This window comes from Pyrus communis, chromosome 5 (genome assembly GCF_041283825.1).
Source record: "Pyrus communis isolate YQ-2024b chromosome 5, ASM4128382v1, whole genome shotgun sequence".
NCBI classification, from domain to species: Eukaryota; Viridiplantae; Streptophyta; class Magnoliopsida; order Rosales; family Rosaceae; genus Pyrus; species Pyrus communis.
In genome coordinates, this window is record NC_142569.1 from 2,513,806 (window position 1) to 2,630,300 (window position 116,495).

Below are 116,495 nucleotides of genomic sequence, written 5' to 3' on the forward strand. Positions count from 1 at the left end.
TGGGTTGTAGAAGAGGATGCGACTTTGTCCGGCATAGTAACCTTTGCAAGCATGTTCAAAGTTTTTCGGGAACGTTTGAGGTCTATGGGAATAACGGAAGATGAAGTCACACAGTTTAGTTTAGCTAGTCTTTGAAGCTAGTCCAGTTCAAGATAACCTACATAGAAAACAAGGCCTATAGGAACATGAGATCTTGATAAGTCACACAACGGATTTATCATAATAATTTAGTATCCAACTTACTACTTACGAGAGTCAAATCTAAAACATTTCATGGTAGGCCAAAAATCCAAGTGTGATGCAATTAATCACACTCCCGAAGTTGTGGTTGTAGTAATTCTTCCAATGTTGTTACCGAGGCGTTGATGGTTTTCTTCACGTGACCCAGATGTTGATCCGACCACCTGATAGTCAATTATAAATTTACCATGCTCCAAACTATTTTACATAAAAAAAGTAACATCCTCACAATCAACCTATTACATACATAATTTAGTAAATTTAGCGTTCGGCCGCCAATTATTATTCATCTCCAATGTCAACTTTTTTTTCATTTTCTCTTGTCATCACTTTTATTTCCTTTTTTTATATGTATACAAATATATCTAAGAAGCACCATCTGCACGGAGAGCCTACAAAGAAAAAATTTGGAACAAAAAAATGAAGAAACCGATGCGACAACGCATTGTTTCAGGTTTAGTTAAGAGTAAAGTCGCCTGCTGCCAAGCTCCAACATGCACGATGATAAGGCTTCTCTTACTTGGACATTGTTCGAATCCATATCGAGTGCATCTTCATACAGCCTCTTTGCCTGCTCTAGTAACTTCACCTTCTCTTTACCATTACTGGGACGTAGTCGGGATCTTTGCTGTAGTGCCACACCCCATCGAAATAGAGCTGTAATTTTGCAAGTTTTCAAAATTCAAAATAGAATCAAATATCTTATACACTTTCTTCCAGAAAATTATGAGGATGAGGAGGGGGGAGACCAGAAACATACCATCCGGGGCATAAACATTTCCCTTTGACATCATTGCATCGAACTTATCAATTGCAGCCAAGAACAGTTCGTCGGCATCAAAAGCTGCTTCCTGAAATCCACAGAAGAAAGGGTTTAAAGTGTAATTCAACTGACCATAACGTGGCTTACACAACTGAGCAATGTTAAGAGTTCCTCAATCTTCAATGATAAGCAAAATTTGAAGGAAAAAAAATGCTCAAAGTTTTGTTAAGTTCTTACCGGTCCAATATCTGCAATCAACTGTGCACGCAAGGTAAGAGCAAGACCCCAATTGTATAGTGCTCTCACATCATTCCCGTCAATTGATAACGCCATTCTATACCTTCTGCCTGCTTCCACAAGAAGTTCCTCGCACTCTTCACAAACATTAATGAGGACCGATGCAATGTCATCTTTACGTGTGACTTTATCCTGCATTCTAATCCATTTCTCAACCGATAAGGGGTCACTTCTTGAAAGGTGCATTCTCAACTCGCGACTAATCCTTAATTTTAATTCTCCATGAAGAAGGCAAGTGTTGCCTAACTGGCCCACAGCCAATAAACTCATGGGCTTCATAGCTATGGCTTTGGACAGTAATTTGGCTGACCTGTATAATACGATCTCTGCACGCTCTTCATTGTGTCTGACCCTTATAAATTCCTTGGCTTGTTTTAGAAGATCATTAGCTTCTGTAACATACCTGTCAAATAATATATCATCCAAAACCAACGAAGATGAAAGGGAAGGTAGTTCATTCTCATGTCCAGGCAAGTGATCACCAAACTGGGAATCGTCATTGCGATTTACTTTCTCTTCTCTACTATGAAACTCATAAGTTCCATTCAGATTTTTTCCCCTGATATTAGAAGGCCTGTAAACCCCATTAGATTTATCGTCCATCTGTTTTGTTCTGACACCGAAATCTACAGAATCAAGTAGACTTTCAGGGGATTCCCATGTTTCAGCGTGATTACTAGCATCCATCTTCATAGACACGTGACCATTGCTTTGCAACCCATTATTCTGATAATTAAACACTTTTCTAGCTGTAGATCTGTTAGGACCCCCGTCCGCCTCCTCTGAACTCATCTTATTATTTTCCAAAGCAACTTTGGTTCTTCCATGTCCAGCCTCATCAAAACCAGACTTACTATACACTTCTTGAGAATGAACAGAACCGAGAACCACTCCTTTAACAGGAGGCATTGAACCGTTCCCTCGAGATTGATCATCCATCACTTTCTCCGTAGTCTCTCGCTTAACATTGTTTTTCACTCTACCAGACTTCGAATCAGCCAATTTGTCGTTAAATAAACCTCCGATGTACTGGAACAACTCGTATCCAATCTCAGCAGGCTCTTTCTTTCTTTTACTCGCCTTTTTGCTCTCAGCTAACTCAACACTGAACTTCCCCAAGTTCTCAACAGACCCATCAGCAACATTCCTAGCATTCAACACCGACGAACCAATACTTTCAATGACCTTTACATATCTTTCCAAATCAGTAACTGTAATTTCTCTACAATCAATAGCTTTTTGTATATCATACTTCAAATTACCAACTTTAACATGGAATTCGTCGAAAATTTCCACCAATTTCCTCAATTTATCAGATTTAGCAATTAAATTTTCTTCCTTTCCCCTTCTCTGATCTCCAATTAACCTCACTTCACCAACGCCTCCACGAACAAATCCAAACGAAAACCCAATTGCGAAAACTAAAATCGACGCTGGAAACACAACAATAGAAGAAACCCTAACTCTAGAAATGGCGAAAGCACACACAAGGCCTAACAAAAACACGAAAACATGTTTCTTATCGTCGATTCCTATAGAATTCAGAAACTGACGAAACTGATCGGACTCACCAGAGGGACCCGAGCCGCCGGCTAATCTGAAGTCGTCCCACCCGCCGTAACTCGCCGATTCAGAAGCACACTTAGCTCCGACGGAAGAGAATCTAAAGGTTCCGGGATTGCAAGACCATTTTCTGCGAGAAAATTGAAGAAAGTTCTGGCTTCCCTTAAAAAGTGACGGAAAATGGAAGATGAAAGCCGATGGCGAAGATTGGGGATTCGAACAATTGATAGTGAATTGAGAAATTAGGGTTTTCATTGGGAATCGTGAGGAGGAGGAGGGACTGTACGGACGGCCGTGCTGCTGTACCGCACGGCAACAATTAAGCTTCTTCAGTTCTCGCAGTCCTCAGCTGAGTGCACAGTAATTCGATGCACTTGAACTATATGGGCATTTTTGTAATTTACGGATAGTGGTGGGCACTTTTGTCATTTCACCAATCTTAGAACGCTTCACCTAATTTCTTGTCCATTTGCAAATTTCATTTGCTTGCGTTGTTTTATTTATACTTCACGTTTTGTTAATTATTTGTAAAAATTATTACAAACAAATAACTTTAACTTGTATTTGTATAAAAATCTGCTTATGCCATATGTAATATTATAATTTCGACTTTAAGCATTCAACACAAAACTAATTGACATGGTATTGGAAAGACTCGAGATTATTCAAGCTTTTTCATTGCAAAACTTTCATATTGAATGTTAATGCTCTCTTCATGCCACGTTACATGACACATCTCTCATTTTATTAATGATGTATGAGCATGTGTGATTATTGAGACAAACATGTTAACGGTCTCATCGATCCAAGTAGCCTGATACTGTGTGAGAATACAAACCATCCAACCAAAACTATTGAGCCTGAACTGTATAATGGTGTTTCATGCCCTTCATTAGTTCATGATCCGCTAATTTTATGAGAATCGAAGTTTCCACTAATTAAATAGAGACAAAATATCACTAATCTAAAGACTGGCGCTATTCACACATTTATTTTAATTTTTCACACACTCTTTATTAATTTTTGTCTTTTAATTTTCTTCAATTCATTTGATCTGATAATCGAAAATTGAAAAGGTGTATGAGAGGTAAAAAGAAGTGCATGATAGACCAATCTAAATATTTGTTAGCTAGTGTCTTGAACTTCAGTGTAGGTAAGATTTTTGTCATAAATGTTTTGAACATACAAGGATCTTTCAAATCCGAATGCAATAATAGTGTGTTGAGAAATGCTAAGGAGATTATCTTAAAATAAGAATTTTCATGAAAGCTCCATCACCTCTTATTTTTCATATTTTATAATGTTATCATGTGAATTATGCAAAAACTTAAGAGGACGAAGAGTTCCACTTTTAAGGAAGTCCTCAACACTTTATGGGACTACTGCAATGATATCCCAACAAGGCAACAACCAAAAGCCATAATGCAAATTAAGACTTCAATTAGCAGCAATGATGCTAATTATGTTATCTGATGATCCACGTGTCACTTTGTTGGAACTTGGGACGTGAATAATTGCAAAAAGAATAAAATTTTATATCTAGTGTTAAAGTTTTAATAACTGTTATCTTCTATTAACAGATTTTTAGAAAAATATTTGGCAGATACTCTTGTAGTAGCATGATCCTTTTGTTTTGTATTTTAACGATTTAAATAATCTACTATTTTAGGGTGTCTCTAAAATCTTGATCTATGGTTTTTTTGGTTGCCAGAACTAGATGTCTTTATGATTTATGTTATGTCTAACTTTTTAAGATGTTTTCTAAAAAAAAAAATTTAAGAAAAAAAAGCCGAAGAAGGGGATGTGCAAATTTATAGAAATATCTATGGATATATCGATATCTACATCAATATCGGTTGTTTTCAACAAAAATTATGGAAATTTGCAATGGGATAAGAATATCAACTTATTTAGATTTAGTTGAAAATAGAGAAAAATTAATTTAAAAAAAAAAAAAAAAAAAGTTCGAAATCTGCAATTGGTTTAGTCAAAATTTCCGTGTGACTCAGTAAATGTCGTTGGTATTCATTGATTTTCCTATATTTGTCGTTGTACAGTGAAGTTTGCATTTCACCCCCTCTTTTCATATCGATCGTTGAATTTTCAAAATTTTTAATAAAAATATCGATAATTTCGTAAATATTTTAGATACTGCTATAAACACGTACATAATTTATAAATACAAAGAGACCCATTAGTTGACTAATTTAGGCTCATCAAAACACCACTTGCAAAGAGAATGCTTCCTTTATTCATGTATGTATATATCTGTTGCCAAACCTTTTTATTTTTAGTGTCTACCCCAAATTTTGGAATATAATAGCCTAACGCTAAAACTTGAATAAGTAAAGAAATACGACTAACGTCTGATTTTAAATATTTCCAAGTTTTAAACTCAAATTATTTGAAAAAAAATGAGTGTCACCCTAAAAAAAATGAGTTATGTGTTTTTTATTTATTCGCTTTCGTTGAATAATTTTTACGTAGTTTAATAGTTTAAGATATAATGTCGCCCATATAGTAAGGATAAGCTTAAATCTTTTGAAGTTTAGATATTTATGAACATAAAAATGTGAGAATATTTACATAGTGATGGTTTTTTCGGGGAATTGTATTGACATTTCAAAATTCTCATTTTGCAGCCAAATTTTCTATATTAACAAAGAAAAATAAACTTGTGAGCCGTGCAAAATGAGATTTTTAGGATGTCAATAAAAGTTCCTCTTTTTTTAACATGGTTATCATATTACCAAGTGAAGTTCCAATTCAATCATAACACGTTTATATATATAATTAACAATAACAGACTCCATAGGTGACGAAATCATTGAATGTGAGGCTTTTGTACTAGAAACAATTATCATGAGTTTCGATTTGCACTAACAAATTAACAATAAATGATTATGTGACAGTCACCACATTCTGTACATTAAAAAAATTATTTGAAAATTTAACCTGCCGAACATTTTTCAAAAAAAAAAAAAAAAAAAAGTTAAAGAAGAGGTAATTTTTGAAGAAAATAGATGGAAGTTGGAGGGGCAAAAAAGGTAAGAGGAGATGGCGGGTGAAACGATCATGGCATCGGTGCGTGGAGGGAAAGCAAACGAACGAGTAGAAAGGGAAATGGAGAAGTGGCAGACACAACCCAAAGAGAGTGGACAACCCCCGTGAATTCGAACGCCTCTTTTTCGACGCTCCTCTTCTTTTTTTTTAATTTTATTTTCCCAAAAAGGAATTAATTAATTATTCTTTATATTAGTATATTTAAGTTATAGTCACTTAGTAATACGGTCTAATAGTATTTTTTTTCACTTGAACCTAAAAGGTTTTAGGTGAAAATCTCATGGATGACGAATTCAATACCAAATTAGGCTACCCATTATGTGATTTATCCGAACTCATTCTTCCTTACTATAAAAATATTGATGTACTAAAAATTAAAAAAAAATTTAGTAGTGGGGGCACGTGTCGAGGCACCGTCTCGTCTTCGCTTTCACCAGCACAGAAGCAAAGCAACACGAAGGCTGAGGGGACTGAAGAAGAAAAAGGAGCGCGAGAGTGTGTGTAGAGAGAGAAAGTGAGGATTTTGGGGAGTGGGAAGAAAAAAATTTAGGGTTCTTGGAGGGGCTGATTGAACATTTTTCTATCTCTTTGGGTTTGTAATTATTTCTTTTTTTTATTTTTTATTTTGTAAGCCTTGGAGATGTACATAGCTTCAATGCGAAAGTCGTTCAAGGACTCTCTGAAAGTTCTTGAAGCTGATATTCAGCATGCAAATACTCTGTAAGCGATCATCTGCTCTCTTAATTTAATGGGTTCTTCTGAAAAAATTGTTTCTTTTGTTAAATAATATTTATTTTGTAAATATTCTGCTTGAATTCTGGTGATAAAGGTTTAAACTTTAACTCCATTTTTATTTATATTTCATGTTGGAAATGTAAGATTTTTTACCTTTCAGCTTGGTTTGTTTTGATTTATTTTCTTCTGGGTCGTCAATTTATTTTTGGTTATTGTGCAGCTTAAAGATCATAAAAATTAATAAATAAATAGCTAAGAATTATTTTACACTGACATTATGATTCTGGGAAAGCAATTGTTTAATTGTTTATGCAGATATTTATTTGTGCATTAACCTTATATCTTGATGAAATTTGAGGGAGCAACCAAACCAAAATTGTCAGGGATTAAATGGGTTTACGTGGCCAATGGGTTCCACCTGCTGGTGTTGTTTTTAATTTCTTGTTCATAATTTTTTTTTTTAAATTATTTGTTCATTTTTCTTGGAATGTAGCGTTTTAGTCTCATTGTTTTGGATGCAACAGATATGTTACGGTGGGAAAAAACGCGCTTAATCATAATTTTTAGTAGAATGCTGCAATGATAAGATCGATTGGAAAGGTGGTTTTATCGAGAGAGAGTAGTTGGATTGGTATCTGTTATGAGTTAATGATAATTCTGTGATCTTGGTAGTTTAATCCGATAATTAGTTTTCTGTTTCTGTTCAATCCTTATGTTGGAAATGTGAGGTGCAGGGCCTCAGATTTTCCGAGGGAGTATGATGGTGCTTGTCTTCAGATGAGAATGTCGTACAGTCCAGCCGCTCATCTCTTCCTTTTTCTGGTGCAGTGGACTGGCTGCAACCTTGCAGGAGCCCTCGGGCTGTTAAGAATTCTAATCTACAAGGTTGAAGTTTGTAGCTTGAATAGCTTCTATTTCTTTGAGTTAGATTCCAATCATGGATGTGGGTGACCTTCACATTTTCGCTTACACTACAGGTTTATGTGGATGGCTCGACCACCATGTCTACGAAGGAAAGGAAAGCAAGCATCAGAGAGTTCTATGGTAAATTTCTGATTGCACAACTTTTACTTTTTGGTGCTTGTTGAGCGGTAAAGGGTTTATTTTCCTACTGATGCCTCATCTCGTGGACAGCTGTTATTTATCCCTCTTTATTGCAACTTCAAGGAGGTGTCACCGATAGTGAAGATAAAAGGCAGAAGGCAGTATGCATGGAAAGGTATTGCAAAAGAGATGATGAGGAAAGTAGACAGTGTTCAGATATAGACATTGAAAGAGAAGAGGAATGCGGTATATGCATGGAGACAAATAGTAAAATTGTATTGCCGAACTGCAACCATGTTTTGTGCCTAAAATGTTACCGTGATTGGTACTCTCTCTATCTCTCTCTCTCTCTGACCTTATTTAAACATCGAAGTTCGCCTACTCCTCTATTTCTGGTACTTTTTTGGGAAGATTCATGTTTTCAGTGTTGCTCAGAAATTATGTTGCTTTCTGTATCAAATAGTTGATAAGACGTTGAGCCCTGCAGTACGTGGGTAACTTTGCCCAAAGTTGAAATGCACTTTGAGCTACGGCATCATGAGCATAGTGGTTTTAAGTTATGGTAATTGGAAAATTGAACGTAGAAATGATTGTAGTGTAGACTTGCGGCTTCTAGGTTCAGTAGTAGGTTGCAGAAATATCTCCCCAACAATTTTCCTGTGGGTGTGGGATAAGAACTTTTCTAGACCTCTCACTGTTGCTCCAGACTTTGTTGTTTGTTAAGATTCACTTACACCCATCATGGTTGTTTTATTGGCATTTGAATTGAGAAAGAACGAGAAACCTTGTACCATGGGTTTACCATTAAAAGTTCAGCCAGTTGTCGTCGCCTAAATCCTAAACTCTATGGTATATTTTTCTTTGGTTCTAGCTTGTACTCATAATTTGATTTGTCCGCTGACCAGATAGGTATTTGCATTGTTGTACACTGTATTGTCATTAGATATTTTGAAATACTATACTTTCCCTTTAAATCATTTATGTGATGAAGGAATTGTGAAGCATAGAAATCACCAGCTTTAGCAAAATATATTTCCATGAACTCTGGTCCTCCCAAAGGGAACTTGCTGGTTCATTTGTGTCTACATGAATATGAGTGAAACTAACGCTCTGTTGACACATTTGCAGGCATACAAGATCCAAGTCGTGCCCTTTCTGTCGTGACAATCTTAAAAGAGTGAACTCGGGCGATCTTTGGGTATACATGGACAGCAGGGACATAGTCGACATGGAAACAGTGATGAGGGAGAATCTCAGGAGGCTTTTCATGTATATAGATAAGTTGCCCCTTATTACACCGGATAACCCTTTTGACTCATATGATTCCCACTTAAGGTGATCGATGGGGTCCAAAACCAGTCTCCCGTTGCAATTTAATGAACTAGTTTCTTTTCTTTTGATTGCATAAGGACTGAAAATTCATTCGGCATGTGTAAGTAGGGCGGTATCATCCCACTTCTGTTCAGAAGACCCGGCCTGAGTTATTGTTGGCTGGCGGGTGAAGTTGAGGAGTTTATAAATTGTATGTAGTGCATTTGTACATGCTTGTACAGCTTTGAAGTTGGCTTAGTTTTTTACATACAAGTCCTCTCCTTGTTTCGAATTGAGTGGGTTCGGACGGAGGAACTGTTCCGAAGCGGAGCGATGGGCGAACGCAATGTGGTGAGAATTTCTAGTTGATCGTACTAAGTTGCAACTGATATACAAACGAAAACTTTGAGGATGGATGGGCTTCAACAGTGTTTATTGTTCCTGAAATAATGGACAACTGAAGTAATAGACTTTGTTTTCTCTCATGGGCACATATGAGCTTATCTGTCTTTTCAATTTTCCTTTTTTCATTAGCGTATACTCGTTAGGTTATGTTTTTGAAACGATTGAAAACGTGTTTTCATATAATTAGAAGCGTTTAGGTTATGTTTTTGAAATGGCTGAAAATGTGTTTTCATATAATTAGAAGCGATTTAGACGTGTTTGTCCGAAACAACTAAAGGGTGGCTCTTTTGTGCTTTTTGTAAATGTGCCCATCTTCAATAGACAAAAGTATTTTCTATAAAAGCATATTCCAAATGGAATCCCGATCCTCTTTGTGAGAATCCGATAATTCGTGAATTATATCTGTTTTTTGTATATTGTGCAGTTAGAAATGATTTTAAATATTTTTATTTAAAATTAAATACAAACAGTATTTGACAAAAATTGATCAGACAATGTACGATGAACAGGAGAAAAACTTGTGTGGGGCTTGGCTTGCCACTGGATTTCGTTGAGTGGCACTACAATCCACTCAAAATTCGCCACGTGGTAAGTCTTAAATATATTCTTTTATCATTCTTTTATATAAAATATCATTCTTTTATATTTAAAATTTTTATAATTGTTTTTTTAACTAATTAATATATTATATATATTAATGTTATGTTTCCTTTTTTATTTCTTTCCCCCTATATTTTTTCTTCCCAAATCCACCCCACACCCCCCCCCCAGGGGCAACTTTGTTTTGCCGTAGATCTTAGGTTTCAGTACTCTCACCCCTTTCTTTCTTTCCCAGTTTCGTTTCTTCCTTTTTCTTTTTTTTTAAAAAAAAAAAAGTTCTACACCCACTCCAATTTTATCATGGAAAACAACTAAGAATTTGTAAGTTTTTCTTTCTTTCTTTATACAATAGTTGCTTTGATCATGTGACATGAATAACCCACATATATATATATATATATATATGTAGTAGGGTTATTTTCTTTTCTTTTAATTGGGGGTTTTTGGGTTCGGGTGAGGTTTTTTGGATTTTTTATATTTATAATATGAATTAGGGTATCTTCTATGTTTGCTACCTTCTTTACTATGAGTCTTTAATTAATATATTAGTCTAATCTTTGATTTTTTTTTTTTTTCAATTGATAGGTTGCTGTTGAGGCAATGGAGTTTGAAGAAGATCTGAAAATCGGAATGGTGGTGCATTCAGACGCTAAAGCTTACATATACTTGGTTGCTTTCCATGATAAACTTGGAGTGGGTGCATAACTTTATTTTATTTTATTTAAAGAAAGAAAGAAATGAAACTGGGAAAGAAAGAAAGGGGAGGGAGTCCTATGACCTACGGCAAAACAAAGTGTTGGGGGGGGGGGGGGATTTGGGAAGAAAACAAAATAAGGGGAAAGAAATAAAAAAGGAAACATAACATTAATATATATAATATATTAATTAGTTAAAAAAATAATTATAAAAATTTTAAATATAAAAGAATGATAAAAGAATATATTTAAGACTTGCCACATCGGGGGAGGGGATTTGGGAAGAAAAAAATAAGGGGAAAGAAATAAAAAAGGAAACATAACATTAATATATATAATATATTAATTAGTTAAAAAAATAATTATAAAAATTTTAAATATAAAAGAATGATAAAAGAATATATTTACGACTTGCCACGTGGCAAGTTTTAAGTGGATTGTAGTGCCATTCAGCGAAGTCTAGTGGCAAGCCAAGCCCCATACAAGTTTTTCTCGATGAACATGCACGATTTACAGATCTCCAAGATCCTCATCGAAAAGATCCAGAGAGGATCTTGTTGGTTCCAAATGGGTGCATATGTGGGACCTTCTTATGCCAACTTGGCAAGTACAAGTGATTGACCATGTATGAGGTTACTTGAAAGGGTGAAGGACTTATACGGCACGTGTACATTGCCAAAAAAATTTGGACTAGGCCACCTTGCAAATTGACACATGATCAGCCAATAACACAATGTCACATTAAGGTCATCTGCAACTGACCTGGTTAAAGGACCATAGGGCAAAAAATAGCTCAGAATGATATGAAAATCGTCTCCAACCAAGGGCTAAGTCAAAGGGCTTGTGGGCTCACCGAGCCTAAACCCCTAAATTAGGCCAACAGGCTGGCCATTTCAGCCAACCAACCAACCCTCCAACCCAGCCTTCCAGCGCTAAAATGTTAAGCTTGACATTTTGCCAGCCTTGCCAAACCCTCAAGCACCAGAATGTCAAGCTTGACGTTTTACCAACCCTCTAGAATGTCAAGCTTGACGTTTTGCCAGCCTTTCAACTTAGTCCATTTGAATGCCAATGGTTACCTAGCGTCATCATGACGACAGCTAGCAACGGCTAGCTAACGTCATGCTGCCAGAATTTGCTTTTTTTTTTTTTTTGGACAAATTATAAAAAAAAAATATATATATATATATATATATATATATATATATATATATATATATATTCCCTATAAATACCTACACCATTCATACAACATTGAAATCTAAAGATAAGAAGTGTTACGTAAATAATAATCCTATCTAAAATTTGCACAACTAATTATATCTCGACACTTGGTGAAAGGGATCCGTTCTTTTTGTTAACTTACATGGGTTTTGTGTCCTTGTCATAGATAAAGAGAAACACGTAACTAAAAGATTTAAAAAGTAGAAAGAGTAATGTTATTCTTACATCAATTTTATATCACATTTATTTACCATTTTAGGTGGCAGATGAGTTGGCCAAGCTATATCATTTAATTTCAATCTTTTTATTAATTAAAACACTTAAATAATCTTAGGTGGAAGAAACTCCTCGTATGTCACAATCATCATTTAATTAACAATGTTTTTATTAATTATTGATTAACATTTTGAAATTAAATTTAGATGATGTAACTGTCTACATCAGATGTCACTTAAGGTAGTATACAATTGTGGTACAAAAATACGGTAAAAATAACATTATTGAATTAGAAAAGGACACGGACTTGGTTGGCAAAGAAGTCCACTCATGCCACAAATAGAAAGAACGACTCAGATTCGAAGTGAACCAGGAAACGAAAAGCAAACATAAATATTAGACACACAGAGGGAGGAAGCCAGGAAGGAAGAGGTAAGGAAAAGAAAGAGTCTTTTGAGAGAGAGGAGGAGAGAGAGATGGGAAGAGGTAAGGAAAAGAAAGATCCTCTCTCAGTACCCTCAGATCAAGGAGCTCTTTGGTCCCGACCCCTGGGCTTTCCTCACGGTATCTCACTCCACACTTTGGCTTTCCAGAACCATTTTTGTCGGGTTTTCTTTGTTTTGCCTGTTTGTGTTTGGTTTTATCTGTGACAGTGACAATGTTGGTGATTCCAAGAACTTGGTGCGGATACGATTTTTGATTTGATTCTGTAATTGGGTATTGAAAGCTTTCCGCTTTTCTGAATTATGTTGCGAATTTCAGACTCGAAGTGGCCATTTTTTGCATTAAATGTTAGTTTTCGCAGATGTTAGTTTTGGGAGCCAAAGTTTTGAGCTTTCTGCACTAAATGTCATGTTTACGCAGCGAAATATGGTGTTTTAAGATGTCAGGAACAAATTGCGCATGCTGCTTTTGCGAATTTTGTTTCCTCACTTAATATCTCATTTGTGCTCTTTCGTGTGAATCGAATTTATGCTTTCTATTGTATTGGTTTAGGTTCAACAGGTGAATTTTGGCAGAGTTTTTTCAATGTAAAAATTGGAGTATTAGTGTTATAGTTTGAGATGAACCGAAACGTAAATGTCCCCGTTAGCTATATTTTGATTTTGTTTAATGACCTTGAAACGAAATCATGGTGCAGATTACTTCTTTGGTTCAGCTCTGGACTGCAACAGCCCTCCACAATGCAAGCTCGCTGAAGATGCTAGGGTTGCCTACTTCTTTGGTTCGTTTCTCAACCACAAACTCTTCTTGGCCATCCTTGAGCTCAGTCACAATCTCGCCTTCTCCACTCCAGTCTACAACCGCTGGCTCAGTATTTTTGCTAACCTCCCGATTGGTGTTCCCGTGTCTGTCACCTTTCAAAAATATCACCTTGAGCACCATCGCTTCCAGGGAGTAGACGGAATTGATATGGACATCCCAAGCAAGCCATGTGGTGACTAATGTGGTCACGAAATCCATATGGTTTCTCCTTCAACTCTTCTTCTATGCGCTTCGGCCTGTGTTTCTCAAACCGAAACCCCCTGGTTATTGGGAGTTCCTCAACCTTTTCATTCAGATAGCCCTTGACGTTGCCATGGTCTACTTTTTACGGCTGGAAATCTTTTGCTTACTTGATCCTCTCTACATTTGTCGGCAGTGGGATGCACCCAATGGCGGGTCACTTCATTTCGTAGCATTATGTCTTTAACCCTGATCAGGAGAAGTATTCTTACTATGGCCCTCTCAGTCTCCTAGCTTGACATGTAGGCTACCACAACGAGCACCACGATTTCCCCAGAATTCCCGGGAGCAAGCTTCATAAGGTGAAGGACATTGCACCGGAAGACTACGAGGGTTTGGAGTCGTATAAATCTTGGAGCCAAGTGATCTACATGTACATAACTGATCGAACTGTTGGACCGTTCAGTCGAATGAAGAGAGGCAACAAAATCTCAATAGATTCTCTCTCCGGCACTATTTTGTTCCATTTTTTTGTATCCTATACTGGTTCTTAAAAGGGTTATTCGTTCTTGTACTTTCGATTGTTTGTAGGGTCATTCGTTTTACTGTTGTACAGACCGAAGAAAAGGAAGTTATATTTATTCATTAATTAGCAATTGGAAAAAAAACATTTTGTTTAAGCTATGAACCCTATTTTATATATCGAAAAGATGGAAAGAGATTCGAGGTATGCTATGGTCAATCGGCCATCCACCCTCATCTGGGCCGCTCATGCTAGCAGAAGTCTGAGACATTGTTAAACCAAAAGAAGTAAACCAAGGTAGGAAAACATCATCACTATACATATGGATTCTAAGAACCAAAGGACACAGCAACAAGACTTCAGTTTCTTCTCCCCCAAGCATCTGGTGACAGTGAGTGGTATCATCGATACTATCATAGAGCTCTAGTATCTTTGCTCTCTTCACTTGATTGACTGAGAAGGAGAAACAGAAAGTGATGCATCAAATGTCAAATCCATAGAAAGAAGAAAATGTCGTAAAATAAAAGAAGCTGAAGCAGTGAGATAGCAGGTTTAGGAGTGAATTCTTACATTCCAGTTACTGTTCTTGGCAGGTTGACCATTAGGATTTATGAGCGGGAGTCTCTCCGGGGGACACTCTTCGTCGCTATCGTAGCTGGATCTTTGGTTTGGCCCTGCAGACCTTAGAGCTGTGGCTAGTACGATTGATAAACCCTGCAGATTATCTACTTTAGTCCCCATGACAGCTGATAATGTTAGTCGGAAACACTTATAGAATCAAATTATAGGAAGAAAAGACCCTCGCCTATACTGAAATAACATTCGGTGCAATAACAGTTGGGTCTAGAGTTTCTCTTTCGAATAGAGATTTAAGCAGTTTCGACTATAGACCATAGTTCTAAGGGGCTTACTTGTGAAAACCCTAAACTTTAACAAGATGGATTTAAATGCGTTTTCAGAACACTGGTTGTTATTGTTAGCAAAAGCATCAAACACTTAAAACCACCTGTGCTAAGACGATGAACAAGCCGATCCACTGAAATATGTCCAATTTCGACTCGACAAAATCTTTGAAATCACTGAACTTTCCTGTCCGGTCATATGGCAAATCCTGAAAAATGAAGAACAAATTAAGTCCAAGCAAAAACAAGGCGATATTCTAAACTACTTTAGCATGCAGAAAAGAGGGTTCAACATTGGGTGAAAAAAGGCGGGCACGCTGCCTTGGCCAACTGACTTAACTCACATCTGCGAAAACGAGGACTATGGTTTACCTTTTCCCAGTCTGAATTTAAAAGTATATCTGCAGCCGCTGCAAACTCCAATAGAAGCAGCAAAAACATGATCAACATATACTAGAACTTGTTCAAGGTCAACATGAAAGGTGTTTCTTCAGTACAACCGAGTGTATACGTCCCCATAAGTATCTCCCGTGTCACTTGACACAAAAATACTAATAAGGCGATATACCCCTGTTACAGGTTAGAATCTCTCAAACATAAGATAAATTCGAGTTTGCAACGCCTATGTACAAAACCAGAAAAGGATACAAAAGAGAGGCAACAGCCATGCGTAAACTTTGCAGCAACGTGACCTATGCATGTTATTATGCACACGGTAAAACCGGCGCCAATAGAAGTGCATATAAACCTACAATTTCAAGAGAGGGATGAAAATGGTAAATGATTACTACGATTGATAAAATAAAAAGTAGTCTGGCTATGGACCAGACGTCCATTATGTATATGAACGGACTATTGATCCGTCATTTATAATGTATCGATATCATTTTCTCCAACATAAACAATTACTACCATTAATATACATAACCCTTCGTAAGGGGGATCCGACTAAACTGTAGTTGTACGAGATTCATATCGACACGGTATCAACTATCAAGAGAGTGCTTACCATGGGGGAACAACACTATGATGGTCAAAGGGCGAACCGTCAGAGTCCCTCAGCCAAACTCTAAGCATCCAAAGGCCATACAGAATCATAGCAATTCCAACCATTCCCAAAAGTGAGTTCATAGCTTTCAGCAGTGACTGCAGGCAGATTCTTGCAATCGTTGCCGCCATTGTAGTAGCTAGCTAGTGACTACCAAAGCTTTTCAACTTGGACAAACTAAGAACTCCAAATTGAAGATTACAATTAATCCTCAATCTCTTGTTCAGGACCGCTTCTGGAATGGTTGAAAACGCTTTCCAACAAACAAAACCGCTTCAAAGTAAAAAAACTTGAAGCATGCAACGTTTAAAAGTTCGATGTTTTAGTTCCTAAATTCTTCTTAATGATTAAGGGATGGTGGTACAACTTGAATTCTGTTCAAGACATTTGTTGAGAAGTGCCGAGTAGGAAATTTCTAAGAAAGTGAGGAATGTGTCTTTTTACTAAGATTTTTGTGAGTAGATTTTGTCCTGTGATACTGATATATTGGCCTGTTCCAATCCCACACGTTATTATGTTTGGGGTGATATCCGCGCACCTCGTTTTGCCTTTCACACATCTCTCTCAATTTCTAACCGTCATATTGAATGAACTAAAGAGGATCAAAGGATAGAAATTATCATGAGATGTGTGAAAGGTCAAAAAAGATGTGTGGATAGCAAGATGCCAATGTTTAACTTTAGGTGGCAGGAATAAAGTAATTTTAAGGAAAAGAATCAGTAACCTCGTTCATGTGTGCGTTCTAGTATTAATTACTTTAGGTTTTAATTTACTCGCATTTTTGACATCACCATCACTTTATGAATTCATCACTTTCCAAGCATGGGGTAGCACAAGTCGATTTTTCTAGTTGGATATATGCCGGGTGGTGTGTGTCAGTTTGGTACAATATTTATAAAATCGGACATCTAATAACAAGTTGCTGTGGTGTAGTGGTTATCACGTTAGTCTTACACACTAAAGGTCTCCAGTTCGATCCTGGGCAGCAACAAGCTTTCAATTTTTTGTTTATTCCTCATTTATGCTTTCATTTTTTTAATATTTTTCTTTCATTTGCAATTTGAATTTATTTTTTTTTCTTTATTAAAAAATAAAAAACTAAAAGGATAGGATTAGTAACACAAACCAACGACGAAAGAAATAAAAGTAATAATCATTCCGTTACTAAATTTTAATTAAATATAATAACTTAAAATTCTTTCTACCATTATTATTCTTCTCTATCTACAGCAATAAAATCCATCAACGAAATAATTATCAAACTAACATTGCACGAATAAAATTTCATCAAACAACCGCTTTCGATGAAGAGAATTCTACAAAGTTTTATTAAACAACCGCTAATATCCTTTGGTACAAGCTCCAATTCCAAAACCGAAAACGACGGTTCGTAAAATCATGTCAATCAGTCTAAATCCAGCTCGATTTTGCACATTGCAATTTTAAAATTCCATATTCCATCTCGTAGTGTGTACATATATACAGCCAAGATATGCGCAGAAAATTGCATTGATCCCGCAATTTTCCACTGCGGTTGCCATGCAAAGTTAAAACTCCAAAAGAGGTACGACTTTGCAAGCAATTCCAGCTACAAGAACACATCTTTTATATGTAACAGCTCCAAGGACCTTAGACCGAGCATTTTCCGCAGCAGCGAGGTTTGCCGGAATTTGTTAACTGATAACAGCCCCTTACTGCCTTTGACGTCCAAGATATTCTCGCATGTGCACGTGGTTTTCTGCCTTGACCACTAAACGCATCTTTTTCGAGTTTACATCCTCCCACAGTAGAGCATTATAGCCTCGCGCAAAGTCAGAAGCACCCTCGAGGAGTTCCTGGCAGTTATAAATGAAAAATCATAATAATGGAAAGAAAAAATAATAATACACGCGTCAATTTTGGTAAGCGGATTGTCACCCTGGTTGGAAATTCATCGTAATAATAAGCTGGAGTCATCTCAACCCTATTCAGATCTGTTTCCCACAGCCTAATCTGCCAGATACGAGTGAATTTGAAAACGTCAGAATACCAACATGCATGGAAGTCCCTTACAACAGAACACAAATAAAAACCATCCAATTCAAAGAACTCTGTTATATTTAGTTTTATAGAAGAGCACAGCCGAGCTTGATATTGGACATTTTTTCCTCCATCGGAGTTGAGCAAATTGAACTCTTAAATATTTTGCTGAATTCAAACATGAAGATAGAGAAGGATCAGACCTGATCTGTGACATTCTCAGGTACGGATGGTACTCTCTCTGCAACGCGTGGATGTGCATTCTGCTGAAGAAAAGAAATTATCTGCCAAAAAAATATATATATATATATTAGACTTCCAACATTCCAGAAACACTTTCAGCAACCCTTTTCTCCCATGTGACTAGTGAGGATGTGCGTATGTGCGTACAGAAAGATAGGTACTAGCACTTGAAGCCTTTTCCATAAGCACACAGGGAATATACGCTTGGTAAACCAAGAACCGAAAAAACCTAAACTGTAGAGAAAACATAGCAACTAAAATGAAGGTCATCTAAAAATCTACTGCATAGAGAAGCATAAGAGCTAGACGGAGAAAAAGCCAAGAAAGACTACTGAAGAAGAACATCCTAATTCTTAAGCTTGTGAAGCAAAACATCCCTAGAAAGGCTCTATCTTTGTACTCATTTGTTGTACAAGAATTGAGGCAGTTATCTCAACTAAGTACACCATCATTTTCCCACGACTCTCAGACAACTTGAGGAGGACTAAGTATAGCCAAAAGTACTTAGACTTATACTGAAAAACTAAAAGTATAGTAACGAAAAGAAAATATTTGCCTGTTCTCCAGTGATGCCATTTTCAAAAGCACTATATAAACTTTCTTTTGTTATTGCTCCAACAATAAGGTTTGGAAGTTGATATTCTACCCTGCAGAGAGTAGAAAAAGAAAATTTTAGTAAGAATTTTAATAAAAACTAAGCTCAGAAATTAAAAAGAACAAGAAGTATTGTATACCAACACAACCAAAACAATGACACCCCCTACTGTAGCTAAATGCTAACTCTCCCCCAACCCTAGGACGAGAAAATTCAGAGGCAGGAGATCCAAAAATGCATTTATAAGCCTTCAGCTTGATTTTCTTCTACCATCTTTCTCATATGCATCTCTTTGTGCTTTCAACAATTTCTAGGCCATAATTAAAAGGATATTCAAACAGCATGCAAAATTATTTCATGTGTCTCATGACTAAAAGAAAACAGAAACTGCAAACTGTACAAGGCAGTTGATCGACCAATTGGTCAGCATATACCTTGAGAAAAGACGTAAAATTTCACAATGTAATTTAGATGTTGAGTAGGCATAGAGTCTGAAGTTTGTTTCCACAACAACAAATCCCTGAACAAAAATTGAGTAAACAATTCGTAAGTAGCATGTATAGCCATGGAATGCACACCGGTTTTCTTGATGATAGAGAATCAGTTGCAGAATAACCAATTTGAGACAAAGCTACCATGAGTACAAATAACATACCTGTTTCCTCGATGATGAGTCTGTCAAGCTAACTGATAGATTAGTCGCTAATTCAGTAGGTATAAACCAACTGTCTTTCCTTCCCTGGATAAGTACAAAAAAAGGCAGCAAATAAAACTTGATGTTAGGATATGTTAAAATATCATCTAGGAAATTATCAGCACATGTAAAACAAAGAATAAATCACAAAAGTATAACCTGCTGAAGTTTGATCAGTCCCAAATCTGCAAGATCCTTGATTATATTCTTCTGCCTCTCGTTCAATGTATTTATGTTATATGCCTTACACACACACACACACACACACACACACACAAAAAAAAAAAAAAAAAAAGAATCAAGATGAGAGAAAAAATCCAGGTATAAACTTCCCATGTGGAAGGAAACGCTTTCTACAAATAAATAATGAATTGAATTCTATCAAAAGTTCTTATGGCAGCATTTACTGCAACACTATTTACGTCTCAGTTGGAAAAAAAATCAGCCAGAAAAGAAAATATGGGGAAATTCAATAAAGCACATGCCACTGCAAAAGAATAGTCATGTATAAAAAGCATATAACTAATACCTCGCCTGTAACATGAAAACTAAGTTCTAGCAGGAACGAAATCAAATCTGCAGAATCTAAACCACGCTCCTGCAACAAATAAAATTGTGGAGAGATCAGATATAAGATAAAACTCATGAACACAGCTACTGAGAAGAAAAACTTAAGTTGCACTTTCTTATCATTTTTTCATCTCAATAACTTAGTGTAGGATAACAGTCAACATCACAAACAACATAGTCACATTGTACTTTCAACTTCTAACTCGAGTCCTCAAGGAAACACATTAGGTAAAATTTGCCTTATTTCGTCTGCCCAAATGATTATGATTAAATTCCCTTGATTAATTAAACTATAGGAACACACACAGAATAATATAAAAATACTAAAAAGATTTGCTTGACATTATGAATCATTAAGCCCCAGAAAGAAAAACCTTCAAACTGTTCTGCAACATTTGATCATAAATCGGTTCTACATTTTGCTTTTCTAGTACTTAATATACTACTTGGAACCGTAATAGAAGCTCAGACTTCAGAGTACAGAGTAATAACAAGCAAAAAATATCAGGTTAATGGTCTGGAAAGGACCAACAACTAATAACGTAATGAATCCATACCTCTGAGTTAGAGATGTACTCTCTGATGATGTACCAGAGTTGTGCATTTGTATCCATCAACTGTGGTATTCGCATATCAGAAATAATATCCAGTAAGAATTAAGAGAAATCAAACATGCTGCATGCAAGCAGTTGAAGCGGTTTGCATACCAAGAACTGGAAACCACTTTCAGTTAATCTTGGAGCTTCTCTATCCCTGTACAAACAGAAAATGGAAAACCCCGATATCAGATATGAGATACAATGTTAATCTTTTCATATGTGCAAAAGAAAGACAGGCTTGTGTAGCAGGAAAAACTAATAACAAAAGCAAGGACCTTTGACTCAAAAGACCCCGCTGGAAAGTTTTCATCATAGACGAACTGATGTTCGATGGCCTCTCACTTTGAGATGAGTTGATAAGTTGCAGCAAGAAACACTGATTTTACATGACAGAAAGTCATAAAGAAGAGCAAACCAAAATTATAAAACTTCACAATAGAAGTTATATAAAATAATAATATACAACTATACATCATAGTCACCACAGTACACAAAAGGCAGACAAAATATTTAAAAACAGAATCATAAATTCAAAAAGTTAATAGATGCATGGGTCCATACCTCCCATTGTTCTAGGGCAAAAGCCTGAAGATCCTCCAAGCTTGGGAGCCTCACTGTGATATTTGATGGCATTGGTTCTCTTGGCAAAACTACACTGCAGTATAAAAAAGTGAAATAATGAACGGAGGCCCTGAAACTTCTGCATGAGTAAACCCTATACATAAACGCATAACACACTATCTTGTAATTACTTTGATCCCTAAACCTCATATACACACAAATAGAAGTAAGTAGGCGACACAAAACTCACCCATGTACCAGAAGCTTCTTGAGATTGGTCTGAAATATAGGATTTAGTGTGTAAGTTGTTTCCCTCTTCCTGTCATAAAGTCAAAAATGAAAACAATATAAATAAATAAAAAAGATACCACCCAGCATCAAATTCAAAATGTTCTTCTGGAAAACCATAAAAGAAAGCTCGAATCACCTGTCCACAGTTTCAGTAAATATTCTCAATTGAATCAGCCGATCAATTGCAACTCTATGTTTCGAGACCCCATCAGGAAGCACCCACTCCTCCATTGACTTGGCAGTCACCGGAACTTCAATGCACAACAGTTGCAAGACATATTTCTTAGCCAACGGTGGCAGAGACCTGAAAATTGCAGCTCTATGATTATTACTAAGCTAGTTCATATACACTTAATCAACAAACATAAACTAAAATACAACCCAAAATAAACAAGTAAATAAAACCAATACGTGAAATGCGAAAGCAACTCGAAACCTAAAAATTGTACCTATATGATCATCACTAACTCATCAAAGATCACAGTGCATAAAGATCACAGAGTCGTTCATATGCACTAATAAAAAAACACACACAAATGAACCCAAAAACAAAGCTAATGTGCCGCAATGACAAAGAAAACCGAGACCCGAAAATTGCACCAAGATGATTATTCACTCACTCACTCACTCATCAAAGACTACAGGGCTCAGTTAGTTCCCTATGCACTCAATCAACAAACACAAATTAACCCCAAAAATCGATGAGCAAATAAAGCTAATACTCGACATTGCAAAAGCGAAAAAGATTGAAGTAAGAAAAGCAGAAAAGGTAGAGACCTGAGAATTGCTTCGCAGATGAATGCATTCTCGTATAGCTTGTCAAGCTTCATGGCGGGCAGGGCGGCCACCATGTCCATGAAATTCTTCGCGATGATCCTCACCTGAGGCATCTTTGATCCAATCCAATCGGGGGTTCTGCCCCGCTCTGAGATTCTAGGGTTTTTCTGAGCTTCAAGAATCAATCCCCTCCAAACAGGGGTTTAAGAATTGAAATTAAATTCTAGGGTACAAATTTTCAGATTTTGTTCCTTGCACGCTTCTGTGTCTTCAGTGGGAGTGTGACTGAAGGTCGACAAAGTGACGCCGTATATGTGATTTTCTCCGATGATTGAAGATCGCCGGAGGCCGTCTTCTTCGCTTTTTGGTACGTTTGTTCTGGTTTCTTCGATGTGCTTCTATTCATACGACCGCGCCTTTTCTCTATACGACGGCGTTTTAGATTGAATCATGACTTATTTTTCATTGTTGAAATATCATTTAATTTTGGAGTAGGCTTTTTAGCCAAAATGATTCATGAACTTTGCATAACACATCATTTTGGTTCCTAAGATTTGAAATCAATAGAAGTAATCCATGAGACCATCAATCATTTTGGTCATTTAGTGTAAAATTTTGTTAAATAAGGATCAAAATGATAAATATACCCTCAATTAATAAACAATAGACCAAAATGATTTGACAGTAATTAAGCGTATTGTGGTCAATCAAAATGACAAATATACCCTCAATTAATAAACAATGGACCAAAATGATTTGACAGTAATTAAGCGTATTGTGGTCATTCTATTATTATTTAATAGAAATTTTTCAATGAATGATCAAAATGATTGATGGTGAACAAATTCAATGAACAATTCTATTTATTTCAAATCTTAGGGACCGGTCCAAAGTAATGAGTTATGCAAATCCCAGGAGCCAGAGTGAGGAGTTATGCAAATCTCAATACCATTTTAGCTAAAAAGCCTTTTGGAGTAATACTAGTGATACCATAATTTTAAATCAAATTTGCAAACCAAAGAGCAGGACTAATATAATTAGGAATAGTGTTACTCAGACACTCATTTTTATTTCACACATCCTTATTAATTTTTACCATTAATCTTCTTCAATTCATTTGACATGACGACTGAAAATTAAATAGTGTGTAAAAAGAATAGCACTACTCTATAATTATGCTGAACCGGAACAGAACACTACTTCGTATGCAATAGCTAAACTACTTATTACTACTTATTATAATTTGGGTATATTTCATGAACCCTATGCTTCATTTTTTCAGTGTAACACCACTTATCACACTGTGTTAATAATATACCTTAAGGGGGCGTTTGTTGCGCCGGACTATCTCGGACTGGATTAGCTTCAAGGACTAAGCTGGACTGGCTTAGACTAGACTAAACTGGACTAACTTAGTGAAGCGTTTGGTGCAGTATTGGACTAAGAAGCTAGATAATAACAAATTCTAATATTATATTATTTAATATATAAATTATTAATATTTTATTATGATCTTATCTTTTTCTCCATCTTTTCGTACCATTTCCGTCCCACTCTTTTCCTCTTCTCTCATCGTCGCACCCTCTCCCTCTTTTTTTCCTCTTAGACCTCTCAATTCATGTCTCTTTCTCATTCCTGGTCAAACTCCTTATTGATTCAAGTCTCTATTTCTCTGTCCTCCCTCCCTCTCTAGCTATGCGTTGTTCGAACGGAACCTCACGGCTTCAATTTTCCCGACGAGTTGCAGGTTTCCCGATGTGTTTTCCGGCCAACCCTCATTAAATTGGATGAAGTTAGCACCGCCAAAAAATTCATCACCATCCCTGGACCGAGATCTTGGCTTTGAATGCTCGAATCTGTCATGGATTTGAAGAAGCCCAAACAGGCCGAGACTTCCAGGCCATTTTCCGGCCATATTCGACCACATTTTAGCCTCGATTCAGGTAAAATCGTAATCTTGTCACTCCCAGCTTCAATTTGGTATATTTTATATGAAAGTTGGTTGTGAAATGGATCTGAAAGAGAGTCGGAAAGTTAATGATTGATCTAGGTGACCGGAGATGACAAGGAGTCTATCGGGAGTGGTCGTTGAGCATGACGAGGACGAGAAAGAGAGGATAGTCTTAGCTAGTCCCATGGTTATTGGGGGGTCTCGCTAAGACCTCTTAGTGAAGGGTTTTGTCCATGCTAGTCCCCTTTAGTCTCATTAATGTTAGTCCCAGCATGGAACAAACACAGTATTGGACTAATAGCTAGTCCAGTCCAGTCCAGTCCAACTTAGTGAGGGCAAACAAACGCCCCCTAAGAGTCTCGTTTGGTTGCTAGGCGCCTGAGATTGGATTGGAGTGAATAACTTGCCGCATCTAATTTGAAGCAAGAAATAGAGGTCCAAGTTGGAAGTAGAACGTGATCGAGGAAAAACATTTCTCGTGACTAATTTATTTTCTACCTTCAACTTAAACAAAATATTAACATTTTTTGCTTCACTCAACATACATAAATCTACCGACTCATCTACCCCAACTCAATCATGGCAGCTTGGCTTCTCCACTTCTACACTTCCATCAAAAACGAATCCACAGTGAACAAATTCTCAAACATTTTTCCTACCATTGAACTTGCAAATATATCAATAACAATTAAATGGAATGAGATCCATTCCAAATCTTTGTGTCTGAAGCCCATAAACCGAGAGATTCGAACCGTTCAAATTTTGAGTTTTTGTAAAGTGGGCCAGTGTGATGAATTAATAGAGGCCAATAGGAGTGAAATTAAGTGGTCCATTCTCTCAGTCAGTGAGCTTCGGACATAGGGATCCAGAGTGGATCTCAATCTCAAATCGTCTCCAACTCCAGTACAATAGAATGGGGATCCAGTCTACAGTAAAAAAAAAACTGGAAGCCTGGATGTTAGTTGACGCGAAAGGCATATAAATAGCAAAAAGAAAATTAAATCCTGCAGACTATCAACTAACTATAAATGTATCTATTTTCTAGTATAGTTAGGTCTGTCTCTCACTATGCAGAAGTGCTAAGTATGTCGTCGGTCGTTGCCATGGGTTCAGCAGGGTGGGCGGGTGGCTTTTCAACAGGGGGAGGCTTAGGCGGCCTGTTTGGACGAACTTTATCAGCTATGTCTGGATTTTTATCAAACTGCGACATCAAGGAACTTTATAACTTTCTAAATATTCATCCTAGATAAAATGTAACCAGAACTTTACTGGGTTGAGAACAGACTAACCTTGAAACCGCAACCAGATACACAAGCATGAAAACACTCCTGCACATAGAATTGGATCAGCAATAACTCATCTGCTTTAGGACGATGATGATATGCAACCATATGAACCCTTCCACTCATATTCACTAAGTTCAAGATTTTAAATCACGGGGCATTTAGCTATATCAGATAATACCAAATTACCAATTTTCTTATGGCCGTCAATGGACAAAACTAGTTGTTTAAAGCATAAATATTCCTACTTTTCACCTTAAATACAAAAATAATGCTCATGGTTGGTCAAAATTACAAGAAATTAGTGAATCATGAGGCTAGTATAGTGAACAACACCACCATTAGTGACCACAACTTTTGGACTTGAGAAGATACAAGAGGTGATAACGATTTAATAAACATTACCATGTGTTCGTATTATCATAAAAAATGTTGCTCATTGCTCATTAGCATGCTAAGAAGAAACTATAGAGGGAAACATACCTCTGAGTACCTGTCAACTCCCGGAGAACGGTCAATGCAAGCACTCCATTGCTGGTCCTTTAAGACAGGATCCTTATAGCATATCTCATTGCACTCCTCCAAGCCTGTGTTATATATACTCGCTATATCACTTGAAGCATTTAACCAACTACATAATAATTTACTTATGGACGGAACCCCACCTCGATCTAGTAGCGTACTAACTCTAAACCAATAGTCTACTTCCATATCAAGTTTCAGATTCAGAAACGATAAGAGCCAAGCTAATCCACAAACCAAAAGTTAATGCAGATGGGGAACTTTCCACAGCATAAACAAAGTCAGTACTCTATGGGTCACCAACGGGTTCTTAGAAACGCCATTTCAGTAATGTGTCCATAAACATCAAGGTGGCAAAAAGCGAAATTCAAAACGAAAAAAGAACAAGACCGAACCAAACAACCAGAACATAAATTCTCATCTAAGTATGTTCATACGAAAACTGAATTGAAGAACAAATTAATACTCACATTCTTCCCAAGTCTCTCCATCCGCATCGCACCCCTTTTTGCAAAATACTCGCCCTACAGGAAAAAACACACAATTTACAGTGATCCAGGATAATAGTTCCAGATTTTTAAACAATCAATATTAAAACACAAATTCCGGTGCTTGCTTGTACCTAAAGCAAACATTACTCCAACCCCAATTCACCAGGAAAATTCCGCCATTAAAAACGCAAAATTGGTCAAAACTGATCGTACAAAATACAGAAATCAAAATTAGGGGTCGAAAAACTCTGCAATTCATCACCTACGTTAATTACCCAACACGAGATTAACATAAACAGCGCGATACTTTTGATATCAGTATCATTTCGAGCGCGAAAACAAGCGAAATGGCCAAAATTAGAGCAAAAAAATTGAAATTAGTAAACGAAAACGAAAATCAAAATGAATAAAGGAAATCAAAGATTCAGGAGGAAGCAATATTTCGGAGCGAGTGAGGAGGAGAATGGGTTTACATGGAATCTGCATAAGAGCTGCGTACTTGTGCGTGCATTGGTGGCCGCACGGAGACCCCCATTGATGCGGTGTCATCTTCTTCTTCTTTCTCTCGGCCTCTGATCAGAATTCTGCTCTTTGGAAATGGAGTGGTGGGAAAATGGGGAAAGGCAATCGTGGGTGATTTTGTAATTTACGTTAGACTGGAGGGGTAAATTAAAGAGTTCAACTAGACCCACCCCCACCACAAAAAGATAAACTTGAAATGTTATCTTCTGACCAACTATTATTTCTAAAATAACATTTATATTAAAATTCTTTTTATTTTTACTTTTTATTGAGTGAAAAAAAATCTACAAAGACACGATTCAATTGATTAAGATGCACAATGAGAATCACATCTATACAATACATTTTACACAATTCCTGACGTCTTCTCCATCCTCTAGCACGCCACCCACCCAGAGAACATTGTGTTCATATGTGCCTCTCACAACAATCGGTATGTGGATTGTGAATTGTGGACACACAAGCCTTTATCCTAGTTTTCAAGGTTGTTTGCTAGTACTAGCAACAAAAACAAACAAATCAAATTAAAATGGCCAAAGGTACTGGGGACTTGATTTTTTGAAGATTTAGAGAGGTGGGTTGTTCTAGAAGATGGGGAAGAACGAACCTGCTAACCTAGAAAGCAAGGGTTTTTCTTTTCTTTGCTCTTAGATGTCATTTTACAAGAGAGTAAATTAGGTATTAAATTTTTTTTATTAAAAGATGGGTGGGGAAATAAGACAGTGGGGTGGGTTTATCACCACTCTTGAAATGCAAGAAAGATGTGTGATACGATTAGAGTAGTGTTACACATATTAGTTTTTTTTTCGAGGGAAATCTTTAGAACTACCGCTGCTTAGCTTTCAATTTGTCTTTGATCATCAATTGAAATGTGAATAACCTGTCCTCCTCTCTTTAAAACAAGGGGCGCTTCTAGTTATGAAATCTTATTGAAACTGTCTATATCTGGTCCATCATTCGGAACCATATCACATCTTGGATATAATGAAATAGGATGAATTGAGACGGTATTTTGTAGATATGTAATTTTCTTGAATAAGTTATCTATATATTGATCCTCTTCGATTCGACGGTCAGAAATTAAGAAGAATGTATGAGAGATAAAAATGAGTAAGTGGATAATACAACCCTACGATGAATTCAAACATAATAGAGTATAGAAAACCGGGCCCCCATTAATCCACTCCTCAAGAAGGAAGGAAGGAAGAGAAGGGAGTCATGAAAAAACGAGGGGCTCCTCAAAAACATTATATTTTAGTACAAGAATACAAAGACCATTCGCCTCACTGGAAAGTAGAAACATGAATAAATATGTTGGAGAACAATTTAGAAACAATAAAGTAACAGAAATACAGAACCGAAATACTTATATTTTATTGAAAAATACTTGTAATACAGAATGCAATTACAAAATAATTACAAAAAATTAAAATGATACTAACTTGAATGAATTGAAGGTAGAGGCTAGCGTAAACGCTATGTCCTTCGAACAGTATTTCCGTCCCACTCGCGTGCTTGTGGTTCTACAACGTCTGCTTGACCAGGATACAACTACCTAATTCTACAACCCGCACTGGATTATAGAATTCTAGCGAATTGCTTTGTGTGTTTACTCTCTATAAATTTTGTACGGAAGACAAGGAGGAAGAAAAGATGATCTTTGATGGAAATGAGGACTTCAGTTATATAGGCTCTTTCATACCTCTTTAGACACCTTTTGGATTATCTGAAGCTATACAACTTTTTCCAAAGAGTTGTGTCTATTAATCAAAACGTTTTTAATTAATTTAATTAAAAACTTAATTCGAAATTAAAACTAATTGTTCAGATTAATTTAATTCCTTGGCCCCAAGTGCTCCAAAGGCCCTTGTCTTGATTAATTAATATTAATTAATTTTATTATTATAGTATAATCATCAAGCCTAATCCACACAATTAGTGGCTCAAATCTCAATCCTCCTTTCAAATGGTCCAAGTTCTAATTACTAAGATAAAAGAATAAGTCTAAATAAAGACTAGTGAAAAACTACTGTTGCCCGATATGGGACAAGAGGGGTCTCAAAACTCCTACAATATGGATGAAGCAATTGACTCCACGGACCATACTTGAAACAAGTCCTCCAAATGAAGATCATTTAGAATGTCAATAACATTTTTTTAAGAAAAAGTAAAAACTCAAAATCTAAAAGAAATTCCTCCGACCTGTATCATTTCTTTTTAGATTTTATTCCGATACAGAGTGAAATCTCTAGAAGTTGTATTTGGTTGGTGTCGTGTCAATATGTTCTTCTTTGAAAGTGAAATTATTACATTTGTTAATATGACAAATGCCAATGTACACAAAAATCTCAAACAATCACAATTCAAATAGAACTTGTGTAAGAAGGGAGAAAATAATGTACATGTGAAAGGGTGAAAAGAGAAAAAGAGATGAACACTGTGTATATTTATGTGGACGAAATTGGAGATTTATTTCTTTAGTATTCAGTTAACTAATGGTTCTGGTCTCATTTGTCTAATGTGACGTTAATCCATAATGTATATGCGTGCAGTTTTGCTCACTACTCTCAAGTATTGATAGTGTTTACTACCTTATTTATCACCATTTGATGAGTTCAAATTTCAATATTTGTGTCTATCCGCTACATAGACACGAATATTGAAATTTGAACTCATAGTGATAAATAGGATGGTAAACATCACCGGCTCTTAAGAGTGCTGAGCAAAAATATTCTCAATGTACAAGCCTTTGTTGATGTCATCAATAAACACTATTACAATCCAATGAGACAATAATGACCAAAATAACATAGTTCGATTATCATCAAAGATAAATTTGAACTACATTATATGAAGGTAAGCTCACTTTTTTTTTTTTTAATATGAATAATATCGGTTGTTTAAATAAAAAACTGTAACCAACTTAATTTTGTATCCAACAGAATCTCGAAGGTACGAGAGGAAATTGACCAATATAATGTAAACGCAGGCCCTAAGAGCAGTTCCACCGGAAACCTTTAGGCCGGTACCCAGCCAAATTATTGGCCTGGCACCCAGCTAACCCACTCCAGCCGAGCAGATAGGCTGGCATCCAGCCCAAGCTGGTCTCTAGGCCGGCTCAGAATGTGCTGAGCCCTTGCCCGGCCTACATGACGCGTCACACCTCCCTCGACCTGAATTCGACTCCCTGGGTGAAAACACTTTTCCCCTGCTATAAATACCATAACCCACCACCTCCATTTTCATCAGCTTAACTTTCCTTACCTTCTTTTCATCGACTCAAAACCTTCCTAATTTCCTAAACTCCAATTAAAAAAAATATATATATATATATAAAAATTTAAACAGAAATATGAGAACCGTAATTGCTTTCTCTACTGCAACTCCGGGGGCAAAATCCCCACTAGAATCATCACTGCCGCCAACTGCAACAACCACGGGGCAGCAGCAGCAGCAGCGCTCGCCGTGGCACTCTCCGATGCCCTACCTATTGGGAGGCCTGGCGGGGATGTTGGGTCTGATTGCTTTTGCTCTGTTGATCCTTGCCTGCTCTTACTGGAAGCTTTCGAGCCGGTTGGAGGACAGAGAAGGAGGCGAGCGAGACTTAGAGAGCGGCGGCGGCGACGAGAAAACCAGCGAGCTTAACTCCCACAAACTTACCTTCGTAACTCAACTTTGGAGCTTCAATCGAAATGGAGAGGTGTTTCAGCTGTGGGTTGCGTCGTTTCGCAGTGTGGGTTGGGTTCCAGAGAGAACAAGAAGCAGGGAGTCCAGAGTGAAGAAGAAAAGTTAAATTATTATTTTATAATAAAAATTAATAATATTTTAATAAAATGGACTAGGCTATTTTTTTTTAGGGATGGAGATGCTTTGGTCTATTACTGTTGACTGTGGTCTATTACTGTTCACTTGAATGGATAAATGCGCTAGGTGCTAGCGCAAAGTCTGTAGGGGTGGAACTGCTCTAACTGAAAAATGGGAAGAAATAAGAAAATAATACGCGTACCCCAGGGCCCACGCCTGATACGACAAAGCCCACCCGTTGAAAAGGCTATCAAGATTCAGGAATCTTGCTACCAAACGATACGGGTACCCCACCCCTGTTAGGACAAAGCCCACTTGTTCAAAAGGCATCAGCCTCCAGGCATCAAGATTCAGGAATAAATCCCGGGTTGTGCTTTAATTTTTTATTTTTTATTTTTTAATAAAAGATATTATTTATGCTGAAGCGAAAATGATAAATTAAACCTCAAATATTCTTAACAATATTATGGTTCAAATTTGTTTTTGGTAAAAATTAAACGTAAAACCTATCATTTATGATTCTAAAAAAATATTAATAACTCGTAATACTAAATGACATCTCAAAGTTGAGGCACATAGACAGCCTTAAGGTGCACTCCCCCACTTTGTCGTATGTCTACTCCCCATGTAGCGTATCCCACTGTCTTATACATGGACCCTATTTCCCCCAAGTGAAGTAGATAAGTGCCACGTGGACGCCCATCAACGTCAAACTAAACAACATAGGAAAGGATCTTCTCTAGATTCCTTTCTCCTAATCTACAAAATCAGAGATTTTGAGCAATTGAAAATTGATTCGAACTTTTAAAATGAATCTATATGTAATCGTTGATTAAATTTCTATAACACAGATTTTCTGATAGATCAAGAAGGGATCCGGAGATATCATTTTCCAATAACAGGAGCTCCCATTGGTGCATTGAATCTGCATAAATAGAGGAAGAGAGAGAGAGAGAGAGAGAGAGAGAGAGAGCACTTGTTGTTTGACGGTGTCTGCAGTCAGAGGAGCGAGAGAGAAAAATGGAGGCGCTGCAATGGAGGATATTGCCGCTGCTTACAATGATCGCTTCTTTCCTGCTATTTTTCTATTTCCAGTATCCCTCCCAGGTCTGATAACAAATTAATTTTTTGTTTCATGTAATTTAATTGGATTTTTTTTCCCCTTTTCATTTGTTTCATGTAATTTAATTTTCTTTTCATTTGTTTATTTTGTTGGGTTGTATCTACGTATTATTTTGTACTGATTTTAATGATGTAAAAATGTTTTTAAGTTACTGGTTTTCCGTTAATACTGGAAGATTTAGAGTTAGATTAAATTTTGGTTTTTTCTCGCCAACCAAACACTATTTTTATGTAGAAACTTGCAACGTTTTACTGTTTTGATTCTTCACTCTCAGGGATGCTTCTTTGATATTTTTGTTTTATTGTTTTTTTTTCTTGGTGGGTTGATTTTATATTTTTGTTTAATACTGATGCTTAAGGCAATCGAGAAATAGGGAGTGCAATGAAATACTTTTGATTTTTGTAATTTATATATATATATGATTCCAAATTGTTCGTTTGTTTCGCTCATTTTCTTAACAACCAAACTGTGTTTTGTGCAGAAAATCATTGGAATATACTATATGAATTTTTAGGGTGATTATTTTCCTGTCTAATCCATTCAAAGAAATGGAGTGCAAAGAAAGCAAAAGAACAGTTTATGAAACGATATTATTTATCGATCTAAACTTTTTTTTTTATAATAATTTATATGGTTTTCAAACTAGAAAAATCAAAACTAGAGACTTGAATTTTCCGTTTTTCCTTGGACGTTCTCTCTGCATTTTCTCATCAACCAAACACTATTTTCTTTTAGAAAAATCATTGCAATTAAAGGACCGTGTTGATTCTGAGTTATACTTCTTTGACTTCATCTTTTCCCTTCAAATCCTCCTCCATTCCATTCCAGTCTCCTTCTATTTTTGGACGGTCTGGTTTGGTATCGCTGCTTTGTTGTGCCGTGAAAATAAGTTTATTTTTGCAACTTCACGTTTTCAGTTTTTTTTTTTTTACCTAAAATTGTGAAAATAAGCTGTTTTTAAATGTTTAACAAACATATTTTTGAACTCAATTTTTTTTTTATACCCATTTTTTATAAAAACACTTCAGTACCGAACTAATACTACACCATGTCAACATTTTTTTGTTGATTTCTTTGTAAGGAGAGAAAGATAAAGAAGGAAATGTGAGAGAATCCTACTCCGACACGTCAGTCGGTGTATAATTCCAATTTTCGTTTGTTGTTTACTTTTCTTTTGATAGTGGACAAGTGGATCTGAAATATTAAAATACTGGGTGATATGAACTTGTTTTAATTTGTCAAATAATAGATGATAGAGAAGTTATGCTGTCCTACGTTCCACCCCACTTAGAATATTCCACTAAGAAATTTTGGTGACTTCACTTCTTTTTTTGACGTGAAATTAATATATAATATATCCACTAAATTTTTATTTACAGAAACGTTGTGGACATTATGTGTTGTATTTGTGTCGTATCGTCGTTCTGTTTATCATGAAAAAAATTTAAAAAGTTATCATGATCATAATATTGTATAAACAGTATTATTCGTGTGCATGTTAGACTATATTTTCGTTCGAATTTCAAATCGTGTAATGTGTTGCGTTCGAAATTGCCGACGTCCGAAAAATTAAATGCCATTTTGACGGAGTTCGATCAAAACCCTTTATTTTGCAGCAATATCCGACAAACTGCAGCCTGCTGCCTTTCCAACATTATTGGATTGCCAGCAAGCACATTGTGACACCTCAAGGGGTTATTTCTGGAGCAGGTAAGACGATATTCTACACTAATTTACGAAGAAGAATGATATAACTCGAGTCTAAGAGCGGGCGGACATGAGGTTTTAGCACCAAATAATTAAGTTTACGAAATGTGGAAATGTGCAGTTGAGATTAAGGATGGGAAGATTGCCTCAATTGTTAAAGAAGAGGAAAAGCATGGGAAGATCAAGTCGGAAAATGTGATTGATTATGGAGAGGCCGTTGTCATGCCTGGCCTGATTGATGTGTAAGTTATGACAAAATCAGTTGTCTTTTCGATCTGTTTCTTCATCGTCACGAAGGTAATTAGGGTTTTAGATTTGAGCTTAAACGCGTCGTTTGTATTGGTTTCAGGCATGCGCATCTCGACGATCCTGGAAGAGCTGAATGGGAAGGATTTCCGTCAGGAACTAAAGCTGCTGCTGCTGGTATGCCTATGTAACTCTGCTACATTCTTTTGTTTTCATCGATTTGTAAAATCGAGAATAGATTTATTTTTCGCTTACTTGCAGGCGGGATAACAACATTGGTTGACATGCCTCTAAATAGTGAGCCATCGACGGTTTCTAGGGAGACTTTGGAACTCAAGATTAAGGCCGCCGAGAGCAGAATTTACGTTGATGTTGGTATGAACTTGAAACTATGCGTTGGGCATACAGTTATACTCAAATATTTAAGAACTCGCTTAAATTTAAATACAATGTGAACAGGCTTTTGGGGAGGGCTTGTTCCTGAAAATGCGTTCAACGCATCTGCTCTCGAGGACCTCCTAGATGCCGGTGTTCTTGGTCTAAAGGTAACTATTCAAGTAGTGAGTTTTGCCTAGAGAGAGAACTGTTCCATTACATTTCTTGTGCCACAAGGAACGCTCTTACCAACTAATTCAAACATCGTGCTGATCTAATGGGGACCAAATTTGCTATTTTCCTGCTTTAGGAAACAGTGTTCTACCCGCAAATTGTGCAGGATGTTTACGATCCTCGTCTAATGAATTTTTCGATGTCTACTTTTGTAGTCTTTTATGTGTCCATCTGGGATCAACGACTTTCCTATGACAAATGCCAGTCACATTAAGGTTTGTTTCATGAGATTCATCCCTCCCACTGTCACATAAAACATCTAATTTACCTTGCAATTAAATTAAAATAAAATAATCGCCATCTTATTTGTTGATTGTATTGCTGCATCCATTGGCATTCTTGAGATGAATGTTGTTTTCACAGTTCTGACGTTTTTAAAAAATCTGTGTTTTCAATTACTTGTTCATTAGGAGGGACTGTCTGTACTAGCGAAATACAGAAGGCCTTTACTTGTACATGCAGAGAAAGTACAAGAGCTCGAAAGCAACTTGGGAGTTGAAGATGGTAGTAACAATCCTCGTTCTTATTCAACATATCTCAAGACCAGGCCACCTTCATGGTAAGATATTGTTCGTGTGGATGCTAAATCCTCGTTCTAATCTCACACGATAACTGTGTTTCCTCTGTTTTCGAAACAGGGAAGAGGCGGCAATTGAGGATCTCTTGACCTTGACAAAGGACACGAGGATTGGTGGCCCGGCAGAAGGAGCTCATCTTCACATTGTTCACTTGTCAGACTCACGCTCTTCATTAAATCTTATTAAGGTATAGTCTTCGACAATTGCGGTTTATATAGCGTCTTGTTACTCTCTCCGATAGGCGATAAGTGCATTTTTCTCCATTATTGCAGGAAGCGAAAAGTGGGGGTGATAGTTTAACTGTTGAGACATGCCCTCACTACTTAGCTTTCTCATCCGAAGAGATTCCCGATGGAGACACGCGTTTCAAGTGTTCTCCACCCATCCGCGATGCAGCCAACAAGGAAAAACTGTGGGAGGCTTTGTTGGTATGTACTTATTTTCTGTTTGCCTGCCTCCTTACAAAGTGATTTTCCATACTACTCTAATTGATGGAAAGAGGATGGTTATTTACCGTCAAATTGATTTCATTTGGCTTTTGATGTTTTGTTTCAGGGAGGACACGTTGACATGCTAAGCTCTGATCACTCACCAACTCTGCCGGAACTTAAGCTTCTCGACGATGGAGACTTTTTGAGGGCTTGGGGTGGCATATCATCTTTGCAGGTTGGCATACTTTTGCCTTCAAATGTAAAAAAGTTGCGATTTGTTTCAGCTAACCAACATTGTTTTCGGGGCACTTGCAGTTTGTTCTTCCTGTGACATGGTCATATGGCCAGAAATATGGAGTGACATTACAACAGTTAGCTTTATGGTGGAGCGAAAGGCCGGCCAGGCTCGCTGGACAAAAATTGAAGGTGGAATTATCATCAAATTTTCCTGCTCAAATCTGAAGTTTCGATTTTAAAACACAGGGAAAATTGCTTTGTTTTAGCCAATTTTCGCGCAGAAGCGGATATTGATATGCACCAAGAAAAACTAAAATATGTCTAATTACTAATTAAATTACAATTTTGCAGGGGGCAATTGCAATAGGGAACCACGCAGATATCGTAGTATGGGATCCAGATGTGGAATTCGACCTCGATAATGAATTCCCCACGCATGTCAAACACCCAGTACGCATTTTTCTTGATCACATTTTGAAGAACCCCTATGCATTCGGTTTAATCTATTGAACCAGTTCTATGTTATCGGAGTTCATTGCGTCGAGCAAGCATTTTACTCTCCTGTGTTTCCTTTCAATGTATAGGGTATTTCAGCTTACTTGGGGACAAAGTTATCCGGAAGAGTTGCAGCCACATTCGTAAGAGGAAACCTTGTCTTCGAAGAAGGGAAACATGCTCCTGCACTCTGCGGCGTTCCAATTCTGGCAAGCTGAGAATGAAATAAGAACTGCCACTTGGCGAGCGGAATCGCACAAAACTCTCTTGTATATATGGTTGTATGATCAAATCTCGTTCATGTAGGGCTCTGCCACGGTTAAATATTGTTCATGACATCCATCTTCTCTAGGGTTTAAGCGTACGTATGGCCTGTTGTTTCCCAGATCTGTCATATTACATTTTGCAAGACATGCCAATGTAACTATTGAGGATTTCCGCAATAGTTTATGTAAGTTCGATTCTCATATATATGACTCAAAATTTTCGGCTCAGTGTCTGAGTGATTCAAATTTATCATGTCACTCCGTTATCCACGGCAATAATCAAGCTTCTTACCGCCTGGACATGGTCCTTTCTGCTAGAGAGTCTCAATCAGTTATCTTTGTCGTACATGGGATGGGCACAGGGGTTGTTAAAGAGCAAGCACTTGAGATTTTAAAGAAACATCCACGAGTAGCCAAATTCGAACCCGAGAAGCGAATTATGGTTGTACAGTTGCTAACATCAAGTAAAACAACAGTTGAATGGTCAGTGAACATTACCAAACAATCATATTACATGGGTAACAATTATCTTGACATTGTAGTATGATCATTCTTTTCGCTTGTCATGTATATTTTATATTAGCCCCTGATCAGTTTTCGGTTTACGCAGGGTTGAAGTGCCCTCACAATTTTGTAAGATCTTAAATCTGCAATCTCCTCTCCTATGTTTTACAGAAACCTCAGCTTGAACATGAGACTCCGGCTTGTATTTTCCGGTGAGTTCTTGGGGGATTCTCTTGGTTGATGGACTCCTTCCCACTAGCATTGATGTGAATACTATTTGACACAATATGGATTTCCTAGATGCAGGTATGCGCACACAAAGATCACAATTTGTAGATTTTTCTTCCACCATAAAACACAAAAAGTACACAAATTAAGGAACGTTTAATAACAATTTCGATTTTGGTTTAGTTTTGTGACGCATTTTGTACTTGTATGATGCTAAGTGGTACAGGCTGCATGTTCAAATGGTGTAACAGGCTGCATATTCGCAAGTGGAACAGGCCTTATGAGCTTTGTTCATCCAGTGCACAAGGTGAGGGTGACTAGGCGCGAAGACGACAATGGACAAGTTTGTGGAGTGATGTTTCAGATGGATCTGTGCCCGCGAATCCCCAGCATCCCGTGCACCGGTAGGGAATCAAATTGGGACGACAAGTGTTTTCTAACTGGTGAGTTCTAAACAAAGACTGAAAAAATTAGAGCCACTGGCTCTGCCGTGCTATGTGATCCCTAATGGCACGGAACACATTTGATCACTGTGTTTAACTCCGTTTGCAATTTCAGTCCAATTTCTAAGTTCCGTCAATAAAATTAGCGGGTGAAGGCCTTAAAACAGTAGGGCAAAAGCCGCAAAACACTTTTTTTTTTTTGTCACAAGTTTGAGGATTTTTATTGAACTTTTGTGACACACGTTGTACAATGATACAATGATGCTTATTACACAAGATATGTTTATTTAGCTAGGGATGGGGAAACCTTGGCCGCCTTGATCATGGCCCATGCCACCATCATCACCGCCTTGGCCGCCACACTGACCTCCGCCTTCCCCACCACCACTTCCACCACATTAGCCACCACGATTGCCACCTCCATAGCCACCACCACATCCACTGCCTTGGTCACCACAACTACCAACACCTTCTCCGCCATCGTATCCACCACCTTGGTCACCTCTGCCGCCAAAACTTGGATTGAAACCAATACCACCTCCAATAATCGCTCCTTCTATATGTCCTCCAAGTCCTCCTCCGATTTGTCTGCCGAGCCCTCCTCCCATTTGCCCGCCGAGCCCTCCTCCCATTTGTCTGCCGAGCCCTCCTCCCATTTGCCCGCCGAGGCCACCTCCCATTTGTCCCCCGAGCCCTCCTCCCATTTGCCCGCCGAGGCCACCTCCCATTTGCCCACCGAGGTCACCTCCCATTTGTCCCCCGAGCCCTCCTCCCATTTGCCCGCCGAGGCCTCCTCCCATTTGTCCCCCGAGGCCTCCTCCCATTTGTCCGAAGCCGAGGGAATCTGGCCTGTCAACTAGTACAGCTTTATCCTTGCCAATACTAATTGCCCTATGAGCAGAGCTCACTCCCCAGCTAAGTAATAGCAAATAAGCTACGCATGCCCATTTTTTTGGTGTTGCCATTTTCTATTGCTACTTAGTTGCCTATGATCTTCTTCTTCTTCTTCATGTTTAGGGTTTTTATACTGTAAAATCTGCATGCAGATGAGTTTGTTTCAGTGAAAATGGCATAAAAATGGCAGTTGGTTGAGCAAACCTACGGGAAAGCAAGCTAATCAAGATGCATTTGGTTATGGAAGCCAGGGCATCATGGTGTATATGTGATCAGATAATTACGTGCGTTGTTTGTAATTGTATTGAACAAATAATAGTTCAAAATAAAAAGTTGCAAACCTAAGTACGACAACTAAGTTGATTAGAGCAGTGTATTTTAGCTCTGTATTCAATCTTGAATCATTTTTTGTTATTGTTTCGATGAGTGGAACTATATTTTTCAATTAATGTCGTCTATTTATATTATAACATATAATGTACCTTCTTATATTCTAGGTACAAAAAATTCTCTTCTCAACAAATGATGTAACCTACATAAGCATCATCTTATACTTCTTGATTTAGATACAAAAAATTAAGAAACATACCAATATCTCCCAAATTAATATCAAATTAGAAACTAATCTATCACTCAGTAAGGTAATTCTATCAATTAATGCATGCAGACGCACATATATCAACGGCCCCGTATCATTTACGTAGACGACTCCCCCCTACCATCACACAATTTAGTCAACCAAATCCATGTATTTTTGGTTGGTAATTAGCCAGGTAGGCAATAACCAATCAGTACTTAAAACAGTCGACTTGACCAATCAATCACTCAACAACTTCCCTCGGAAGGAACGTGCTTTGGAAGGGAAAAAAGCGAGTAAGCAAACAGCGAAGGCGCCAAAAGCGTGATGCTTTCTTCTGTTTCTTTGTTTTTGGTTTTTTTAGATTTTTTTAGATTTTATTTATTTATTTATTTTGTTTATTTATGCAAAATATTCTTCAATCCTCCCACTCTCATAACTCGCTCATGAATTAGTTGTATAAGTATCACAACACTCTCGCTCTCGCTCTCGCACCATCTTCGTCTCCAAAACCCCATTCTTTTGGGTTTCGCATTCGGATTTTTTTTGAAACTATTCGATCCAATCTCTCACTGCTGTTAGATTTTTTGAATAAAACAGCGTCTTTGAGTGCCAAAAGCTTCGAACTTTGAGTCTCCGATTCCAAAATTTTGATCAATTTGTGTGATTTTTTGTTATCGTTCAAATCGGTTTGGTTGATTTGCATTTCTGATTCGAACCCAGAATTTTGTTTTGGAAAAAAATAATCTCTGCTGTTCTAATCAGTGTGACTCTCTTCGTCTTCCTCAGAATCCTTTTCTTGTTATCCGTCGAGTTTCTAGGAAAATGGAGGCCTCTGGTTCGAACAGCGCGTCGATTGTCACTGACGAGATGGCGCTGAGAGGTTTGCTTGAGGCGTTCGGGCCCGCATTTTCTCTCGATCAAATCGCTTCTGCGTATTGCAAGGCGGGGAAGAATGCTGACGACGCCGCCGAAGCTCTGGCTCTCTCTGCACCCGATGGCAGAGAAACTTCCAGATTACCTGTCAATAGTATCTATAAGAAGCCGCCGTATCAGGCAAACGGGAATGGGAATGGGAATATGAATGGGAACGGGAATCCCGGATCTTCAAAGCCGAAATATCGGCCGGTTTCAGCTGGTAGCGTCTCGAACATTATTGGGAAGCATTATGTTAAGAAAACGGCGCCGACACCGGCAAATGGGTCTCGTGAAGCAACCAAGCCGTTGAAGCTGAACTCCAGTGTGTTGCCAATGTCAGAAATTTGGGTCGAAAACGATGAGTCTAGTTCTTCAAAGGATGATCGGCTCCACCAGGACATGGAGGATTTTCTGTTCAGTATGCTTGGAGTTGGGTTCAAGCTAGAGAGGGATCGGATTCGGCAAGTTCTTGGTACAGTTTTGCTCTTTTATTAGTTTTCTGTTTCATCCATTTCGATTTGCGTTGTTCTTTGGTTTATATATTTACATGAAGTGTTTGTATTTGTGAGTTTGACATGATTGTTGAACTTGTCAAGGATGATTCAAATTTTGTCTAGCATAATGTGGTTAGACACGCACTCACTCAGTTGAAGTACCGTGCACACTCTTGGTTATCGGAGTTGGGAGAGAAGATTGGGAAGAAAGAACATTGAAGAGTAGAGGGCAAGAGTGAGTTGGTCTAGAGAAAGAAGAGGAGAATAAAAGTAGGATAATGATTAGGTTGGTGCAATGTATGATTATACCATAATTTACGGAAAGAAAACTTAATGCTTGAGGCATTTGAAATGTTGACTTTTGAGACACGATGAATTGAGTGTTGAATGTTTTGATTGCAGTCTGTTTGATGGTTGTAGATTTAAGATGATTATTTTGATTTCATTTCACGGATGTTAATGTGGTGTTTAAGAATTGTTTGATCAATGACCTTAATATGTGAACACTAATCCTGGTTTATTTGGACATGCAGATAGTTGCGGATATGATATGGAAAAGGTACACTAAACCCTCTTTACTTATCGAAACCTGAAAGCCAGTCTCTTTACAATTTTTGTAGCCCTTTCGTTACTCTAAGATGTATGTGCAATATAATTTTCCAATTTTCTAATGTTATACAATTATCTTTCATATGCTACACACTGAAAAGGTATGTATAGAAAGAGTACTTCTAAGCAATAACATTTTCCTTTTAATACCGTTCAGAGCATGGAAAAACTGGTTAATCTGCCAGCATCAACTTCCGAAAAAAGGAGCGAACTTGTTGGAAAATCCAGTGAGAAGGTTAGTAACACTTCCAAAACGGGATTTGTGTGCTTTCTGATTTCTACCAATAACATGTCAAACTGCATCACTGATGCACATTTGAATCAGTTCTTCAGAAAAGTAAATTCAATCTTAATTTCATATAAGGAGGTAATACTAAGAGAGCTCACACTCTACGGAAGTGCATAAATTAATTCAAGGATGCATTGATGCAGTTTTGTACAGCTCTTGTAATCGATATTTGAGTGTAAAAGTTTGTTATTGTTTTGTCATAGTTTTGGGGGATGGGGCATTTTGTGTAGCATTTAGGCTTTAGGTACAGTAAGATCTAGTCCATGAAATTGTTCCAGCATGCTTAGTAAATTCTACTTTGGTATTTATCTCCTTGCCGTCTTATTTGAGATTATTGTCCAGTCTGCAGATTTGTCCCTGAAATATAAAGTATCTTCTGACAGAAAATCCAAAAACTACACCGAAGGGTATTGCTTCAATACTTTAGTTATAGTTCATTAGTTCCTAGTTTATTATATCAATCACTCTGACATGTCTATGCTCATCTCATGCAGTAACAGAGATAGGGCTTCAAATACAAAAGGAGCAGAAGTTACTGAACAGGAAAAGGAGAGAAATGATCTCCCGAAGGGTATTCTGGCTTCCCTGTTTGGTGCTTCTGAGAGAACCGAGGAGACACCAGTGGAGCGACCAAGAAGTACAATAAAGGCAGGGAGTAGATATGGAGCCTATGGACACCTAGTTGCTGAACCTCCGCAAGATTTGATTTCAGAGTACAAGTCAGCTGTTGTGTATCAACAGCATCATGTCGAGGATGGTATGCACCCTTTTCTATATATGGGAGAAACTTCATTTGCCTAATACCCTTTGTGGAGGGAATGGTGGCCTTAGGAATTTATTCAATTCCTATGAAATCCAGATTAATCCAAGAGACAGACCTATTAAGGCAGTAGCTAAATTCCATGTGTGGTTGCTCAAGTCAATTTGCCTGTCAAATTTATGTTTATGTCTTGTATTTTCCTTCATGATTAAAGTGTGTTAGAATTGCAGACGCAGATGACGAAGATAGCTACCAGGGTCTCCGTAAGTCTTGGAAGGAGTATCGGAGTACAATGAACGACTATTACCAGGCTGTATGTAACCTTTTATGGCTTATCTTATGTGCAATTATTTGATATATAAAACAAGGAGGGTAGAGTCTCTTAGTAGCCTTAAAATTTCACACTATCGAGTAAGGATATCAACTCTTTTGTTAGGCTGTAGCCGCATTTGCTAAGAAGGATCGTGATCAAGCTTACAAACTTCTAGAACAAGTAAGGTTTCTGTCTTTCTGTTATGAAGTGATGGGATATGAGTTATATTTTTTTCATGCAAATAAAAGAAAAAACAAGATTCCCTGACAAAAAGGATAGCATCTTCCGACTGTTGCAAATAGCTTTTACATGCTTCAAAAATTGAACAAGGCGTACGGGCATAGTAATATTTGCCTTGACAAAATGAATTTATAACTTCTATTGTGCTACCACAGGGACGTTTTTTCCTCGAAAAGGCGTGTGAAGTAGAGGAGAAGTCGAATGAAATGATTCTTAAACCTAGGTTAGCATCCGTTTTATTGAAAGTTCTGTGGTGTGTGCTTTGACTCTTTGTGGAAATTTGTTACTGGCAGTGTATAGGGTCCGACAATGCTAATTATCATCATTTTTCGTTTCCTCGTCAGAAATGTTGAGACACAAGGTGAAATAGTGCTTGACGTGCAAGAATGCGGTGCCAAGGAGGCGATACGTCTTTTGAAGTGTCAAATTTCCTCATTTTCTGGTATCTCATGTAAGTAATCGTTCTCGTGTTCCTATTTTTCTTACGATTTTGTTTCATGTTTACTGAAATTTTGTTTTATCTTCGAGTCAGCAATCAAGTTTCTTAAGGTCATATGTGATACAAAAGAGGAAGATATCTCAAAGGGGTCTCGAAGACGATCATTGGTAAGACTGGTTCATAACTACTTGGTGCATCTGTCTAAACAATTACCTGACTGTTGTATTTTAAATCGACGCAGATTTTGAAGCTACTGCAGGAAGAATCGATTAAGTGGACCGAAGGAGAAAATGCTGGAACAATACTAATCCACTTAGACAGTGTTAATCGGAGACAAGTAACTTTTGTCAAGAAGAAATGAAATAAAGTGCTTTCTCGAAAAGGTGCTTATGAGATTGAGATTTAGGGATGATCGACAATCAAATCGTTGAAGGAGAGAGTGATGAACTTTTGCAACATGTGATTTAAGATTTTGAAAGGAGTTTGAGTGAATTTTTGTTCCAATTTATGAGGTCTACTTTCTTTGAGTAATGAAACTCTTCAATTACCAAAGAAAAAAGGAACAGGCATTTGCATTGTAATGGCTTTGAACTAAAGTTTATTTCATCTTTTGTTTGAAAATCTTGTTACATCTTTTATCTTTCTTGTCATACGGATAATGCTGTCTTACTAGACTTGTTAGAGTGTGAATTTGCACCAAGCTTTCAAGTAAAAACTTAACCATGTAAATCGTTTTTGTTTCTAATCTGACAACATAACATGTTAGGCGTCAAGCATTGCAAGTAAACTTATTCAATTGTCACAATGGCTACTTCTTTCCCCTCGAATGTTCCAAATATACGTTACCGAATTAGCGCTTACTTTCTAATAAAATTCAAGGCGTGAAGATGCAAGTAAGGTGCATTTTTGCTCACCGCCTTACCTATTAACTTTTGATCAGTTTAAATTTTGAAATTTATATCAATCCACTACATAAATTTTAAAATTTAAATTTATCAAACGATAATAAATAAGATGGTAACTATCGTCTGGTTAACAAAAATATTCTCATTCCAATCCATAAAATCAGGTCAAATATTTTGGTAGCCCTGAATGATAAAGGGTGGTGTAATTCACATGTAAGCAGCTTTTAAACCCTCCGTCTCTCGTCTGTTTCTCTCGCTTTTGGTTGTGGGTTTTCCGAATTCAGAAGACTCCGTTCTCCATGGGTGGCTCAGTGAAGGATGTGCAGTCGCAAAAGGAGCTCGATAGCTTGGTCCACGGCGGCTCGCCGGTGGTTCTGCACTTCTGGGCGTCGTGGTGTGAGGCTTCCAAGCACATGGACGAGGTCTTCGCCCACCTCTCCACGGATTTCCCGCAGGCCCATTTCTTAAGGGTAACGTTTCATTCTCTTCTCTGAAGTTTTTTGCTTTTTCTGTTTTCTGTGTGTGTATGTATATATTTTTAGTTTAACTTTTAATCTACTATTGTTTGTAATTTGTAGGTTGAAGCTGAGGAACAGCCGGAGATATCCGAGGCCTATTCGGTTTCCGCTGTGCCGTTTTTCGCCTTTGTGAAGGTATGCTTATTGGAGTTATACATGTTTTCTTGGTGATTTTGATGCTGCCAGTTTGATTTTTGAATGAGCATGATTACGTTGTTCGATTTCAAATTCGAGAAGAGAGTTTTGCATTTGGTAAATCTGGTTGTGTGAATGTGGGGTTTAGTGTCCAATTGCTTTTGGGTTGCGGGTGATTTAAATTTGAGTCTGGGGGCTTACTTTTTTTGTTTATTATATCATACTTGCAGCAGTATGATTGTTTCGAATGAGATTTAAGTACTCATTGGCTTCAATTATGATGGAAAACTCAAAATTTGAGAGAGTTTGGTGGAGATTCAATAGGAACACTTTGTTAGTTTGAGTGACTGGAGAAGGATAAGGATCTGTGAATGGTGACATGGATTGTGATGTGACTGTCGGATAATAAAAGAAGCCTTATGTTGCACCTTATCAGTTCGAATGACTACCCGCCCAAAGAATGATTTACTAGATGCGAGACAATTTTAGATGGTTTAGGATGATTTATGATTCATGAGTTTGGAAGATACTTAATCTAGTTGGATACGTGGTAAAGCTTGTTAATTTTGAATTGAGTGAGATAATTCCATATGATTGCTGTTTCGTCGTTGGTTTGGGTTCTCCTATTGTTCTGTATATTTTTCTTATCCTTGTCATGTTCTGTTTGTGCTTTGATTTTCCAGGATGGAAAGGTTGCGGATACATTAGAAGGGGCAGATCCATCCAGTTTGGCAAATAAAGTCGCTAGGGTTGCTGGATCAGTTAACCCTGGAGAACCTGCTGCTCCTGCCAGCCTTGGGATGGCTGCTGGACCGACCATACTCGAAACAGTCCAAGAGTTAGCAAGAGAAAATGGTTCTTCCCAGGTAAAAGTTCAAGCGCAAAATGGTCCTGCTGATGCCTTGAAAAGGCGGTTGCAGCATCTGATTGACTCTAATCCAGTCATGCTTTTCATGAAAGGAAGCCCTGAGGCACCCCAATGTGGATTTAGCCAAAAAGTTGTAGACATTTTGAAGGAAGAGAAGGTCAAATTTGGAAGTTTCGATATTCTTTCAGACAGTGAAGTCAGAGAGGGGTTGAAGAAGTTTTCTAACTGGCCAACGTTTCCGCAGCTTTACTGCAAAGGGGAGCTTCTTGGTGGGTGTGACATAGCAATTTCAATGCACGAGAGTGGTGAATTAAAGGAAGTTTTCAGAGACCATGGAATTGATACTACCGATTCTGCTGGGGCAAAAGTAACTGAAGCTGGAAGTGGAAAGGGTGGAATCTCGGCATCTACTGGTGTGAGTGAAACTCTTAACTCTCGACTCGAAAGCCTGATTAATAAAAGCCCTGTTGTGCTGTTTATGAAGGGAAAACCAGATGAACCAAAGTGTGGTTTCAGCCGAAAGGTGGTCGACATCCTTGTGCAAGAAAAGGTGGACTTTGAGAGTTTTGATATTCTTTCTGATGAAGAAGTCCGTCAAGGGCTCAAAGTTTATTCAAACTGGTCCAGTTATCCTCAGCTATACATCAAAGGTGAACTTATTGGTGGATCAGATATTGTATTGGAGATGCAAAAGAGTGGGGAGCTCAAGAAGGTTTTGGAAGAGAAAGGGATTGTTCCGAAAGATATTCTTGAAGATCGTTTAAAGAAATTGATTAATTCTTCACAAGTGATGGTCTTCATCAAGGGCACACCCGATGCTCCCAGATGCGGTTTTAGTTCCAAGGTCGTGAATGCCCTAAGAGAAGAGGGTGTGAGTTTTGGGTCCTTTGATATTTTATCCAACGAGGATGTGAGGCAGGGGCTTAAAGTCTTCTCCAACTGGCCAACCTTTCCGCAGCTCTATTACAAAGGTGAGCTGATCGGAGGTTGTGATATCGTGATGGAGCTGAAGAGCAACGGAGAGCTTAAATCCACCCTGACAGAGTGAAGCGCAGTCTCGTTTTATCAAACAATCCCGGTTATCCTAATCTGAGTGCCTGCTGACCTTAGACACATTCCAGTTTGCTTGAGGTGCTTTCTTACCATACACTTTCATATATGTATTCTTGTGTAATCAGTGGTTACGTACTTCGGATTATTTATGATCAATCTGAGCAATATCAAGAAGTTTATCGGTTGCTGCTTGCTTGGTTATTTTTCTCAAAGAGGTTGAACTTGGCATCTGGTCGAAATAATTTTTAGAGGAAGTAATTTTTCAGTACCGTCTGCACTTCCACTTAATTTTGTCAGGTATTTTTTTGCTGATTTATTCAATCTAATAGCTGAAAAAAGGTAGAACGGTTCGAATGACATCCTTCCAATCGTAAACATATTCCATTGCTTTCATGGGTTACAACAATTTCACAGCACAGAGCAAAAAATATTACGAAATCTCAACAATTGCGTTTTTCACAGAAATTGTTCTACGATTTTTAATCGATGTTGTGAAACTCCACAGAAACCGTCATAAAATCTATTTTCACAGAACTTTCACCACGCCCCTAAGCATCCAGAGATGTTCTGATCGGCGAAACTGTTCCGGAGATGTTCTCTTGTCACCGTTGAAACTGGGGACAATGGGCAGAGGGAGACGGTGGCTTCGTACTTGTCTTGGGATAATAATTTCTTCGCCATCGCCATCGCCATTGCCATTGAAATATGCTTCTTTAGAAGCTAGTTTTCTCTCATGGCTAGGATTTTCGCTGTCTCTTCGCCATCGCCATCTATTTTATCAGCTTTCATTCGATCCAAAACACTATTCACTTCTTTACCCTCTCTTATATATGCCTTTAACAAAGCATGATACATGTGCTTGTTCACCGGGATGACTTTCCTCAATGCCCCAACAAAAGCTTCCGCATCTTCAGCACTGCCTTCGTCACCAAGCCAACTCAATAAGGTTGTCAGTGTCACTACTCCGAGGTTTGGCTTCCATCTTTTCTCGGAAGACAGACGGAGGGCCACCTTCAAGCACTTAAAAGCCTTCTTCATCTCACCCTTATTCACATACCCCGCCGCCACTGTTTCCCAACTTCTCGCTGTGGTTGCTTTTCCCTTCTCCATCAAGTCTTCAAGCAGAGCTTCTGCTCTCTCGTACAATCCCTTTATGGTGTAGCCTGTAATGACAGTTTGTGGCACCCGAAAATCGTAACAGTTTCCAGACAATTCCCACTCCTCCATCACCTTCTCAGCTTCATCGAGCTCACCGAGCCTCACCAGAGACACCAACATGCCCATATAATCCCTGTTTATGCATCTCTTACAACCGCTTTTCTCAACACCCCATAACCTCAAAACTTCACCCTTACTTCCCATACTCGCATAGAGCGAAATCAGATGATTGTAGCCAAGTCCGTCTTTGTTATCTAGCCTCTCTTCCGACTTCTTTAAAGCATTCATTGCCTTATCGGTTTGGCCTTTTTTAATATAGAAATTGGCGACGACAGCATACGTGTTCCAGTCCATGACAATGTGAGGCTGGCTTTCCATCTCTTTAAAAACCTTTTCCATTCCTTCAAGATCAGACCTCACGCCATACGAATTGATGCAGATTCTATAGCTGAAGTTGTCCGGAGGAACATTGTTCTCCTTCATCTCAGCTAGAATGCCGGGGACCTTCTCATGCTGGCCAACATTCGTATACAAACACATGATGTCGTTGTAAGTAAGAGGCGAGGAAACAAATCCCATCTCCTTCATTTTGCGCAAATGAGTGAGGGACTTATCCACTTGGCGCTGCCGGACATAGCAATTCAAAAGAGCACCATACGTCTTGAAGTTCTTATCTTCATCCCTCAAATTATTGAAATATTCTTCCGCGGAAACAAACCCGCGTACCTTCCCAATCAAATCCAGCTGCACGGCATGCTCAACCGGCGAAAATATGCATATCCCCTTCCGATTCATCCACTCTGAAATCTGCAACCTATAACACATTACTACGACAGCAGAGGAATTTCCAATTACTTGTGATACAAACAAACACATTAACTAACAAAAATCCTAATTCCCTCTTTCACTCACTTTCTTTAACTAAAATTTAATTACTTTGATGCTTCTTCCAATTTTCTTTCATTTTCTGAGCAACCAAACAGGGAATAACACAAATTGCAAGCTAAGTGAGAAAGATGGAAACCTGGAGGGCTTGGGAGAAGCGTTTCCTCTTTCGGAGGTCGTGAACGATGCGCTGAAGCTCGGCGACTCGGACTTTGTTGCCATTGTAGACCCAGTCGTCGAGCTCTGGAACCACATTCAAGCTAGGGTTTCCGAGCGGACTGATTTTGTTGTAGAGGGTCGGCTTCTTGGTCCTGCTCGTGTAGTAGGACCTGCTCGCCATCGCATTTCGGATTAGGGTTCTGGCGAAGAGCTTCGGATCCATGATTTGGGGTTTAGGGTTTTTGGAGTTGGGGGAGAAGAACCAGAGAAATGAAAATGAAGGGGGGCTTTCGGAGGAAAGGGGCCTAATGTCTCTGAAATTGGGCCTTTTTAGTAAAAGTTCATTTTCATTACCGTATCATCTAAAGACCGTCTCAATAAAAATTCATTTTATTTGAAAACCGTTTAGTCATTTATATGTGTCGAACAAATTAATAATTATAAAAATGTGTAGCATTGTCATGATTAATCGTCAATTTATTTGATTCACATGGATGACTAAACAACCTACAATTTGAAAGATTTGTCTGGAAATGATCTTTGGATGATGATGCAAAATATGAACAATTTCAATCAGTTATAACTTTTGTACGATGAAATGATGTCACATGAAATAGGACGAGATTAGTAACTTGACGTAGCATTGTGACCATCGCACCAAAAAGTTTCTCGTGAATTCGGTTTAGGTTGATGATTATTTTCATAATTACAAAACCCCGATACCAAAAGCTAGCAAACACTGCAGAAAAAAGGCAGCATGTTTATATGATACCCAAGATCCAAAATACATATCCCATAAAACCTGACCAATTTGTGTCGACCAAATCAACAGTTCTGGTAACAATCAGCATCGAGCTTTGTTCCGATGGTCATCCATGTACTGAGCTACGCAATCCAACAGCTTATTTTCCAGTGTTCTGAACTGAGCTATTTGCACCTGCAGCTCCAACTGCTGTTTTCTCAGGTTCTTATTCTCCTCCATTAATAGCAGGCAATTGTTTTCTTCTGCTGCTGCCAGTGCAGTGCTTGTGCTGCCACTCTCTTCTGAAGCCTTCAGATACGCTGGAAAAGCACTTGGTTCGCATTTCTTCCTGGTGATCTCAACTAGCATGTGCCTGCAGCCCTTTTGGAACTTTTCATGCTTAAATTCCCACAGTTTTGGTGATGTTTTCTTGAATCCCTGCTTTTGGGTTTGAGGGTTAGAATCACAAGTTGAATTGCCAAACTTTTGACTAATGTAATGCATGATCGGAAATGCTTTTCTAGGAAGTGCTTTTGCTCATAAGCTAACACAAACCAACCCTAGGGTTGAGAGTACTGTAACCCACCGAGGTATGAGATAAAAAGAAGAAAACCTTTATATATGTAGCGCATCCAAATGGGATTAAGGGCATACTTGGAAGAGACTTTTTAGTGCGCTGAAAACACGATTTAGTACACCAAGTGTAATGATATAATTGATTGAAAACTTGAAGAAAAAAAAAATTCAATCAGTAGTAATACTTAATGTATCAAATCGTGTTCTCAGTACACTGAAAATTTTCTCGCGTATTTGAGATGCTACACAAAAAACATACACAAGTGCTTTGACTAGACGCACAACAAAATTTACTAAAATTCTTGTCATTGGATTAAGAAAACAATTTTCTTTTGGGAGTACGGTATTTTAGACAATTATTCGTGCAAAAGGATAAAGGGTACCGACCACGACTACACTTGTTTATTCCGAAACCAAATTTGACCGTTGGTGCTAATGCTTCCTAATTAGACAAGGATGAGAAATAATTGATTGAAAATGATTAAGATAAGTACAATAATATTTTACAAATGATCTATCTCGGAGATTCTAGCGTACAATCGGAAAATTTTATTTTGCCTTCTCTCACATCACGTCAAATTAAGTAACAAGAGATTTAAAGAAAGAAAGATTTTTTAGCTAAAATAGTATCTGAATTTACATAACTCCTTACTTTGGTTCATGAGATTTAAAATCGAATAAGTGTTCTCTAAGTTTGTCCATCATCAATTATTTTGGTTATTTTGTGAAAAATCTCTGTTAAATAACTAAAATGATTGACGGTGAACAAATGTAACATTCCACATCGTCCAGGAAAGTGGATCCTCTAAGCCTTATATGTATATTCTCATCTCTACCTAGCACGAGGCATTTTGGAAGCTCACTGGCTTCGAGTTCCGTAGGAACTCCGAAGTTACCGTGAGGGTGTGGTCAAGGCCCAAAGCAGATAATATCGTGTTACGGTAGAATTAAGCCCGGGATGTGGTGGGGGCCCGAGCCGGATTGTGACAACAAACATAGAGACCATTTTTATGGAAGTCAAATCTTTATGTAATTTCATAGACTAGTTTAGCTAAAATGTCTTAAAAAAAACATATGACAGAGTAAATATGCAGTTACACCAGGTTTTTCTCATGGTCGGTAGAAGTTTATACTTTATTATTGCTCACGTAACTCAAAACTATTGCAGTCTGTAGAGTGTGATTATTTTGACCAATAAAAACTATCACAAATTTTTGACTTTCACAATAATTTATATATTCTCGTTGACTACTGTTATACAGGGAGAGAGGTATACGCAACAAAGATAACCATCGTCTTCAATCCATGAAATCTTTGAATGAGTAGTTCACTCAATGCTTTGAACGAGTAGATCAATGAATGCAAAAACCTCTGCAGAAATCAAAACATTTACCGGTTTTGCTGATCGACGAACGTTAGTATTCCGGCGGGTAAAGGTTGTTTGCCCAACAAAATACCGTTCGTCGGTCAAATGATATTTCTGGTAGTGATGGTTCAAACCCTAGATTTTTTTTCTTTTATCTATGAATTACTGGGTTCTTGATCAAGTGATCAGAAATAACCAAAAAATAGAAATTTTCTAAAAGCTTTCTAAACCTTAAATATATAACATGGATATAATTTTCCATGTATATACATTCTTTGTATAATTAAAGCAAATAAACGAGGTTCTGAGTTCAAATCTGATAGACGGAAATGGTTGAAATAGAAAGATAAGGGCGGGCGACTCACATAGGTATTAAGTTGGCGAATGAAGCTGGAGAAGTTGTTGTGCTTGAAATATTTAGGCAGCAGGAGCTCTGAGAAATCAGCAGGAGACCATACTATAAATCCAGTGCCCTCTACATTCCATGACACAATATTCCTCTTCCCACCACCATCTCCTCCGACATCTTGTTCTTCTAGCAGATCGAACGTCTTCGACAGAAACGGGGCGGCGCTTCTTGTTCGGGAAGAAGTTTCAGCCATGTATGGCTGGCTAGCTAGCTTTTGAAATATTCTACACTGTACCAGCCTCTTATTTATGCCATGCTTCCACCCTCTAGCTTTTGGAAAGTACTGGCTAATGGCGTGGAACGTTGACTGATTCCTTTTAACTTTCTTTTTCTTTAAGTTTCTCAAGTTCATGCAACTTTCCCAAAAAGCCAAATTTAGCTTCTTTTTTTTTTTTTTTTTTTTTATGTAACAAAAGTAGATGGAGGCATATAAATTCATTTGTCTCATGTTGGACAATGACAAGTGGCGGATTAAAAAAAAATTGTACTCGTAATTGTAGGTTAGAAAGAGAAATACTAGCAAAGATACAATAACGTATTAGACTAAATTTACTCCGGCCCTTTGGGAGTTATTCTCGTATATGGTACTATAGTATATGTTCTAAGGGTTAGACTGCGTAGTTTGCCAATTAAAGCGGTACACAACTTGGATTTAGAACGTCATAAAAGAATTCATTACTATTTGGTGTGGATGTCAAAACGTTGTGAAGTAAATAATCTTGCATTTTGTTGTTATTGTACCGTTTATTCTAGTTCTTACCGCAACAAGCAATATAACGTCGGGATGTTATTGTCGTCAACACATCTTTTCCTGAAAATTATTTAATGGGTATCATATACAGATAAAATCCTCAATTAGATAATATTGTGTAACAATCTATGTTATGGGATTTACATATACCCATAATTGTTGTTATAATTGAAATTGGGAAGGATCTTGATATTTCAAAAAATAAGACAATTTCATGTGTTGCAACATAAAACATGAAGCAATTGCATACATTGGTTTTTATGTAGATCCGCTTATAATGACATTGATATTTCTTTAATTTCAGATTAATAGAAATATAGTTTATATGATCAAACAAAATTTCTACTAATTGACTGACTAAACATTTAAATTAGTACACAATACTTGAAAATCCAATTAGGTAATGACCATAAGGCTCTTTTATAATAAAAACTCAAGTAGTGGTGTATAGAAAATCCTTGGGAGAAATAAAAGAGGAAATTTTAGGGTTTTGGGTGCACTGAATGATTGTGTACCCTTCAGTCACCCCAATGGTAACCCCGCCACCCCACCAACCCCAAGATATTCAAACATTGAAAGGATAACCAAAAGGCCGCGAAGTCTGACCCATTTTTTGAACAATCTGGCAGAGTTTCAGGTGTATTTTCGCGGATGAAGATTCTTTTCGGATTTTTTTCTAAGGATTCTGAAAATCTTTAAATCGTGTCTAGTCATCATAAATCGTGTTTGATTACAAGATAAAAAATGAACGAATATGATTTGAGGATTCCTAGGATAATTTCAAGATTTATATATTACGTAGATCACGAAATTTAAACTCATTTAAAGATAATAAATAAGATGGTAAACAACACTACCACTTGAGAGTCGTATGCACAAATTTTTTTTTTTTTTAATACATTTTTTAGAAATGAGGGAACTCTCTTAAAAGTTGGACTTTTCATGAACTCTCTGCTCCCTCACAGTTTAACATCAATTTTGTGCTAATATTATAAAGCATTGTGTAAAAAACATAAAGTAACAGAGAGTATATAAAATTCTACTTTTTAAAAAGGGAAAGAGATCCTCTTCGGATCTCTTCCTCTAAAGCTCAGGGATCAAATAATTCAGGTATTTAAAATTTAATCAAACGGCTAAAAACAGATAAGTTAGTAAAAAATTTTAAAAGCTATAATAATATTTCACCATTTGATCAAAATTTTAAAAATCCAAATTACTTGATCCCTGAGCTTTGAAAGGAGACATCCAGAGAGAATCTCTTTCCTTAGAAGAGTCCTCTCAGTACTTCTTTAAATTTTTCTATATGTAAAAACGATATTAAAGTGGTATTGATTCAAGAAATCAGATGCAGTGCTTTAAACAGCTTACCGACCAAACAGAGTCATGAGGTTAGTATATCAAAAAGTACGGAAAATATCCTCTCCGAATCCTTTTTGTGGAAATTTGGGGAATCCATTAATCACGATCGTTCATTGTACATCGTGCGGTCAATTTTCGTTAGATACTATTTATATTTAATTTAAAATTATTTCTGACTGTACAATATATGATGAACAACTGTGATTGATTGATTCCCGAATCTCCACAAAGAGGATCCGGAGAGGATCCTTTTCCAAAAAGTACAATATAAAACCAAGGACTAATATAGTAGGTTTTGATGAATTAAGGTTAGGGCTTTTTAGTCAAAATAATCTTTAAGATTGGCATAAATTTTCACTTGGTTCCTGATATTTGAAATCGATAGAAGTGGTTCCTAAGTTTTGTGCACCATCAATTATTTTAGTCATTCCATGAAAATCTCCATTAATGATAATAAAATGACAAAAATACCTTGAATTTTTGTCAAATCATTTTGACATTGTTTTAGAAGAGAGTATTTTTGTCATTTTGATCCTTACTTAACATAATTTTTCATGGAATGACCAAAATGATTGATGGTTGACAAACTCAATGACCACTTCTATTGATTTCAATCTTAGGAATCAAAGTGAAGAGTTATGCAAATTTCATAGATCATTTTGGTTAAAATGCCTTAAGGTTAGTCCGAGGTACAAAAAAACCAATAACACCAGGGGGATAAATACTGAGACTTGAACTTAAATTCCTTTTTTTTTTTTTTTTTTTCTTTTTTCTGATTCCAACTTTAGCTGAAAATTATTGAGTTAAGAGCGTTTATCTCCGCATTGGATCCACCTTTCTTATTATTGCTTGTATAAAACAGAAGTTCATGGAAAGCTATGGACAATGACATGGAATGAGTTATAAAAATTGTATGTTTAGTGTTTTTATGTTATTTTTTACTTTTTAAAAGCCTCACAATGGGCTAGCAATAATGTAATTCAGATTTGTCTTTGGCGAGTATCGAATCTAAAACCTCTTACTTACAAAGGGGCGGTATTTAGTGTTTTTATTATGATTGTTTTAACTAATCAGTATTTGTTTATAATATTTGAGTGATCAATTATACGTGGAATCTTGGTCATGTGTTTTAAATTTAAAAAAGGAAAACTAACGAAAAGTTCAAAAAAAATTTAGTTGTAATGAAAAATGACAAATAAAAGTGTAGTGAATAGTAACAGGGAAAAATGAAAATGTGATTTTTTTGTTAAAAATAAACAATACCGGAAGTGTTTCGTTAAAACTCCCCATTAAAAAATGGATGGTGCTTAAAAAAGTCATTGAAGATTCCAGAAGTGAAATCATGTGAGTTTTTGTTTCGGAATCATATAATCTACGACACGTAACTGGATTTAGTCTCAATATTTTTCAATACGGTGTGCCAAACAAAGCTTAATCATTAAACAAAACGTAACAGATATATGGATGCTTCAAAAACCAATGATTTTTTTTCTAATGTACATTAGAAGTGCGTGGTTAACTTATCGGAAAGAGCCGTTAGATTTCGTAAAGTTAAATAATCTTACAGCTTACTTTTAGATGTATAAGTTAAATGTACATTTTGATTTGCATTAGAAAAAGCAAAGAAAGTCCGACCACATATGGGCCTCACCCTCCTTTGACTACCATTAGAATAAGCATACTGAGGCCCATCTCCCTCATACTCTCTTTCTGGGCCAATAGGCCCACTCGTCACCCAGCCGCTGTCCCTTGTTTGACGGACTATTACTCGAGACTACTTTTTTTCAAGTTAACTACTTTGGAGTGTAACCACCACATGACGGTTAAGTTGTCGGGGACAAATTTCAGATTTTTATTTTATATTGTAATTTTTAGGTTTAATTCCTGGGGCTAATAAATAAATCACACGCTAGCTTAATATGAAGAGTTTGATATGCTAGTATACCTCTGTGAGTCTTTTTGGTTTAAAAAAATAAATTATCATAGTGAAGCGACCAGTTGTTTCCATTTTTTAAAGAAAAAAAAATTACTGTGGAGTCGATAACAATTCTTTTGCAAAATTATTTCCAAGGCAATTTTGAGTCTTAACCATCGCTTGGCCGCACAAGTATAATTAAAACATCTTTCTTAATGTAGACGGTGGTTAAGTACAAGCGTACAATAGCTAATTAATATCATTCAATGAAATTGAAAGAAGCCGTCGCGAGATGAATCAGTTGTTGGGGATGAATTTTATACTTGTATTTCACATAACACGTCATGAGTTTGATTTCTGGCACTGGTGAATCGCAGCCACCAGTGAACGCTGAAATGTTGTGAGTCTTTTCGGCCCTCAAAAGAGTAGATTGTCGTGGCAAAACTATCAGCTAGTCTTTTTTTTTTTTTTTTTTTTAAAGAATGAAATGGAAAGAAAATTGGGATTCAAGTCTATAACTCTTTGAGCTTAATAATACAACATAAGTCTCATTGACCAATAAAAGGACATAAATTTCAATGTGGTTGAGTGGGCCGGTCTTGAATATGATGTGAGGATTTTCAAACGCTGGCATAATTATAGGTGGCCACTTTGATTTTTGATATCCATATGCGTTCAGAATGTCAAGCAACACAAATAAATAAGTGGACTTAAAACACGTGGTCGCAAATAACAACTTGTTGTGGCTAAACCCTATTTGGTAAACGGGTGAAAAAAAGACATGTATGAAAATCTGTGAATGATTTGTAGCTCTGTTGCTTAAGAGCATTTTTTTTGTTTTTTTTGCACCAAATTATTCTATAGTTTGTCAAAAAAAAAAAAAAAAAGTGAATGATTTATGTTTATATGTTTAGATACGTTAAGCTCACGAGAGTAAAATTTTGAGTTAAATATAAACTCATACGACATGAAAATGGCACTTTGCAATTTTAAAACGATATTGGAAAGATTTACTATTTGATGCAGTCAAATGTTAAAGGCCCAAATAAATGGATATAAACACATATCATGTAGTACAATGACATAATACGAACATGACATGTTGTCAGGTCTATTAGTTTCGATATTTGATGCGGCCGAATGTTAAACAACATAAATAACTGGACCTAACCACATATCATGTAGTGCTGTTAACATAATACGAACATGACATGTTGTCAGACTTACTATTTACGACATTTAAACGCTCGAATGTTAAACAACAAAAATAAGTGGACCTAAACCACATGTCTTAGTAGTACAAAGCTTAAACACTTAATAGGTAAATAGGTGAAGCACGATATGATGCATTTACATAACTTACAGATGGGTATAGGTTTATATATTCTGGCATGAGTCCATAGATCGAGTTTAAGTTGAGCCGAATAATTTTACAAGATATTATAACATAACGCAACATATGCTAAAATACGACAGATCATTAGGTCAAATATCTAATAATTGATGCAATGGAGTGTAAAACGACAAACTTAAGTGGACCTAAAACAAATGGGAGCTGACAAGCAAATCAAATAGACAAACCTTATCGATGCATATCACTCACTACCTCACACTGGCCTCAACTAAAGATTGCAACATCAAATCAAATGGAATTTTTACGAAAAGCTTTTGGTATCGTTCATTTTAACAAAAAAACACATTTTTATACTAAAAAGTCAATCCTGATACTATTCACTTTACCCTTTATTTTATCCTTATCGTTAAAACTCAAAGTTTTTAAGGCATTTTTATTAGTTTTCCTCAAATCAAGTAGGATGTGTAAAGTTAACGTTTTAAGCTGAGGGATGATCCACAATTGTTTTGGGTGCCCAAATTGATGACAGACACCACCACACCGGCGTTATCATCACACTAAACACATTTGGGGATGCACATTCAACCACAGATCTCTGTGTCTCCCACAATCTAATTCATCATCACAAAGTTACAAACCCTTTCGGTTGAGGATTATATAAGATTCTTGGATTTAAAATTACGAGAAATTCTGACATATAATTGGTTGTTTATTCTTTTGTTAACATTTTTCTTGTTATGCATTATGTATACTTTAGTTACATCGTAGAAATTTCTTGATGGTAAGAGTAAAACAACTATTTTGTTGTAGAAACATAAGAGTATTTGTTTTGGGCATTGTGGTTAGTGAAGCAAAAAGTTTCTTGGTTTGGCCTAACAACTTTTGATTAGGGATTGGTAATAAAAAATAATGTAGAGGATGATGTTTTTGGAGTTGAGATCCTCTCTGAGTTTCAATCTCGAACCTAAGGATCATGAAATTTTGACCATTTAAATTGAATTTGACGGTTATCATTAACTCGTTTCGCTGGTCCACCTCACACAAACTAAGGGCTCGATTCTCTCTTTCTTTGAAACGGTCTATATTTCCTGGTCTTTGAGCTCCGGACAGTAAGGTGTAGAGATGATTCAAATTCATGTTTCTAGGTTGAATATAACCAACTTAATGTTGTTACTTGTACATTTCAGTGGGAAAGTGGATGGTTATAGGTGAACCAATTGCCAGAACTTTCATGACCACCTGCCGAATTGAGGTTGATGGAATAACTTCTGGGGTGAAATGCATGCACCCATCGTCAATAATGCATGAAACAACGTATATAAGATTGCTACGAAAATATGATAGGTGAGTAGACATAGCACGCGTAAGAAGTCATTTTTTTTTACCAAAAATTGACAGATGCGCATACATTTCTCATTTTGTAGACAAACGTGCATACATTTCTCACGTTGGAGTTTGAGTGAAATATTTGTGTATTCTTGGCAGACTGCGATTCCCGGTTAATCACTCGAGCAATAATTCATTTCTTATTCCCCTATCTTACTATTGAATTCTCCTTAGTTTCTGGGTCCACCACCACCACCCACCCCAATCTCTCCCGTTCTTATTGGTCAATACACCAAAAAATGGAAATCAATCATTAAAATGTGTCAGGATTCACCAAAAGCAATATATAGAGCTTGTCTAGCTGATTGGATTGGTAAAAGCACTTTTGAAAAAACCTCATAGGCTTGGCCTCTTGTTACAACCGGGGATAGAATTTCTAGCTGTAAGCCTGCACTATATGTGACCAAGTTGGCTTAGAAGAGACCCACTGTGAAATAATTGTTGGCTATTTAGTATGGACCCGCCTCCCTCCCCAAAGCACTTATTAAAACCAGCTTTTAAGCACATCTTTAATTTAATTATATTTTGATTTGAAATTGAAATTTCCTAAGATTATTCAATAATGTTTGTCATACGTTGATGTAATCTCTAATTTTTACCTAGACCCACTTAAAATAGCAATCTTGGATGCCCCCTTTTTTTCTTTGCTACCAACGGAGAGATTCTTACTTATCACTGGGGGATGTATCACCCATCTGTCTATATGGCTCATCTCTTGAGGCAGATGAGGATATATCTTCAGTGACACCTGCGTTTTTCTCAAATCAGCGATGTTGAAAAAGACAATGATAAAACCAAAACTGAGGATGATTTTGAATAAAATCTCTAGAATTTCTAGCTGTAAGCCTGCACTGCATGTGACCAAGTTGGCTTAAAAGAGACCCACTGTGAAGGAAAATGATCTTTTCTTAGGGATCATAGAGATTCCGCAATTATGTCTGTTCATTGTATATTATGTAGTAAAAAATTATTTAAAATTTAAAATTCAAATATAAATAATACAAATTGATATGTAGGATGAATGAACATAATTACTAGATCCCTAAAAAAAAGGATCCGGCTAATATCCTTTCCCCACTGTGAAATAATTGTTGGCTATTTAGTATGGACCCGCCTCCCTCCCAAAAGCACTTATTAAAACCAGCTTTTAAGTACATCTTTAATTTAATTAATTATACTCTGATTTGAAAATGAAATTTCCTATATTCAATAATATTTGTCATCCGTTAATGTCATCTCTAATTTTTGCCTAGACGCACTTAAAATTGCAATCTTGATGCCCGTCTTTTTCTTTGGTACCAACGGAGAGATTCTTACGTATCACTGGGGGATGTATCCCCATCTGTCTATAGGGCGCATCTCCTGGGACGGATGAGGATATATCTTCGGTGACATCTGCGTTTTTCGAATCAGTGACATTAAAAAAGACAATGATAAAACCAAAACTAAGGATGATTCTGAATAAAATCTCTAGGATTACTATTACCCCATATATTTCAAATCTAATTTCATCTATCTATGTTTCCAAGCGTTAATTATACAGTATACAAAATGGCAGCAGCAGGAGAATGACCAAATCTCTAAACTTCAGAAGACAAGAAGGCACAAAAGCAAGCAACAGAAGAGGAAAATAGATATTCTGTTTAGTGACTTGTCTGCCTGCATCTCGTGCCTCCTCAGCCTCGGAGTACTACTTCCAGTTAGGTGATACGAATTTGGATACCCATATACGCTCTGCGAGTTTCCGAACACCCTTGAATAAACCATTTCCCCAAACACCCCAACCGCCGGATGGTGGATACCTGCCACTGCAGTGCCTCTGAGGTCAAGCAGCGGCGAGGAAGAATGTTCCCCTAAACTGCTGTATGAATGAGGGTTATATTGTTGATTCTGATAAGGGTTACGATACGGAAGTTGCTGGACCGTCTGAGAGGTGCTAGATATGAGAGCTTGTGCATCGAATGCTGATGGTCTGGGAGGTATTACCATTCCCCCGTAGAGTGCTACCGTTCCTTCAAACTCAGGTTCAGAAGTTGCTTGGCCCCGGCCATAAAGTGGGACCATGGTAGTGTGTGATATATCAGCCTTGCAAACAGGGCACTGAGGGCACTCATCGGAGGCAAGGGACGCACTCTGAACGTGAAGCCATTTGTAAATGCAAGGCCAGCAATATAGATGGCCACAGAAGGTGACCACTGGCTCGTGTGCAAAGTCTAAGCAGATGTTGCAGTCAAAGCCACCTTTGGAATTTTCTGATTCTGTTGTTTCTCCGGCGATGGATTTGCATTCGTGTGCAAAGTATTGCTGCAACGCCATTTTTCGGTTCTTCTAATTTGTTTTTTTCACCAATACTGCAAAAGATAAGACAAATGAAACCAGTTTAGTAACAGGAGTTTTCTGAAGCTCCCTCATCTGATGTTCTACCTTGCAAAACAATCAGAAAGAAAATCTAACAAATGGAAGACAAGACAACTGCTTGCGAGAAAGAATAGTATGCACGATCACGTTGTGAGAGACAAACGAAACCAATTCAGATACAACGGTAACTACAAATAGCACCCGCTCATAGCACCTTGGATGTAGTTTTCTGCCAATTTAGATTTTGCTTCCTAATAGTCGATTTTAAGTTTCAACCCATTCATACATGATTATGTAACAGATACCACCGGAAACTGTTGTACACACAGCTCTCTCCTCAACCAAGTTCACGCTCAACAGTCTACCTCACACAAACAGTTATGTTGGAGTTGAGATCCAACAACACAATTTGCAGAAAGAATTCCTCAACTTCAACAGAGCAATCTAAATTGCTCTAGAACAGCGAAAGAAAAACAATGGCTACTGACGAGGAAACTGAACCAACCCCAAACCCTCCATCAAGAACAACACAAAAACCAACAATATTTTCCGGTTTTTCTCTCACCCCAGCTCCATGGTAGACACAGATCTGAAATAAGGGATTCAACCGACCGCGATTCAAGGCATATCACACTTAGCTGATCAACCTTGTTCAAGCCTATACATCTCACTACCACCCTCAAAGTTGTGGGAAACCCCTCCAGCATGAGGTGAAGTACAACAGTCAAAGCAAATCATAATAAAATTCCGATATATAACCAAATATAAACCCCGAAAAGACGAAGATGCACACCTACATGCTCCTAAACAGTTTGATCAAGCTTAACACGCGCTTCGAAACCATATCTCACAAACCTATCATAGAATTGAACAGGATTGAGTCAAAGAAAACCCCAGAAGCCTCACATCTCTTGGCCTACAATCTAGCGTCAGATCACTGTAAACCAAGCATTCAATACTATGGCACCCTATCCACATCCCCACAAGAAAAACAGACACCATTTTTGTGTTGTGATAAAAGGCAAATGCTTGAGAATTGTTTCTCAAACAAACAAACTTCCCAAGCATTTCACTTTTCTCTTTCCCCAAACCACTTTCCCAGCAACCAAACAAGCCCAAAAATCCAAACATGACAAATTTGCAAGCAGAAACAAAGCTAGATCTGCGGCTCAACAAATCAAACCACACAAACATCCTCCACAAAACCCAAAACCCACAAATTTCACTACTACTTCAACGTCCCCTTCAAGTTTTTTCAGCTTAACAGAGAAAACCAAGGTGAACTTCAAGAACAAATGCACCCAAAAGATAAAAAACAGTTAAAAAAAAAAAAAAATTACAGGCGTACCGTGAAGAGAAACGCAGAAGTTCGGCACAGAAATTACTTACAGTCTTACTACTATCCTTCCTTCCTTCAAAGTTTCAATCTTTTTTCTGGGTATCTCGGAAAGTTTGCAATTCGAGCTTTAATGGCTATTTTAGCAGAGAGACAGAGAGCGTTGGACAGAAGGACGGGGATGGGCGTGCCGTTCGTCTTGCTTTTATAGGCAAGTGCCACTTTCCACTGCTTGACGCGCGCGTGACTCCAGATTTTATAAATTTTTCTTGGTAAACATAAAATATTGTCTTTGTCTTTGGATAATATTTCGGTTAATGTGGATTGGCAAATAAAAATCCACGCTTGATTTTCGGGGTCAACGTATTGGTAAACATGGACTAGTAAAAGTTGGACTCTTTTTTTTTTTTTTGATAAGAAGTTGGAAAACACAGAGATTCTTGTGTTGTATGTAATCCAATCATTCGTCTGTTATAACAACCGTCTAAATTAAAAGAATTTATATAGAGTTTTTCTTAAACAGATATAGATTTTTTCTTTAGTGAAAGATATCAGGTTCGATTCTCATTAAGAACGAGTTTGTATCACATTATTGTTAGTCTATTGTGACACTAAACTCATCATCTTCTCTTAATGTAGATAATATCACTTGTTTCAAGAAAATAAAATAGCAAAGATAATAAAGACTTTGCAGTACATGTCGGAGTTAGGTCATTGTACAATCATAGAATGTTACTCTTCATTTGCAATTTCGTACAGAGCAAAAGAGGAGGAATCTAGCCCGTATTAGAAAACTTCTAGCCATCCAGATACCATTGATACCTAATTAGAGAAAGCAGAAGTACCAACGATGGAGACATGAAAACAAACTCAACGAAAAGAATATAAGATAGAAAGGGAAAAAAAAAAAAAAAACTCTTTGCCATGTAATTACCTATGATACCTCACATTTCTCCATTTTCACCAACTTAATGACAATATTATTCTAGGAGTAGGATTATCTCCCTTTTAAATTTCCCCTTTCTCTCATTCTACATGAACGGTCACAATTAAGACATGTCAACATATTTTGTTGACTTCTTTATAAAAAGACAAAAAGAAATGTGAGAGAGAAGGGAAGGTGAAGGGAAGAGAATGTGATTGTGTAAATTTAAAATATAAATCCCAATAGGATTTGGAGATCCTCGTAAGCTTTGTATTACTTATAAGACAAGAAAGTCCATCATATTAAATATAAATAATAGCATAAGGTCAGAGTGTGAAATAGAATTCTCACACACAATTGAGCCATTCTCTCTTTATGTTGTCCCTCTCTCTCACCCACTCTTAAAATTAGTTTACAACAATAACGTAGTTATGAAAGGAAAAAAGAAATGTTTTTATCACAATTGGGTCCTTGAAATTGGACAAAATGGTCCAAGAAATATTGGTCACTTGAAAATGGATCCAGCAAATCAATTTTGTCATTCCGTTACATTCTGTCAAATTTTCTGTTAATGTGCTAATGTAGCACATGAATATTACCGACCGAATTCCTCTGACCCTCTCCAAACTTCCTCGCCAATCGAACGCAGACGTTGGATTATACTCAAAGATAACATCATAACAATATTAAGCAATCGGTGGAGTAACAATATATAACCGGCTGATATGAATTATAATGAGTTCTTCAATTACCCTAACGCACACATTCAAGTACTTGGGAAGTAGAGTATCAAGCCCGTGTCCTTGACCAATGACCACATGGAAGAGGATCTTCTCCAGATCTATTTTGTGGGGATCTAAGAGATCCCTACATTTTAACCATTTATCATATATCATATGACTAGTTTTTGTCAAATATTATTTGTGTTTAATTTAAATAAAAATATCAAATAATTTATGACCGCATGATACACGATGAATAGCTAAGATGTGGGGATCCTAGCACGAAGTGGATCCGGATGGGAACCAATTCCTGACCACATAACCAAATCCCACCCCCAATTTTTTTTTTATTGTGACTGGAACACGAGTGGTATACCATATGTTTTTATAGAAGTGGTGAGAAATTTTATTTTTTTAGTTGTTAACTTTTTAACACACATATCCCACCATTTGTATAGTGACACGTGATGTATCACTCTGTGTACCGATTACACTGAAAAATCTCTCATCCCACCCTTATACCCAATTAATTAAAGGAATTGTTATTAGCACTCCAAAAATCTCATTCTACACTCCTTGCAAGTATATTTTTCTTTCCTAATATAGAAAGTTTAGAGTATAAAATGAGATTTTTGAAATATTAATAATAATTCTCTTAATTAATTCAATAATAATAATAATATCAATATTAATATCGTTAATAACTTAGCATGACATAAAGTAAAAGTATAAAGTCACATAAAATGAAAGCGGCTTTTCGTAGAAAACAAAATAATAATAACAAAAGGAGCCGGTCCCCCATGTTTATAACTTTTATTCTAGATTGTTACATAAAGCCACATAAACGTTCCCATTTAACGGTACAAAGTTACGGCCTTCATGAAGAGCATCTTCAAATGAGATAATAAAATATCAAAATCAGTAAAAACGGTAACAAAAGATAGTATTAATGTTTTCCAACTGAGAAGCCAAATCTGATGTGGCATGACATAGATTGACATCTCTTCCCCTTACTGCCAAATTTGACAGCATCTTCAAAAATTTTAATTAATTATTAAATACATTTTATTAATTTTTTATTGGTTTAAATCATTATCCTTTTGTTTCTTTTCATTCCCAATGCAAAGAAAATACATATAAATTATTATTTTATATTTAAAATTTAACATATCAATTAAAGATCAAAAGTTAAAAAATGCCAAAATACCGCGTAAACATTCAAATTTAGATTTTAGGTTTACAATTCGAAAGAGATGGTAGACGGCACTAAATGACAAATTGACAAGTCACGACTCATAACAGAGTTACTAAGGTATTGCCGTTAAAGTGCTAAATTGTTGTCTGACTTTAGTGAATAAAAAAATAAATAACAACAGATATAATAGTGTTTTAATAATTAAATTAAGTCGAACAATTTCCAGCTTTCCCGCATCGCTACTCTCCGCTTCTTGAAGCCGGAAGAGAACCGCACCTACGAAAGATATATCTCTGACGCACGAGATTGTTTTTTTCTTGTTAGCATTTTTTGAAACACGGTTACAAGTGATTTACACATTTTAAATATATTTTGTGACATCCCACATCATCCAGGGCAGTGATTCTTATATGTATATTTTCATCCTTACCAAGCACGAGGCCTTTTAGGAGCTCACTGGCTTCGGGTTCCATCGGAACTCCGAAGTTAAGCGAGAAGGGGGCTAGAGCAATCCCATGATGGGTGACCCACTGGGAAGTTGCTCGTGAATTCCCAAAAACAAAACCGTGAGGGAATGGTAAGTCCAAAGCGGACAATATCGTGCTATGGTGGTAGAGCAGGCCCAGGAAGTGATCCGACTCGGGCCGGGATGTGACAAATTGGTATCAGAGCCTAACCCTGGCCGGAAATGTGCCGATGAGGACGTCGGACCCCTAAGGGGGGTGGATTGTGACATCCCACATCGCCCAGGGGAGTGATCCTTAAATGTATATTCTCATTCTTAACTAGCACGAGGCCTTTTGGGAGCTCACTGGCTTCGGGTTCTATCGGAACTCTGAAGTTAAGCGAGAACGAGGCTGGAGCAATCCCATGATGGGTGACCCACTGGGAAGTTGCTCGTGAGTTCCCAAAAACAAAACCGTGAGGGAATGTGTTTGGACCCAAATTATTATTGCTGGGCCGAGTAGCAGGATGCGCTCGGCCCAAGGTGATGACAAGTAATATGGGCCGAATAATAAGGCCCGGGCCAGCTGGCATGGTCGGCCAAATCCTATCAGAAGTAGTCCAGATAAATAGAAAGGTCGAGAAAGTCCTGGTGCAACTAGGATTATCGACCAGCAAGGAATGAAGTCCCGAAAAAAGGAAAATTCAGAATCCCAGTAGGAGTAGGTTTGTTCGAGGAAGAGGCGAATTGGGACAAGGACTCCCAATCCAAATCGGAGTCGGTTTCAGGGAATGGGGCACTATAAATACAAGAAATCATGCAACAGAAAAGGACCTTGAACTCAGCATACAATTGCCCTGCGCAAAACCTCTCAATCACCTTGAGATTTTTTCCTTTTCTTTTTCCTGCCGACACACCTTCAGTTTGGATAAACAGCACTGTGGAAGCAACCGGCGAGCACCTTCAGTTTGGATAAACAGTACTGCTGCCGCAGAATCAGCCGACCAAGAAGCATCTTCAGTTTGGATAAACAGCACTGCGTCTTGGTCGACCGATTATCTATCCAAGTCTCGGTCGAGAAAGGTTTTCGAACCTTTGTTGGCAGAGGTCACCTTACTAAGCTTTCTCGGCATAGTTAGGTGTTACGAATTACATTGCTCGGCGTACTGGTCGCCGAGTGGTTTTATGATTGGATACTCACAGGTGAGTTTCAGGATTCGGCACTCCGACGGCCGAACTACGTTTACCATCAAGACATATATCACGTTCGAGTACCTGTGCCCATACACCTTGGTCTCGATTCGACGTGCTTATACTCTCACGAATATAATCACAGTGACCGAATCGGGCTCGGACGATTTGTGAACTCCGCAGAATTAGCAGCCTTGTCTTCAGGCTGTAGAACCCAGAGACCGAGAGTGTTCCTTCCTCGGTCGCAATCGCAAGTTAAAGAAGTCAGCAACGCGCTCAAAGCTACATCAACAAGTTTTACTCCTCGGCCAGGCTCGGCCGGCGAGTTGGCACGCCCCGCATTCGACCGAAGGACGTAGTTAGCTTATTAGTTACTCGGCCTGCGCGCCACGTAGGTTTTGTAATATTTAGGATCAACATTTTGGCACGCCCAGTGGGACCATTGTGCTAAACCTTCGGAGTTCATGACCATTGAGACACGGTCTACGAAGCAGAAAACAACCATGGGAAAGTCAACAACTGACTTGCCAGTGCAAGGCCTTGGGCAGGATTTGCATTCTACAAAAAATCCGATCATAATTGCGCCGCCCGAGGCCACTAGTATAACACGCCGGGAGAATGAAGTCTGTCTCGGCGGACAACCTTACAACCCCACAGTCCCGAATCAAACAGCTGGAATGTTCATGGAAGGGATTGTAGAAGATTGTGATGACGATGGTGGAGAAGGTTCCGATCCACCAACTAGGACATTCCTTCGGAGACGACTGGATGAACAATATCGTCAGGTCGAGCAGTCGATTGGTCAGAAGATGAATGATTTGCTAGACGCAATACGTAGTAATAGCGATACACAGACCAGAATGCTTGAACTACTAGTCAGTAAAGCTTTCGAAGATGGCCAGGTCGGCCAACCGCGGCAGCTCCCGACGAATGTGCCCATACCAGCCGAGAGAGGGTCCGCTCGGCCACAACCAGTCCCCTTAGAAAGAAGAGGACCAGGGAATAGAGCTGAGGGACCAAGCCAGGGAGAAGAAGTCGCCTCCATAAACGTGACCGAAGTCCAGAGAATGATTGATTCGGCCCTAAAAAAAGGGCCGAAGTTTCCAAAATTCATTCACCCGTACCCAGCTTATGTGGAAAGGTTTGAATACCCACGAGGATTTAAGATCCCCGATTTCAGCCTCTTTGCCGGGGAGTCGTCTTTATCCTCATTAGAACATGTGGCTCGGTTCACAGCGCAGTGTGGAGACGTCAATAGCGACTTCTACAAACTACGTTTGTTTAATTTTTCACTGACAGGTTCAGCTTTCGCCTGGTACATTAATCTTCCACCCAATTCTGTGCAGAGTTGGGAAGAGTTGGTCGAAAAATTCCATGAACAATTCTATCGGCCAGGGATGGAGATATCCGTATCATCCTTGGCCAGGATGGCTCAAGCATCCGACGAGTCTCCAATGGAGTACTTAACAAGGTTTAAGTCGGCCAGGAATTGGTGCCGAGTACCACTCCCCGAAGTGGAGTTCGTCAGGATCGCCCTTAGCGGATTAGACGTGGAGTACAAAAAGAAGTTTCTGGGGGCAAATATTCGGGATATGTACGAACTTGCTCAACATGTCGAGCAATATGATTATCTGCTCCGAGAAGAAAAGATATCGAAGTCACCATCCCGGGGGACGTTGTATAAGAACCCCACGGTGAGCTATGCATCGGCCGAAAGTGAAGACCTTCAGTATGTTAGTGTGGACGCGGCCGAGATAATAATAGACAAACCTTATGTTTGCAAGGCTTTGGTGCAAGTAAATACCAAAGACGCCAAAACCCGTTTGACCGCCGAGGAAACGGGCAAGTCATCAAAAGTATACACTTTTGATATCACCAAAGCTGATGCAATTTTCGATCAGTTATTGGCAGCAAAGATCATCAAGCTTCGGCCAGGACATACTATCCCTAAGGCCGACGAATTAAAAGGAAAGATATACTGCAAGTATCATAATTCTAATAAGCATGCAACCAATAATTGTGTTGTGTTCCGGGACACAATTCAAAGCTGGATCGAAAAAGGAAAGTTGAAATTTCCGGAAAAGATGGCGGTCGATGTTAATCCTTTCCCTTCGACGACGATTGGTATGGTGGATGCTCACCTTCCTAAAAACAAAGGGAAGGCCGGATACGTACCGGTGCAACATGTCCATAAACGGAATGGTCGCACAAGACTACAGCTCGATATCTTTTCGAATGCACCACCAGCGGAACAATCGAGGCCACCCGCCGATGAGCCTATGACAAGGTCAAGTTCCGACGAGGCTCATGGATCAAAGGTGTTATGTGACCACTGTAAAACACCAGTTGAGCCTGGGAGGAAGACATCTTCAACACCACCCGCGGCCCCTACAACATCGTCGACAGGGTTAAGTCCACGACATCAAGTGTTTGATCGACTCGGCCCACAAGTACGGCCGAAAGACCAGACCTCGGTCAGGCGGCGTCTGGATTTCGACGCACCTTTCTACAATGAGGATTATTACTCGCGCAATGCTAATAGTTCGGCCTCACCAGCCGATCGCAAAACTTTCAAACCACCAAGGACATCGGATCAACGCTGGTACAGTTACAATTCTCCGACTGGTTTGTATACGGCACTGTCCAAATCCCAAAAACGTCGTCGTCAACGGATAGATTGCATGGCTCGGCGACAAGAAGCGCAGGCCAGCCCGGCCAATCAATGGCAACCAAAAAAGGCCGTGGAAGATAGTAGCGAACGGCCAACCCCGACTATCATGACCGAGTTAGCCGAAGGGAAGAAAGTAGCGGAGGCTGGTTTCGAAACCACCATTGAGGAGGCTGAGAAACGTATTAAGATCCTTCTCCGGCCTGGGGAAACGAGAGCTCGTCTAGAGTACTTTACACAAGAGGCCGAAAGGAAACTTTCTCCGTTACCACCGCGCGAGCCGCTTATCAAAATACGGCGCAACTTACACCCTCCGTTCCTCGGTGCATCCTTGGAATACATGCGAGAATTTCATAAGAAATACTCCGCAAATGACTTGTACGGACTCCCCAAGGCATGTCAGGAAGCCCTCGACTTAGCGCTAACTTGCCCTGATGCCGAGCAAATTATCCAGAAAACTTCTGATCCAGCCATTAAAGCTAGGTTTCAACATATACGGGAGGCTCGGGTCCTTGGTTTTGAGGTCGATCCTTATACAGATATCGACACCGCCGAATTACCCTTTTCGCTCGAAGACCTTCAGCATTTACGCTATCATTTCGAAGTCTTCTCGGCTGTATCGCTCTTCGGCCTCACGACCGACGAGGAAAAACGGATAGCACGATTGGATACCTATTTAGACACAAGGAACGCCCGTATTGCATATGAAGAACGAGCCCGTGTAACAAAGGACCAACGAAAATCTTCGGCAGTCCACATCGCCGAAGGAAATGGCTCACCCGCACTCGATTTGGTTCCCACGTCTCGGATACCGGCTCTTACCGAGGAACTCAAAAGTTTGATCGAGGAATTTCCAACGACTGCTACAGAGGATAGTTCTCCGGAAGACGACGACCATGACCCCATGGACCCCTCGGTCCTCGAACATATGGAGATTAGTATGGTACACGTTCTACCAGCTGAATTCCAACCACGTACCCACCAGTCAAGCTTCTTGGACGGGGATGTAGTTGCCGAGGAAGCCACACAAGTAGACTTCGTCGCAAATGACGACGATCGAGAAAACCAGAGTGGAGATAACCTCAAAGCAGCTTTGGCCGAGCTATTTCCCCGCTCCTCCTCGGTTAATCTCCAACACCTAAAGCCGTTGTATGTCACGGCTCACATCGAAGGATTTCCCATTTCTAAAGTATTTGTCGATTGTGGAGCCACAGTCAACATTATGCCAATATCCGTCATGAAGGCTTTACGTCGTTCTGATAATGAACTCATTTCGTCAGGGATCACTATGAGCAGCTTTGTTGGTGACAAATCTCAGACCAAAGGGGTGCTCCCGTTGGAAGTTAGCATTGCCGGTCGTCAACACATGACGACATTCTTTGTCATTGATTCCAAGACGGATTATAACGCATTACTTGGCCGCGACTGGATCCACCAAACCAGCTGCATTCCTTCATCATTATACCAAGTCCTCATCTTTTGGGATGGCAAATCGGTCATAGTTCACCCAGCCGATAACCAACCATTTGAAACCAACATGATTCAGGCTCGCTATTATGATGATCACGTCGGCTACATCACCCTCCAAGGCCTTAACGAGGATGGACGGCCGACGAGAATTTCAGTACAAAAAGTGATTGAGGTCGGCGCCGAGACTGTCCAACAGGATTCGGCGAGACTTGGCTTGGCGAACTTGGTCATCAATGCCGATGATTGAGCACACCACACAAGAACGGCGTCAGGCCGCGGTTTCATCTACAATGGAACGTCTGCTGGCCCATTGGTACGCCATTACCAAGCAACCACATTCTGGCGTCAATTTAATCGAATTTCTGGCCGAAGCAGATAATGGCCCCGTTCTATCTTTCGATAAAGTTCAGGCTGCGCCGGCCGAACTCGAAGACCATCGACCTCAAGTCAAGGACCCGTTAGAGGAAGTGAACGTCGGCACGGCCGAGGATCCTCGAACATTGTTTATTAGTGCGTTACTCCCACCGTCCATGAAGGTCGAACTCCATAAACTACTCCACGAATTTAAAGATTGCTTTGCGTGGAGTTATCATGAAATGCCAGGCCTCGACCGAAACCTTGTAGAGCATGAGCTACGCATCAAGGAGGAGTGTAAGCCTTTTCGACAGCCTCCTCGCCGATTTTCAAACGAAGTACAACTCGGCATTAAGGAAGAATTAGTTCGGCTTCTAAAAGCCGGGTTTATTAGGACCGCTCGGTATGTCGAATGGTTGGCCAATATCGTCCCCGTATTAAAGAAAAACGGTGCCCTTCGCATTTGCATCGATTTCCGTAATCTAAATCTGGCTACTCCCAAGGATGAATATACAATGCCGATCTCAGATTTATTAATTGATGCCGCAACTAATCATGAACTGCTATCTTTTATGGACGGTCATGCGGGTTATAACCAGATTTTCATCGCCGAAGCTGACGTCCACAAGACGGCTTTCCGTTGCCCGGGGGCACTTGGTACTTACGAATGGGTAGTCATGCCTTTCGGCCTCAAGAATGCCGGCGCCACATACCAACGAGCCATGAATATGATCTTCCACGACTTAATCGGTACAATCGTCGAAGTTTATATCGATGATGTGGTCGTAAAATCCAAACGTCGTCAAACACACCATGACGACCTGAGGCAAGCGTTCCTTCGCATGCGCAAAAACAACCTCAAGATGAACCCAGCCAAGTGTGCTTTTGGTGTTTCGGCCGGTAATTTCTTAGGATTTTTGGTGCACCATCGCGGCATCGAGGTCGACGAAAATAAAGCCCGCGCCATCATTAGCGCCCCACCACCGATGACATAGAAGCAGCTTCAGTCGTTACTCGGGCAGATCAATTTCCTCCGTCGTTTCATCGCCAATTCGGCCGGTAAAATGAAAGCATTCTCTACACTCCTTAAACTGAAGGAGACCGACCGATTTGAATGGCGCGAAGAGCATCAAGCTGCATTTACGCAAATCAAGGTGGCCCTTTCCACCCCACCTGTGCTCATTCCACCTTGTCGCAACAAACCCCTCAAATTGTACATTTCGGCAGCTGTTGAATCCATTGGGTGCCTACTCGCACAAGATAACAACGTCGGCCGCGAACAAGCTATCTTTTACCTTAGCCGCCACCTGAATTCACCAGAACTTAATTATTCCCCTGTCGAAAAACTCTGCTTAGCGTTATTTTTCGCCGCATCCAAGCTTCGGCATTACATGCTCCCCACAGTTACGCACGTCATCGCACAAACCGACGTAATTCGTTACATGCTGACTCGGCCTATGGTCAAAGGCCGAATTGGGAAATGGACACTCGCCTTATCCGAGTTCAGCCTTCAGTATGTACCCCAAAAGGCCGTCAAGGGGCAAGCCCTCGCCGACTTCCTGGCACAACACCCATCCCCTTATGGTCTTGAGGGGGGCGAGGTCGACATCGGTTTCGTCACCACACGCGATAACCATTGGACTATGCATTTTGATGGTTCCAGTACTTCGACCTCGGCAGGTGTCGGCATCGCAATTCAGTCGCCTGACCACTGCCGATGGTGTTTTTCTCTCAAGTTAGATTTCAGCTGCACCAATAATCAGGCCGAGTATGAAGCCCTCATTATCGGCCTCCATGTTTTACACGATCTACGGGCCCCCCGCGTTCTCGTCCTTGGTGATTCCGAAGTTGTGATTAACCAACTGAACGGCGTGTTTCGTTGCATGAGTTGTACTTTAGCTCCCTATCACATGGTCGCCACTTACCTGGCCGAGTCGTTCGACCAAATCACATTTGAACACATTTCACGTATCCACAATACTGACGCCGACGAACTCGCCCAGATCGCCTCCGGAGCACAACTCATGGGGGGCAAATTAAGTCAAATTATGGAAATTGCGAACACGGGTCAACGCTCGTACCCCGTTTTGATTAATCAGCAAACTCTCCAACGCACGCACGTAGTACGTACAAGGGTGATGTCGCTCCCATCCCTGTTAGAACGAGGAGATCCCATAGAAGTATGCGCCGTCGAAGTAGAACCGGATGATTGGAGAAAGACGATGTTACGGTACCTCAATAACCCCAATGGGAAACACGACCGAAGAACGAAGGTGCTCGCGACGAATTACGTGTCGTATCAAAATGAATTATATCGCAAGGGCGAAGATGGTTTACTACTATTGTGCCTCGGCCCACACGAGGCTGCCCAAGTAATGGCCGAGGTACATGAAGGAATTTGCGGAGCGCACCAATCTGGATGAAAGATGCGTTGGTTGCTCCGACGACATGGTTATTTTTGGCCCAATATATTAAAGGATTGCATCGAATATGCGCGGAGATGCGTATCATGCCAGATTCATGGACCCGTTCAGAGAGCCCCGGCCGAATTGCTACACTCGGTTACTAAGCCATGGCCGTTCAGGGGTTGGGCAATGGATGTAATTGGCAAAATTACGCCATCATCGGGGGCAGCGAAACACGCATGGATAATTGTAGCAACTGACTATTTCACTAAGTGGGTCGAGGCAAGGTCATACGCCGAATTAACGGCTAAAGAGGTATGCAACTTCGTAGAGGAGAATATTGTGACCAGATTCGGCGTGCCAGAAACGATCATAACTGATAATGGCACTATTTTTACGGCCGATAGGTTTAGGGAATACGCGGCAAGATTGAATATCCGACTCGAGCAATCTACGCCTTACTACCCACAGGCAAACGGACAGGCCGAGGCAAGCAACAAAGTGTTGATCGGCATCCTTGAAAAAATGGTAAAAGAGAAACCTGGTTTGTGGCATTTGAAGTTAAGTGAAGCATTATGGGCATACCGAACTTCACCCCGGTCGGCCACTGGAACCACTCCTTACGCGTTAACTTATGGACACGACGCCGTGTTACCGGTCGAATTGAGTATAAGTTCGTTGCGAATAATCGAGCAGAGTGATTTGTACAGTATTGAATATAGTCAAGCGATGCGACAAGAGTTAGAAGACTTAGAAGAAAGTCGAATCGATGCAGTTAACTTGTTAATAGCACAAAAGAAAATTGCCGAGCGAGCGTATAATCAGCGTGTAAGACAAAAAACGTTCGGCGAAGGAGAATTGGTTTGGCAAACTGTGTTGCCCGTTGGGATTAAAGATCCCAGGTTTGGTAAGTGGTCGCCGAATTGGGAAGGGCCATTCATCGTTCACAAAGTGCTCGGCAAGGGGGCATATCATCTAAGAGATCGGACGGGTTCAGTTCATAAATTGCCGATTAATGGAAAGTTTTTAAAGAAGTACTACCCAATTACATGGGAAATGCAAGAGTAAGACCATTGTACTGATAGCAAAATAACCATTGTATTGATAACAAAAGATTTATTACAAGAGAACAAATACAATGATTAAATTCCTAAGGGGTCGAAGGGAAGAAAGTCTCAAGGGCAGCTTTCAGCTCCAGCCACTTCGCCTCGCTCAAAATTATCTCAGCCTGCCGCGTCTTCTTGTTGCACTGCAGTTGCTGGATACGCCGTGCGCCGGCAGCGAAGGCCGTCAGCCGAGCCTTGTTAGCCTCAAAATCCTTCTCAAGCTCGGAAGCAGCAGCCGACCTTTGGCGTTGAAGGTCAGAAATCTGACGCTGGAGGTCAGAAATCTGGAGATCAAACTCGGTCAGCTTTGCTTTCTTTGCCTTGAAAGCCTCCATCTCTACTCGACCAGCCTCATGCGCGACCTTGGCCACCTTCAAATCGTCCTCGGCTTGTAAGGCTCGCTCGAAGATGAGAAAGTGTTGCCGAGTCCGCTCCAGGAGATCGGTAAGGAATGAGATACCCTCCGGGCTCAGGTGACCGCCACTGGCGAGGTCATTGAGACACTCTCCAACAGAATCAAGGCCCTTGCACCGGAGAGCTTGGGAGGCAGTCAGAGACAAGACTTCGTGCAGCTTCACGAAGACTTCGGCTGGCGTGGCTCCCGCCGATTCGGCCGGAGCTGCAGAGGAACCGGCCTCACCTGTCGTGCTCTGAAGAAGAGCGTCAAGCTCCACTTCCCACGACGGCTGCACGTAAAAGGAAAACTTTGAGAAAGAAAGAAGACGTCGTGATATAATGCATCAAAAAAAAAAAAAAGGAAAGTGTTTTAGACCTGCCGAGAGGAGACTTCGGCCATGCCCTCTGGGTCATTGCTCGAACCCAGGGAACTTAATGGCCGAGCCCAGTGCCTTAGACCGCTACGCAATTCACGCGGCCGATGGAGGTCATCTACATTAGATGGCCACGATGGCGGCCATGAAATATAGACAACGCCCCTCGGCGCATAAAATTGCCGGTGATATGAATGTTCGGGCACCTGACATTTAATAATCTTTTAAAAACATGTGCCACACAAAAAAAAAATCAGCACAATAAAAAGCGAGACTCACGAAGGCCGAAGAGACTTCCTGTGGAGGAATGGGGGGATCTTCATCCTGCGGATGGATCGGCGATTCGGCCGTAGCCTCAGGATCGGCCATCGGTCTCTTGCCACGATCCGCCGCAGGAGAACGCGGTCGAACAGTCACCTCGACAACCGGAGGAGGATGGACGGGAGGAGAGCTAACTGGTCGACGACGGCGCTGCAGCGGGACCTCGTCGCTCTCGCTCTCGACATCCTGAACAAAAAGAGAATATTTAGCGTTACGACCAGAAACCTAAAGAAGCAAGTGGAAGCAGAATTATACCTCCAAAACGACCGTTGGAGACAAGGGTGCTTCGGCAGGCGCAGTCGACTTCCCCACCTCAGGTACCACGACCGGCTCCGAAGCTGGAGCAGGTGCGACGATTGGATCGGCCGGGGAGACGGCTGTAGGATTCGGGGTTGGAGATGCCGGGGTAGCCGGCACAGTTGGAGAGCCGGCAGGAGCAGGCGTCCCAGTAGTGTCACTGGGGACGACATGAATTTCCCGGTCGCCCTTCTTCGCCAACTTCTTGACGCGTTTAGAAGGGCGAGGGGTCTTTTCTGCCGGCTCAGTCTCTTGGTGGGGGCGTTTGGCAGGGACCGACCGCTTGGTGACAAGGGTCCCCTTCTTGGGCACCAGCTTCTTCGTCCTTGCCACCGCGGTGACCACCTCGACAGCTTTCGACCCGCGACCCCCTGAAATAGCAAAGCAATTAGTAAACAAAGACAAGTGAGTTTTTCTGAACTGGCAAAGCAATTAGTCAACAATATACCTTGGACCGACTCCTTAGGTTGAGTCGAGGGCACTGATCTGGGCCGGTCACCAAACGCTTTGCTCACCACATCTTCGGCCGAGGCACCGAAGAAGTCGCCAGCGTACTCGTCCCACCAGTCCCCAAACGTATCGGTGCCCAAGGATTCCGGAACGGTTGGCCGAAGACGGAACTTCTTGCACCGCTCCTGAAACTCCTACTCCATCGTCCGGCACTCCCTCTCGGAAGAACCAGAAAGACGTCCCCGGCTCAGGAGGGAACGAGAGACGATCAGGGGTACAGGGCAACCTTGGAGGTAGCCGAGCTGTCGGGCGACAAAGTGGGGCTGGTAGACCTCCCAACCGGCTCGGCGAGCGTCGCAACCAAGGGGAAGGTCGCGAGCCAGTACGATTGACCCCCAAGACTGACGAAGGCCCGCGTCCTCGGCCGAGGCCCAAGTTGCCATCGGAAGCCCGATTGACGCAGGGTACTCCTGGCGCCGGCACACCAAAAACTCGTCGTCCGAAAGAACTTCGAGACTGAAAAAGTGCTTGAGGACCTCGTCAGCCCGGTGAGGAGGAGCCGGTCGAGAGGCAAGTTGGGGGCCGAGGGCGGCCGAGCGCTGGAAGGCGGGGACCTCAGGCCGAAGAGTGGAAAAATAGACCTGCAGCCAGAGTTGGAAAACCCAGAGGGGCCCATTCTGGTGCGGGTCAATCTTGTTGACGGTCGTCTCGGCCAAGCAACGAAAAAGGTTGGCGAGAATAGCCGGGCTAAGCGCCAGAGAGTGACCACTAGCCAGGGCCTGGGCCACTGGCATATTCTCGACCAAGCACTTGTTCGACCTGGTACAACAAATAAATTTGTTGTACCAATAGAAGAGGAAGGCTTCATGTTCTCCCTTCCTGAGACTCTCCTCGCCTCGGCCGGCGAAATGGAGAATCAGAGTATTGTAGTTGAAGAAGTTCTTGTGAAGCTTCTGAACTTCTTCTCTTGAAGGCTCCCGACCGCCTCGGCTGAGCGTTTCGACAGCCCGCTCGTCGAAAAGCGCCTTCAGGTCGAGGAGGGAGGGGCTTCCAGAAAGAGCGGCATCGATTGGGAGGTCGGATGGTGGAGTCCCAAGAATGGCCGAGATGTCGAGGATCGTAGGGCCGAGGGGTCCAAATGGAAGGACCATGGTGTTGGTGGCCGAACACCATAGGGTCAAGGCCGCCATAAGCAGCTCTTTGTCCATGGCAATCTCCATGGTCGAGAGCAGGATGGCATCATAGATGCCAAGGGCTTTCCACTCCTCGCCGAAGAATGATCTCATTCGATCCACCCAGGCGGCCCAGGCTGTGGTGGTCGAGGGCCAAGCTCCTTGAGGCCGAGCCAAGCACCATTTGGACCAGTCGACCCCTTGAAGCAGGGGTGCTAGGCACTGCTCCTTGAGAAGGGTGGTGATGGACATCGGCACGGCATCTCTGAAAAGGGGGCCCAGAATCTGATGAGTCGTGGCCATGTCATTTTCGAAGCGTAGGGTTTTGATTGCGCTCCGATCGATGAAGTCTTTGCACTTGTTGATTTCGTCGGAAAGTTTTGAGATAAAGGAGGCCATTGGAAGAAGAAGAAATTGCAGAAAGGAAAACTGGGAAGAAATCGCAGAAGGAAGAACTGGGAAGTTTGATTGGGACGAACAAGAATGAGGAAATTGAAATTTTAGAATTTCTGAAAGCGTAAAAGGCGAATGGCAGAAATATGGGTATTTATAGGCTTTTCAGGATGAATATCAAACGTCTGGGATTCAAAAAGCACTGGTTCAAATTGGGGGGAAATTTAACCGGGAAGGGCTCAATCATTTCGGATATTTTGGGAACCTGCGAAGAGGGGATCGAGGAGTCGAAAATCCAGGACGCACGATTGCGTGCGACGCCAGTTTTAAGGCATTAATGAGGATGAGATGTTCCAGTTATTACACGGTCTCGAAGCCCACGATTGAAAGTTTTAAGAACGGCGGAGAATCGACACGTGGCCACGCGTTGGGGGCAACGAGGAAAGTGCAATCATGTCTAATAAATGCGCAGGAATAACGGTCATTAAGGAAGTAAAGTCCAAAAGAGAAAAAACGTTTTCGCTTCTTCAAGGTCGAGGCCCTACCAAGAATTAACGGTCGGCGACCTCAGAAGCGAGGGGGCAATGTTTGGACCCAAATTATTATTGCTGGGCCGAGTAGCAGGATGCGCTCGGCCCAAGGTGATGACAAGTAATATGGGCCGAATAATAAGGCCCGGGCCAGCTGGCAGGGTCGGCCAAATCCTATCAGAAGTAGTCCAGATAAATAGAAAGGTCGAGGAAGTCCTGGTGCAACTAGGATTCTCGACCAGCAAGGAATGAAGTCCCGAAAAAAGGAAAATTCAGAATCCCAGTAGGAGTAGGTTTGTTCGAGGAAGAGGCGAATTGGGACAGGGACTCCCAATCCAAATCGGAGTCGGTTTCAGGGAATGGGGCACTATAAATACAAGAAATCATGCAACAGAAAAGGACCTTGAACTCAGCATACAATTGCCCTGCGCAAAACCTCTCAATCACCTTGAGATTTTTTCCTTTTCTTTTTCCTGCCGACACACCTTCAGTTTGGATAAACAGCACTGTGGAAGCAACCGGCGAGCACCTTCAGTTTGGATAAACAGCACTGCTGCCGCAGAATCAGCCGACCAAGAAGCATCTTCAGTTTGGATAAACAGCACTGCGTCGAGGTCGACCGATTATCTATCCAAGTCTCGGTCGAGAAAGGTTTTCGAACCTTTGTTGGCAGAGGTCACCTTACTAAGCTTTCTCGGCATAGTTAGGTGTTACGAATTACATTGCTCGGCGTACTGGTCGCCGAGTGGTTTTATGATTGGATACTCACAGGTGAGTTTCAGGGTTCGGCACTCCGACGGCCGAACTACGTTTACCATCAAGACATATATCACGTTCGAGTACCTGTGCCCATACACCTTGGTCTCGATTCGACGTGCTTATACTCTCACGAATATAATCACAGTGACCGAATCGGGCTCGGACGATTTGTGAACTCCGCAGAATTAGCAGCCTTGTCTTCAGGCTGTAGAACCCAGAGACCGAGAGTGTTCATTCCTCGGTCACAATCGCAAGTTAAAGAAGTCAGCAACGCGCTCAAAGCTACATCAACAAGTTTTACTCCTCGGCCAGGCTCGGCCGGCGAGTTGGCACGCCCCGCATTCGACCGAAGGACGTAGTTAGCTTATTAGTTACTCGGCCTGCGCGCCACGTAGATTTTGTAATTTTTAGGATCAACAGAATGGTAAGCCCAAAGCGGACAATATCGTGCTACAGTGGTAGAGTAGGCCCGGGAAGTGATCCGACCCGGGCCGGGATGTGACAAATTGGTATCAGAGCCTAACCCTAGCCGGAAATGTGCCGATGAGGACGTCGGACCCCTAAGGGGGGTGGATTGTGACATCCCACATCGCCCAGGGAGTGATCCTTAAATGTATATTCTCATTCTTACCTAGCACGAGGCCTTTTGGGAGCTCATTGGCTTCGGGTTCTATCGGAACTCTGAAGTTAAGTGAGAACGAGGCTGGAGAAATCCCATGATGGGTGACCCACTGGGAAGTTGCTCGTGAGTTCCCAAAAACAAAACCGTGAGGGAATGGTAAGCCTAAAGCGGATAATATCATGCTACGGTGGTGGAGCGGGCCAGGGAATTGATCCACCCCGGGCCGGGATGTGACAATTTGGTATCAGAGCCTAACCCTGGCTGTGGTGTGCCGACGAGGACGTCGGGCCCTTAAGGGGGGTGGATTGTGACATCCCACATCGCCCAGGGGAGTGATCCTTATATGTATATTCTCATCCCTACCAAGCACGAGGCATTTTGGGAGCTCACTAGCTTCGGGTTACATCGGAACTCCGAAGTTAAGCGAGAAGGGGGCTAGATCAATCCCATGATGGGTGACCCACTGGGAAGTTGCTCGTGAGTTCCCAAAAACAAAACCGTGAGGGAATGGTAAGCCCAAAGCGGACAATATCGTGCTACGGTGGTAGAGCAGGCCCGGGAAGTGATTCGCCCTGGGCCGGGATGTGACAAATTGGTATCAGAGCCTAACCCTGGCCGAAAATGTGCCAATGAAGACGTCGGACCCCTAAGGGGGGTGGATTGTGACATCCCACATCGCCCAGGGGAGTGATCCTTAAATGTATATTCTCATTCTTACCTAGCACGAGGCCTTTTGGGAGCTCACTGGCTTCGGGTTCTATCGGAACTCCGAAGTTAAGCGAGAACGAGGCTGGAGCAATCCCATGATGGGTGACCCACTGGGAAGTTGCTCGTGAGTTCCCAAAAACAAAACCGTGAGGGAATGGTAAGCCCAAAGCGGACAATATCGTGCTACGGTGGTGGAGCGGGCCCGGGAAGTGATCCACCCCAGGCCGGGATGTGACAATTTGGTATCAGAGCCTAACCCTGGCCGTGGTGTGCCGACGAGGACGTCGGACCCCTAAGGGGGGTGGATTGTGACATCCCACATCACCCAAAGGAGTGATCCTTATATGTATATTCCCATCCCTACCAAGCACGAGGCCTTTTGGGAGCTCACTGGCTTCAGGTTCCATCGGAACTCCGAAGTTAAGCGAGAAGGGGGCTAGAGCAATTCCATGATGGGTGACCCACTGGGAAGTTGCTCGTGAGTTCCCAAAAACGAAACCGTGAGGGAATGGTAAGCCCAAAGCAGACAATATCGTGCTATGGTGGTAGAGCAGGCCCGGGAAGTGATCCGCCCCCGGCCGGGATGTGACATATTTTATATGAGTGGATTGATAAAAAAAAGTTAAATATTTGAAGTAAATAAATAATCTTAAATCATCCTAGAAAAAATATCTTACAAATCAATCAAAGCAGTTGAATTCACATTATGATTAGAGAAAATAATATTTAATAAACAACTGATTGAATCACATTATTACTAGCTCATTGTGAGGCGAAGCCCATATTGTTTGTTCAAAAATAAAAAAATCATTTGATAACTAATTTAATCACATTATTATGCGCACGCCTCACCTGCCGATGGAGAATTGTCATTTTTATTTTTTATTTTAAAAAGGGATCGCCGGGTTGTTGCGCCATGACAATTCATTCTTTCAGGGATTGAGAAGACTCACACATGAATTTCAGCATCTCGTGGGCTACCATCGTGTATTCATCAGCATCATGAATCGAACCTAAAACGTGTCATATGAAATACAACCATATAATTTGTCTCCAACCACTAAACCATCCCAAGGTGGTTAGGGAGAATTGTCCTTTCACATGAACCATATCTTACTATGTTTTTGTTATGTTTTTAATATTTTAATTTATTGACTATTATTTATTTACTTATCACAAATAGTTGGTCTTTGTCTCTCATCCGCTTTCTCTTCTCGTGGGTGGACATGAATCCACGTGAAAGATGAAGCATTTGAGACACGCACATAACTTTGAAGCTGGCTAGCAAAAGTTTGAAGCACTAGAAGTTAAGCACATCTCCTCTATCTTGTACAAATCTTGCAAGCAATATGCGTGTTCGTGAGTTCTTGTTTTTCCACCTCCACGTATCTGCATGCATATAAAATTCTGAATACTTCGGAATACACAATATTTTGAATGTTTTGACCATTAAATTTTATATGTTTTTTAAAAAGAATCTAACGTTTGCCCCAAGTCGAAGGCCAGTGATTGACTGGCAGAGGAGCTTCATAGACGTCCCACAAGTTGACCGATTCGACGGAAAATGGTAACATGGAAATTGGACAACCACAACTGTCATTTTATGGACTAGTGATGATGTTAGGTTTTATCGTGAATGTCACATACTACTGCTAATTTATTACACGTAAAATTATTTATTCGTAAAACTCATCTTATCAATTGTATTATTTTCTTATAAAATAATATCATGTGGCTGTATAATAATTTGTGACGACCACACTTGAGAATTTATCTAAAAAGTTATTGTGCAAAAGTTTTTCTCTTGTATTTTTTTTTTCACGGAAATGTAAGATGACATTTTTGGATTTAGACTAAATAAAAAATCATTAGTGAAATGGGTTTTGATTTAGTACTTGAAGGATTTTTTTTTTTTTTCTTTTTGGAAACACCTAGTTCATCATTTCGGAGGTTCTGAAGACTCGCAGAGAGACATTTTAGTCCTTAAAGGAGTTTTAGAATATGATGAACTTGGGACTGAAATATTAGATTGTAGATACATGAATGATCCCAACATTATGTTTCTTAGTTAAATTTCCTATATAATATTATTGATTTAAATTACTGCTACAATGCTATTCCAAGTGCCGAAAATCCTCAAGTAGAAAAGTAGGGGAAGGAGAAGAAGTTGATACGCTATAGACTTTAGACCGAAGGTGGACCAGACTAAAGAGTAACTCTACAGCCTCGGAGAGTTATTAGTTGACAAGTTGAAATTGGATTCCTTCTTCCATTTCTCTTTTTAGCTAAATTGACTACCGATGGTTTATATATATATGGACAAGGATGACCTCGCGGCTCGTCCTAATACGATTGGACCACTCAGCTCTAGCATCGCGACCCCGTTGAACTGTGTGTAAGTACTTGACTTGGTGATATGAACATTCCAAGTCTTCATAGTTCATATGCGAGGGAACCGTTGTTAAAGTCATGAATTTCTTAATTTTTAATGTTCATGTGGGTCCAGTTTGTCACGTGACATTCAATTATTGTTCATGCAAACATCACGTCACAGGTTAATATCTGTTTTAACGAAAAACTTGACGGATGTATGAAAATATCATAATTTTCATTTTAAGTACCAGATTGGGATGAAAAAAAACTTATGTATAAAAGGTTGAAAACAAAATAATTTCTTGGTAGTAAACTGAACACATTACATGCATCATCACCCGAACACATTCATAATTAAAATATTATTTAAAAAAATAAACGAAGAAATGGCAAACAACAGAATTGAAATGGCAAACAACATGCATCATCACCTGAACACTGACTTAGCTAATTTATCTAAGCTCGGATCTATTGTAATTTATACACTTATTAAAAAATTGAAATGGCAAACAACAGAATTACAAAGTTATGTTAAAACAACAGAGCATCAATAAAGTTAATCTCACTCGCAACGTGTTTAGTGATAACGATTAGGCATCAAGCTCTTCACAAGTAAAGTATCTCCGATATTCACATGAATCATATTTAAAACATTTGAAGACAAATATTATTTGAAAAACAACTGATTCAAACACTTTATTTTAGACTATAACTTTTTGATCATTTTTGTATTAGGCATCAAGCTCTTCACAAGTAAAGTATCTCCGATATTCACATGAATCGTACTTAAAACGTTTGAAGACAAATATTATTTGAAAAACAATTGATTCAAACACTTTATTTTAGACAATAACTTTTTGATCATTTTTGTTCTTTTGATGCATGCACACAGAAAATTCTCATGCACACACCTCACCTGCCGGTGGAGAATTGTCCTTTTTATTTTTTATTTTAAAACGGGATTAGTTGGTTGTTGCGCTATGGTAGTCCATTATTTTAGAGATTGAGAAGACTCATACATGCATTTTAGCCTCTCGTGGGCCACCATAGTGCATTCACCAGCATCAGAAATCGAACCCAAAACGTGTCATATGAAATACAACCTTATAATTCGTCTCCAATCACTAGATCACCCCGTGATGGTTAGGGAGCATTATCCTTTCACATGAACCATATCTTACTATGTTTTTGTTTTCTTTTTAATATTTTAATTTATTGACTATTATTTATTTACTTATCACAAATAGTTGGTCTTCGTCTCTCATCCCCTTTCTCTTCTCGTGGGTAGACATGAATCCATGTGAAAGATGAAGCATTTGAGACACGCACATAAGTTATAACTTTGAAGCTGGCTAGCAAAAGTTTGAAGCACTATAAGTTAAGCACATCTCCTCTATCTTGTACGAATCTCCAAGTAATATGCGTGTTCGTGAGTTCTTGTTTTTTCACCTCCACGTATACTTCGAAATACACAATATTTTGAATGTTTTCATCATTAAATTTTATATTTAAAAAAAAAAAAAAAAATCTAACGTCTACCCCAAGTCGAAGGCCAGTGATTGACCGGCAGAGAGCTTCATAGACGTCCCACAAGTTGACCGATTCGACAGAAAATGGTAACATGGAAATTGGACAACCACAACTGTCATTTTCTGGACTAGAGATGATGTTAGGTTTATATCGGAATGTCACGTACTACAGCTAATTTATTACACGTAAAATTATTTATTCATAAAACTCGTCTTATCAACTGTATTAGTTTCTTATAAAATAATATCGTGTGGCGGTGTAATAATTTGTGATGATCACACTTGAGAATTTATCTAAAAAGTTATGGTGCAAAAGTTTTTCTCTTGTACTTTTTTTTTTCACGGAAATGTAAGATGACATTTTTGGATTTAGACTAAATAAAAAATCATTAGTGAACAAATGGTTTTTGATTTAGTCCTTGAAGGGGTTTTTTTTTTTTTTTGCTTTTTTCTTTTTTCTTTCTGGAAACACCTAGTTCATCCTTTTGGAGGCTCTGAAGACTCATAGAAAGACATTTTAGTCCTTAAAGGAGTTTTAGAATATGATGAACTTGGGACCGAAATATTAGATTGTAGATATATGAATGATCCCAACATTATGTTTCTTAGTTAAAATTCCTATATAGTATTATTGATTTAAATTATTGCTACAATGTTATTCCGAGTGCCGAAAGTCCTCTACGAGTGAAAAAGTAGGGGAAGGAGAAAAAGTTGATACGCTATAGACTTTAAACCGAAGGTATACCAGACTAAAGAGTAACCCTACAGCCTTGAAGAGTTATTAGTTGACAAGTTGAAATCGGATTCCTTTTTCCATGACCTCGTGGCTCGTCCTAATTCGCTTGGACTACTCAGCTCTAAGCATCGCGACCCCATGAACTCTCTGTAAGTAATTGACTTGGTGATATGAACATTCCAAGTCTTCACAGTTCATATGCGAGGGAATCGTTGTTCAAGTCGTGAATCTCTTAATTTTTAATGTTCATGTGGACCCAGATTGCCACGTGGCATTCAGTTATTGTTCATACGGATGTCACGTCACATGTTAACATTTTGTTTTAATAGAAAACTTAACTGATGTATGAAAGTGTTAGAATTATCATTTTAGGTACCAAAAGGGGATGAAAAAAAACTTATGTATATAAGGTTAAAAACCAAAAAAAATTATGGTAGTAAACTGAGATTTACCTTTAAATATTTAACATAAATAATTAATGAGGCTTGAGTATTAATCAGTTAGTAAATTGATACAATACTAACCAATCGTTTGGATACCAAAATCCTAGATCTTAAAACTCCATAGCTGTCGGCCTCTTGTTTCGACTTGGAGCCGGTGGCAGCCCTTGTCTCATTCTCCCAACCTTTCTCCTTCCTCTTCTCATGGATTATTGCAGTTTTGATTTTCGTTTTAGTATTTTCATCTATAAGTGCCTCCTTGGTGAGTTTATTTGTGAGTATCTCATACTGATTATTTTAATTTTATGTTTGTGCTTATGTTTTATTTGGTTCTCCTGGGTCTTCGTTGTTTTTGGTGGTTTCGTTAATGGTGTTGAGTACAAAATTTATGTTGGTATCGACAATAGTTGGTTCCTTGTTAGTTTCTCTTCCGAGTCCACATTGCTCGTTAACAAAGAGTGCCCTTATATTTCTTATATTGTCGTTTTTGTGCGCATAATTTCTCAAGTTTATTTGGTTTTGGATTGTCATCTCAATCTTCTTAAGTTCGAGGGGTATGAGATTACATTATGTAATTGGAAATAAGAGTCGTGTTATTATTAACTTAATAACTATTTAGCACTTGAACGCTACATAATATAAAATTTCAAAGAAAAAAAATGTATATTATCTGCTTCTGGCCCACTTATAGCCCAAAATGCCTGACCCAACAAAAATTTACAAATAGTTATACAAAAAAAAAAAGAAAATATAATCACCATTTTTAATGGGAACTGTTATTAGCATTCCAAAAATCTTATTCTACACTCGTCACAAGTGTATTTTCTTTCTAATTATAGAAAATTTAAAGTGCACAATGATATTTTTGAAATGCCAGGAACAATTTCCTTTCTAATTTATAAATTCAGCAGTTTAGTAGCTACTCGCGAGTATAAATACGGGCACAACTTTCCCATTCAGAAATTCGAAATATCCAGAAACAGTCCCAAATTTGAAAGCGCGGGAATCTCACTCGGTGACTCAAACGACCTTCTTCAACCTCCAAGCCACAATCCTCAAGCTCCAAACCCTAACAACAATGTCGACCGCCAAAGCAAGCAACAAGAAGCGCAGGACCGACCCGGAGATCGCCAAATCGGACCACCTCGATCTCGACCTCGACCTCTCCAAGTGCGTCTTTCCGATTAATCGATTCTTCTCTTTTCATTTTTCAATTTTTTGCTTTACGATTTGTGGATGAAAGTGTGCGGTTCTGAATACGGTGGAATTTTGCAGTGATATCAAAGGAATCATGTCAGCGATTCATCAGATCCGAGAGAAGGCTCACAAGGACGGTCTGAAGAAGAACGAAGAGACGATTTCGAGGTGAGTCGAATCGTTTCGGTCCGATCAGGTTTCGTTATCGCTTAAATTGGAAGCTTGCGATTTTTGTAATTGATGCTGATTTGTGTTTGTTCCTCCCCTTCGAATTTTCCATTTCGTAAACAAATTGCAGTATATAAATTGATGAAAATTCTGATAACTGACAGAGATTGCTTGCTTGTTTTATTGAACGCGTTCGTTCTGATCCGATTTACGATCTGAATTTGTAATGCTACTATTTAAGATGATTAATCATTAATTAATTTACTGTCGATGTTTGGTACATATAAAATTTGAATCAACATAAATGAGTAAGAAATCAGGAATTAGGTTTTGTTAATACATTCTGTTTTCGTTCTCTGTTACTTCGAATTTGTATCGTTACTCTGCTTGCGTGACAGTGTGGCAGCTGAGGTCAGGTCTGCCATTGATGAGCTCAAGTCCAAACTCGAAAAGGATAGGTAACCAAAATTTCGAAGAAACGCCAGCTTAAGCTACTACATGCTTGTCCCTTTGCATCAATAGTTTCTTCAGTCTTTGCATTGATAGTTTCTTCGCAACAAGTGAACTAATCAGGTACATTTTGTTTTCTTTACGTGTTAGGCAAAGTTTCGCTAAATCCCTCTCGAAGAGCTCAAAAGAGGTATGTTGAAAACAATGGATGATCCGGCAAAGAAATTTGAATTCGCAGTTGTTTTAACTCTGATTAATGTTTGTTTTTATGCAAGCAGTGTGACAATTGCTTGAAGACTGAAGCTGCAAAGTTCCAAGCACTTCATGAAAAGTTCTGCAAGGACCAAGCAAGCCATCTGCAGGCCTTGAAAGGTAGTTCCTTGTAGTTCAAGTCTTCACTCCTTTCATCGAATTTCTCTTCGTGCTTTAAATTCAGCAACATAGATAATCTGGCTACAGTAATTGAGAGAGAGAGGTGCTCGACTATGTTAACTATCAGAAACTGGCACATTTTTTGGGTTCATGGATAGGAGGTCTACTTTACACGTAGTTCCCTAGTCCGCCTCCGTTTTCCAGTAACTTAAGAACATACCCGAGCTGCAGTAATCCGCGGATAGACCCTCGACACTGTTAAGCATTGTTCTCTTTTGCTAAAGAAATGTTTTTGTTGAACTGCGTTCGAAAGAAATGGGAGATACAACAATGCAAATGACTGCTGCTGGTCTTTCTTTTTACTAACCGGGGAAGTTTGTTCGACAGGAGTTATTTCGACATATGAAGAAGAGAAGGAAAGGCTCTGCACACGATACGAACAATTGAGTACGCAAAAAAAAAAAAAAAAACTCTCTTACTCGTAACCGTAGGATAGGAATCGGATAACTAATGTTCTGATGGGTTGATGTCAGGGAAGAGAGAAAGGAGTATGATTTCTGAGCATGAGAAAGCTTGCGCTGATAAAATTAACAAACTGGAAGAGTCATTGAAAAAGAAGAAGCAGGTACTCTCTCTCTCTCTCTCTCTCTCTCTCTCTCTGCAAACCAGTCTCAAAACCAGATTTATTCATGTGTTTGCAACACACAGGACGACAGAACTTTCAGCGTTCTGAGAAAGTCTCTTGGTTCAATTTTGGACAATGGTTCCGACGAGGACATCCCGGCTGATGATTGAAGATTACTTCAGACTCGAAAAGGGCAGTGCTACAAATATTCAGCTGTTAAATCTCCATTAACCCGAGGTATTACGTTCACTGATACTTTCGATATGATATAAGCCGTAGGTGTAAGGTTTCTTTTCTCAGTTTCACTATGTTAGTGAACCAAAATTGATGTTAATGCCCGTTAGTATCGTTATACTGTAATTCCCCATGACTTTCAAGAATGCTTAGTCCGAAACAGTTTAGCAAGGCACGACAATTTAACTTCATATACAGTTTCAAATAATTACCTGCTACATGTGAAAAATCGATCACAAATTAATTTTGGAGAAGAGTTCCGGTGTAAGCTCTTCGTTCTTCCCTAATCCATGCAACAGCAATATAACGCGTTGTACCGCCAAGCTTCAGATGCTAGTTACATTTTGTAGACTGCCTCGCATAAGCAGTTTAGTCAACAGGATTTGGAGGAGTTGGTGATTGCCCCTGTTGGACGGACCATGGAGGGCGCTTGTTGTGTTCCTACAAAGAAACGATTCACATCCATCACACATACGAAACACAAGCAATTGCATTCTGATCTACTTGCAATAACTATACGAATGACAGACTACATAATTCGAAAGTGCTTTTCTTGTTCTCCCTCGTAACAATACTATTGACTACTACAAAGGAAACAACACCATGAAGGTACAACTGATAGAAAATAACCTTCCTCGTCATATCGTACCTAATGTGAAGTCTACAAATCCATAGTTTAGGAAAATCGTCTTTCGTGTGACTATCCCTGAATATTATTCCGAATGCTAGCCTCTTGCAAGTGATATTCACATATGTAACGTTATTTTTTTCCATGTAAATTGTTTACTTACCCCAACTTCTGTCACAAAATGGCACGAGGAACACCTAACGGAAGGCGCTCCATACGGGTACATCAGCAACACTGCACAGCTACCACATTTAACTTGTCCAACCTGATGAGCTGATAGAAGAAGAATCCGTTAGATTTTGCCAATTTGCCATCACGACGGCAAATCACCAAACATCTTACATTTGCAGAAGAGAAAATGACACTTTACTACACAGACAATAGGCTCGAAGGCTCTGGTAACTCAAACTTATCAAATCTACAAGAGAAGCAATAGAATTATAAATTACTCGCAATTCAACGATGAGGAGTGTACGGGAAGAAAGACAAATTTAGTTCTCATAAGCGTATTGCACTTGAAGCTAGTTTTAACAACTCAAGTCCGTGACTCAATTTTAATACCATCGGGGTTTTTCGCTTAGAATCAAGTATGGCACACTGCTTGTGGTTTGTGGAAATCGCGGTTTAGGGTTCAAGGTTTAGGCATAACGCATTTTATTAGAAAAAGATTTCATTGTATGGCACAACTACGTAAAACTATGACTGAGGCACTGCAGGGCTCAATCAACTCAAAAGATCCGATCAACTTTGTCAGAGTACATCGCGAATTTTTCATATTTGAGGTTGGTTTAGATCGAGCTTTAGCTTCTCTTTCCCAATTTACATTGTTTCCATATATTTTTGCGCTACGTATAGAAAATCATCATAAATTATAGTAAAGTAAGAACAAAGAGGAGGGAATGAAACAGAGAATCTTAACTTGTTAGGTGCACACAAAGTATCTAAGTGAAAGAGGAAGAGAGAAGAACCACCTTCAAGCACGAAGTTGACGGTCTGACAGCACGAGCACTCGACATGTCTGGCTCCTCGAGGATACTTCAGCAGCCGGCGGCAAGAACCACAAACCATTTGAGCTATTTCTACATCACAATTACACAACTCACCAGGTGAGAAAACCTTGCACTATTTTTACTTCATCTCAAAAGGAAATCAAGGGCTCCAAACAACATTCTTCTCCGGAATCCAATAATCCACATTCTGTCATTCATTTCCAATTAAATTACCCAAATTATTCACTTTCCATTTTCGCATTAGAAATTAGAGACTTTTGAAACAAATGCCAGGTGGGTTACTCTTTTTTTTGTCGACACAAGCGATATTCTACCTTAAACAACTAAAATGCGGGGTGAGGATGATTCGAACTCGAGTGAGTGTACAAGGAAGCACGTACGCTCTAGCCAATGTAGCTACGCCCACGTGTGCGACTTGATGGGTAAAATTTAAAAGTGAACCCAACCCAGTTACAGTTGCTAAATGCAAACCATAATCACATATATCAATAAAAATAAAGTGAATAATTAAAATAGAAGAATACAAAAATATTCTCTAAGAAAAAGAAAAACCCAACTGACACGAAACGCAGATAGAAACGGAGTCTCTGATGTAATAAGTTGTTTGTTATTAGGGGGTTATAAAATGGAGGGAGGCTGACTGACTCACCGGAAGGCGGTGATGGCTGCGCGGCGGTGGATTGGAGCTCCGGCTGCGGCGCTTCGTCTACCTCCACTTTGCTCTCCATCCTCCACCACCTCCTCCTCTGTGCCTTTCTCTTGCTGTCGCTTTGCACAAACGGCGGGTTGCAGAAAACGACTTTGGAGTTGGACGCCTCGTGATACGGTGTCGTTTTAGGGGCCAACGTTAAGCGAAATGCTGACCTGGCATTAAGATGTAGATTTTGTTGCCGGATTTTGGGCAAAGGGATACTGGATCCCTTTCTTCTAATCCATAAAATTAAGAATTCCGTGTCATTGAACTTTGATCCAACGACTACAAACAAGGGGTTCCTTTAAAGTTATATTAATTATAGTCATTGAATAAAAATCCAACGGCCCACATTGTTTGATCAGGAGGATCCTCTCCTTGGGCTTAGAAGCGGATCCAAGCCATGTCTTATACTACCACGTTTCGTTAACTAGACTAAAAGAGTCATTCGTTTCGTCAACTCAACCACCACGTGGTGGCGCTAGTGATTGAGGACGAGTCCCATCCTGTATTCCGTACAAACATGTCTTAAGTTTAATTCTTAGTATTGGTGAACTACACAATAATGGCCAAGAAAAGCTGAAATGCCTATCCACCAACTGGTCCCCTTTTTAAGTGAAAATAAAAACTCATCCTCCCTATCTTATATTACCCTATTCCGTCAACTAGACTAGTAGAGACATTAGTTTTTCTGACATTGAAGAGTCCCTATTTGCCCAAGTTCAAAGTTTTCAACTTGTCTTGCAAATTTCAGATGAGACTTTTAAAGTAAATTCTCACTTATATCAAACATAAAAACATCTTAATGAAAGAGCAATCCCGATTATAATCCGATTATAATAAGGATTATAATCGTTGACAATGATTAAGAAAAGATTAAGAAGAAAAAGGCGAGGCAACCGCGACGTACCAATGAACTCAGATATATTTAAGGATGATGTCATACATGTATTTACTTAATGATAGCGTAACTACAGGAAAATACAATTATTTCCAGCTCTCCAGCTTAAAACGAGACGAAAACAAAACTTTCATCACAATATGGTTTGAACCGATTCCAAAAACAGAGACATTCGACTCCGATGAAAATGCATCTACTAATTCCGATTATCTTGTTCCAAACCCGCCCAACAGGAACCGATGAACCTTCTGATTCGCCTTCAACCTCTTGAAACTCCAGGGGTGTATCTATTGTTATCGCGGTAAAGCCTATTAACTTCGTGCTTGTTTAGACGAGAACTCAGAAAACAAAGAACATGTTGTGTTTCAGCAATCAACTATATCAGGCTCCTTTCTTCTTTTGGTTTTTGGCAGGCTTGATGTCCTTTGTGAGCATTCTTGGCGCTATGGCCATCGACATTAGCTCTTGGAAAAGCAGCTTGCAAGCATAAGGAATGTAAACCTAGACAAACATAAGATAAGCAGCGGATAGCATTAACCTCTCACCGATCAGAGCAATATTACGACTCTAGGCATGAATTCATGTACCGTATGAGAGAGAGCGAGAGAGAGAGAGAGAGAGATTGATTTACCTGAACAATGTCGGTTTTGTTCTTGCAACCCCTGCACTCAAACGAATTCTTCTTGAGATTTGCAATAGCTATTAACCCACAACGCTCACAGACATGAACCCTATATGCATCACTCTGGTCAAACAATCTTTCTTTCAGAAAGTGAGCAGCACCATGGGCAATCATGCAATCTCGTTCCATTTCCCCGAAGCGTAGACCACCATCACGAGATCGTCCCTCAGCTGGCTGCCTTGTGAGGATCTGCACTGGACCCCGTCCACGTGAATGGATCTTATCGTCGACCATATGCTTCAGTCTCTGGTAGTATGTGGGGCCAAGGAATATCATAGCACTGAGCCGCCTGCCCGTGTGACCGTTATACATGGTCTCGAATCCACGCATTTGATACCCACAACTGTGAAGAGCTTTACTGATATTGTCCACCTAACAAAGAAGATAATAAGATATAGGAATTTCCAGGAAAAACAAAACCAACTAAAGACACATTTCAATTCATGAGGAAGTGCAACTCACCGTGACATCTGTAAAAGGTGTAGCATCTCCTTCCTTTCCCATATGAGCTGCAACCTTCCCCATAATACACTCAATGAGCTGACCAATTGTCATCCGAGAAGGAATAGCATGCGGGTTCACGATTATATCGGGGGTCACCCCTTCCACAGTCCATGGCATGTCTTCCTGGGTATAAGTCATACCCACCGTCCCCTTCTGTCCATGCCTGCTACTAAATTTATCACCAATTTGAGGTATTCTGACAGACCTCACCCGTACTTTAACAAACCGCAACCCATCAGCATTGGTCGTCAGTAGAACCTACAAACACAGAGTAAATGTCAGTCTTGTGATAAGAAGACAGTAGATCTGCAAGCAGTGGCGGCGGGGAGGGGGTGGGAGTGAAATACAACGAACCTGATCAACTATGCCGGTTTCACTGTGGCGCAAACTTATGCTGTGGTCACGCCGTGTGTAACGCGATGTAGTTTGCCCTGGAGCCTCATCCTGAGCCATGGGTGTAGTCTTTCCTATGATGACATCCTCACCTGAAACCCTAGTTCCCTAATAAGGTAATATCAAAGAAAATTAGTTCATCTTTATTTCAGATATAGTATGACAAAAAATCGTAGTAAGACAAATATACATATACTTACAGGAGGAGCAAGACCATCATCATCCAATTTGTCATAAGAACCATGTCGCATACCCTGTAAACTCAAACCTTAGCATAGCGTCCAATACTACATGAGTGGCACCATTAAAAACATAAGCTAGAAGTTAAAATTCTCACCATAGTATTTGCTCTGTCAGGACGCCCAAAATCCTCTTTGACAAGGGTCCCCATCTTTTTCTCCTCATCCCTGTGACAGGAAAAACTCATCGATGCAACAATGTAGGAAAACAAAATGATTTGTTTTCAAAATAGCTGTTACAGATAAACTGACCTATAGGATCGGAAGAATAGTGACCGGAAGAATCCACGGTCCACAGAGGATTGATTCATAATGACAGAATCTTCCTGGTTATAACCAGAATAACAGGAGATGGCAACAATAGCATTCTGATGTAGAATAGAAGACAGAAAATGTTCATCATCAGACTTTAGTTAGAGAGAGAGAGAGAAGCATATCATCTGAAGTGGAGAGACAGAGAGAGGCATAGTAAAACAAAGTTAAATACTTACGATGCCAGCAGGAAGCTGCCTGAAGTGGAGATGCTCCATGGCTCTTGTGGTGACAAGAGGTTTCTGAGGGTAGTATAAAACATATGCCAATGTATCCTGAGTGAAGCAACAAGAAGATTGTCATTAATCAACTGTAACATTCAACAGTAGAAGATAAAATACTTGATTACAATGTGGGAACCAAGTCATACCATTCGGAACTGATAATTGGTGACATAAATCCCCATAGCTTGCTTTCCCATAGCAGATTGATATGTATTACGTGGAGACTGATCACAACAATAGCTAATAAATAGATGGAATAATAACTTATAGCATAAACAACACATTAAATTCACTTGTACGACAAGATCACCTGATTATGATCAGGAAACGGTATAATAGAAGCACAAACACCCAAAATAAGTGATGGGTGGATTTCACAATGAGTATAAGTGTCCGAATATGCCTCCTCAGGATTGAGTCTTGCTTGGACAAGATCCTGCAGACAAATTTTTCCAAATTGAACCATGAATCCCTACAGCTTCTACATGTCCGTTTATAATCCAAATAAAACAAGATGCATTTTTCCAGAAAGAACTCTAACATTAATTGTCATGGAAATCATTGTCGTCTCCTCTTCTTCAGTGTCAATATATTCAATATATCCCTTTGCTACAAGGTCATGCCAACCAGCATCTTCAGGGCTTTCCTGAAAAAAAATATAAGGGTAGATTGATGTAAACATCGGATGTCCCAAGAAGGAAAATAGAAGATTTCAGCTAGCTCACCCTCTGCTGCAATGCATGAATATCTTTCTTCTTTATGAGAAGCCTCTGTTTGTCCACAATGAATAATGGACGACTGCAACGTCCATAGTCAGTATATATCCGCAATTCTTTCAGACGGATATCTCTCACAACCCCAACTTCAGTGTTGACATCAACCTGCACAAGTACAGAGTAATCAGCATCTGTAACGTTTATTGTGACATTTAAACGTGAAAAGTTACCAGTCAGAATATAAGCAAGCGCTATGAAGATTGGGCAGGTAAGAACAAAGCACAAGATGAAAAGGAAAAGAGGAAGAAAATAATGGAGCAATTACCAAACATAGACTCTACTTATAAAGCCAATGTTAGGTTGAGCATTTTTCTTTTGGCACAATATCTACCCAAAATAACAATTTTAAGGAAATAAACAAAAGAGATACTGACCCGTCGCCTTAGCTTTCTCAATGTCCTCACCAACATTTCAGGATCACGATGGATTCCAACCCAACAGCCGTTAACAAAAATTTTTGTAGCTTGGGGTATAACCGCAGGAGAAATTTCCTACAGTCAAGATAAAGATGCTTGTCAAACTAAATAATAAAGAAACCATAAAATCAGAATCCATTAGAACTAATAGAACAAACCTCAAAGTTTTCTGTACCCCATTCTTCCAAAAATTCCAAGATTGGATATGCAGCTGATCCTACGGTTATGTATACCATCAATGCAAGATTCTTTACAAGCCCGCACGCCTGGTATAACAGACAGACATTTAAGTGCCATGTACAGAAAGAAAGGGTTTTTCAAGCAAACTTGCGGACTCAAAACTTTTAAAATGTGATACTCACTTGCCCTTCAGGTGTTTCAGCTGGGCACATCATTCCCCATTGCGAATTATGCAGCTGACGCGGTTTAGCCAATTTCCCTGATAAAAGAAACCTTGGTTCAAAAGAAGGAGCGGTAAATTCTAACAAGCCACAGGTAGCAGTAGCAACAAGATGATTGGGCAAAAATAGACATTAAAAGGTTTTACTTTACATCATAGATGAGTCTTATAACTGCAATCCAGAGACCTTACATTTGAAACATAACTATACAAAACACAGCAGAAGCCAGAAAACAGAAAGTGGTTTTACCTTCACGCCCTATTGGAGAATTCAGTCTTCTCAAGTGTGAGAGGGTGGATGCGTATGTCAAACGATTTAACACCTGCGACACTCCAGCCCTTGTACCAGCTGCATTTGCTTGCCCCCAGTTTCCAGTGGCAAGTGAATATTTAAGGCCACTCGTAATGGTTTTAGCTTTGATGGCAAATTGCAGATTAAGATCCTTTCCATTGTCAACACACTGCAACATGCATTAAATATGTAAGTATAAAACCAAATAAAATAGAAATTTAATAAACAGGGTTCATGTAAAAAAAAATCAGGGTTAATGTAAGCAACCTTCTGTGCATAAGCTCTCACATCCTTGGTCAACTTCCTGAATAGCTGCAATTGCATAAACAGTTCTTTGGTCAACAACACATTGGCAAAAAATTCATATAACCTCTAATTTCCACTAAAAAAAAACTTACATTTCGAAACAAGCCTCCGAGTAAGGGACCAGCAAGATCAAGCCTCTTGTTGCCATAATGATCCCTGTCATCTTCTGGCCTTCGTCCTAGTGCACATAGTAGAAGCCTGTGGACGATATATCTGGAACAAGCACGAATGCATACTTAGTTAACAATTCAAAATCCAACTGGATGCTAATGCATATCATAAAAACCTACCCAAAATAGTAAGCTTTCTTTGTCTCACAAAATTCTCCAACACCAACGTGTGGAAGCATTTCCTTTTGCAGAATCTCTTTCGCATACTTGATTCTCTTGTCTCTACTTACACCAACATTTGCACCTCTCTTTCCAATATAATCTAATGCAACCTGCAGTAGAAAATAGAATATTAAGCCACATGCTAAAAAGAATATGAGAAACTTGTAGACATTAAACCATGAAATAAATAAAGCACCTGTTGATTCTGAATCACAAATGCTTCTTCCAGAGAAGGTCTAAGCAGCTCCATCATTTGAGTATCAGAGAAGTCATAACATATGTGCTCTAGGATGTCTTTATCCGCAACAAACCCGAGAGCCCGGAACACAATAATAATAGGAATTTCACCTTTAATATATGGAAGGGTAGCTTTGATGTACTGTCCCGAAGAACCCTGTGATAACAGAAATGCATACAAACAAGATGAAACAAATAGCAGACACTACATGAACAAAAAAAAAAAAAAAAATTACTGCCACAATCAGTTCCATTACCCCTTTAGAACTAGTCCGAGCAAGCATCCGAACAAACATGGTACTGGGTGGCCTGTTTTGAGACTCCGCCATAGACCTAACTTCAGCCACATAGGCATACTTGTTAGGCTGCCTCTTCTTGAACACATAGACGTGATTGGTGCTCATCTTCTCTTGAGCAATAAGAACCTTTTCACTCCCATTTATAATAAAATATCCACCTTGATCATATGGACACTCTCCCAGCTCAGTTAAATCTTTCTCCGAATTCTGGTACAGCGTGCAATAACTAGACCGAAGCATTATAGGAACCTGATAATATTCAACAAAACAAATTCAACCAAGTTGTTGACTAGCAGTGTTATATTCATCCATCATTACTGAATTAATCACATTACACACCTTCCCAATGAATACTTTGGTGAAATCCTGGGTCTCAGTGAGTTCTTCGCCATCATGTCCTTTCTTTATCATCCTCTTTGAGACATCAACATACAAGGGTGCTGAGTACGTCAGATTTCTAAGTCTTGCAGCTTTGGGAAATAAGGTTGCAGTTTCTCCATCGGATTCGGTCATCATGGGCTTACTCAAATAAATCTGACCAAAGCTAATCTTGCATACAGTCTGCAATCCAACCCAACAGTGTTACAGCTCCAAACAACATAACCATGAAAAATGCTCCAAGTTCTACTATCTTTTCATCCAAATATTCAACTGTGATATAGAAACCCTGGATCCCAATTGCTTGTCCAGCTTTAATTTTTTGCACCAACTATTACCCATAAAATCATCGAAACTACGAAGCTTAAATTCTTTAATAAGACTACTACTTGATCGAAGAAAACAGTATTAAAGGTCCAAACAAACTAACCATGAAAATACTCCAAATTCTACTTCAGTTTCGTAACAAAAACCAACAATCAGAATGGAAACCTAGCTCCCAATTGCTTATAAAATTGTTGTTTCGCGCACCAAGGATTACCCCTAAAACCACGAAAACTACGAAAAGTTTGAATTCGTTAACAACAATACCATTTAATAGAAGACAACCATTGGCAAAACCCGCCCTAAAACCCCCGTTTATTTCCCTAGAGAAAACGCAGGCAATTTCACACCCATAATTTCCCGGGAGGAAACCCTACCTCGGCGAAATCGGGCTGGTGCCCCGGGTTGTGCTGCGACTCGGGCCGAATCTCGATATCGGCCGACTCGTCGACAATCTCCTGCATTGTGTTCTGAATGAATTCGTCGAACGAGTCGAGCTGCTGGCGCACCAAGCCCTTCTCCTCGAAGTAGGCGGAGATGACGGCCCACGCGTCCTCCTGCGTGATTTCATCTTCATCGTCGTCGTCCATGTACTGCTGATCGTCGTACTCGTGCTCCTCCTCCATGATTTACGGCGGAGGATTGGGATTGGAAACCCTAGGTCTAGGTCCGGTGGAATTCTCTGCGTCCGATTGAACGGTGTCGTTTCAAAGTGCGAGCGAAACCCTAGCCGAGCTTTTTCGCTGTCGGGGTTCGGAGGAGTACTGCAGAGTTGAAAAATGAAAGTTTTGACAAATGAAGTGCGCTTTTATTTGGACCATAGGCGGTTCAGTGGGGGACAAAACGACGTAGAGATTTAGGTAAGAGAGAGAAACGACATTGACTCTGATAGTCGATTAGAGATAAATGCTCTCTTTTTTTTCTTTTTTTTTTTTTTTTTTTGGAAACCAAATACCATATCATAAATAGGCCTACGGAGAGGCAAACATAATAACAATACCAAGCAGTGTCAAGGGATAAACCACAACGACCCTTCCACCAAGTAGAGGCGTCACCCCCATCACCACCCTAACCCATTAATGAGGGCAAGGTAATCCGTCATTGTTCAATACATAGACCAACGAAGATGGGGGCCTAACGACCCAAACAACATCACTCATCTCCGAAAAACCAATCGATGCAATCTTGTGAGCCACGCCATTAGCAGACCGTGGCACCCAAGACCATCGGCAATCAAAGAAATCCCCCCCCCCCCCAACTGTTTAACCCGAGCCAGCACCGGGTATGCCTCCCAACTACCCATAGACAGCGAGCTAGAAAGACATTTAATCGCATCCAAGGAGTCCGATTCCAGAATTACATACCTTACACCCAGCTCTGCACCGAGCCTGCACCCGTGCAACAACGCATAAGCCTCCGCTGCTGCAGCAGAAGGAGCAGTAATAGGATGCCGCGCAGCAGCCACGAACTTACTCTCCATGTCCCTCACAATCAATCCAACAAAACCCTTTTTTGATGCTTTGGACCAGCTAGCATCCACATTTATCTTCACAAAAGGGTAGGCCGGAGCGCACCATCTCGTAACTTGAATGCTTTTTTAAGCTAACGCCAAACTAACATTTTCATATTCCACAAAATATATTTTTGGTGAAAACTTTCTTATAATCCATTTCTTAATCTTTTGAGAACGGGTCGCAATAAGCATGTTATTGGTCGAACAGTTCTCCAAAGGTCGAGGTGGAATGAATGAGAGCATGCAACGGCTAAGATAATTTGAGACGAATCAAGATGAATTGTGAACTATGTCTGCAGTTAAACAAAATTTGTTGGATGGTGTAGTCATTCTGCTTGCCAAAATGTCAAGCATGAATTTTTGGCACACCCGCAAGAATTTGAATCATTTTTGTTCTTTTTTGTACATTTTTCTTTTATTTCTCTTACCACTACAACAAACTATCATATTCATGTTCTTCAAAATATATGTTTCTGCACAATTTTTTTTATAATTCGTATTTAAACACTTGCAATCAATGATTTAAAACCTAAATTTAGATATATTTGAATCTTTTTTTATCAAATTTTCTTTTATCTACATCTAAACTACATCTTAATATAACTCTTTTTATCAACCAAAAGAGGGTGAAAGACTGTTTAACAAAACAAAATTTTGCCATTTTTTAAGTCTCACCTATATGTGATTTTTACATCTCTAACTTTTTCTTTAAAAAATTTAAAAAATATACATTTTAACATCTCTATATTTTTCACTTATTTTTTTTACTTTCCGACTTAAATATTCTACTAAATATACACTTGTTGCTCAATAAATTGTAAATCCGTTTCCAAATACACTATATAGATTTTCTTCATGTTCACGGAAAATATTTCGAGAAAACAAAAAATTTGCATTTTTTACAGAAAAACATGGATTAGCACTCATGATTTTCAGTCGGTTTTGCAAATTCGTACATAAATCACCGTTTAATCTATTTATTTTCAACTTTACCTTTACTATGAAGTTTTGAAAATTAAGGTGAGACTTTCCCTTTAGATTCTTGAGTGTAGAACCCCATTTGACAATGTTATGGGCCTCATTACTATATTTTTCAATTATTTTTTTAGTTTTTGGCTTAAATATTATACTAAATATAGATTTGTTGCTCAATAAACCATAAAACTTCTTCCAAATTCTTTAAAAAGTTTAACTTAATGCTTAGGAAAAAAATTGTGAAAATAAAAAATTTGCATTTTTGTCGAGACACATGGTGTTAGGAGGGCTCGACGCACGAAAACCGAGATGGAGTTAGCTCATGCAGAATGAGACAGACCAACTTGTGCCTGGGCTTGCTCCCACGTGCTACAAGAGACGATGGCGTGGGGTCCACCCACGTGCACAGCCAAGAGCCAAATAGCTCATTTTTCCTCCAAGCTAAGCTGTTGGATTTCTAATTGTTTACGTGTGGCGCAATCTAGGGCAACATAACTAATTTTGAAGTTCATCGGTCATGATTATTCTAAAGGTTAAAAATTCAAAAAGATACCCATATTTTATGGGTGGACTTGTACAAAGAAAATTATTGTTCAGAGTAAATAATAAGGACAATTACATTGCCCTTACCCTCTTAAAGCGGGTGAACTTACTCTTTAGATTATGTAGGAAGCTCCTCTTTACTATTGAGTATTTTACTATAAACATGTTAAAAAATTTATTAAAAATTCAAGTGTAACTTGAAAAAATCAAGGGGCATTTAGATCCAGATCCAAAAAAATCAGCTACTTTTGGACTGAATCCAATTAGATGTTCTTACCAATTTAGGTTTAATCGATCTCATCTTATTCCCGTTTTGCCCTTTATATTAAAGAGATTTAAATTCCTATACTTAATCTGATCATTAAGCATAAGATAATCCTATGAATAAGGATTAAAAATCATCATAAATATAAAAAATATATATATATTAATTACTTAATTAGTCAATTTAAGGATAAATTTGGCAAGAGAATAAAAATAAGTTGATGTGTACAATGAGACATTGGACCTAAGTCAATAATCAAGCAAAATTGGACTATACCACATAAAGGCTCACAAAATTGGACTCACATCAAATTTTCCCAAAAATCAAATGCTTCACCATAAAACGGTTATTTTTCTAATTATTTTTAAAATTTTCTACTAAACGTGATAAAAAGGTTTTTAATTATCAAAAATTTGTTTTAATCATTTCAAAAACAATCTCAAACAGACGTGTGACATTTTTTACCTTTGACGAAATTCATGTTACAAACACAATCAACATGATAAGAATTGATCATGTGGTGTGCATGCATGCAATCACACAATATAAGTGGATCATGCTATGAATCACATGATCCCTTAATTTGTAGCATGAGAATACATCTATACATGTTCATACACAAAATCTTCAGAAAATCTTTGCACGTAAAAGGAAGCCACGTCAAAAACTGGAAGGACTCAAAACAGGTTTAGTCGGTGCGGATCCCTTTTTTTGTGTAAATGGCGGATTTGTATACCATATGAATCCAAATTGTGGGATCCTAGAGATTCTCACATTTTAATCATTCATCGTGCGGACAAAAATTATTTGACTTTCTTATTTAAAATTAAACACAAATAATACCTGACGAAAATTGACCGCACAATGTACAATAAACGGCTAGGATGATAGGATCCTCACAAAAGTGAGTCAGGAGAGAAGAATCCTCTTCCGTAAACGGCTAGTCTTGCAGCAGCGCATTATCTTCATACTTTTGTGCAGGTAACCAAACCATTCTTGGTTTAAAGAAATACAAAGAAGACAAGTGCCCCTCCACCTCCCCACCTCCCCACCTCCTATCTGTCCTCCTAACACACTCTCGACATCTACCCTCTTTTGCTCTAAATATACACTTCAGCATTTGGACTTCCCTAGCTTACTTCTTTGTTTTGGTCGTAAAACTGTGTCGTTTAGGTTAACTTCTCCATGACTGAGAACAGGAGGATCTTCACCACTGTGCTGAGGCTGCTGGCCTTGGCTGCGACTGTTTCTGCCACCATAGTTATGGTCACCAGCCACGACTCTACCAACGTCTTGAACTTGACCTTCAAGGCCAAGTACAACCATTCTCCAGCTTTCACGTAAGTTTACTCTTCTAGTTTCTTCAAGTTTGTAACAATTTCGCAAACGTGAGTTAGGTTTGTTAAAAGGCAATATGCATGCTCCCTTGCATCCAAGTTCTATATCGACCTCTCTCTCTCCGTTGATAGTCCTTTTTTTTCCTCGTAATTAATCATCGTCTTAGTGTTCTATATAACTTTTTCTTATCATATTTTGTTTAACTTTTTTGTTTGTTTTAAATCATGGAAAAAGGTACTTTGTGATAGTGGAGGCAATTGTAAGTGGATACAACCTTATAATCCTGCTTCTTTCTTCCAAGGGCTCACTTTGGCGCATGGTTATCATCCTAGATGTGGTAATAATACCATATTTTCCCGTCATTTTAATAGTTTAAGTAAATGTCTTCCTTTTTTAATTCTGAAATAGTTACATGTTTACCAATATGAAATCGGATAAGGAGTTGGATCAAAGATAAGGACTTTGCATGAAACATAAATGCTAAAATGATAGTGTTCTATACCAATCATATACAATGTCATCTGGAAAAGTTTGAACACGTGGCAACACGTGATAGGGTAATAGACATGCATGGGTTGGACACCACTACTTTTGCGTTTTCGTTTCATGTAAGTCTCTCCAGCTCGAGAACCGTCAATCTAATTTCCAACTTAATAGAAACTGAGGGATTAAAATTGGTTCAGGTTGCAGCTCTTCTTCTTACTTCAAGCATGTCAGCTGCCTTGGCGATAGCTCAAGTGGGGAAGAAAGGGAACACTCATGCTGGTTGGCTGCCAATTTGTGGACAGGTCTCCAGGTTTTGCAAACATGTCACTGGAGCTCTTGTTGCTGGCATCCTTGCAGCAATGTTTTACTTTATGCTTAATCTGTTTACCCTTTACAATGTTCTTAATCCTCTATTTATGGTAAAACCTAATTAATTACCATGAGAATTTTTATGGTTAATTTCCTTAATTTTGGTCTTGCTTTCTGCTTAGCTTTTCCCAATACTGTAAAAAGATAGTAAAAATGTAATATTGTACTTGAATAGCAGTTTTTTTTTTTTTTTTTTTAACAAACGATATTATCTATATTAAAGAGAATGACAGTTTGGAATTACGAAAAATTCCTTTTCATGTTTTATTTTTTCATGCTATATATGAAGAAAGATTCAAGGAACTGTGATTATCTGCCACCTCTTTATATATGTTTCTTGATCTCTATTTTTTTTTTTTTGTCAAATGAAATTACTTCCATTAAAAACTAGTACAAGAAAGAGAGATCAAAAGGCCTCCCATAAACAATAGTAGGTAAAGTAAAAGACCTAAGCAAAATGAGAGCTGCAACTCAAGATACGTATGGAGGCTCACACAAACTTAGGCCCGTAAGTAGAAAAAACGGACAAAAAATCCTAATCTAAGTAGCATAAATCAAGTCACTCAGTATTACGGTCTGGTGGTATTCTTCTTCACTTGGAAGTGAGAGATCTTAGATTCGAATCTCGTGGATAGCAAATTCGATATCAAATTAGGCTACCCATTGCGTGGTTTTACTGAACTTTCCCTCCCTCAAAAGTAGCATAAGCCAAAGTGACTTGTCTCACTGTCTAGGGCAAGTGTGATTTTGACGTGTGAAAATTAACATTTGCTCTCAATAACACAAGGGTGATGTTATATACACATTTTTTACCTTGTACACATTTTTTCAATTTTGACCGTTGGATCGAATTAATTAAAGAAAATCAAATGACAGAAATTAACAAAAGGTGTATGGAGGTAAAAAAAAAAAAAAAAGTGTGGATAGCACTGCATAAGGCATTATCATAGGGTCTCTTCTCAACATTTAAAATTTCCGGCATTGAAACCCTCACAAAAAAAGATATAACAGTAGTAAAATTTCTCCGACTATATTTAAATCATCAACAAATCATTTCTTAGGTACATTTATGTCCTTCACAGGGACCTAGATTGTCTGCCCTCCCCAATCCCATACCCTTCTCATCCCCTCTTATTTCTGTGGTCACGGTTAAACAACGGCAATATTTTATATTGATTTTTTTATAGAAATAATAACACAAAAAGCAATCTAAACCCAACATTTTTATTTTCTCATTGCTTTTTGTCTTATTATTTCTATAAAAAAATTCAATATAAAATGTTGACGTGGCTTAACCGTGACTACATAAATAGGAGGGGACGAGAAGGGTATGGGATGAGGAGCGCAGACAATCCAGGACCTTTTGTGAGACTAGGAATAGCCGCTGCAGCTGGAGTCGGAGTCGAAGATATAACGACCGGGAATTGAACTCCGTCGTAAAGCTTTTGCTGTGGGATCGCCACCGATGCCAATGCCAATGCCAATGCTAATGCCATACTGTCTTTCTCTGTTGTTAGCTGCTGCTTAAAGAGTCATTCGGACAGATTTCAATAATTTGCAATCGCTGGTGGTTTATTTAATAGAGATCATGTTAGGTAATACAGTGTATCATCATGTAACATGAGAGAGAAGTTAGTTAGTGTTTCCATACCAGGCAAAAGATTTGTAAAAAGCAACCCTAGCCACCTTGCAGAATGTTGGAATCCCACATCGGTGGGTGAAAAGAAATAATGGGTTTAAATACGATTACCCACTCTAATTAATACCGAAGTTTTTTGTGATAAAACTTTACACTTGACGGATTGGACATGTGGTAAAGTTGGGAACAAAATCGATGTTTAGTGGAGCCCCCTGGCCTGTCAATCTAAAAAAATCTCAACATGGTATTAGAGCCAGATTCAGGTTCATGCAAGTCAACGGGCTTATCACCAAGAAGGAAACAAGCCATGACTTTTAATAGAGAGCCGGCCTCTGGGTTCCATTGAAAACAAGTTTGAACTCTCAACATAAAGCCGACTCTTAGTTTCAATCGTCGGTGTGTGGATCTTCACTTTGCAAACCACTAAATGGAGTTACACGTGGGGGGGGGGGGGGGAGTGTTGGAACACAACGGGTTTAAATATGATTATCCCACTCTAACTAATATCGAGGTCTTTTGTGACGGATTGAGCAAATGGTAAAGTTGGGACAATATCGATGTTGTTAGAGTGGGACCCAACGGGCCCGCTGATCCAAAAATCCAACACGTGGATGATCATGTGAATTGTGGGACCTAGTTATGTGCCAAATCATCACATAACAGAATTTTTAACGAAATTGTGACAGAAGAATCACATTGATTTGGGACATCCATTTTTAGGGACTACATTGATTGATTTTCAATTTCAGAAACTATGGTGGGTCAATTTCAAGGACCATTTCCTTAATGTTAAAATTAAAGAAGGGAGAAAAAGCAGATTTTTGGGGATTTTGATCCTCTCCTAAGCTAATGAAGAGGATCCTCATCATCAATTATCCTTGGCCGTTGGATTTTTATCCAACGGCTACAATCATTATAATTTTAAAAGGACCCCTCTGTTTGTAGTCGTTGAATAAAAATCCAACGGTCAATGATGATTGATGAGAATGATCCCCTCCATTAGCTCAGGAGAGGATCCAAATCCATTTTTTAGAGTGGTAATATCAATTCCAATTTTGTATACAGTACCTTATTACCTAAAAATTAAAACTGAGCTAACGAACGAACGAGGACATAGAATCATTGGTTTGTCAAGATTCAGGAGGCCATCTAAATCCCTAGCCACGAGAAAAATCCTGTGACCAACCTTTACGGCGACATTAATCCTTCTTGGCCTCTTCACTCTCTTCCCTCTTGGCATTTTCTATTGTTTAACCTTATTCATCTACTGGTTGTGGTTCTTTCACTATGTCGAAGAGATGCTATGTGGTGGTGGTTGCTCTCAAGCTCTATGCACGACGAGAGCGACATTGGTTGGCCTTTGTAGATGTTTATCATGTGTCTCATATCAAGGTTTTTTTGTCGAAGATTGCAAGATAACTAGAAGGTGGATGTGGGGCTTTCCTTGTGGTAACTTTATGGTACTTCTTTGGCTTTTGAGGTTTACTCTTCATGAGTGTTATCTTTATCTTTCAAATTGGTTTAATGCTAACCATTCATGATTAATAAATTGTATTGTGTTTCTGATAAGTTTGTAATTACAGAGTTGTGTTGTTTATCCTACTTCAATAACTTTTTCATCACAAGTGCCCCTTTTCAGAACAATCTGTTGAGGCCAACATTCGGGTCTTTGAAATTTGATCTAACGACTAAAGTTGTTATAACTTTTAAAGTGAGCCCCTATTTTTAGCCGTTGGATCAAATTTCAAGAACCCAAATTGATGGATTGGGTGGATTTGGTGGAAGGAATCCGGATAGATCCCTTTCCCAACATTCATGATCATCTACACCTTTGACTGGAACTAATGTCTGAATCTAATTCCCAGAACATGTTAAAAATTAAATAAAGGTTTAGCGTAAGTGGATGTAAAAGATGAGGTTAGAATCTAATTCATCTGCGCCCAATCGTCAAGAATATATACACAAGCGCGCGCGCGCCATGTGTGTGTGTATATATATATATGTATGTATGTATGTGTGTGATTCGTATTTCTGTCTTTTTCTTGGCAACCAGACAAGTCCAAGTTCTAACTTTACCACACAACTCAACTCTTACTTTTTATTCATAAATTTGGTAAGCAAGACATACTATATTACAGATGCAGCACATTCCAAATCTTAGAAACCAATTTTTTATACACATCCAAACAACCAGACAAATTTGCATGACCAATCTTACACCAAACACACATTGAAAGCATATGGACTTATTTATTCACATGACAGGAATATCTTCCTTGGGTAACTTTATATTATAATTTTTGTAACACGTTCATTTCTCCGGCCCGATGAACTGGTTGCAGTCAATTCCCTTGGCGGAAAATGCCTCAACCAATTTTGGTAAGAGCTTAGAGAGCATGATTTTGAACCCGGTAGAGCTTCCCTTACCGTCTTTATCTTCAGTTTTCTCGAAACCAACAGCACACCCTACTGGAGCCCCGTCCATATACGCCTTACACGCCATTAGAATATTTTGGCAGCGGCGAGTGAAGTGTTCGATCACAAGCTCCTCGAAATGCTGCATCAACGTTACTAAGTTACAATGTATACCGAACAATCATTTTGCACTACTAATTAAAACAACGGAGAAGTAAACCAAATGAGAGTCCATAATTAAGCATTGTACCTTAGGTGGCTTATGGAGTGTGTAGAGCATGGACTTGCAAGTCATGAGGAATGCATTTTCGTTGTAGCTTACAGAGTTTTTCTCTCCCTCGGTTCTTCCTATCTGTTGATCATACCCAGCTTCATTGAAATATGGCTTGTCGTTAAGCACGAGGGCTTGAAGGGAGAGAAGAACTTGAAGAATGGTGGAGCCCCCTGGATTCCAAACTTCAGTTCCTGTGCCCGTCCATGTATTAAGAAGACTGAGACAGACCTTTCCGGACTCGTACAAGTTAGGGTTCACACGTAGCCCACCAGAAGTATAGTGTACCATCTACATAAAATTTCAAGATTGACATGCTAAATTAGCACTCACGATGATAACCATCAATGTGAAATATCAGAACTGCACATCCACATGCAAGTACTTACAGGCGGTTCATGAGGATATTCTGGTGGAAGATAAATATCAAAGAAGAAAAGCCCGTCATGATATGGAGTTCCAGGTGCACCAACAATGGCTGCTCGCAGTAGATCCATCCTTTCCTCGAAGGCGCGGACATAGATTTGTTCTGTTGATGGGTCTAAGTTAGTGTTGTTCCTCTAACGATGGTTAAAAGCACTTTGCATAAGAATATCCCTTGTGTTGCCAACTCATGTTATGAAAACCATTACAAAATAAACTTTAAAAACAGATGAAGTGCTAACCAGGCAGATCTTTCTCGAAGATGCTCCACTCTTGTTGAACCCTTTTCATCCAGCCTCTTTTCACCTACGAAGGAACCAAACGGATAAGAATTATGGCTAACCAGACTATATGAATATATGAAATGGCATGTTTATGGGAAATATCATCAAGTATCTAACCTGAGACAATGCCAACTCCTTGTTTGCACCATGAAAATGGTGGTCGGTGCAATCAGCAATTATGTGAAACTGTCTAAACTGATCTACACTGTCATTAGCTTTTGAATGTGGAATGCTATTCCCCTCAAACCTCTCCAGCTCAGTCGTTGACTGTTGCTCAGTAAAGAGGTCACAAGTTTCTGCTATTCCTTTCTCATGGGGAATCTCAGATTCATTTCCAACTTCAGAAATACAGACTGATGGAGAAGGAGCTGAAAGCGGCACAGACTCATGGGATCCAAAGAGACTCGCAGCTATGCTAGTGAAAAATCCAATGGCAGCTTGAGGAAGGAAAGAGGAACTAGACTCCCTTGTGTAATCTTTTCCAACTTTACTGACATCATCCAAATTCAATAAACCCTGAACATAAAAATGTCGTTTAGCTTGTTGTGAGGAAAATGCAGAAAAACAGGCTTTCTCCATGGATTTCAGAGTTATGGGAAGCAATAATGTCAAGTTTTTTTTATTGAAAACCAAAACTTCATATACACCCAAAAAACACAGAGAGAGAGAGAGAGAGAGAGAGAGATGGCTTTACCTTTCCGTTCTGGTTAGAAGGTTGCTTCTCATTTTGAATCATCTCTCGGTTCAAGTCCTCGATGTCATCTTCTGCAGGGAGTGCAGCTGAAACTTCATGTTTGTCAAACCGGAAAATTTCATAAGGGGGCACCTGTAACAATGACCAACAAAAAACTTAAACATGATCATCAAAATTTAATGGGAAACCAAAGTCAGCAGGAAATCATTTTACACACAGAATGATGAATAAACAAACCAGTAAGGACGGCTTAAATTTATACCTTGCTTGTAATACCAGTAGCCCATCTCACTTCCACAGCTCCATCCTTGAAGCCTATAACATTTCCAATGTGAGATAGGTAGCGTTTATCAGTGTAATACTCTTGATCTCCACCACAGTTCTTGTCATCAGAAGCAGCCTCCTCGCTCATGTCAATCTTTGTGTGCGGACAGTTTTTATCCGCTTGTTCATCAAACTGATTCTGGACCAACCTGAACACACAATCGCCAAAACAGTAGGAGTAATCTGGGTGCTCAACCAGTTCATAAGCACTTACAGTTTCCTCCAACTGCTCTCCCTTGGAGTACTTTTCTTCAGGTGCAGTGATAGTTTTCCATTGCACGTTTACTGTATGTTCCTTTGCATCCACACCCCTCACGACACCCCATTTTTGGCTGCTAGACATGTGTGGATCATCGTAAGTTCCTTTTTCCAGGACAAACTGTTCAGGCCAAAATTCATGATCATTTACAACGCTTACCGGAACTAGTGTCTGTGAATCTAATCCCAAAGAGTGGCTACCATCTTGCCATGCCACATCAACTTTGGTCCTTGTCTTTATGATCACGAAGACTTCATCCCTTGAATTCGCGTTACTTCTCCGAAATCCTCTTTCTGATTTCTTGTGCTTCTTAACCATCTCACAAGTAGAAGCATTTTGAAAAGCCTGCTCCATGGCAGCTTTATCATCAGCAACTTGAAGCATACACCAGTCACCAAGCTGCCAGTGTGCATGAGAGAAACATGACAACAAATTCAATTTTTTCGAATCCAGCACACATGGAGGAGCAGGCATTTTCGGATTGCAACCCATGAGAAAAGAGGCAAGCCAGTCAACATACACTAAACCTCCTTCCACAGAACAAACAGTTCCCTCGTCTTGATTTTCCCTCCAGTTACTGCATAACCATCTACTTGATTTGGAAGCAGTTGAGAGCCTGACCTGCACTCTCTGTCCTGGATAATATGGGTACTGAGGATCTTCAAGTAGATTTGGAGAAATAGGTAAGAGTTTCTCTTGATCCACAGCAGTGACCTCACGCTCCGTTCCATCGTCAAAGACAACAGTAACACGGTCAACCACTCTATCCACCCTTCCAAGCCATGGGCCAGAAACAACGTAGTCCCCCACCGAAATGGAGCGGATCTTTGATAGGTTCTTGGAGTTTACATCTTTTATTATATTTCCATTATCACTCTCCAAATCGACCAACATGTTAATCCCAACCACTCTGCCCATCTGTCCAGATGGATCTCTTACAGAGGATACCATGTCCCCATATACGAACCCCCTCTCAAACGCGAGAAAATCATCGATTTTCCCAATGGACGCCTCCAGGCTGGACAATATGTTACTGGCATGCCCACCATAGAAATATTGGTTTTCCTCTTGATCCATGCTGCTACCAGTCTCACTAAAACTCTCCCAGTCAGAGTCACTGAGGAGTGCATTCATCATTCAGATGCCTACGAGAACATTACCATACATCTCAGTTTGATATCAACAATATGAATTAAAGTATGAAACTATGTTTGCAAATCTATTTACATAGATGCATGTGACATGTACATGCACATATAAAACATCACTACAAGATAACACAAACGAAATCCAAAATCAAATGAGCGAAAAGATGAAAGAGTCCACGGTGCAAGGTTTCTCACCTCAACTGCAAGCTGGGAACAAATAAAATTACAAGCTTTCTAGAAAAACTTGGTTAATCTTCACTGATCTGCAAAACAAATATTCTTTTTTAAATCAATTGCCATAGAAAGCACATAAACCTCAACTTAGTACAGAAATTAGAGATATGTAGGGGAAAACATAAAAGTTAATAGATAAGAAGAGAGTAGTAAGGTCGACTACATACCTTTTACGATCCTCTGTGATTAACAGATTCACCTTACACTTTTCCAGTTGATATTTGATAGTGATATCTCCAGTAGGGTACTTTGACCACTAAAACTGGAGATCTAATGCCAAAGGAGATTTGCCCTACCGGGAGGGATAACAGGAGCCAACGAGGACTCCAAATGCCAAAGGAGATTTGCCCTACAAGGGTAACAGGAGTCAACAAAGGACTCCAAATGCCAAAGAAGATTTGCCCGATTACCGCAGGAGAACTTCCAAAAGGAGCTTTTCCCAACTGCAGAAGTATAGCGCAACTGCCAGATGAGATATTTCTCAGAGGTTGAGGTGAAGCTTGCTGAAATAGCGAGGAGAATGCCAAAGGAGATCTGCCCCAAAGAAACACTGGAGTTTGAGATAAATTGATGACAAGTCAACAAAAGAAGCACTCTTCTCAGTTCTCATCCACTACGAAAGGAAGTCAACCAACGACAAAGGAACTTCAGTAACTTTTGCCAAAGGAGATTTGCTCAACAGAGCTGAAATCACTAGTTGATACAGTAAATATATCATATATATAGAGACATGCACACATGAGATGCGTTCGCGTGTCTCTTGCCAAAGGAGATTTGCCCCAAAAGGAAGCCGAAGTTTCTGTCAGGGATTATCTACTGCCAAAAGGAGGTTAGCCGAGCTCAACGAACCAACAGAATGCAGGAATGGGACCAACAAAGTTCAATCCCGCCAACAGAAGTATGTCTTTATGCTTGGTTTACTGCAATTCAGCTGAAGACTGCGTGATCGCTCAGATAGGTAGGACAACCTTCACCGAGAAAGATCTTGAGAGCTTCTCTATACAGTATGATACTTCAGCAACAACACCACCACCTTTATATATATATGAAAACTCTAAGGAATCTACAGAACAGCCACTTTTCAAGGCCACAAGTCATATAAGCTTCTGCGAACCTGCAAGAGTCACCTTTTCATTTTAGTATGACAAAAAAACATAAAAAAAAAAAAATAACGAATAACAGTCCAACAGAGTTAAAGAGGTTCGAGAATACGAGTAAATGCCTAAAACAGAATAAGTGATATGTAATTTTAAATAAACTCAAGTTTCTCGTGTGTGAAAGGAATGCCTCAAATTGTTGAAGATTTAGCATCTTTGTAAAACAACCGAACAAAAGCACTTTAGGATCTTCTGGAGATTTTGTATCTTTAGCATGTGATCTCTTTTGTTGTCAGTGTATTATTATTACTATTTTGTTTTTGCTATCCTTTATAACAATTAACAGAAACCAGCAAAATGTATCAATTAGAGCAATAATTGAGAGAGATATGATGCTGTATGAATCCTAAGTGGGGTCGGTTGTATGAAGAAGGAGCTGGATACAATAAAGCCTTTATGACACAAATTTGGATCCGCTGTATGAATTTTAGAACACCACTACGCTCTATTGAACAGCCGAGATACTTCTGTTGGATAGCAGAGAATAAAAACCATAAAGAAGCTCGTACTCCAACAAAATCATTTGGGACACGAATCAAACATCTTTCACCAAATAGCTTCAAATCCATGCATGAAACCCATGTATCCACATGCAACCCAAAAAAGTATTAAATTTCCAGAAAAAAAAACCCACCAAATTCCTTCTATGATTCTATCCCGTTAACCATTTCTTCCCAGAAAAAACCATAGAAAAATCATGAAAACGTTAAATTGGCATACTAATCACATCACGAAATTCCAACCCAGAATTTTTTAAAACTCAATGAACATAAAGTCCAAACTTTCTGCATACCCACCAAAACTAAAATCATATAGTCAATGAAAGCGAACATATTTGAAGAGAGAACAAGCGTGTACCTACCATTAGCAGCCTCTGAAAAGCAGGGGAAACCGCGGCAAGAAAAAGTCAAGAATACAGCCAATAATACTGAGAAAACATCAGAAAGCCACCAAAAGCTGACAATAGAAAGTCGACCCAGAACACAACTCCTCGGAAGAATATCAGCCGTCTCATTTTCCCGGGAAAATCATTGGAAGGAGCTAAGGAAAAACTGGGATTCCAGATACGGAGATGCTGCTGCTGCCCGGTTCGAACCCATACTGCGCGCCGTCTCCGAGCCTCCAAACCGTTGCTGGGCACAGTGGATTGGCGCACATGCAGAGACAGAGAGATTGTTTTCTTCTAGATTTGGATTTTGGTGATGGTTCGGTAATTCGGAGGGGTTGGAGTCCGTGTGGATCTGTGTCCGTGTGTGGCAGCCAATTGGATATAAGAGATACAGCGAAAGAATATACCAACAGTATCAGACATATATATACTGTTGCAAGTCCAACTACATTCACTCCTTTGTCAGTCAAATTACCATTTCGCCCTTCCTACATTTTTACGCTATGAATGATTACGTAACCTTACATTTCTCTCAGACATAAGCGTAACCAAGTTGACTCAACTCCGCTCCATATGCCAGTATATCAAAGACTAAATACTTAATTAAAGATTGTAGTTCACTTAATAGCCACTAATGTTAGTGAAAAAACACTTCAAGAATCAAATTTTAAAGAAAAAATCATTAGCATAACAACTTTTAATGCCGAGTATATTTATAGCCGGGTGCAATAACAATTGAGTCTAAGATTTCATTTTCAAAATTAGTGATATTTAAGGATTGTTTTATTATTATTTGAGTTTTTGAGTAACTTATTTATAAAGAGGCGAATTAGTATTTAACTCACCGTATATGTGAAGAATATTCTTCATTTTATTAAGGGGAGATACACAAATGTAATAAACATCAGACATGCTTTTAAGACGATGCAAAGCACCTGTATCGGTTTATTTTAAAGAGGAGATAGTATACTACGGCAGCCGCCCATGTTTTTGGAATATTTTGCAGAGACAAAAGAAGTACGATATTCGATATGCTATGAAGCAATCAGTATAATGAAGCGCAAGAGAGGGTGAGGATCGAACTCTTGTTGTATGACTAATGTTAAGTACGTACCTCTCATCATTATATCGCGTGTGGTGTTTTATTGTTTGTCGAGGAATGTGTAGTACTGTAATACTTCATACGCATTGTATAACTAAGTCACGAGTACTAATATTATGCTCTAATGTATAAACTTGTCGTTCATTCATAGTATATCATGTGAAATTGTCAATTCACACAATAATATTTAAAAAATATATATTAATACCTTACGTATAAGTGACAACACCTAATATTCCTGTTTGAGAAACAAATTAAGATGAACCATTTAAGAAATATTTAAGTACAAAACAAAAAGGCTACAAATATGGTTCCATCCTCTTTTAGGCAAAGTGTTGAAAAAGATGAGTAAACTTTAAGGCCTTGCTCTAACAGCACTAGAAATTAGACATATAGAATGCTAAAAGAACATGGGCAATGGAAAATGACTAATTCCTAACTACCATACCTTTAAACCTCTACTTAGATAAACACATGTAATTTTTTATATGTTTCCTTTCTCTACTGCTACATTCTCTAATCTCTTTTGAGGTGAATTATTTCAAAGTGTCAAATCTTTGTTGTACTTTTTGTTTTTTGTTGTTGGAGAAATTGTGGATGCATACTTGCATGCACTTTGCCATATGGATGCGTAATGTGCCCTAGATATGACTTCCAATTCAACTCCTGTGACCTCGATGGGTTGCAAGGAAGAGATTTTTTGTGTGCTAAGAACACCGAGCGAAACACCACACGTCATTATATAATTGGAGGAAAGTTTTTTTTCACATGTCACTCAAGTTGTATAATAACGTGTAGTGTTTCACCCCATGCTTTAGGTATACTGAAAAATCTTTCCGGGACCATCCATGTTCTTTCTAGGCATAACGATTTGCAGCCATCGGTTCCTTTACTATGGGCAAGCATTTAAGTAATGTAATGACTTCTATATACTCTTAATTACGGCACTTAATTTTTTTTTGTATAAAACGACAAATTAAATGAAGTAGTTAATATAGAGAGAAATAATGTGCAAAAATTATTTTTCTACTCCAATTTGTAGTGCATAAATGTATCATCTTACTATATATAGTGGGTCGATTTTTTCCATTGTGCACCGACCTTTGAGCTCCAAATTTTGATGGTAATATAAACTGTCCCTTCCCTCTAAGATAGGAGAACTTGCATGGCATGGGTTCTCCGGTACAATGCGTCTTGTGCTAATAATATAAAAATATATTTTTAGCTTTTGTTTACATGTCATTGTGTTATTGGCACACAATATCACCGTAACAGTGAATCTATGTTATATAAGTTATTTTCCTAAAATAGTATCTCGGTACAATAACTACAGTTAGATTATTTTAGGTATATATAGAGGTGCAAGAATTTGGATCCATTCGAATCCGACTTCAAATTTGAACGGGTTCGAGAAAGTACGAATTGAATTGGGGTGTAAACTGCGTACCAGAGCTCATGCATGCAAAGTACTTTTCTCATTGCACACACGTGTATATCACCAAAGCAATCAATCCATACACGCATTATAGTAAAATGGCTGATGAGTTTATATATACAACATTATTA

The 116,495-nt window shown here is 39.2% G+C and overlaps 17 protein-coding genes, 1 long non-coding RNA gene, 1 other non-coding gene and 2 pseudogenes across 34 annotated transcripts in view; 11 read left to right on the top strand and 10 right to left on the bottom strand.

The window, feature by feature from the left end:
• The window catches only part of LOC137725811 (CBS domain-containing protein CBSX5-like), a 1,662-nt gene extending 1,279 nt beyond the window's left edge, over positions 1-383 (top strand). The window contains exon 2 of the mRNA XM_068464606.2: positions 1-383. This exon is cut by the window's left edge and continues 739 nt beyond it. Within this exon, the coding sequence (XP_068320707.2) occupies positions 1-135 (135 nt within the window). The 3' untranslated portion in view covers positions 136-383.
• Positions 384-491: 108 nt separating this feature from the next.
• Positions 492-3,235, bottom strand: LOC137725810 (uncharacterized). The gene is made up of 3 exons (XM_068464605.2): positions 1,241-3,235; positions 1,001-1,091; positions 492-897 (listed from the first exon to the last, which is right to left on the bottom strand). Exons 1-3 carry the CDS (start codon positions 3,116-3,118, stop codon positions 701-703), a joined length of 2,166 nt encoding a protein of 721 aa, XP_068320706.2. The 5' UTR covers positions 3,119-3,235; the 3' UTR covers positions 492-700.
• A 3,129-nt stretch (positions 3,236-6,364) lies between these two features.
• Positions 6,365-9,501, top strand: LOC137726589 (E3 ubiquitin-protein ligase AIRP2). Of its 2 annotated transcripts, none has more exons than XM_068465524.2 (5): positions 6,365-6,646; positions 7,396-7,546; positions 7,639-7,705; positions 7,796-8,030; positions 8,834-9,501. In XM_068465524.2, the coding sequence occupies exons 1-5, from the start codon at positions 6,567-6,569 to the stop codon at positions 9,042-9,044; spliced, it is 744 nt and encodes a 247-aa protein (XP_068321625.1). In that variant the 5' UTR covers positions 6,365-6,566; the 3' UTR covers positions 9,045-9,501. The 2 variants fall into 2 exon arrangements, with proteins under 2 accessions (XP_068321625.1, XP_088549864.1); XM_088693738.1 differs by having other exon boundaries at positions 6,381-6,646; positions 7,829-8,030; positions 8,834-9,289.
• A 3,051-nt stretch (positions 9,502-12,552) lies between these two features.
• Positions 12,553-14,286, top strand: LOC137726572 (sphingolipid delta(4)-desaturase DES1-like; annotated as a pseudogene). Its single transcript, XR_015961985.1, has 2 exons — positions 12,553-12,720; positions 13,298-14,286. The product of XR_015961985.1 is annotated as a sphingolipid delta(4)-desaturase DES1-like (transcript).
• On the bottom strand, positions 14,226-16,406 carry LOC137726573 (tetraspanin-19). Its single transcript, XM_068465507.2, has 6 exons — positions 16,037-16,406; positions 15,676-15,775; positions 15,400-15,480; positions 15,132-15,236; positions 14,696-14,839; positions 14,226-14,578 (listed from the first exon to the last, which is right to left on the bottom strand). The coding sequence occupies exons 1-6, from the start codon at positions 16,204-16,206 to the stop codon at positions 14,567-14,569; spliced, it is 612 nt and encodes a 203-aa protein (XP_068321608.1). The 5' UTR covers positions 16,207-16,406; the 3' UTR covers positions 14,226-14,566.
• A 587-nt stretch (positions 16,407-16,993) lies between these two features.
• TRNAV-UAC (transfer RNA valine (anticodon UAC)) lies at positions 16,994-17,066 on the top strand. The gene has a single exon. It is a non-coding gene; the product is annotated as a tRNA-Val (tRNA).
• A 291-nt stretch (positions 17,067-17,357) lies between these two features.
• On the bottom strand, positions 17,358-22,874 carry LOC137725680 (general transcription and DNA repair factor IIH subunit TFB2). Its single transcript, XM_068464450.2, has 15 exons — positions 22,425-22,874; positions 21,784-21,951; positions 21,607-21,675; positions 21,357-21,450; positions 21,071-21,171; positions 20,904-20,949; positions 20,754-20,813; positions 20,156-20,224; positions 19,786-19,869; positions 19,588-19,671; positions 19,367-19,452; positions 18,894-18,984; positions 18,298-18,378; positions 17,993-18,067; positions 17,358-17,910 (listed from the first exon to the last, which is right to left on the bottom strand). Exons 1-15 carry the CDS (start codon positions 22,535-22,537, stop codon positions 17,767-17,769), a joined length of 1,365 nt encoding a protein of 454 aa, XP_068320551.2. The 5' UTR covers positions 22,538-22,874; the 3' UTR covers positions 17,358-17,766.
• Positions 22,875-25,014: 2,140 nt separating this feature from the next.
• On the bottom strand, positions 25,015-27,335 carry LOC137726709 (uncharacterized). Of its 4 annotated transcripts, XM_088693741.1 has the most exons (7): positions 27,145-27,267; positions 26,803-26,874; positions 26,651-26,704; positions 26,324-26,404; positions 26,142-26,245; positions 25,665-25,703; positions 25,015-25,576 (listed from the first exon to the last, which is right to left on the bottom strand). In XM_088693741.1, the coding sequence occupies exons 2-7, from the start codon at positions 26,813-26,815 to the stop codon at positions 25,442-25,444; spliced, it is 426 nt and encodes a 141-aa protein (XP_088549867.1). In that variant the 5' UTR covers positions 26,816-26,874; positions 27,145-27,267; the 3' UTR covers positions 25,015-25,441. The 4 variants fall into 4 exon arrangements, with proteins under 4 accessions (XP_088549867.1, XP_088549866.1, XP_088549865.1 ...); XM_088693740.1 differs by lacking the exon at positions 26,803-26,874 and having other exon boundaries at positions 25,015-25,532; positions 26,152-26,245; positions 27,145-27,335; XM_088693739.1 differs by lacking the exon at positions 26,803-26,874 and having other exon boundaries at positions 27,145-27,316.
• A 4,403-nt stretch (positions 27,336-31,738) lies between these two features.
• Positions 31,739-36,917, top strand: LOC137726058 (allantoinase). The gene is made up of 14 exons (XM_068464918.2): positions 31,739-32,104; positions 33,737-33,830; positions 33,949-34,069; positions 34,177-34,250; positions 34,335-34,448; positions 34,533-34,618; positions 34,838-34,897; positions 35,093-35,241; positions 35,321-35,447; positions 35,533-35,688; positions 35,816-35,926; positions 36,007-36,117; positions 36,280-36,378; positions 36,513-36,917. Exons 1-14 carry the CDS (start codon positions 32,018-32,020, stop codon positions 36,639-36,641), a joined length of 1,518 nt encoding a protein of 505 aa, XP_068321019.2. The 5' UTR covers positions 31,739-32,017; the 3' UTR covers positions 36,642-36,917.
• Positions 36,918-37,292: 375 nt separating this feature from the next.
• Positions 37,293-39,207, top strand: LOC148696555 (uncharacterized). 3 transcript variants are annotated; one of them, XR_015962250.1, is made up of 3 exons: positions 37,293-37,499; positions 37,640-37,864; positions 38,911-39,207. It is a non-coding gene; the product is annotated as an uncharacterized LOC148696555 (long non-coding RNA). The 3 variants fall into 3 exon arrangements; XR_015962251.1 differs by having other exon boundaries at positions 37,648-37,864; XR_015962252.1 differs by having other exon boundaries at positions 37,673-37,864.
• Positions 39,208-39,504: 297 nt separating this feature from the next.
• LOC137725799 (putative nuclear RNA export factor SDE5) lies at positions 39,505-44,018 on the top strand. 3 transcript variants are annotated; one of them, XM_088693744.1, is made up of 12 exons: positions 39,505-39,627; positions 40,125-40,725; positions 41,281-41,306; positions 41,514-41,591; positions 41,988-42,052; positions 42,140-42,402; positions 42,636-42,718; positions 42,842-42,898; positions 43,114-43,181; positions 43,303-43,409; positions 43,491-43,564; positions 43,639-44,018. In XM_088693744.1, exons 1-12 carry the CDS (start codon positions 39,505-39,507, stop codon positions 43,756-43,758), a joined length of 1,665 nt encoding a protein of 554 aa, XP_088549870.1. In that variant the 3' UTR covers positions 43,759-44,018. The 3 variants fall into 3 exon arrangements, with proteins under 3 accessions (XP_088549870.1, XP_088549868.1, XP_088549869.1); XM_088693742.1 differs by having other exon boundaries at positions 39,615-40,725; XM_088693743.1 differs by lacking the exon at positions 39,505-39,627 and having other exon boundaries at positions 39,827-40,725; positions 42,146-42,402.
• A 450-nt stretch (positions 44,019-44,468) lies between these two features.
• LOC137726295 (monothiol glutaredoxin-S17) lies at positions 44,469-47,061 on the top strand. The gene is made up of 3 exons (XM_068465206.2): positions 44,469-44,772; positions 44,881-44,955; positions 45,639-47,061. Exons 1-3 carry the CDS (start codon positions 44,602-44,604, stop codon positions 46,869-46,871), a joined length of 1,479 nt encoding a protein of 492 aa, XP_068321307.2. The 5' UTR covers positions 44,469-44,601; the 3' UTR covers positions 46,872-47,061.
• A 174-nt stretch (positions 47,062-47,235) lies between these two features.
• LOC137726294 (Tetratricopeptide repeat (TPR)-like superfamily protein) lies at positions 47,236-49,436 on the bottom strand. 3 transcript variants are annotated; one of them, XM_068465204.2, is made up of 2 exons: positions 49,059-49,436; positions 47,236-48,841 (listed from the first exon to the last, which is right to left on the bottom strand). In XM_068465204.2, exons 1-2 carry the CDS (start codon positions 49,299-49,301, stop codon positions 47,597-47,599), a joined length of 1,488 nt encoding a protein of 495 aa, XP_068321305.2. In that variant the 5' UTR covers positions 49,302-49,436; the 3' UTR covers positions 47,236-47,596. The 3 variants fall into 3 exon arrangements, with proteins under 3 accessions (XP_068321305.2, XP_088549871.1, XP_068321306.2); XM_088693745.1 differs by having other exon boundaries at positions 47,236-48,861; positions 49,059-49,342; XM_068465205.2 differs by having other exon boundaries at positions 47,236-48,848; positions 49,059-49,196.
• A 266-nt stretch (positions 49,437-49,702) lies between these two features.
• Positions 49,703-52,424, bottom strand: LOC137722939 (heat stress transcription factor B-2a-like). Its single transcript, XM_068462071.2, has 2 exons — positions 52,128-52,424; positions 49,703-50,258 (listed from the first exon to the last, which is right to left on the bottom strand). The coding sequence occupies exons 1-2, from the start codon at positions 52,362-52,364 to the stop codon at positions 49,923-49,925; spliced, it is 573 nt and encodes a 190-aa protein (XP_068318172.1). The 5' UTR covers positions 52,365-52,424; the 3' UTR covers positions 49,703-49,922.
• A 7,964-nt stretch (positions 52,425-60,388) lies between these two features.
• Positions 60,389-62,840, bottom strand: LOC137725304 (E3 ubiquitin-protein ligase RMA1H1). Of its 3 annotated transcripts, XM_068463948.2 has the most exons (3): positions 62,643-62,815; positions 62,088-62,149; positions 60,389-61,287 (listed from the first exon to the last, which is right to left on the bottom strand). In XM_068463948.2, the coding sequence occupies exon 3, from the start codon at positions 61,250-61,252 to the stop codon at positions 60,524-60,526; it is 729 nt and encodes a 242-aa protein (XP_068320049.2). In that variant the 5' UTR covers positions 61,253-61,287; positions 62,088-62,149; positions 62,643-62,815; the 3' UTR covers positions 60,389-60,523. The 3 variants fall into 3 exon arrangements, with proteins under 3 accessions (XP_068320049.2, XP_068320050.2, XP_068320048.2); XM_068463949.2 differs by lacking the exon at positions 62,088-62,149 and having other exon boundaries at positions 62,684-62,840; XM_068463947.2 differs by lacking the exon at positions 62,088-62,149 and having other exon boundaries at positions 62,643-62,814.
• A 9,602-nt stretch (positions 62,841-72,442) lies between these two features.
• On the top strand, positions 72,443-75,073 carry LOC148696556 (uncharacterized; annotated as a pseudogene).
• A 12,080-nt stretch (positions 75,074-87,153) lies between these two features.
• Positions 87,154-89,475, top strand: LOC137726755 (DNA ligase-like protein). Its single transcript, XM_068465713.2, has 8 exons — positions 87,154-87,381; positions 87,487-87,576; positions 87,975-88,034; positions 88,177-88,216; positions 88,305-88,398; positions 88,786-88,845; positions 88,932-89,023; positions 89,107-89,475. Exons 1-8 carry the CDS (start codon positions 87,290-87,292, stop codon positions 89,191-89,193), a joined length of 615 nt encoding a protein of 204 aa, XP_068321814.2. The 5' UTR covers positions 87,154-87,289; the 3' UTR covers positions 89,194-89,475.
• Positions 89,368-91,724, bottom strand: LOC137726756 (protein LOL2). 2 transcript variants are annotated; one of them, XM_088693746.1, is made up of 4 exons: positions 91,545-91,724; positions 90,857-90,958; positions 90,049-90,158; positions 89,368-89,698 (listed from the first exon to the last, which is right to left on the bottom strand). In XM_088693746.1, the coding sequence occupies exons 1-4, from the start codon at positions 91,621-91,623 to the stop codon at positions 89,627-89,629; spliced, it is 363 nt and encodes a 120-aa protein (XP_088549872.1). In that variant the 5' UTR covers positions 91,624-91,724; the 3' UTR covers positions 89,368-89,626. The 2 variants fall into 2 exon arrangements, with proteins under 2 accessions (XP_088549872.1, XP_068321815.2); XM_068465714.2 differs by having other exon boundaries at positions 90,857-90,964; positions 91,545-91,710.
• A 769-nt stretch (positions 91,725-92,493) lies between these two features.
• On the bottom strand, positions 92,494-99,476 carry LOC137725255 (DNA-directed RNA polymerase II subunit RPB2). Its single transcript, XM_068463884.2, has 23 exons — positions 98,979-99,476; positions 98,239-98,460; positions 97,858-98,148; positions 97,560-97,757; positions 97,322-97,473; positions 97,124-97,244; positions 96,993-97,037; positions 96,684-96,894; positions 96,396-96,472; positions 96,192-96,299; positions 95,992-96,108; positions 95,567-95,722; positions 95,383-95,487; positions 95,152-95,277; positions 94,988-95,065; positions 94,797-94,892; positions 94,558-94,673; positions 94,404-94,473; positions 94,267-94,320; positions 94,028-94,174; positions 93,632-93,931; positions 93,119-93,541; positions 92,494-92,988 (listed from the first exon to the last, which is right to left on the bottom strand). Exons 1-23 carry the CDS (start codon positions 99,225-99,227, stop codon positions 92,869-92,871), a joined length of 3,582 nt encoding a protein of 1,193 aa, XP_068319985.2. The 5' UTR covers positions 99,228-99,476; the 3' UTR covers positions 92,494-92,868.
• A 3,488-nt stretch (positions 99,477-102,964) lies between these two features.
• On the top strand, positions 102,965-104,189 carry LOC137725125 (CASP-like protein 1C2). The gene is made up of 3 exons (XM_068463714.2): positions 102,965-103,237; positions 103,470-103,572; positions 103,919-104,189. Exons 1-3 carry the CDS (start codon positions 103,083-103,085, stop codon positions 104,153-104,155), a joined length of 495 nt encoding a protein of 164 aa, XP_068319815.2. The 5' UTR covers positions 102,965-103,082; the 3' UTR covers positions 104,156-104,189.
• Positions 104,190-107,800: 3,611 nt separating this feature from the next.
• On the bottom strand, positions 107,801-114,222 carry LOC137725682 (putative ubiquitin-conjugating enzyme E2 24). 2 transcript variants are annotated; one of them, XM_088693748.1, is made up of 10 exons: positions 113,801-114,222; positions 111,949-112,895; positions 111,743-111,810; positions 110,079-111,544; positions 109,817-109,948; positions 109,240-109,638; positions 109,081-109,144; positions 108,805-108,944; positions 108,395-108,706; positions 107,801-108,286 (listed from the first exon to the last, which is right to left on the bottom strand). In XM_088693748.1, the coding sequence occupies exons 4-10, from the start codon at positions 111,534-111,536 to the stop codon at positions 108,041-108,043; spliced, it is 2,751 nt and encodes a 916-aa protein (XP_088549874.1). In that variant the 5' UTR covers positions 111,537-111,544; positions 111,743-111,810; positions 111,949-112,895; positions 113,801-114,222; the 3' UTR covers positions 107,801-108,040. The 2 variants fall into 2 exon arrangements, with proteins under 2 accessions (XP_088549874.1, XP_068320553.2); XM_068464452.2 differs by having other exon boundaries at positions 113,797-114,222.
• Positions 114,223-116,495: the final 2,273 nt, after the last annotated feature.

Bases quoted from the DNA above. Each gene is read 5' to 3' on its own strand.
- LOC137725810 (XM_068464605.2), bottom strand. From the start codon at position 3,118: ATGAAAACCCTAATTTCTCAATTCACTATCAATTGTTCGAATCCCCAA. The intron at 1,092-1,240 runs GTAAGAACTTAA...TGTGGATTTCAG, and splicing joins TGATTGCAGATATTGGACCG to GAAGCAGCTTTTGATGCCGA. The intron at 898-1,000 runs GTATGTTTCTGG...GCAAAATTACAG, and splicing joins AAATGTTTATGCCCCGGATG to CTCTATTTCGATGGGGTGTG.
- LOC137726589 (XM_068465524.2), top strand. From the start codon at position 6,567: ATGTACATAGCTTCAATGCGAAAGTCGTTCAAGGACTCTCTGAAAGTT. The intron at 6,647-7,395 runs GTAAGCGATCAT...TGTGAGGTGCAG, and splicing joins ATTCAGCATGCAAATACTCT to GGCCTCAGATTTTCCGAGGG. The intron at 8,031-8,833 runs GTACTCTCTCTA...ACACATTTGCAG, and splicing joins CTAAAATGTTACCGTGATTG to GCATACAAGATCCAAGTCGT.
- LOC137726573 (XM_068465507.2), bottom strand. From the start codon at position 16,206: ATGGCGGCAACGATTGCAAGAATCTGCCTGCAGTCACTGCTGAAAGCT. The intron at 15,776-16,036 runs GTAAGCACTCTC...TTGAAATTGTAG, and splicing joins CATAGTGTTGTTCCCCCATG to GTTTATATGCACTTCTATTG. The intron at 14,840-15,131 runs GTGGTTTTAAGT...GATAATCTGCAG, and splicing joins TGTTCATCGTCTTAGCACAG to GGTTTATCAATCGTACTAGC.
- LOC137725680 (XM_068464450.2), bottom strand. From the start codon at position 22,537: ATGCCTCAGGTGAGGATCATCGCGAAGAATTTCATGGACATGGTGGCC. The intron at 21,172-21,356 runs GTATGGACCCAT...ATGTAAAATCAG, and splicing joins TTGCCCTAGAACAATGGGAG to TGTTTCTTGCTGCAACTTAT. The intron at 18,379-18,893 runs GCAAATATTTTC...TTTTTTTGGCAG, and splicing joins ATGGCATCACTGGAGAACAG to ATAATTTCTTTTCTTCAGCA.
- LOC137726709 (XM_088693739.1), bottom strand. From the start codon at position 27,220: ATGACACCGCATCAATGGGGGTCTCCGTGCGGCCACCAATGCACGCAC. The intron at 26,405-26,650 runs GTGAGTATTAAT...TTTGTGGATTAG, and splicing joins TGGAGAGACTTGGGAAGAAT to CTTGGCTCTTATCGTTTCTG. The intron at 25,704-26,141 runs GTATGTTTCCCT...TTCTATGTGCAG, and splicing joins GAGTTGACAGGTACTCAGAG to GAGTGTTTTCATGCTTGTGT.
- LOC137726058 (XM_068464918.2), top strand. From the start codon at position 32,018: ATGGAGGCGCTGCAATGGAGGATATTGCCGCTGCTTACAATGATCGCT. The intron at 34,619-34,837 runs GTAACTATTCAA...CTACTTTTGTAG, and splicing joins CCGGTGTTCTTGGTCTAAAG to TCTTTTATGTGTCCATCTGG. The intron at 36,379-36,512 runs GTACGCATTTTT...TTCAATGTATAG, and splicing joins CCACGCATGTCAAACACCCA to GGTATTTCAGCTTACTTGGG.
- LOC137725799 (XM_088693744.1), top strand. From the start codon at position 39,505: ATGTATTTTTGGTTGGTAATTAGCCAGGTAGGCAATAACCAATCAGTA. The intron at 40,726-41,280 runs GTACAGTTTTGC...TTGGACATGCAG, and splicing joins TCGGATTCGGCAAGTTCTTG to ATAGTTGCGGATATGATATG. The intron at 43,182-43,302 runs GTTAGCATCCGT...TTTCCTCGTCAG, and splicing joins GAAATGATTCTTAAACCTAG to AAATGTTGAGACACAAGGTG.
- LOC137726295 (XM_068465206.2), top strand. From the start codon at position 44,602: ATGGGTGGCTCAGTGAAGGATGTGCAGTCGCAAAAGGAGCTCGATAGC. The intron at 44,773-44,880 runs GTAACGTTTCAT...TGTAATTTGTAG, and splicing joins CGCAGGCCCATTTCTTAAGG to GTTGAAGCTGAGGAACAGCC. The intron at 44,956-45,638 runs GTATGCTTATTG...TTGATTTTCCAG, and splicing joins CGTTTTTCGCCTTTGTGAAG to GATGGAAAGGTTGCGGATAC.
- LOC137726294 (XM_068465204.2), bottom strand. From the start codon at position 49,301: ATGGATCCGAAGCTCTTCGCCAGAACCCTAATCCGAAATGCGATGGCG. The intron at 48,842-49,058 runs GTTTCCATCTTT...TATAGGTTGCAG, and splicing joins GCTTCTCCCAAGCCCTCCAG to ATTTCAGAGTGGATGAATCG.
- LOC137722939 (XM_068462071.2), bottom strand. From the start codon at position 52,364: ATGGCTGAAACTTCTTCCCGAACAAGAAGCGCCGCCCCGTTTCTGTCG. The intron at 50,259-52,127 runs GTGAGTCGCCCG...ACCCAAAAGCAG, and splicing joins TTCGCCAACTTAATACCTAT to GGATTCAAGAAAACATCACC.
- LOC137725304 (XM_068463949.2), bottom strand. From the start codon at position 61,252: ATGGCGTTGCAGCAATACTTTGCACACGAATGCAAATCCATCGCCGGA.
- LOC137726755 (XM_068465713.2), top strand. From the start codon at position 87,290: ATGTCGACCGCCAAAGCAAGCAACAAGAAGCGCAGGACCGACCCGGAG. The intron at 88,217-88,304 runs GTATGTTGAAAA...TTATGCAAGCAG, and splicing joins TCTCGAAGAGCTCAAAAGAG to TGTGACAATTGCTTGAAGAC. The intron at 89,024-89,106 runs GTACTCTCTCTC...TGCAACACACAG, and splicing joins CATTGAAAAAGAAGAAGCAG to GACGACAGAACTTTCAGCGT.
- LOC137726756 (XM_068465714.2), bottom strand. From the start codon at position 91,623: ATGGAGAGCAAAGTGGAGGTAGACGAAGCGCCGCAGCCGGAGCTCCAA. The intron at 90,159-90,856 runs GTGGTTCTTCTC...TTCTTCTATCAG, and splicing joins CGTCAACTTCGTGCTTGAAG to CTCATCAGGTTGGACAAGTT. The intron at 89,699-90,048 runs GTAAGTAAACAA...GTTTCTTTGTAG, and splicing joins ATTTTGTGACAGAAGTTGGG to GAACACAACAAGCGCCCTCC.
- LOC137725255 (XM_068463884.2), bottom strand. From the start codon at position 99,227: ATGGAGGAGGAGCACGAGTACGACGATCAGCAGTACATGGACGACGAC. The intron at 97,245-97,321 runs GTAGGTTTTTAT...TGCTTGTTCCAG, and splicing joins AAGAAAGCTTACTATTTTGG to ATATATCGTCCACAGGCTTC. The intron at 94,893-94,987 runs GTATGACTTGGT...TGCTTCACTCAG, and splicing joins CCAATTATCAGTTCCGAATG to GATACATTGGCATATGTTTT.
- LOC137725125 (XM_068463714.2), top strand. From the start codon at position 103,083: ATGACTGAGAACAGGAGGATCTTCACCACTGTGCTGAGGCTGCTGGCC. The intron at 103,238-103,469 runs GTAAGTTTACTC...TCATGGAAAAAG, and splicing joins AACCATTCTCCAGCTTTCAC to GTACTTTGTGATAGTGGAGG. The intron at 103,573-103,918 runs GTAATAATACCA...AAATTGGTTCAG, and splicing joins TGGTTATCATCCTAGATGTG to GTTGCAGCTCTTCTTCTTAC.
- LOC137725682 (XM_088693748.1), bottom strand. From the start codon at position 111,536: ATGATGAATGCACTCCTCAGTGACTCTGACTGGGAGAGTTTTAGTGAG. The intron at 109,639-109,816 runs GTAAAGCCATCT...TTTTATGTTCAG, and splicing joins CTTCTAACCAGAACGGAAAG to GGTTTATTGAATTTGGATGA. The intron at 108,707-108,804 runs GTAAGTACTTGC...AATTTTATGTAG, and splicing joins AATATCCTCATGAACCGCCT to ATGGTACACTATACTTCTGG.